At 54.0% G+C, this 137,836-nt stretch overlaps 6 protein-coding genes and 3 non-coding genes across 20 annotated transcripts in view; 7 read left to right on the forward strand and 2 right to left on the reverse strand.

Annotated features, from left to right (window-relative positions):
- The first annotated feature begins 7,420 nt into the window (after positions 1-7,420).
- LCTL (lactase like) lies at positions 7,421-17,197 on the forward strand. Its single transcript, XM_007537621.3, has 14 exons — positions 7,421-7,505; positions 7,701-7,840; positions 8,394-8,554; positions 9,006-9,093; positions 10,401-10,510; positions 11,716-11,844; positions 11,913-12,008; positions 12,324-12,378; positions 12,457-12,618; positions 13,672-13,928; positions 14,881-15,007; positions 15,119-15,318; positions 16,397-16,460; positions 17,064-17,197. Exons 2-14 carry the CDS (start codon positions 7,723-7,725, stop codon positions 17,177-17,179), a joined length of 1,683 nt encoding a protein of 560 aa, XP_007537683.1. The 5' UTR covers positions 7,421-7,505; positions 7,701-7,722; the 3' UTR covers positions 17,180-17,197.
- Positions 16,923-87,315, reverse strand: ZWILCH (zwilch kinetochore protein). 6 transcript variants are annotated; one of them, XM_060175644.1, is made up of 19 exons: positions 43,853-44,154; positions 41,385-41,502; positions 39,688-39,783; positions 37,555-37,673; positions 35,404-35,609; positions 33,099-33,169; positions 29,989-30,144; positions 28,844-28,915; positions 27,526-27,619; positions 26,482-26,531; positions 25,528-25,630; positions 24,411-24,490; positions 24,028-24,184; positions 22,761-22,789; positions 22,230-22,366; positions 19,768-19,863; positions 19,223-19,335; positions 17,664-17,783; positions 16,923-17,229 (listed from the first exon to the last, which is right to left on the reverse strand). In XM_060175644.1, the coding sequence occupies exons 1-18, from the start codon at positions 43,903-43,905 to the stop codon at positions 17,695-17,697; spliced, it is 1,839 nt and encodes a 612-aa protein (XP_060031627.1). In that variant the 5' UTR covers positions 43,906-44,154; the 3' UTR covers positions 16,923-17,229; positions 17,664-17,694. The 6 variants fall into 6 exon arrangements, with proteins under 6 accessions (XP_060031627.1, XP_060031626.1, XP_060031628.1 ...); XM_060175643.1 differs by having other exon boundaries at positions 17,676-17,783; positions 43,853-44,153; XM_060175645.1 differs by having other exon boundaries at positions 17,676-17,783; positions 41,451-41,502; positions 43,853-44,152.
- RPL4 (ribosomal protein L4) lies at positions 44,375-47,738 on the forward strand. Its single transcript, XM_060175669.1, has 9 exons — positions 44,375-44,507; positions 44,888-45,166; positions 45,401-45,539; positions 45,742-45,866; positions 45,994-46,123; positions 46,657-46,813; positions 46,949-47,032; positions 47,128-47,248; positions 47,485-47,738. The coding sequence occupies exons 1-9, from the start codon at positions 44,505-44,507 to the stop codon at positions 47,674-47,676; spliced, it is 1,230 nt and encodes a 409-aa protein (XP_060031652.1). The 5' UTR covers positions 44,375-44,504; the 3' UTR covers positions 47,677-47,738.
- Positions 45,224-45,321, forward strand: LOC132533619 (small nucleolar RNA SNORD16). Its single transcript, XR_009545480.1, has one exon. It is a non-coding gene; the product is annotated as a small nucleolar RNA SNORD16 (small nucleolar RNA).
- On the forward strand, positions 45,590-45,661 carry LOC132533617 (small nucleolar RNA SNORD18). The gene has a single exon (XR_009545478.1). It is a non-coding gene; the product is annotated as a small nucleolar RNA SNORD18 (small nucleolar RNA).
- Positions 46,176-46,245, forward strand: LOC132533615 (small nucleolar RNA SNORD18). Its single transcript, XR_009545476.1, has one exon. It is a non-coding gene; the product is annotated as a small nucleolar RNA SNORD18 (small nucleolar RNA).
- On the forward strand, positions 47,828-52,150 carry SNAPC5 (small nuclear RNA activating complex polypeptide 5). The gene is made up of 3 exons (XM_016194556.2): positions 47,828-48,239; positions 48,370-48,465; positions 51,218-52,150. The coding sequence occupies exons 1-3, from the start codon at positions 48,150-48,152 to the stop codon at positions 51,329-51,331; spliced, it is 300 nt and encodes a 99-aa protein (XP_016050042.1). The 5' UTR covers positions 47,828-48,149; the 3' UTR covers positions 51,332-52,150.
- MAP2K1 (mitogen-activated protein kinase kinase 1) lies at positions 54,796-115,183 on the reverse strand. 3 transcript variants are annotated; one of them, XM_060175663.1, is made up of 12 exons: positions 114,959-115,183; positions 89,129-89,200; positions 81,011-81,221; positions 79,982-80,128; positions 66,151-66,228; positions 65,242-65,293; positions 62,478-62,602; positions 60,853-61,054; positions 58,845-58,909; positions 57,715-57,776; positions 55,760-55,805; positions 54,796-55,516 (listed from the first exon to the last, which is right to left on the reverse strand). In XM_060175663.1, exons 1-12 carry the CDS (start codon positions 115,036-115,038, stop codon positions 55,403-55,405), a joined length of 1,254 nt encoding a protein of 417 aa, XP_060031646.1. In that variant the 5' UTR covers positions 115,039-115,183; the 3' UTR covers positions 54,796-55,402. The 3 variants fall into 3 exon arrangements, with proteins under 3 accessions (XP_060031646.1, XP_060031648.1, XP_060031647.1); XM_060175665.1 differs by lacking the exon at positions 89,129-89,200; XM_060175664.1 differs by lacking the exons at positions 89,129-89,200; positions 114,959-115,183 and adding an exon at positions 103,638-103,758.
- A 22,098-nt stretch (positions 115,184-137,281) lies between these two features.
- The window catches only part of TIPIN (TIMELESS interacting protein), a 14,679-nt gene continuing 14,124 nt past the window's right edge, over positions 137,282-137,836 (forward strand). For 3 of the 5 annotated variants that reach the window (XM_060174289.1, XM_060174284.1, XM_060174288.1), the window contains exon 1: positions 137,430-137,454. The gene's annotated coding sequence lies outside the window, so the exon portion shown is untranslated. Of the gene's footprint in view, positions 137,496-137,836 lie in introns of all 5 variants that reach the window. The other 2 variants (XM_060174286.1, XM_060174287.1) reach the window with 2 other exon arrangements.

Here is a 137,836-nt window from a genome sequence, read left to right on the forward strand (position 1 = left end):
TGTGCGCTCAATCAGGTGCATCCCCACCCGGCCCCTCGAGGGTCCTTTTTCTTTCCTTTTATTTTACTTTATTTCATTTCATTATTTTGACAGAGGAGAGGCAGTGGTGAGGACAGACTGGGCAGAAGACAGACAGACCCTCATCCTGGGGTGCTCAGCGGTCTTCAGGGCGCCCTCTGGTGGCCGTGCCCCTCACTGCGGGGAGGACGGGCCCACCGGCCAGGGCTTCCAGAAATAGCCAAGTCCGTTGCCCTGCCCTGGGAGACCCTCTTCCTCAAGAAGCCCCCAGGGGTCCCGGCGAGAGGTGCCGAACACTGACCACCTCGGCCAGGGTGGTGGGGACCCCCAGCCCCAGAGCTCAGCCTCATCTCATGCCCCAGAGTCCAGCCTCGAACCCCAGCCCTAGATCTCAGCCCAGAAGCCCAGGACCAATGACCATCATCCCCAGAGCTCTGGAGCCCAGCCCAAACCCCAGCCCCAGCCCCAGCCTGAATTCCAGCCCCGGAAACAATCCCCCAACCCCAGGCCCCTGGCCTAGAGCTCAGCCCCCACACACCACAGCTGAGTGTCTCAGTCTCTCCATGAAATAAGCTACTTGTGGTCCGGGAGGTGGCACAGTGGCTAAGGCACTGGACTCTGAAGCATGAGGTCCTGAGTTCAATCCCCGGCGGAACATGTACCAGTGATGTCCGGTTCTCTCTCTCCTTTCTCATTAATAAATAAAATCTTTAAATAAATAGATAAATAAACTGTCTTAGGGGGTCAGCTGTGGGGGTGAACACAGCCTGGGGGCAGGGGGCTCTGCCTGAGGCCTGGTACAATGTCCCCCCACCCTACCTCTCTGTGTGTGGGCCCCTCTGCACACAGGCTGAGGAGCCCCGGGGCCCGTTACCCCAGGTCAGGGGTCAGGCGCCCTGCTCCCAAACCCAGCAGACTGAAGCCCACCTGCTCATCTGGGGTCCCCAGGCCGGGACCTGGTGCAAAGTGTGGGGAGGGCAAACAGCCTGCAATCGTCGTGGAAAGCGCTCAGGGCCCCCACAGCCCCCCGGCCCCCTCTCTCTGTCTCCCCGCTCTGTGAGCCCCCGTTTATTTATTTATTTTAATTTGTGATGGATTGTGGGCTACACAGGCGGACACTGACAGGGCCTAGCTCCACACCACACCTGCCTCCAGAGCTCTGTGCCCCCCACCTCCCAGGGAACCGCCAGTTCTCACAGCGTCTTACAGACAAGGTGCCTGCTTCTGTTTTGTTTGCTTTTTCAAGTTCATGTGATCAGATCTCTAGATGCCCCGTAGGAGTGAAACCACCTGCCAGCTGTCTTTCATCTCGTTACTGACTTCACTGAGCACCGTCACCTCCAGTTTCCCCCAGGACACAGTGTTGTCTTTCTTGATGGCACAGTAGTATTCCACGGAGTCTCTACCCCATGACTTCTGTAGCTCGTCGTCTGCTGATGGGCATCCAGGCTGCTTCCCGTCTCCGGCTGTTGTGACTAGTGCAGCTGTGAACACCGGGCTGTGTTATTAGTGTTCGGTGGTCACTAAGTAAATGCCCAAGAGTGGGACTGCTGGTCACAAGGTGACTCCATTTTTATTTGTTGGAAGACTCTCTCAACAGTCTCTCAAAGGATCCCTGGTTTATTTGAAGAAGTCACGTTCTCTGTGAATCACGAGCTGGAGACAGGAGTCTGGGCCCAGCCTGTGTAAACAGGACCCAGGGACGGACACACGGACACACACACACACACACACACACACACACACACACACACACACGCTGGAAGTGAGGCCGCATTCCACAGGCCGCCACCTCCCTCATCCGTAGCCTCCTCTGGGTTGGTCGAGGGGAGGAGGGGGAGGGGGCAGGAGAGGGCTCTTGGGAGACCCTCAGAACCCCGCACCAACGGTCCCTTCTCTGGGAGCCCAGCAGCAACTCTGAGCCCAAACCCCTGCTGTAGCTGGTCGCTTAGTGACGGCTGATCGCAGGTACCGTCTGCCGGGTCCAGTGCAGGGACCCGGAGGCGGCGGTGAAGAGGCAGAAACGCTTCTTCTCTTTAAGATCACTTATGGAGGAGGAGGGAAGAGGGACTGAGAGCCAGAGCATCACGCTGGAGAGTTGGGAATGGACACCGTTACCCCAGAGGCACCTTCCAGGCAGAGCAAGGGTCTCCGGGACGACCCCCCTCCACCTCTCAGCATCCAGGAGCTGCCGGCTGAGGCCTCGCTAGGAGGCAACATCACAGAGCCGGGGCCGGGCAGAGGGGCACACCAGTTGAGCACACACCTTAGAGTGAATGAGGATGTGGGTTCAAGGCCCCAGTCTCCACCAGGAGGAAGCTTCACAAGTGGTGACTCAGGGCTGCAGGCGTCTCTCATCTCTGAGTCTCACCTCTGTAAAGAAAAAAAAATCAGACCAGGTTTGAGCCCAGCCCCACCTTCAATGCTCTGTTCTCTCTCCCTCTCTCTCTTTATTGGATAGAGACAGAGAGAAATTGAGAAATAGGGGGAGATACAGAGGGAGAGAGACAGAGAGATAGATACCTGCTGCCCTGCTTCACCACTTACAAAGCTTCCCCCCTGCAGGTGGGGGCCAGGGGCTTGAACCCGGGTCCTTCCACACTGTAATGTGTGCGCTCAACCAGCTGCGCCTCCACTTGGCCTCTTTTCCTCTGCCTCTTTATCTGTGGAAGAAAGAGAGGAAGAGAGAAAGATGGAGGGAGGGAGGAAGGAAAGGCAAGGCTTGCAGTGGCCGGCACAGCTGCCACGCGTCAGAATCTAGACTCGAGCTCCAGGCCCCACCTACAGGGGAAGCTTCATCAACTGTAAAGCAGGTCTGCGGGTCTCTCTCTCTCTCTCTCCTCCCCTCTCAAATTCTCTCTATCCAATAAGTACACTGAAAGAAAGGAGGGAGAAAGAGAAGATAAAGGAAAAGAAAAGAAGAGGAAAACTCAGGGGGGAGGGTAGACAGCATCATGGTTCTGCAAAGAGACTCTCATGCCAGAGGCGCTGAGGTCCCAGGTTCAGTCCCCTGCACCACCATAAGACAGAGGTGAGTGGTGCTCTGATAAAAGGAAATAAAAGAAAAGCATAGAAAGAAGAGATCACTAAACCAGAGCTGGCGAGGCTTTGGAGGGACAGGCTGCCACAGATCTGGGGGTGCAGGCCAGGGCATGCCCTGGGGAAGCAGTAAGCAGCGCAGACACGCAAAAGGAGTGAGGATGGGAGCCGGGCGGTAGCGCAGCGGGTTAAGTGCACATGGCGTGAAGCGCAAGGACCGGCACAAGGACCCCGGTTCGAGCCCCCGGCTCCCCACCTGCAGGGGGGTCGCTTCACAGGCGGTGAAGCAGGTCTGCAGGTGTCTGTCTTTCTCTCCCCCTCTCTGTCTTCCCCTCCTCTCTCCATTTCTCTCTGTCCTATCCAACAACAACGACATCATCAACAACAATAATAACTACAATAATAAAAAACAACAAACAAGGGCAACAAAAGGGAATAAATAAATATTTTTTTAAAAAAAGAGTGAGGACACTTCTGAGCCAGCAGTACCACTGCAGAGCTCTCAACCAGGGTACAGGGCAGCGTTCCTCTGGGCGGGGCCTGCACCCCAGTTCACAGCTTCCCTGCTCTCAATGGCGGGGTGCCCACACACCCCTCGAGAGACCACTGGATACAGAAGGAGGGGGCGCTCAGCCAGGCTAGGTGGGAAGACAGCTGCTGGAGTTGAGGCGCTGACGGTCAGAGGTGGGGGACCTGGAGTCCCTGGCTCCAGAGTGGGGTGCCCGGGGAGCCCCCACCCCAACGTGGGTGCCAGGGAACCACACCCCGTGACAGGCTGGGGGGTGAGGCGAGCGGGTGGTTACTCCAGGGGACAATGGCCGGCTTGGAGTGGGGGGCCGCCTGGAGTGTTGGGGGGTGAGGTCACAGGAAGCCGGGCACTGCCCGCCACCCCCACCCCCAGGCATTTCCTGGCAGCCTCCCTCCCCTGCCTGGACCTGGACCCGCCCTGGGTCTGGAACCTCTGGGTCACACACTGTCACCTCCTAGTGACCCCATGCTGCTGGCAGAATGGAGGAGCCAAGCTCTCCAGGGCCACTTCCTCATCCAAGGTCCCCAAGGTGACTCTGCAAGTGCTGTGACAGGCCCCTGGGACAGAAGGGTGGCACCAGCCCAGAGGAGATGGCGGGGCCCAGGAAGGAAAGGATAGATGTACGGACGGAGAGAGCCCAGAGCCCTGCTCAGCTCTGGCTGCTGGTGGTGCTGGGGATTGAACCTGGGGCCTCAGAGCCTCGAGCAGGAGTCTGTTGTGAACCCCTGTGCTGTCTCCCCTGCCCCCCTCCTCATATTCTGTGTCTTAGAGACCGTGAGACCTCTGAGTGGCATCAGCCCCTCAGGCTCCCCTGCCACAGACTCCGGAACCCAGAGGTCTGCAGACCCTCAGGGAGGGGGTCCCTGGTCAGAACTCGTAGCCCGGACAGGGACCCCCTGGAGGCGGCCAGTGCAGAAGCCCCCCACCCCACCCTGTGGGCTCTGACATTATTAAAGCCCTCGCCCCTTTTTCCCACGCACCTATCTGCTGATGGAGTGACAGTGGCAATGCTCTGAACACGCCCGTGTACTGCCCCCTCGTGGCCGAGCTGCCTGGCGCGGGGCAGAGGCTGAAGATACTGCGGGCGGCGATAGCCCTGCGGGGGCCCAGAGATCTCTCCCCCAGGGGAGAGTCCCGCAGATCCTCCCTTTCAACCTGCCAGAGCAGCTGGGAGCCCCGAGTGGCCGTTGGCTGCACCTGCAGGAAAGGGGAGGCTGGGGGTCTCTAGCGGTGTGGGGGGGGCACTGTGGAGCCAGCTGGGGGCCGGGACAAAGGGAGCCCAGGGCCAAGGACACAGCACAGGGGTTCTGCAACAGACTCTCCTGCCTGAGGCTCTGACAGCCCAGGTTCAATCCCCAGCACTACTATCAGCCGAAGCTCAGCAGGGCTCTGGGGAAAATCATAATGATAATGGTAATAATAAAGTAATAATAATGATAATAGTAATAAGGCAGGGAGACAGGATAATGGTTCTGCAATAGACTCTCCTGCCTGAGGCAGAAACAAACAAATAAACAAACCAGGGGCTGTCCAATGCCACACCTACTTAAGCGCACACATTACCTCACCCCCTGGCACCTGGCCCCAGGGCACAGCAAAGCATTCAGGGAAAGTGACAGAGCCTGGGATGTAACCTTCCTCAAACAACCCAGGAGGGGGCACAGTGGATAAAGCACTGGACTCTGAGGTCGCAGGTTTGATGCCCGACACCGCATGTGCCCGCGGGAGGCTCTGTTCTCTCTCCCGCTCCTCCTCCCCTCTCCCATTAGTAGATACGCCTTTAAAATAAATCATAAAGTGATCTGGGGAGACAGCACAGTGGTTCTGCTGCCTGAGGTTCCGAGGTCCCAGGTTCAGTCCCCAGCACCACCATCAGCCAGAGCTGAGCAGGGCTCCAGGGAAAACACTTAATAATAGTGATGATAAGAATAATGACAGTAATAGCGACACTCCAGGCTCTGCCATTTTCCCAGAATGCCTAGAGACTCAGGAGAGTCTTCTGCAGAGAGAGCCCTGTGCTGCCCCTCTGCCCACACGCGTCTCTGTAAATGTGGTCATGTCTCTGTGTGCACTTGCTGGGTACGGCTGAGCTGCCTCCCTCGTCAGGTTTTCCCATCCTGGGAACGTAGCTCGGAGGCAGAGCACATGGCTTCCAACATTCCCATCCTGTGCACTCAGGAGAGGAGAGAGAGAAAGAGAGACAGAGAGAGGATACAGGAAGAGACAGATACATGAGAGAGGGACAGAGATAAGAGAGAGGGAGACAGGCAGGAGAGAGGGAGAGATAAAAAGAGATAAAAAAGACAGGAGGGGGAGACAGAGACAGGAGACAGAGAAGGGAGAGAGGTAGAGACAGACAGAGAGGGAGAGACAGAGGTAGAAGAGAGGGACAGACAGGAGAGAGGGAGAGATAAAAAGAGAGATAAAAAAGACAGGAGAGAGGGAGAGACAGAGACAAGAGAGAGGGAGAGACAGGAGACAGAGAGGAAAGAGGGAGAGACAGAGACAGGAGAGAGGGAGGGAGAGAGTGACAGACAGGAGAGATAAAAAGAGATAAAAATGACAGGAGAGAGGGAGAGACAGAGACAGGAGAGGGAGAGACAGAGAGAGGAGAGAGGGAGAGACAGAGAGAGGAGAGAGGGGGAGACAGAGAGACAGGGAGAGACAGAGGGAGAGACAGAGAGAGGAGAGAGGGGGAGACAGAGAGACAGGGAGAGACAGAGGGAGAGACAGAGAGAGGAGAGAGGGGGAGACAGAGAGACAGGGAGAGACAGAGGGAGAGACAGAGAGAGGAGAGAGGGGGAGACAGAGAGACAGGGAGAGACAGAGGGAGAGACAGAGAGAGGAGAGAGGGGGAGACAGAGAGACAGGGAGAGACAGAGGGAGAGACAGAGAGAGGAGAGGGGGAGACAGAGAGACAGGGAGAGACAGAGAGAGGAGAGAGGGAGAGACAGGGAGAGACAGAGGGAGAGACAGAGAGAGGAGAGAGGGAGAGACAGAGAGAGGAGAGAGGGAGAGACAGAGAGAGGAGAGAGGGAGACAGAGAGAGGAGAGAGGGAGAGACAGAGAGAGGAGAGAGGGAGAGACAGAGAGAGGAGAGAGGGAGACAGAGAGAGGAGAGAGGGAGAGACAGGGAGAGACAGAGGGAGAGACAGAGAGAGGAGAGAGGGAGAGACAGAGAGAGGAGAGAGGGAGAGACAGAGAGACAGGGAGAGACAGAGGGAGAGACAGAGAGAGGAGAGAGGGGGAGACAGAGAGACAGGGAGAGACAGAGGGAGAGACAGAGAGAGGAGAGAGGGGGAGACAGAGAGACAGGGAGAGACAGAGGGAGAGACAGAGAGAGGAGAGAGGGGGAGACAGAGAGACAGGGAGAGACAGAGGGAGAGACAGAGAGAGGAGAGAGGGGGAGACAGAGAGAGGAGAGAGGGGGAGACAGAGAGAGGAGACAGGGAGAGACAGGGAGAGACAGAGGGAGGAGAGAGGGAGAGACAGAGAGAGGAGAGAGGGGGAGACAGAGAGGGGGGAGACAGAGAGACAGGGAGAGACAGAGGGAGGAGAGAGGGAGAGACAGAGGGGGGAGAAGGAAAGACAGAGAGGAGAGAGGGAGAGAGAGGCCACAGCCCAGCTCCCCCAAGGTCCCCAGGACTATCCACGTGTAGTTTGGGGTGTCTCCCAGACGAAGCCCTCAGGTGCTGGACCCTTTCAGGTCCCAGGGCCCCCACCCCCGGTCCCAAGCTAATGGGGGCCAGGCGGGCTGCCTGCTGACTCAGCCGGGCCAGCTCAGCATTCCTGCCCCTGCTGCCTGGGCCTCTGTGGGGTGAGCCGCTGGCCACACCCCTGTCCAGAGCCTTCTCTGGGGGGCTGGGGGGCGGGCTGAGGGCGCCCTGGACAGCGGTGGCCACTCTGGGGACAGTCCTGGGTAAGCGGGTGTTACAGAAAAGACAGGGGCTGGTGGGGTCTCTCCCTGTTCACAGACCAGGGGGCTGAGGGACTCTTGGGGTGTCCTCTCCTTAGGACCGCAGCGTCCCCAAGCCAGAGGTGGCCCCCATCAGGGTCTGGCACACCTGGTGCCCAGTCCTGGCCCCCTCAGCGCCCCCTCTACCCGTCTCCCCAGGTGTGGGCAGAGGCCTGGCACCATGAGGCCAACCTGGGGGGCCGCCCTGTGGGGAGCGCTGCTGTTGGCGTGGGGGCTGCGGGCCACCAGGAAGGGACCCCCCGAAGACGGAACCTTCTACTACGGAAGCTTCCCTCAGGGTGTGTCCCCTCTGTCATCTGTAGTAGAAGCTTCCGTCTGTCTGTCTTGGGGGCTCCCTGCCTGGGTGGAGAGGAGGCTGCCCCATGGGAGTGAGGGTCTCAGCCGGGGGTGGGTGATGGCTGCCTTGTGGGGGTCCCAGCCCAGGTTGAGGTGGCTGCACTATGGGGTGTCTCAGCCTTGTGTCCACCTTGGGGGGGCGATGGGCCAGGGGAGAGATCACAGCCTTGCTTGGGGGTGGGGGCTTTGTGGGGGTCACAGTCCTGGGTGGGGAGGGGCTGCCCTGTGTGGGCATCCTGGCCCAGTGGGCAGAGGGGGGTTACCCCTGGGGGGTCCCAGCCCAGGTTGGGGGTGGTTGCCCTGTTGGGTGGGACCCCAGCCCGGGTGGGGGGGTGGTTGCCGGGGGGTGCAGGGGGAGGTCCCAGCCTGGGTGGGGGTTGGCTGTCCCATGTAGGGGGGTCCAAGCCCAGGTAGGGGGTGGTCACCATGTGGGGGGGTCCCAGCCCGGGTGGGGGTGTCTGACCAGTGCCCGGGGTCCTTCCACATTGCCTGCAGGCTTCTCGTGGGGCGTGGGCAGCTCTGCCTTCCAGACCGAAGGTGCCTGGGAACAGGACAGCAAGGGGCCCAGCGTGTGGGACACCTTCACCCTCAGCGGACGGGGCCGGGCCCCTGGGGACACGGCTGAGGTGGCCTGTGACAGCTACCACAGGGTGCAGGTGAGGCTGCGTGTACATGTCTGTGCATGTGTATGTGTTCATGTATGTGTGTATGTACATGCATGTGGATGCATGTTGCGTGGGTGTGCCTGCCTAGGAGGTGACAGGGATGCGTGGGGACAGCCGGCAGTGCTAAGCCCCCAACTTGGCAGGCTGATCCAGCGTGACTGGGGTTTGGGTGCGCTTAGATGTCGGGGAGACAGGCAGGGGGGCGCTGAGGGCAGGTCTGAGGGGGGACACCCCGGTCCCCGTGTGGCCCAGGCCCCTGCCCCACCTGGAGCCCCTGCTCAGCGCCCCCCTACTCTCAGGACCCCGCTTCCCGGGGCTCAAGCATGTCACAGACGTGTCCCTGGGGAGGCGGAGGTGGGGGACCCCAGCTGATGCCCGCTGGGTGCTCCCAGGGGCTGGGGAGACGGGGTTCCATCTCTGACCTGACCCGCTCCCCACCCAGGAGGACGTCGCCCTGCTGAGGGAGCTGGGGGTCACCCACTACCGCTTCTCACTGTCCTGGCCGCGCCTCCTGCCCACGGGTGTCCGAGGTGAGGGGCTTCTGTCCCCCACGGGTGGCCTTTGGGTGCCCAGAGCCCCAGGAGGGGAAGCAGCTGGAGTCAGAGCTCTCACTGGCCTCAGCCCAGACCCCTGAACTCAGCCCCCAGCACCCCTGAACTCAGGGTTAAGCACACGTGGCACAAAGCGCAAGGACCGGTGTACGGATCCCCATCTGCAGGGGAGTCACTTCACAAGCGGTGAAGCAGGTCTGCGGGTGTCTGTCTTTCTCTCCCCCTCAGTCCTATCCAACAACAACAATAATAACTACAACAATAAAACAACAAGGGCAACAAAAGGGGGAAAATAGTCTCTAGGAGCAGTGGATTCATAGAGCAGGCACCGAGCCCCAGTGAGAACCCTGGAGGGGAAAAAAAGAAAAAAATCCTCTCCTGCCTGAGGCTCAAAGTGACAGGTTCAATCCCCAGCACCACCATCAGCCAGAGTAGAGCAGTGCTCTGGTAAGATAACAGTAATAGGTAACAGATGAATGATAAGTGGGCACACTGATAAGTAGTAGATACAGACAGAGAGCCATGAGAGAGGGTGAGCAGACTGACAGGTAGACTACACAGGCCGATTAGGTAGATACGATTGGTGATGGATGGACGGACAGATAGGTGACAGACAGACAGACAGATGTAGATGGCCTGTGTATAGATGGGAGCTAAGCAAATTCACTGATAGACAAAAGACAGAACCTGGGAGTCGGGCGGTAGCGCAGCAGGTTAAGCACAGGTGGTGCAAAGCGCAAGGACCGGCACAAAGGTCCTGGTTTGAGCCCCTGCTCCCCACCTGCAGGGGAGTCGCTTCACAGGCGGTGAAGCAGGTCTGCAGGTGTCTGTCTTTCTCTCCCCCTCTGTCTTCCCCTCCTCTCTCCATTTCTCTCTGTCCTATTCAACAATGATGACAACAATAATAACTACAATAATAAAACAAGGGCAACAAAGGGGAATAAAATTAATATTTAAAAAATAAGATAGAACCTGTTTCCTTTGTTGTCAGTGGACTTTCGCCTGGGCTTCTCACCACTCCTGCAGCAGGAGAGGGAGAGGGAGAGGGAGAGGGAGAGGGAGAGGGAGAGGGAGAGGGAGGCCCCACAACATTGCCCAACCGCTCCTCCTGAAACTTGGGGCTCCCACGCCACGTCCTGGGTTCAAACTCAGGTCCTGGTGCTCGGGTGATGTGCAGGCTGGACGGCTGGACAGGGTGGGGTGTCTCCTGCCCAGAGTCTTAGGGGGAGACTGTGAGCTGAGACAAAAGGCCAAGGCGGCCCCGTCAGCCCCCTACCCCCCGCCAGCTGACGGTCTGAACCAGAAGGGGCTGCGTTTCTATAGCGACCTCATCGACGCCCTCCTGCAGAGCAACATCACCCCCGTGGTCACCCTGCACCACTGGGACCTGCCCCAGGTGAGAGCGGGGTCTGCAGAGGTGTCCCCTTCCCCGGGGGCGGGGCCGACGGCTCTGGGCCTCACAGCCACAAGCCCAAGCAGAAAGATCTGTCTTGCTTCTTTACTTAAAAAAAAAAAAAAAAAAATGCAGGGACTGGGTGGTGGTGCAGCTGAGCGCCTATGTGTCCGTGCTCAAGGATCCGGGTTCGAGCTCCAGCTCCCCATCTGCAGGGGGGAAGCTTCATGAGTGCTGAAACAGGTCTGCAGATGTAGCTCTCTCTCTCTCTCTCCCATCCATCTCAGTGTCTGTTTCTTTCCAATATATGAATAAAGAAAAAAATTTTTTTTCTTGATTTTTAGGGGCTGGGGACACAGCACAGGAGTTCTACAAAGGACTTTCCTGCCTGAGACTGAGGTTCCAGGTTCAATCCCCAGCACCACCATCAGCCAGAGCTGAGCTGGGCTCTGATGTCTCTCTCTCTCTCTCTCTCCCCTTTCTTAATTTCTGTTTTATCAAATAAAATAGAAAAGGGGCCGGGTGGTGGCACATCTGGTTGAGCACACGTCACAGTGCACAAGGACCCGGGTTCAAGCTCCCAGTCTCCCCTGCTGCAGGGGGAAAGCTTCATGAGTGGTGAAGCAGGGCTGCAGGTGTCTGTCTCTCTCCCTCTCGCCCCCTACCCTCTCTATTTCTGGCTGTCTCTAGCTAATAGTAAAGATAAAAAAACAAAAGACGGGAGTCAGGCTGTAGCGCAGCGGGTTAAGCGCAGGTGGCGCAAAGCACAAGGACCGGCATAAGGATCCCGGTTCGAACCCCGGCTCCCCATCTGCAGGGGAGTCGCTTCATAGGCGGTGAAGCAGGTCTGCAGGTGTCTGTCTTTCTCTCCTCCTCTCTGTCTTCCCCTCCTCTCTCCATTTCTCTCTGTCCTATCCAACAACGACAACAACAATAATAACTACAACAATAAAACAACAAGGGCAACAAAAGGGAATAAATAAATAAAATAAATATTAAAAAAAAATTTTAAAAAGACTAAAAAAATAGAAAAAAAAGTCTTGATAATTCTAGGACCAGATGGTGCTGCACCTGGTTGATTACACACATTACCACGGGCAAGGACCCGGTTCAAGCCCCCGGCCTCCACCTGCAGGGGAGAAGCGTCCTAAGCAGTGGAGCAGGGCTGCAGGTGTCTGTCTTCTGTTTCCACCCTCCTCCTCCCCCAGCCACTGCAGGCCCGCTGGGGTGGCTGGCAGAACGCCAGCATGGCCGCCCTGTTCCGTGACTACGCCGACCTGTGCTTCCAGGCCTTCGGGGACCGCGTGCGGCTCTGGCTGACCTTTGCGGACCCTCGGGTAAGGGGGTGTCGAGGGGTGGGAGGGTCCAGTCCGTGCGCCTCCTCACGGGCCCCCTCCTGGTCCAGACCATGGTGGAGGAGGGCTATGAGACGGGCCGCCACCCGCCGGGCCTGCAACTCCAAGGGACAGGCCTGTACGTGGCCGCACACCACATCATCAAGGTGAGTGCTGGGGTGGGGCCCGGCGGGGGACCCTCCAAACCAGCACAGTGGGCCCCTCTGCTCCCCACCTCTCTGGTGGGGAGGTGCAGAGACATCACAGAGAGATGGAGAGACACTGCAACACGGGAGCTTCCCCTCACGCCCGGAACACTTCCCGTGTGGTGTCGGGCTTCATCCAGCAGACCCCCAGGGCTGTGGGTGCTCAGGGTTCAGCGGCCCTAAGAATCACCTCTGGGTGACTGAGTGGGTGAGGGGCGGGGCCGGGAGGAGGCAGGTGGGGCTCGGGGAGCCCCTGAATGCGCGCCCCTCCCCCAGGCCCACACCCTTGCCTGGCACAGCTACAACAGCACCTGGCGTGGCCGACAGCGAGGTGAGTCCCCCACAGGGGCGCAGAGGGCAGGGGGCTGGGGCACGGCAGCTCTGGCACCCCCACCCGTCTGCCCCGCAGGCCTGGTGGGCATCTCCCTCAGCTGCAGCTGGGCAGAGCCGCTGGATGCGGGCGACCCCGAGGACCTGGAGGCAGCGGAGCGCTTCCTACACTTCTGCCTGGGCTGGTTTGCGGGCCCCATCTTCACGGGGGACTACCCCCAGGCCATGAAGCAGAACATCGGTGAGGCTGGGGCCACGGGTGCGGGGGTCACGGGGCTGGGCTGTGACCCTCACGGGTCCAGAGCACAGTCCCCAGAGAACGGGGGTCCAAACCCAGTCGTCCACACCCCCTGACTAAACCTAACGCCACTCTCAAGCACTGTGGGCTTTATTCCTCTGTAATATTTTCTTCTTATGTTTTTATTGGGTGGATGGTTTACAGCTGACAGTGAATGCAGTGTCGGTGACTGTGTAACATTGCTCAGTTTTCTGCAACACTCTCACCCCCCATAGGTTCTCCTGCACCAGGACTGGAAAGGACCCCCCACCACATACAGAGCTGTCCTTTAGTGCAATACACCTATTTTTAATTTTTTTTGTGTTTATTTTCCCTTTTGTTGCCCTTGTTTTTATTGTTGTTGTTACTATTGTTGTTACTGATGTCGTCGTCGTTGGATAGGACAGAGAGAAATGGAGAGAGGAGGGGAAGACAGAGAGGGGGAGAGACAGACACCTGCAGACCTGCTTCACCGCCTATGAAGCGACCCCCCTGCAGGTGGGGAGCCGGACGCTCGAACCGGGATCCTTACGCTGGTCCTTGCGCTTTTGTGCCACGTGCACTTAACCCGCTGCGCTACCGCCCGACTCCCCATTTATCTGTTAATGAGACAGAAGGAGAATCAGAGCGTCACTCTGGCAGATGCAACGCTGGGGATCAAACTCAGGCCCCTACACACTTGATGCCCTTAGAAAGTGCTCCAGGTGGGGGTAGGGGGCAGGCAGTGGTTAAGGACACACGCTACAGTGCTCAGGACAAGGATTCAAGCTCCTGGTCCCCACCTGCAGGGGAAAAGCTTCCCAAGCAGTGAAGCAGGGCAACAGGTGTTTCTCTCAGCCTATCTCCTCCTCCCCTCTCAATTTCTGTCTCTATCCAATAATTAAAATAAAAATATATAAAAATCAAATCAAATCAAAAGGTAATCCAGGCGGCCAGCCTGCAGGTGGAGGAGGTTCTGGTGGCCTGAGGGGAGCTGGTGGCTCTCAGCAGCAGGTGACGGTGGCGTCTCCCCGGCAGGCAGGAAGAGCGTGGAGCAGGGCCTGGAGCGGTCGCGGCTGCCTGCCTTCTCCCGCCAGGAGCAGGGCCTCATCAGGGGCACGGCGGACTTCCTGGGGCTCGGCCACTTCACCACGCGCTACGTGGCGGCCAGGAGTTGGCCTGCGGGCCAGGGGCCCAGCTACCGTGACGACCAGGGCCTGCAGGAGCTGGCGGACCCCCGCTGGCCGGCCGCGGGCTATCCCTGGGGGATCAGGAGGCTCCTGCACTTCGCCCAGGTGACCGGCCCGTTGAGAAAGTGAATTGGGGCTGGGGTACAGCATGGGGGGGTAAGGGTGGGGGAGAGGTTCCGCAGAGACTCTCCTGCCTGAGGCTCTGAGGCTCCAGGTTCAATCCCCAGCACCACTGTCAGTCTCTGAGAAGCGTGGTGGAGGTGGGGCGAGGAAGACAGCAGGATGGTTCTGCAAAGATTCTCTCGCCTCGACTGTGTGAGGCCCCAGCTTCAACCCCCAGCGACACCATCAGCCAGAGCTGAGCAGGGCTCTGGGGAAATAAACAAGCTGAAGAAAACAGGCCTAGGTCTCCATCTTCCCAGAGGCTAAACCATTATCTCCGCTGACATCTGTCTGTGTGTCTGTCTCTAGCTCAGCGGGAGTGTGGGGCGGAGAGCACGACCTCTGTCTCTACACTAACTGAGGACGATTTTCCCCAAACTTGCCTCTGGTCCTCCCTCTTCCCTAAGAAGACAGGTCAGCTGGCACCTACCAGAAGCTCAGATATGCTCTTTCAGAAAAAAAAATGATTTATTTTCCCTTTTGTTGCCCCCTTTTTTATTGTTGTATTGTTATTGATGTCATCGTTGTTGGACAGGACAGAGAGAAATGGAGAGAGGAGGGGAAGACAGAGAGGGGGAGAGAAAGACAGACACCTGCAGACCTGCTTCACCGCCTGTGAAGTGACCCCCTGCAGGTGGGGAGCCGGGGGCTCGAACCAGGATCCTCGTGCCGGTCCCTGCGCTTTGCTACCACCCAACTCCCAAAAAAGACTTTAAAAAAAAAATTTACTTACTGCGTCTTGAGACAGGTAAAACCTCGGCCGCCACGATGGGACAGGCTGTGCTGGGGATTGAACCAGCGGTTCAGACACGCAGTGAGAGCTTGGCAGGCTGGTCTGGGCGCCTCCCGCTCGAAGCTCCACTCCTGAGTCTCCTCTGCTGGGACTCGCTTCCAGACCCAGTACGGGGATCCCCCTATCTACGTGTCGGAGAACGGGGTGCCCCAGCGGACGGCCTGTGCGCAGCTGTGTGACGAGTGGAGGGTCCGTTACCTCCGGGGCTACGTCAATGAAGTGCTGAAAGGTGAGCTGGGGGCGGGGGCCTGGCTGTCCACCCACACCCGGGACGGTGTCGAGATTCCATGCGGGGGGGGGGGGGACCTTCCCAGGGGCCTCGACGGGCCCGTCTTTGCAGCCATCAAGGACGGCGTGAGGGTGCGGGGCTACACCTGCTGGTCGCTGCTGGACCAGTTCGAGTGGGACAGGGGCTACGCCGAGAGGTACGGCTTCTACTTCGTGGACTTCGCCAGCACGGTGCGGCCGCGCTACCCCAAGGCCTCGGCCCACTTCTACAAGAGGATGGTCCAGGCCAACGGCTTCCCCAGCGCCCAGGAGGTAGGGCTGGGCCTGGGAACTGGCCCGCGCCCTCTTCTTTTTTTTTCCACTATCATCTTTATTTGCTGGATAGAGACAGCCAGAAATTGAGAGGGAGAGATAGAGAGGGAGAAACAGAGAGACACCTGCAGCCCTGCTTCACCACTCACAAACTTTCCTTCTGCAGAAGGACTGGGGGCTCGAACCTGGGTCTCTGTGCACTGACAGGCGCTCGAGCAGGTGCGCCATGACCTGGCCCTGGCACCCCTGAGCCAGTGCGGGGCCTGTGGGTGCGCAGAGGGGCTCTCTCCCGCCTTGCAGGGCGCCTCTGCTGTCTGCCAGAATCCAGCCCCCATGGAGGACAGCCAGGGGCCGGGGTTCCGTCCACTTTGAGCTGTGACAGGCAGGGGGACACCGGACAACGGTGGGTCTCAATATCCAGTCCCTGGAGCTGTGAGAAAGTGGGTCAGACCAGTGTGTCGCTCTCGTACCGAACGGCGGCGTCAAGGACGAACTGGCTCCAAAGCTCAGCTGATCTCAGAGGGAGCGCAGGGCTTGCATGCTCCAGGCCCAGGGCACTGGAGTATCTCTCTCTCCCTCTCTCTCACCAGAGCCCTGCTCAGCTCGGCTCATGGTGGCGCTGGGTACTGAACCTGGGACTTTGAACGAGAGTGTCTTTGTAGAACCATTATGCTAACTACTCCCCCTCTCCTTTTGAAAAAAGCAAAAAGCTGGACTGATGTGCAGTGGAACGTCAAATTCCTGGGGCTCCAGTTCCACAGAATCAACAAAAGGAAAAGGGCATAACTGCCCTTCCCCCTCAGCCACGCTCAGAAACTTGGCAAATGTTAACTGACGAAAACTACAGGCAGATTTAAAAAAAAAAAAAAAAAGCTCATTCCTAAAAACAATTTCAGATTGTCAAAAGTTAAGATTAAGATGGCAGTATTTTAAATTTTATCTCACCAGATCCCTCCTCAGCTCGGCTACTGGCGCTGTTGGGGATTGAACCTGGGCCTTTGGTGTCTTGGGCTGGAGTGTTTTTGCAGAAGCCCTGTGCTATCTCGCCACCCAGCATGACTTTTCAAGGGTTTTTCAGGTGGGAAGGTGGCATCTCCAGGCCCTGGAGTCCTGCTCCATCAACAGCCAGATGCTGGCGGCAGGTGAGGACACTCCACGCGGGCGGCCAGTGGTCTCCAGGGGGCGGGGCGGGGGCGGCAGAAGCTCTCAGCCGGCTGCCGGCCTTCTAACACCACGTGGTTGGAAACGGGTCAGGTGGGCGGGGGTATGGCCCCGGGGGGCAGAGTGCCTGACCACAGAAGCAACGAGAGGGAGTCTGTTCTGTCAGCACTTCAAGTGCACACGGCACAAAGCTCAAGGACTGACTCAAGGATCCCAGTTCGAGCCCCCGGCTCCCCACCTGCAGGGGGGACGCATCACAGGCAGTGAAGCAGGTCTGCAGGTGCCTCTCTTTCTCTCCCTCTCCATCTCCCACTCTCTTACTTTCTTTGTCCTGTCCAATAAAACGGGAAAAAACGGGCACCAGGAGAGGTGGGTTCATAGTGCCGGCACTGAGACCCCGCAATAAACCTGGAGGCCAAAAAGAACGCGAAGACCTTTGAAACAAGATCGGGCACCCTCAGGAGGCCGCCGCAATTTCTCCATCTAGGCGGTGACAGACACACCTCCCGCTTTGAGCAGCTCACCTTTAATGTGGCCATGAGCGCTCACCCCGCGCCCCCTCCCCTCCCCTCTCTCCCGCCCAGAGCCCCTGCGGAGCCACATGCAGATGGTGACGGAGATTGTGGTGCCCACGGTCGGCACGCTGTGCGTGCTCCTCGCCGCGGTGCTCCTCGCGGTCCTCCTGCGGAGACGGTGCTGAGCAGCACGCTGGGGTGCAGTCTCGGGGGTGGGGGCGAGCCTTCTCTGGTGCTGGGTGGGGGAGTCAGACAATAAAGGAAGTGAGACCCGCACATCCTGACCTCCTCCTCCTCGGTGTCTGTGTCTGCGGCTGTGCTCACTCACTGCTACCCAGAGCCGTTTCCCACACACAGGGCCCGGCAGGGATACGGTAGGAAGGGCCTGGTGGTGGCACACCTGCCCGAGCACGTTACAGTGATTCGAGCCACGATCCCCCAGCCCCCATCTGCAGGGAGAAGGCAGGGCTGCAGGTGTCTCTCTGTCCTCTCTCCATCCCCTTCCCATTCGATTTCCAGCTGTCTCTTACCAAATAAATAAAGATGATTAACAACAACAGAAAAGCCTCTCCTGCCTGAGGCTCAGAGGTCCCAGGTTCAATCCCCTGTACCACCATCAGCCAGGGCTCTGGTAAAAGCAAACCAAACCGGTAGCACCGTGTCACCCACCGGAGCACACACCTGGGGTGGGCGGCCGCAGTCACCGGAAGTGCACCTGGCTGCAGGTGAGCACACTGGGGAAGGGGGTCCTGTCTTCCAGGCTGCCGTTCAGGGTCACGTCGGAGAGGTCTGCAAGCAGAAGCCGGCTCAGGGGCACTGCCCCTCCACATGGGACCCCCAGAGCAAGACAGACGGCAGAGCTGAGCCATCATTCAGTTTGCGCTGAGGGACCTCCTGATGGCGCAAAGCGCAAGGACTGGTTCAAAGATCCTGGTTCGAGCCCCTGGCCCCCACCTGCAGGAGGGTCACTTCACAGGTGGTAAAGCAGGTCTGCAGGTGTCTGTCTTTCTCTCCCCCTCTCTGTCTTCCCCTCCTCTCTCCAATCCAACAACAACAATAAAGGGCAACAAGAGGGGGGGGTTAATGGCCTCCAGGAGCAGCGGATATATAGTGCAGGCACCTGAGCCCTCAGTCCACACACACACCCCAGACATTGCAGGCTGAGTTACCCTGAGCCCTCAGTACACACACACACTCACTCACACCCCAGACACTGCAGGTTGAATCACCCTGAGCCCTCAGTACACACACACACACACACACACACACACTGCAGGCTGAGTCACCCTGAGCCCTCAGTGTACACATACACACACACACACACACACACACACACACACACACACTGCAGGCTGAGTCATCCTGAGCTCTCAGTGTGTACACACACACACACACACACACACACACAGTCAGTCCAGTGAAACAGAGCAGCGACTGGAGCGTGCCTGGACTGCACCTCATGGGTCACCTCCCTGGCCTGATCTTTCTTGCTGCTGCTTTTTGAGGCAGAGAGGCAGAGAGAGAGAGAAACCACAGCATGGATGCTTCCATGGTGGAACCAGGCTTGAACTTGGGTCACACACAAGATTATTTTAAGAGCAAGAAAAGACAGACACCAAAGCGCCAGCCACCATTCACGGAGGCCACCTGCTTGGCTTTGGTGTACTAACGCGGCACTGGGGATCGAACCCAGGGCGTCACTTCGGACAGCACCAGAGGCCTCTCTCTGCGAATAAAAATGTGCCTGCGTGGGGCCCAGGGGCTGTAAAAATAGGAAAGGACCAAGCTCCCGGCTCTGCCCCTGGGCCGATTTACCTGGTCCGGCTACCTGACGCCCACCCAGCTCGCCCTCGGCACCCACCCAGGGGAGACACCCCACCCCGGGGAGACACGGCGGACAGGGCTCTCCAAGCCCCCATGTGGTTCACGTGCAGGACGGAGCAGACGCGGGCGCTGAAGGAGGAAGACCCGGTACTCCACCCACGACAGGAGGGTCGAGACACGGGAGACCCCACCCCGCTCCCGCTGCAGCCCCAGAGGTGGGCTACCCAGCGCCGCATGCGCTCACAACACACTTCTCAAGTCCTGCCCAACCCTGAGGTCAGTCCCTCCACCCAGGACAATGAGATCAGAACCAGCGTCGCACACCCGAGTCCTGAGGGAGGCCCGAGACCACCGCAGGGAGGCCGACCCTCGGACCCTCGGCCACCCGGCAGCGCCGCCCTCACCGGGCCTGTGGGGTCCCAGATGGTCTGTGGGGAGGCTGTCACTCAGCTGCCACACTGTCCTCAGCCTCTTCTGGCCGCTGCTGACCTCCACTCTCCACGTCTGCGGCTTCGCGCTGAGGGGAGAGAAGACGCCAGGGGGACCTTCCTCCTGTCGCCCCCTGCAGCCCGGTCACTGAGCGGAGCCTCGGTGCCCGGCACCCAAGAGGAGGAGCGCGGCCGGCCATGGGCTCCGGCCTCAAGGAGCAGATCCCGCCGAGGAGAAAGCAAGGAGGTGAGGGGCAAGTCTGCGTCAAGCAGGGAAGCGGTGGGCATGCTGGGGTGGGGTGGGGAGGGGGCTCCTGGGCGCGGCCTGGAGCAGGGTGAGCTGTCAAGCTGGCGGGGCACAGGCAGGACACGAGCACGGGCACCGCGGGCGTGTGCCCACAGCGCCTGAGGGAACTTGGTCTGGGTGTCTTTGGCCCAGAGAGATGGCGCAGGTGTCAGAGCCCAGGTGGCTCGGGCCGGAAGCGGGCCAGAGACGAGGGTGGCCCGACGGAGCAACTGACCTCTGATACAAGTCCCTGACCGCAGTCGGTCTGACCGGCAGCTGGAACACATGCTGCTCGTCCAGGGGGTTCTGCTGATAGTACTTGATACAGGACCTGGGGGAACACGCCCCTCAGTACAGAGCCGCCAGGGGGCTCTGATGGTACTTGATACAGGACCTGGGGGAACACGCCCCTCAGTACAGAGCCGCCAGGGGGCTCTGATGGTACTTGATACAGGACCTGGGGGAACACGCCCCTCAGTACAGAGCCGCCAGGGGGCTCTGATGGTACTTGATACAGGACCTGGGGGAACACGCCCCTCAGTACAGAGCCGCCAGGGGGCTCTGATGGTACTTGACACAGGACCTGGGGGAACACGCCCCTCAGTACAGAGCCGCCAGGGGGCTCTGATGGTACTTGATACAGGACCTGGGGGAACACGCCCCTCAGTACAGAGCCGCCAGGGGGCTCTGATGGTACTTGATACAGGACCTGGGGGAACGTGGCCCCTCAGTACAGAGCCGCCAGGGGGCTCTGATGGTACTTGACACAGGACCTGGGGGAACGTGGCCCCTCAGTACAGAGCCGCCAGGGGGCTCTGATGGTACTTGACACAGGACCTGGGGGAACATGGCCCCTCAGTACAGAGCCGCCAGGGGGTTCTGATGGTACTTGACACAGGACCTGGGGGAACACGCCCCTCAGTACAGAGCCGCCAGGGGGCTCTGATGGTACTTGACACAGGACCTGGGGGAACACGCCCCTCAGTACAGAGCCGCCAGGGGGCTCTGATGGTACTTGACACAGGACCTGGGGGAACATGGCCCCTCAGTACAGAGCCGCCAGGGGGCTCTGATGGTACTTGACACAGGACCTGGGGGAACACGCCCCTCAGTACAGAGCTGCCGCTGGAGAGAAAGGCCCCTGGGAGCCTCGAGCTCTGGGTCGAGGTGCTTCACGGAGTCTCGCGGCCGGGAGCGAAGGACAACGTGAGACACTGAGCAGAACTCGCTGTTCATCTACCCGCTGAGATGCAGTCGCACTCATCTCGGAGATGAGTGAGCACATAAGTCGCCAGCAGGCACATCTGGCAAACAGGTATGGCTGGGGAGCTAGCATGGTGGTCAGAGAAAAGGGATCCGGGGCTAGGCAGTGGCAGAGCTGGCCGAGCTGATGTTATAGCACTCGAACCTGGGTCTTCAGCTGCGGGGGAAGCTCTGCAGGTGGTGAAGCTGTACTACAGGGTCTGTCTCTCCCTCTCTGTCGCCTCCTTCCCTTCCCTCTCAATTTCTAGCTATCTCTATCCAATAAAAAGATAATTAAAAAAAATTTTTTTAAAGAGAAAAATGTTCATAATTGAGCCCCCAAGGCCCCAGGTTCAATCTCCAGCACCGCCACTAAGCCAGAGCAGAGCAGTGCTCAGGTAAACAAACAAATACACCTTAAAGGTTCTGCCTGAACGCAAGTTAGACACAGTCTCCACGCCTTTCAGACTCTGGGGAATTAAAAGGTTAACTCATGGGAGTCGGGCGGTAGCGCAGCGGGTTAAGCGCACGTGGTGCAAAGCGCAAGGACCGGCGTAAGGATCCCGGTTCGAGCCCCCGGCTCCCCACCTGCAGGGAAGTCGCTTCACAGGTGGTGAAGCAGGTCTGCAGGTGTCTGTCTTTCTCTCCCCGACTGTCTGCCCCTCCTCTCTCCATTTCTCTGTCCTGTCCAACAACGATGATAATTACAACAATAAAACAAGGGCAACAAAAGAAAAAATAAATGAATATTGAAAAAAAAATAGAACTCATGATATAAAAAAAATAAAAGGTTAACTCATTTATACCAGTTTTTTTTTTTTTTTTAATTAAAAAAAAATCTTTTAGGGATGGGAGACAGCAGAACAATTCTATAAAAAGACTTTCCTGTCTGGTGGCCCGGAAGGTGGTGCAGTGGATAAAGCGTCAGATTACCGACTGCGAGGTCCCAAATTCAATCCCCCGTAGAAGATGTACCAGCGAGATATTTGGTTCTCATTCTCTGTCTCTCTCTTTCTCTTTCCCGCATGCATAAATAAATACATTAAAAAAGGAAAGACATTCCTGCCTGAAGCACCAAAAGTCCCAGGTTCAATCCCCGGCGCCACTATAAACAAGAGCTGTGCAGTGCTCTGGTAAAAAAGAAAGAAAACCAAACAGACCCAGAGAGGCTTTCCGATTGTCTAGACAGCGACCGCACGCCCTGCTCTTCAGCACTGAGGCAGCTTCTGAGACTGGACAAGGCGACGTGATTCCCTCCCACCAGGGAAAAGCCGCCCTCCCCCCGGCCACACCAGGAGCTGCCAGGAAGCTCTGTGTGGGACTCCCCCAGGCCACCCACCCGCAGCCTTTACAGCGCGGCCAGCGGGCCCACAGAAGGGAGAAGAGGGGCGGGTCCGAGCCGAGACCGCAGGCCCACGTGGACAGACACGCGGACAGACACGCGGGCACACTCACTGTGCCAAGGAGAAGAGCAGCTCGTGCTGAGGCTGGACGAACAGCCGGCAGCTCACGAGGATCTCCAGCACGTGGTGGAGCTTCCGGACACGGGCCACTTGCTCCGGGATGTCGGCCGACGGGGAGACGAAGTATTCCTGCAGAGAGGCGAAGAACGAGAGACGACCGACGGGTCGGGAGCCCCGCGGGCGCTCTGCTCGGACTCTGCCGAGCTCACTCCACCCGTGTGGGGGTCACGCTGCCGGGTGGGGGCGCCCCAGGGCTGGGCAAGAGCGACCCCTCTTCAGTAGGATCCTCTAGGCAGTAAGCACAAGCGGCACTGCTTGCTTGAAGCAGAGCATTAGCAATCTTTCTTCAGAGCAGCTGGGGAGAGAGGCTCGGGGCTCTGCAGAGGACACAGAGGAGCCGCCTGGCTGCCCGCCCGTCTCACTTGTGGCTTCCTAGGACGGAGACACAGCCCCGCCCAGCAGACACCAGAGGCGGCGTGGCAGGTGAGAAGGAAAACGACCCGGAACAAAACAAGAAACTCACCAAGTGGTTCAAAGAGGCCAGCTCCTGACCTAGGAGGAGAAGACACATGCGCGCAGATAAGCTTCCGGTGGCCTGTCGCTTGCCAGGGAACCTAAAACACTGTCCCTCCCGGTCCACACGTCAGAAAGGCTCCAGCTCAGCCGTCACCCACGCAAGGGCAAGTTCTCCGGCACTTAATGTAAGAAAACCGCGCGGGAGTCGGGCGGTAGCGCAGTGGGTGAAGCGCACGTGACACGAAGCACAAGGACCGGCTCAAGGATCCCGGTTCGAGCCCCCGGCTCCCCACCTGCAGGGCAGTCGCTTCACAGGCAGTGAAGCAGGTCTGCAGGTGTCTGTCTTTCTCTCCCCCTCTCTGTCTTCCCCTCCTCTCTCCATTTCTCTCTGTCCCATCCAACAACGACGACAGCAATAACTACAATAATTAAAAAAAGAAAGAGCAAGGAAAGCACGCTGGCACTGGGCCCCACGTGGTGGTGCACGGGTCGAGCACGCCTGTTGCCACGTGCAAGGACCTGGCTCCGAGCCCCGGCTCCCCACCTGCAGGGGAAGCTTCACAAGCAGTGAAACAGGTCTGCAGGTGTCTGTCTTTCTCTCTGTTTCCCTCTCTCCTCTAAATTTCCGTCCTACACAGTAAAAAAGGAAAGAAAAAACAGGGGAGAGGGAATGGCTTGGGAGCAGTGGGTCTGGGTGCAGACACCAAGCTCCAGCAAGAACTTTGGGGACAGTAAAAAAAAAAAAATCAGGGGGTCGGTGGTAGTGCAGCGGGTTAAGCGCACGTGGCGCAAGCGCAAGGACCAGCGTAAGGATCCCGGTTCGAGCCCCCAGCTCCCCACCTGCAGGGGAGTCCCTTCACAGGCGGTGAAGCAGGTCTGTCTTTCTCTCCCCCCTCCATTTCTCTGCCCTACCCAACAACGACGACATCAACAACGACAATAAAATAAGGGCAACAAAAGGGAAAATAAATAATAATTTAAAAAATTTAAAAAACCAAATCAATAACTATGCCAGCATTCCAGCCCAGGCACGCTGATTAGAGAGAGCACTGGAGTTAAGCGATGCTCTCTTTCTCTCCTCCTCTCCCATGTTAATAGGTAAATAAATCTTGAAAAACGCCAGTACATATACTAGCGCTCACTCTCAACACCGCGGCAGCTGCCTGTCCCCAACGGTCACGTGTGTGGTGCTGAGACAGCGGCTTGTCTGTCGTGAGAGCGAGACGAAGGGGGAGAATCAGAGTGTGAGGTGGGGACAAGCCTCGGGGCCTCACCCAGGAAGAAGCTGACATAGTCTTTCTTCAGCTTGTCCAGGCCGATTTCCAAAAGCATCTGAACAGGGAGGGTCCCGCTGAGAGAGATGGCACCCACGGCCCCGTGGTAGGACTGGTGAACGAGCTCCGCCAGCAGGCTGCTGCTGCCGCTGTGCAGCTGGGAGAGACGCGCCGTGAGCCCCGGGCAGTGATTCAGCCCTGCACAAGCCCACGCGGTTGCCACCGCTTACCCCACCCCACCCCACGGTCCAGATAGGAGCCTGGGGAGCTGAACCGTGGAGGGGCCAGGCTCCCCCGCAGGGCTGCAGGCCAAACTCAAAGGCTGCGTCCCGACTAAGCCCCCGCACACCCACCCCAGCGTCCCGGCTGAGCCCCCGGCATACCCACGGCTGCACGTCACCGCGCTGCAGGCTCTGGATGACCAGAGAGAAGCACGTCACCAAGTCCTGGTAGGACGTCACACCTGGGAAGACAAGGCAGGCCTTGGAAACCCCTGTGTCGCCCAAGCAGATGATACCACACAAATGGAGAGAGACGTCTGTGCTTTGTGGACATGAGACCATGAGAGAAACTCGAGACGAAGAAAGGACTCAGGCGTTCCTGAGGTAAGAAGGCGCACGGCGCCACACCTGGCCCAGTCTAATGCTTGAGTAGAAAGTGCCAGTATGTTATTCCAAAGGAGCCTGAGGGCAAGGGAAAAAGCATGTCGGTTCTTCAAGCCCCAGGGCTCAGTGCCCAGCACCAGCATCAGCCAGAGCTGAGCAGGCCTCTGGCAGCAGCAGGAGGAGATTGAGAATAAGAATAGAAGACGGGGAGGCGGGCGGTAGCGCAGAGGGTTAAGCGCACGTGGCGCAAAGCGCAGGGACCGGCGTAAGGATCCCGGTTCGAGCCCCCGGCTCCCCACCTGCAGGGGTGTCGCTTCACAGGCGGTGAAGCAGGTCTGCAGGTGTCTGTCTTTCTCTCCCCCTCTGTGTCTTTCCCTCCGCTCTCCATTTCTCTCTGTCCTATAAAACAATGGCATCAATAACAACAAAAACTACAACAAAAATAAAAAACAAGGGCAACAAAAGGGAAACTAAATAAAAATTAAAAAAAAAAAAAGAACAGAAGAGAGTGAGGGCTGACTCGCAGCATGATGGTTATGCAAGAGACTCTCATGCCTGAGGTTCCAAAGTCCCAGGTTCAATCTCCCCCACCGCCATAAACCAGAGCTGAGCAGGGTCTAGTTAAAAAAAAGGGGCGGGTTCAGGTCCTGGAACAGGATGGCAGAGGACCTAGTGGGGGTTGAGCTGTTATGTGGAAAACTGGGAAATGTTACGCAAGTACCAACTATTGGGTTTTACTGTCGACTGCAAGCCAACAATCCTCCAATAAAGAAATTACAAAATAAGAGAAAGCTGGTAACCACAGAGAGCGCCCTCCACACCAGGCGTATGGCACACACGGTCCCACGGGCAGGACCGGCCGCCGGGCTGAGCGCGTGGGCCACCAGCCACCTACCGGCGCTCATCCTGCACCACAGCTGCTCCGCGAAGTCCAGGTCTCCCCGTGCCGCCAGCAGCTCCAGCGAGCGGTCCACTGCCGTGCTGTCGTGCTTCACCTCCTGCGGGGACAGCGCCGCGGCCGCTCAGGGCCCAGGGGTACTCACCACAAGCCCACCAGGCTCAATCCCCGCCACGCGCGGGACCGCCACACTCGCCACGCGGGGTTTAAGTGGAGCCGCTCAGGCAGCAGAGCCCGGCCTGGATCTGCAGCACCGGAGGCTGCCGCTCTGACCCCCACCGCCCGCCCGCCCGCCCGCCGCACCAGGGAGCCTGGGAGCTGGTGTCTCTCTCTCTCCCCCCGGCCCTCTGCTCCTCTGAAGGCGGGCGGGGGAAGCCCACATCCTGCCTGCCTCATTTCCCTGATCTGTGTGACTAGCCACGCCATCAGCCAGCACTGCGGAGTCCCCCGCACAGCGCTCCCTAGAAACACCCCTGCGGCAGGCGAACTGACCCGTTTCTCCTCTGATGGGGTGCAGGGGACAGCAGTTATTGGTTCCCTCTAAGAATACCTGTCATTTCTGAAGGAAAAAAAGCTTAGGCTGACATTAAAGGCCACCACCACCAACAAAAACACCAATAGCCTACAGGCCGGGTGGTGGCGCACCTGGTGGAGCACACGTGTTACGGTGTGAAGGACCCCAGGTTCAAGACCCTGCTCCCCACCTGCATGGGGGAGGCTTCCCCAGGGGTGAAATGGGGCTGCAGGCATCTCTCCCCCCACCCCTTTCCTTCACTCTTGATCTGTCTGTTAAATAAATGTAAGTGAACTGCTGGCCAGGGGCACCAGACCCATGAGACGAAAAGTGAGACAGATAAAATTAAGAGTCAAATTTTAAATGGCAAAAAAAAAAAAATTTTTTTTTAAATGTCAGTTCAGTGAACTTTTCTGATTGAAAAAGAAAACACTTACCTCTGTGTCTTTTTTTGTAGACTCACCAATTTCATCCAGCTTCTGTAAATCTAGGAAGGAACAAAAGCATATTAGCCCTGGGATTTAAAGAGAACCGACCCGCCCAGGAGGGCACACTCGCCCCCGTGTGGGGACCTGGCTTTGCGTTCCAGTCACCACGTCACCACGTCACCCGCACGGGGACGCTTCACTAACAGGGGGCAGTGTGGTGGGATGGCTCCTTCTCAGTCTCCCTCTTTAGCAAAGAGACAAGGAAGGAGGGAGAGAGAGAGGGAGCAAGTAAGCCACCTGGAGCGTGCTGCTTCACCATGTACTTGACCCAGGTGGGTTCGAACCCTCCACACTGGAGAGGTTTTGGCGCTGCTGTCTCTTCCACTTTTAATTTACTTGTTTTGTTGTTTTGTTTTACTTATTTATTATTGGCTAGACAGAAAGAAATTGAGAGGGAAGGGGGACAGAGAGGGAGAGAGACAGAGAGGCACCTGCAGCCCTGCTTCACCGCTCATGAAGCTTTTCCCCTGAGGGGGACCAGGGGCTTGAGCCAGGATCCTTGCGCGTTGTGATGTGTGCGCTCAACCAGGTGCGCCACCGGTTGAGCGCCCCCCCCACTTTTTTTTTTGTCTCCAAGGTTATCACTGGGGCTCGGTGCCTGCACTATGAATCCACTGGTCTCGGCAGTCATTTTTTATTTTTTTTAATGATAGGAGAGAGAAAAACTGAGCGAGATGAGGAAGAGAAAGACAGACACCTGCAGACCTGCTTCACCACTTGTGAAGCGACACCCCTGCAGGTGGGGAGCCGGGGGCTCGAACCGGGATCTTTACGACGAGCCTTGCACATCATACTGTGTGCTTAACCCGCTGCGCCACAGCCCGACCCCCGTCTCTTCCACTCTCTCTGCCTTTCTGTCTCTACGAAGGAAGCAAGGAAAATAGGGAGGGAACCGCAGGAAGAACGCGCCAGCTCTCGCCTAAGTATCACAGCATGAGCTCTACAGTAAGAAAACTGAGTGCTGTTCAGACGTGAACTGGAAAAGACCAACACCGTTCAGAAACTCCTGGACGAGTTCCACAGCAGACTTCGCTTCCAGAGTTTCAGGCCATTCAGTTACTCCAGTCCTCAGACCATCAGCCAAAACCTACGAGGAAAATGAGTAACTGAATAAATGAAGTTGTCATCTGGGAAAAACAACACACACACACACAGCCATCAGGGAGGCGCTTAGTAACAGCGGTCTCCTAACATCTCTGGGGTGGGCACTGCGGGGGGGGAAGCTTCACAAGTGGTGAAGCAGGGCTGCGGGTGTCTGTCTCCTCTCTCTCAACTTCTCTCTGTCCTATCTAAAAACATCAATAACAACACCTACATCAACAATAAAAAACGAGCAACAAAAGGGAAAATAAATACAAAATAAATAAAATAAAAGAGAGGGTCGGGCAGTAGCGCAGTGGGTTAAGCACAGGTGGCACGAAGCGCAAGGACCAGTGCAAGGATCCCTGTTCGAGCCCCCAGCTCCCCACTTAAAGGGGAGTCACTTCACAGGCAGTGAAGCAGGTCTGCAGGTGTCTGTCTTTCTCTCCCCGTCTTCCCCTCCTCTCTGCATCTCTCTTATCCAACAATGACAACAGCAATAACAACGATAATAATAACTGCAACAATAATAAAAAATAAGGGCAACAAAAGGGAAAATAAAATAATCAAAAATAATAAAAAAAAAAAAAAAAAAAAAGAAGGGGCCAGGTGGTGGTGGAAATAGCGAAGCAGGACTGCAGGTGTCTCTGTCTCTCTCCCACCCTTTCCTCTTGATTTCCGCTGTCTCTGTCAAAGATAGTTTAAGCGGCTCAGGGACACACGAGTGGCCTCAGGAGCCCGCTGTGAGGACAGAGCTCCGAGCCGTGCGCACAGGTGGTGCAGGGCGGGGTGTGGGCGCCAGCTGGCGATGAGCAGGACTCACGCCCAGGCAGCAGATCGCAGCCGTGGGGCAGTGTTCCCAGACCGCAAGTGCAGGAGCGAGCGGATCTCCACCTACACCCAGGGGCTGTGGGCCACACAGCACAGCGAGATCGATCCCCTACACCCAGGGGCTGCGGGCCACACAGCACAGTGCGATCGATCCCCTACACCCAGGGGCTGCGGGCCACACAGCACAGCGAGATCGATCCCCTACACCCAGGGGCTGCGGGCCACACAGCACAGCGCGATCGATCCCCTACACCCAGGGGCTGCGGGCCACACAGCACAGCGCGATCGATCCCCTACACCCAGGGGCTGCGGGCCACACAGCACAGCGAGATCGATCCCCTACACCCAGGGGCTGCGGGCCACACAGCACAGTGCAAGCAAGCGAGCCCCAGGTACTCACGAGGAGGAACTTCAGTTCCCTGTAAAGATGACTCAGAGGGCCTTTGAGTTCTCCGGACTCCACTCGGATGTTCTGAAAAAGGCCCAAAGCCCGCAGTCAGCTAAGCTGGCTTGTCGGCAGAGGTCACAGAGTCAAGCCGCGCACACGTTACGTTACAGGCGGAGAGCCCCCCGCACAGCCACCTGCCAGCGCGGAGACTCACTCAAAGAGAAACACGCGAAGCACTGACAGACTCACACTGACACACGCCCGGAGCAGAGCCCAGACTCCTGAGGAGACCAGGGTGGCTCTAGGCCATCGCCACGCCGTGGAGGGCCAGGAGCCGGCTTGCAGCGCTCGCTCTCCCGGGCACTGGGACCCGGGTTCAAGGCCCCTGCCCCGACATGGGAGCACCAGCAAAGAGGGGGCTTCAGAGTGGCGCGGCTCGGGGCCTCAGGCAGGAAGAAAAGCAAACAGGGATGGGGCTTCACTGCCCGAGGACTCGGACGAGGCTGCAAGTGGTGAAAAAACAGGACAAGGAAAAAAAGTCCAAGCTGCTGCATGGAGATTCCTTCTCCAGAAAAAAGAGAAGCATGAGGACAGCCCTGCAGAGGGCGGGGAGGCGGGAGACTCTCCTGCCTGAGGCTCCAGGTGCCAGGTTCAAGCCCGGCTCCGCCAGCCCCCAGAGCTGAGCAGGGCTCGAGCCCCTGTGCGGCTCTCACCATGGGAGTGGATCTGAGCCATTTCCCTACTGGACATTCAGACTCTGTTTCCAAAATCTTAGGGGAAAAACACAGCTATGTTGCAGCATTTAACACTTTTGCAAACACAGGTACTGCTGCTGTTCTACTGTGAGGAGCCGGGGCCTGTCGGTCATCCCGCTGCTCCAGGCTGATTTTACTCAGAGGCACCACACCACAGCACAGCCAGGCTCTGGATCCGCACTGCGGGTGGCTCCTGGTCCTGCACATCTGTCTTTGCCAGCAAGCGCAGAGTGGGGTGAAAGGGCCCGGTGGCGTCAGCATCTGGGATGTGGCCTGAGCCCGCACCCTGCACACGGCAGAGACGAGGGCAAGGTCTCCCGAGTGCTGGCTCGGCAGACGTTCTCCGCCACCAGAAGGTTCGGGCCCCGTCACTGTGGGCAGCAGAGAAGGGCTGGCTCCTACCAGGGCGGCGGTGGACGAGAGCGGAGGGACCTGGAGAATCTCGTCCACGGGGCTCCAGGCGACGCTGAGCGTGATGGCGGTCTGGGAGGCGGCCGCGCACTCGTCCAGCCCCGTGGGCTTGTAGAGCTCGTACTGCGCGAAGCCCTTGGCCGTCACCTGGGGGGACGCACGGGGGACCGTCAGCTGTGCTGCACACAGCCAGTGGCCCTGACAGAAGCAGCTCTGGCTCTTCCCACAAGAAAGCAGAGGGCGCAGCGGGTTAAGCGCACGTGGTGCAAAGCGCAGGGACCGGCGTGAGGATCCCGGTTCCAGCCCCCGGCTCCCCACCTGCAGGGGAGTCGCTTCACAGGTGGTGAAGCAGGTCTGCAGGTGTCTGTCTTTCTCTCCCCATCTTCCCTTCCTCTCTCCATTTCTCTCTGTCCTATCCAACGACAATGACATCAATAACCACAAGGGCAGCAAAAGGGAAAATAAATATATATATTAAAGCAGAGCTGGGGCCAGGTGGTGGTGCAGCCAGCTGAGTACACACTACAGCGCGCAAGGACCCGGGTTCAAGCCCCTGGTCCCCACCTGCAGGGAGGAAGCTTCACAAGCGGTAAAGCAGGGCTGCAGGTAGGCATCTCTCCCTTTCTTTCTTTTTTTTTTTTTCCCTCCAGGGTTATTGCTGGGCTCGGTGCCTGCACCATGAATCCACCGCTCCTGGAGGCCATTTTTTCCCCCTTTTGTTGCCCTTGTTGTTGTAGCCTCGTTGTGGTTATTATTATTGTCCTTGTTGACATTATTCGTTGTTGGATAGGACAGAGAGAAATGGAGAGAGGAGGGGAAGACAGAGAGGGGGAGAGAAAGGCAGACACCTGCAGACCTGCTTCACCGCCCATGAAGCGACTCCCCTGCAGGTGGGGAGCCGGAGGCTCGAACCGGGATCCTTACGCCAGTCCCTGCGCTTTGCGCCACATGCGCTTAACCCACTGCGCTACCGCCCGACTCCCTACCCTCTCCCTTTCTATCTGCCTTTCCCTTTCCTTCAATTTCTGTCTCTGTCCAAAGATAAGTAGAAATATGTATTTTTTAATATTTATTTATTTATTCCCTTTTGTTACCCTTGTTGTTTTATTGTTGTTATTGATGTCATTGTTGTTGGATAGGACGGAGAGAGATGGAGAGAGGAGGGGAAGGAAGAGAGGGGGAGAGAAAGACAGACACCTGCAGACCTGCTGCACCGCCTGGGAAGCGACTCCCCTGCAGGTGGGGAGCCGGGGGCTCGAACCGGGATCCTCACGCCGATCCTTGAACTTTGCGCCGCCTGCGCTTACCCCGCTGCGCTGCCGCCCGACTCCCAGCAAATACAAATATTAAAAAGAAAACAAGGGGCCGGGTGCTGGCGCGCCTGGCTGAGTGCACAGGTTACAGTGCGCAAGGACCCCGGTCCCCACCTGCAAGGGGAAAAGCTTCGCAAGTGGTGAAGCAGGGTTGCAGGTGTCTCTCTCTCTCTCTCCCCTTTCCCTCTCAGTTTCTGGCTGTCTCTATCCAATAAAGATAATAAAAATAAAAATAAAATAAAATGCCATGCTATGGGATAGAAAAAGAGAGAATTGAGAGGAAAAGGGGAGGGAGGGAGAGGGGGTTGAGAGAGAGAGAGAGACAGACTGACAGTATCTGAGAAGCTTTCCTCTTGCAGGTAAGGACTGAGGGCTCAAACCCAGGTCCCTGTGCCTAGGAACCTATGTGCTCAGCCTGTGTGCCAAGGTTCAACTCCACTTTGATCCCAATTGAAAAAATAAGATTATTTTTATCACAGACAAGAAAAAAAGCAGGCATGTGTTTTAATTTTAGTCATCAGCTTGCATAAAAACAAAAACAAACCTTTTGTTACTCCAAAAACATTTATTCATGTTAGGAGTGAAAAAGTCTTTATTATTTTTTAAATATTTACTTAGTTATTTCCTTTTTTTGACCTCGTTTTATTGTTGTAGTTATTATTGTTGTTGTTACTATTGTCATTGTTGTTGGATAGGACAGAGAAAAATAGGAAAGAGGAGGGGAAGACAAGAGAGGGGGAGAGAAAGACAGACACCTGCAGACCTGCTTCACCACTTGTGAAGTGACTCCCCCTGCAGGTGGAGAGTGCTATCGCCCAACTTCCAAAAGCCTTTATTTTATTTTATTTATTTATTTATTTTTTTCCCGGCTCCCCCCCTCTGCCAAGCCTTTATTTTTTATATGTATTTCTTTTTGTTTTTTTTAAGAGTTAGCCGGGGCTCGATGCCTGCACCACAAATCCACTGCTCCTAGAGGCCATTTTTTTCCCTTTTTGTTACCTTGGTTGTTTTACCACTGTTGTGGTTATTATTATTGTTATTGATATTGTCATTGTTGGATAGGACAGAGAGAAATGGAGAGAGGAGGGGAAGACAGACGGGGAGAGAAAGACAGACACCTGCAGACCTGCTTCACCGCCTGTGAAGCGACTCCCCTGCAGGTGGGGAGCCGGGGGCTTGCACCGGAATCCTTCTGCCGGTCCTTGCACTTAACCCACTGCGCTACTGCCTGACCCCCAAGTTCTTTTAATATATTTTTATTACTGAATAGAAACAGAGAGAAATTGAGAGGAGACGGAATGGTAAGAAAGGGAGAGACAGAGACATGCCTGCTTCACTGCTCGTGAACCTTCCCTTTGCAGGTGGGGACCAGAGGCTTGAACCCGAGTCCTTATGATATGTGTGCCCTTAACCCGGTGTACCGCTGCCTGGCCTCCACGTGTGCTTCCGTATAATGAGCCCGGGGAAATAAAGAACGGAAACAGACCTGTGGTCCGGGAGGTGGCGCAGTGGATAAAGCACTGGACTCTCCAGCATGAGGTCCCGAGTTCAGTGCCTGGCAGCACCTGTACCAGAGTGATGTCTGGTTCTCTCTCTCTACTATCTTTCTCACGAACAAGTAAAATCTTTAAAATGTAAAAATAAAAGAAAACTTCAGCCTCTGCAGCCTCAGGCACTTGAGTCGGTGCCCTTACAGGCCGAGCTGTCTCCTTGGCCTGAAAGGAAGTCTTTAAGTTAGGAAGGCAGGCTGGCAACTGTTCACGCGAACAGTGCCACAGAAGTACTCACAGTAGATAAGTGATGTCTTTTCTTATGGGAGTCTTTCAATTCTTCGAGGTTTACAGAATAATTCTTATCAGCTGTGAAGCACAAAGGGAAGAGAAAATTTTAAATAGAAATTCAAAGTTCTATAATGGAGGGTGCTACAACCTGACACAAGCAATTTTAAGTCACAGCGGGAAGGACTGTAGGAGTGAGAGAGGTCAAGCTAGCACAGCCCAGGCTGCAATGAGGCCCTCACTGCAGTCCCCTTCCTTCGCCAGTGAAAGTGTGCACGCAAATGTACGCAAAGCCAAAGGGGCCAGGTGGGGAGAGACAGCATAATGGTTATGCAAAGAGACTCTCATGCTTGAGGCTCCGAAGTTCCAGGTTCAATATCCCTCCCCCTCCCCCACAGTAAGCCAGAGCTGTGCAGTGCGCTGGTGTTTCAGTGTCTTTCTCTCTCTGTATCTCTCTCAAAAATAAACAAAATACTTAAAGAAAGAAAGAAAGAAAGAATGGAAGGAAGGAAGGAAGAAAGAAAGGGTCCTATGCTCCTACCCAGACTCCCGGGTCTGCCTCAGGTTTCCAGAAGTTTCTACACACTGCAAAGACATCCCAGACAGGCAGGCACAAGACCCACTGTGTGTTCGGCTCCAGATCTGAGCAGTTTCCAGTGACCACAAGACAGTGGCTACGTAAGTAAACATTCATGCTGCTGGTCCACGCCCTGCCTGGGCCTCCTTTACAAGGCTGTGTGTTCCCTTTATCGGAATCCACTCTGGGTGCTGGCCAACAGCACAGCTAGGCCCATGCACGAGGGTCTGGGCACAAGCCCTTGGTACCTACCTATGGGGGAGGGGGCATGGGGAGAGTCACGAGTGGTGAAGCAGGACTGACTGTCTCTCTTTCATCTAGCTCTCCCTTCTCTCTCAATTTCTCCCCTTACCAAAGATAGAGAAAAGAAAAGACAATAAATAAAAATGCCCCCAGAAGCAGTGGATTCATGTTGCACGCCCTGAACCCCAGTCAGAGCCAGGGTGGCTGTCCTGTCTGGAATCAGGCTCACCCTTCTAGACTTAAAAATGAATCTGCACTCTGCAGAGAATGAGCAGAGCTGCACACATGAAAGCAGTGAGGGCGGGGAAGACAGCACAATGGCTATGCAAAAAGCCTCTCACACCGGAGGCTCCGAAGTCCCAGGTTCAGTTCCCCGAACCACCATAAACCAGAGCTGAGCAGTGCTCTGGTAAAAAGAAGAAGAAGAAAAAAACTTGAAATGGCACAGTGTTCAAGCACTAGGCTCTCAAGCATGAGGTCCCAAGTTCAATCCCTGGCCGCACATGTACCAGAGTGATGTCTGCTTCTTTCTCTCCTCCTATCTTCCTCATTGATAAATACATAAAATACTTTAAAAAAAAAAAGGGGGGGGTTGGTCAGGCAGTAGCACAGAGTGTTAAGTGCACATGATACAAAGCGCAAGGACCGGCGTAAGGATCCTGGTTCGAGCCCCGGCTCCCCACCTGCAGGGGAGTCGCTTCACAGGCGGTGAAGCAGGTCTGCAGGTGTCTGTCTTTCTCTCCCTCTCTCTGTCTTCCCCTCCTCTCTCCATTTCTCTCTGTCCTGTCCAACAGCAATGGCGACAATAAGACAAGAACAAGGGCAACAAAATGGGAAAAATGGCCTCCAGGAGCAATGAATTTGTAGTGCAGGCACCCAGCCCCAGCAATAATCCGGGGGGCAAAAAAAAAAAAAAAAAAAAAGTTCTGGTGGTCCAGGAGGTGGCGCAGTGGGTAAAGTGCTGGACTCTCGAGTATGAGGTCCCAAGTTCAATCCCCGGCAGTCCATGTACTGGAAGGATGTCTGGCTCTTTCTCTCTCCTCCTTTCTCATTAATAAATACATAAAATCTGTTAAAAAAAAAAGTTCTGCTTTGTGTTTTCCCTTCTTGTCAAGATCAGAAAGGAAAACACAAAGCAGAAGGCGCACCAAAGTCAAAGACTCTGGAGCGGGGGGTTCAGGTCCTGGAATAGGATGGCAGAGGAGGACCTAGAGGGGGTTGAATTGTCACGTGCAAAGCTGGGAAGTGTTATGCAAGTACTGTCAACTGTAAACCATTAATTCCCCGATAAAGAAATGAAAAAAAGTAACAGTAAGTGATAGTGTCTGGGCAGACAGCATCATGATTCTGCAAAGACACTCTCCTGCCAGAGGCTGTGACGTCCCAGGTTCTGTCCTCAACTCCCATCAGCCGGAGCTGAGCAGGGCTCTGGTCTCCCAGTGTATATATTTCTCTCTGTCTCTCACTGAAAAGAAGGTGGAGAGTGAATTCTCACCTTTACATCGGACTGCATAGAGGATGACCCCTGTGACAGCGGCGTCAGCAGCGGCTGTGGTGAGCTCAGCTCCTAGCCAGCACGTGCCCTCGGGGTCTGACCCATCACACCTCACCCACAGGGGAGGGAGGGCAGGAACAGGCCGATCCAGCTTCAGGTGGGTCATGTTGGGATTGTGAGCCATGGTGTAGAGGCCGATTAAGTGCCTGGAAAACAAAGGGGGGGGGGGCGGCGCACCAGGTTGAACGCACATGTTACAGTGAGCAAGGACCCGGGTTCCAGCCCCGGTCCCCACCTGCAGGGGGGGTGCAAGTGGTGAAGCAGGACTACAGGTGTCTGTCTCTCTCCCTCTATCACCCTCTTCCCTCTCAATTTCTGGCTGGCTCTATCCAGTCAATAAATAAAATAAAAAGAGAAGAAGAAGAAAAGGAGGAAGAAGAAATCCTGGCAGACAGGTGCTCTCAGGTCCCGGTGTTGTTTTGCCAAGAGTCAGCCCAGAGGTTCCCGCAGAAACAACAGCTGGGAAGAGGTGAGCTACAGGCCTGCAAGAAACAGATACAGTCTTTGTAAACAGCAAAGCAGAGCCAGAGCCGTGCATGAGCTACGTGGGGGCGGTGGGGGCAGTGGGGAGGTAGGAGGAGCCGTGGAGGAGGCCCAGCAAAGGAGAGATGTGGCAGGAGAAGGAACCAAGCAGGGAGTGTGGGCTGTGAACTCTGGCTGAGGGTGAACCTGGGACTCCAGCGCCGCAGGCAGGCAGGCAGGCAGGCAGGCAGGCATTTGCATATCCATTATACTATCTCCCCTGCCCCGGGCTAAAAAGGTCTTAAAAGTAGTATCATGAACTTTTCTGAAAATTTTAAATGTCAGTTACAAAAACACATGGCTTAATATTTTTTTGTCACGAAAATCGTATTACCAATACATTCAAGGATGTGTTAGTATGTACACACCAAAAGAACATGTCCTGGGGCGTGGGGGGCGAGGGGGTGTCACTCCCAGGGCCTCACCACTCCAGGCTGACTTGGGGGGGGGGGTAAGAGACGTGGCACAGCCGCAAAGCTTCCCCAGCCGTGGTGGGCGCTGGCCTGAACCTGGGGCTTAGACGGCAAAGCAGCCAGCAAAGGGCTTTTCTAAGGGATTGTCATTCAAAAAGGACATAGAATTACCCCAGAAGGAAAGTCTGAATGCAAGCATTCAGACAATGGAAGGCAAAGAGACAGTAAAATATGGTGGGTCCATCCAAATACGGCCAAAGGAAGTGTAAAGATGTGACACTTTCACAGTGGGGGAGGTGAGACGGGGAGGGAAAAACAAGGCAAGTACGACTTGAAAAATCAAGAAGTGACAACAGAAAAGATAATTCAGCCACGTATAAAAGCCCCAGCAGCAGGGAGGGCAGATAGCTCCACTGGTTAGGTGTGCATGTGCGTGCCGCAGGCCCCAGACACCACAGGTTCAATCCCCGCACCATCATGCTACGTCGGGGCTGAGCAGTGCCCAGGCTCCCTCTAAACATACACCACACAGCAGAGTGAAAGTCCCGGGAGAAGGATGGTGACTCTGTGGATGTTGCTGTCACGACCATCATTCCGGGACATCATCCTACCACCCGGACCTCCCTGACGGAAGGGAACTGGGGTTTTGGAGGCAGAAGAGGCTGAGCAGAGGGACTGAATGCAGACGGAGTGGGATCAGGGGCCGGGGGCAGGGCGCGAGGCTGGCTGGGCAGAGGCCTGGGCCCCGCAGGGGCGCCACAGGCCACAGGGCGGACGGCCCCTCCAGGGCGAGACGGGGCTACTGGAGGGTGTTTGTGCTGGAGGGCTGGATCTGTTTTCTTTCCGAGAGAGAGCCCTGCGCAGCCCTGCTTTATGGCGGCCTCCGCAGCCTCAGGCAGGAGCTGGCTTCTGGAAGGTTCTGAAGTGGGAGTGCAACCCATCACACTGAAGTGTGAGCTCAGTCTGGGAGCAGCCCCACCGGGCAGCCAGACCAGAAGGGGCCGGCCAGACAGTGTGAGGGGCTGGAGAGAAGGGAGGAGGGGAGACCACCCGTGTCCTGGGTCAAGTCAGCCTCCTCTGGGGTCTTCGAGGGAGTCAATCCAGACTGTCCCTTCGCCTGCCCTGCCTTCCCCACCCCAGAGGGAGGACGCCTCACCTGGCCCTCCCCACGGACAAGGCCAGTGGCCCCACATGCTCCCCGACAGAGAGATCAGAAATGGCCGTTTCTTCAGACTGGAGCTCTTCAACGTGACTCGTTTCTCTCTTTTCTAAAGGCTTGAAAACATTTTCTAGTTACTTCACCAGGTCTAAAGAGCAATAAGAGGTTAACAGTCATTGTTCACAACTCTCAGGCGTGTGTGCAGACTCTCTAGGGACAGACAGACACAGGTTGGGGTCTGGATCCACCTGCCGACGCCCACATCCAGCAGAGAACTAGCTTCTGCTCCCCATAATGAATCCTGTTCCAGGGGGCTGGGTGGTGGTGTACCAGGTTAGGCGCATAGTTTGAAGTGCAAAGACCCAGGCTCCCCACCTGCAGGGGGGGACGCTTCATGAGCAGTGAAGCAGGTCTGCAGGGGTCTCTCTCTCTCTTTCTCTCTCCAACTGAAAGGAAAAACAAACACCAGAGGAAGCCTGGCATGGGTTTTTTTGTTCTGTTTGTTATCACTATTAGTGATGTCATATTGCCTTACAAAGTCACAAGATGGAAGGTCCACAATCCCACCCCAGAGTGCTGTGCACCCACTCCCTCCCTCGGAAACTGCAGTGGTTCTCCCAAGGTCACAGATACGGTTGACTACTATTTCTATATCTACCTGTCTTTTTGCCCATGTCTGTATTTCTGTATATTTGCTGCCCCCCCGCCCCACCTCGAGTATGGTGTGTGTGTGTGTACCAAAGCACTTATGCTTTATGGCGATGCAGGGGATTGAACCTAGGACTCCTTCAGAGCCTCACACAGAAGAGTCTCTTTTCGTGACCATCATGTCCCTGTCCCTGGCCCATGTTTTCTATGCCCCCCCCCCTTCCTAAGTCTCAGCTACACCACTTAGTTACTGCTCCCAAATGTCTTTTTTTCCCTCTTCTCTCTTGGTCCTGGTGGAGTTGAGGTCCAGAGCCCTCCAGTCATCTTCCCCTAACATTTCTCCCCCTCTGGGAGCATGGACCAAAGTTGGGGAGCAGAAGGTGGTGGGTCTGGCTTCTGTAGTTGCTTCTCCACTGGACACGGGTGTTGGCAGGTGGATCCACACCCCCAACCTGTTTCTGTCTTTCTCCAGTGGGGTAGGGCTCTGGGGAGGGGAGGTTCTATGCCCAGGGAAGTCAGGATGGAGTCATAGTAGCATCTGCAACCTGGTGTCTGAAAGGTGCTGTATCTTTGTTGTGTTTTTGCAACATTTATTTATTTCCTTTTGTTGCCCTTGTTTTATTGTTGTTGTTATTAATGTCATAGTCGTTGGATAGGACAGAGAGAAATGGAGAGAGGAGGGGAAGACAGAGAGGGGGAGAGAAAGACAGACACCTGCAGACCTGCTTCACCGCCTGTGAGACGACTCCCCTGCAGGTGGGGAGCCGGGGGCTCGAACTGAGATCCCTACGTCAGTCCTTGTGCTTTGCGCCATGTGCGTTTAACCCGCTGCACTACCGCCCGACTCCCAGGCACTGTATCTTTTATCTGAGAGAGAAGAGGGGGAAAAAAAGGAAGAACACTTGGAAGTCATAATAGCTGTAGATGTAACTTAGAAATTAAAGGCAGGATCAGAGAAAAATGTGCAAAAACAATAAACTAGATATAGATAAGGCAACTATACCTGCAGGGGAGCTGCTTCACAGGCGATGAAGCAGGACTGCAGGTGTCTGTCTTTCCCTGCCTTCCCCTCCTCTCTCCATTTTCTCTGTCCTATCTAACAATGACATTAATAACAACAATAATATCTACAACAACAATAAAAAAGAAGGGGCAACAAAGGGAAAATAAATATAAAAAAAGACAGCTATAAAGTCATCCCAGCCCATTATCTGTGACTTTGGGAGAACTGCTGCAGTTTCCAATGGAAGGAATGGGGACACAGAACTCTGGGATAGAATTCTACCCCTATGCTCTTATAATTTTGTAAAGCAATATTAAGTCACTAATAAAAACAAAATCTGTAGCCCTCAAGGTTTTCTTTTGGAAAATCCAATAATACATTAGCTTAACTGTTTTTAAAATTATACATTTGAGATTATTCCCAGAAGCCCAAACTGTATTCTTAAGAATTCAGCACCCACAAGCCTAAGAATTACTCACCACTCTCTCCACAATGAACACGACGTCATTTTCATTCAAAATGTTTTCCAGAGGGCTTGGCTGGCCTCTGCTGACCAGGTGGACCTGGACATCCGTCTGGTGAAAAAGAGACAACCTTACGCCACGTGGTAGAGCACTCACACCTGTATCTGTGCGCATCTCCAACACACAAAGATAAGCTCTGTGAGGGTGGCTGGGACAGACAGCCGGAGGGTCTTGTCACGCCGACACCCTCTTCCTGGGCACATTCTGCAGGACTGGGTGCTGGGCCCTCAACCACAAGGTCCCTGGCATCAAGGTGCCAGGGTGATGCTCGGGACACCCCCTTCCTATTCACTACTGAAAATAAATCTACGTGAGGTCCTGTATTCAGTCCCCAGCACCACCAGAGCCCAGAGCCGAGCAGTGTTCGGGTAAATAAGTAAATGAATTGAAATTTGTTTGAAGATCTGTTTATTAACACAAGAGAGAAAAGAAGACTGCAGAGGGATTGAGCGGTGGAGGTAGACAGCATAATGGTTATGCAAAGAGACTCTCATGTCTGAGGCTTCAAAGTCCCAGGCTCGCTCCCCCACACCACCATAAGCCAGAACTGTGCGGTGCTCTGGTAAAAATACAAACAAAAAACGGGGTCCGGGGAGATAGCATAATGGTTATGCAGAGCCTCATGCCCAAGGCTCTGAGGTCCCAGGTTCAACCCCTAGCACCACCATAAGCCAGATCTGAACAGTGCTCTCATAAAACAAACAAAATAAAACAAAACAAGAGAGTAAGAGAGAGAACCAGAAAGAACCTCACTGTGGCAGGACTGAGCTCAGGGCCTCACGCTTGAGAGTCTGTTGCTTTCATCCACTGTGCCACTTTCAAGGGTCAAATTTAATCTATGTAAACTAATGTCAACAGATTCAACTTTTAAAAACCCCTAGTTCGGGGAGTCGGGCTGTAGCACAGTGGGCTAAGCGCAGGTGGCACAAAGCACAAGGACCGGCGTAAGGATCCTGGTTTGAGCCCCCGGCTCCCCACCTGCAGGGGAGTCGCTTCCCAGGCGGTGAAGCAGGTCTGCAGGTGTCTGTCTTTCCCTCCCTCCTCTCTCCATTTCTTTCTTTCTTTTTTTTTTAATATTTATTTTATTTTTATTTATTCCCTTTTGTTGCCCTTGCTGTTTTTTTTAATTGTTGTAGTTATTATTGTTGTTGTTCCTTGTTGGATAGGACAGAGAGAAATGGAGAGAGGAGGGGAAGACAGAGAGGGGGAGAGAAAGATAGACACCTGCAGACCTGCTTCACCGCCTGTGAAGCGACTCCCCTGCAGGTGGGGAGCCGGGGCTCGAACCGGGATCCTTATGCCGGTCCTTGTGCTTTGCGCCACCTGCGCTTAACCCGCTGCGCTACAGCCCGACTCCCACCTCTCTCCATTTCTCTCTGTCCTATCCAACGACGACATCAGTAACAACAAAAACTACAATAAAAACAACAAGGGTAACCAAAGGGAGTACACAAATAAATACATAAATATTTTAAAAAAAAACAAATATTTTGGGGCCAAGGGATAGTTCGGTGGGCAGAGCAAAGGCGTGAAGGTATCTGAGGCCCGCACAGGGCGCACGGCAGCCCGGGGGCCTCTGGCGGGGGTGGAAAGGCCTGTCCCCGCAGAACCCAGGCACCTGGGGCGGGGAGGAGGCCGCCCTCAACACTCACAGCGGCGACTAAGCCCGGCTGAGGATGACCGCGCCCGCCGCGCTCAAAGGCCAGCTGGGGGCCTACCTCGTAGGTGACGGGGTCGCCACAGCCGCCTTTCTCGTCTTCAGCGAGTCTCCTGAAACGCAGAAGAGAGCACGAGTGAGCGCAGCCCTCTGGGGTCCGGCACCCCGAGCCCCGGCCCAGCCGCCCCCACCTGGCACAGGGGACGGAAAGGAAAAGAGACGGACGGACAGCAAGGGAGGGCCTGCCGGGAGCAGCAGGGTCCCTGCGCAGAGAAGTCGCCGGGGAAGAACGAGCTGCCCGGGAGAGGCGGGCCAAGGCGTGCGGCCCGCAGAGGGCGCCTACTGCCCACAGCCGCACGGCTGGCATCAACACGGGACCACGTGGCTTCAGAGCAGTGGCGACGGGCAGATGCCCACCCGCCCCCAGCCGGTGGCCAGCCCTCCGCTGAGCAAAGCGCCCGAGCCTTCAACCGCTCCGGTCACAGTGGGAAAAGGAGGTGGCCCTCGGCCCTCTTTTTATTAACCGTTTTTTGAACCGCCACCAGGGCTACCTCTGGGCCTCCCTGACGCCTGCACAAAGGGCCCGTCACTCCTGGAGGACACTTTGCCCTCCCTTATTTGATAGGAGAGAGAGAAATCCAGGGGGCGAGGGGAGATAGGAAGGGAGACAGTGTGGAGACAGAGAGCAGGACGGTTCTGCGGAGACCCTCAAGCCCGAGGCTCCGAAGGCCCAGGTTCAACCCCCAGCACCACTATCCGCAGAGCTGAGCAGGGCTCTGGTAAACAACCACCACAAAACACCGGCAATACTTCATACTTGCTTCAGTGCTCATGAAGCTTCCTCCCTGCAGGTGGGGAACAGGGGCTTGAACCCAGGTCCTTCTACAAGGTAACAAGGGCACTTAACCTCAGGCTCCACTGCCCGCCCCCGGCCTCTGTGAAACATTGCAGAAACATGAGCGAATGGGATATTAAACTTGCACAGTACGGGATAACAAAATGCGGTTCTGTTTAGAGCTTTTTTTCTTTTTTATAAACACAAAATGCCATTTAATAAGTCCTCTCCACGAAGTCTAACTGCAAGATGCCAAGCACACAGCCGTCTGATAAAGGGCTTACTGCGGGGCCAGGTGGTGGCGCACCCGGTTAAGCGCACACATTGCAGTGCGCAAGGACCCGGGTTCAAGCCCCTGGCCGCCACCTGCAGGGGGAAAGCTTTACAAGTGGTGAGGCAGGGCTGCAGGTGTCTGTCTCTTTCCCTCACGATTTCTCTCTGTCTCTATGCAATAATAAAAATAAATTACAAAAAAAATTTATTTTTAAAAAAAGAACTCATGGCTGGCGTGGCTGGGGAGAGCGCAGGGCTTGTGTGACGTGTGACCCGGCCCTCACGGTGTCTGGCTGAAGTCTCAGAACTGCTGGGGCCACTGTTGCTCTAGAAACTAATGAAACAAATCTTTTCATTAAAACAGAACCTATGGGGAGTCGGGTGGTAGCAGCGGGTTAAGCGCAGGTGGAGCAAAGCACCAGGACCGGCATAAGGATCCCGGTTCGAGCCCCCGGCTCCCCACCTGCAGGGGAGTCGCTTCACAAGCGGGGAAGCAGGTCTGCAGGTGTCTGTCTGTCTCTCCCCCTCTCTGTCTTCCCCTCCTCTCTCCATGTCTCTCTGTCCTATCCAACTACAATGACATCAATAACAATAACTACAATAAAAAAGGGCAACAAAAGGGAAAGTAAATCAATATTTAAAAAATATATTTAAAAAAAAGAAAAGAAAGCAACTGCGGCTGACAGTGAAGGCGGACTCCGCGCTCAAACTCTCCAGTGGGGACCGCCGGCGAGTCTAGAAGCGTGACAGCTGAGGCCACAAGCTCGGTAGCAGCCTGGAAAGGACTGAGGAAACGGAGGAATAAACCACCCTGGGCCGGGGAGACAGCACAGGGGTTCTGCACAGACGCTCCCGCCGGGGACTCTGAGGTCCCAGGTTCAAGCCCCAGCGCCACCATCGGCCAGGGCTGAGCAGGGCTCTGGCTTCCCCTCTCATCTTCTCCTTTACTTTTTCATATTTATTTACTTCCCCTCTTGTTGCCCTCGTCGTTTTACTGCTGTAGTTATTGTTGTTGATGTCGTCGTCGTTGTTGGACAGGACAGAGAGAAGTGGAGAGAGGAGGGCAAGACAGACAGAGAGGGGGAGAGAAAGACAGACACCTGCAGACCGCTAACAACAGTAACAGTATCCACAATGGCGGCAAGAGGGGGAGGTGTCCTCCAGCCGCGGTGGGTCCGGAGTGCGGGCACCGAGCCCCGGCGACGACCGCGGAGGCGAAGAGCGAAGCCAACAGCCTCAGCGTCGGAGAGGCGCCCGGCGGGCGCGGGCTGCGGCGTCTCCTCCCGCGTCGCGAGCCCGCCTGCGCCCCGCGCCCCGCCGCCCCGCACCCCGGGAGCCGCGGGGCCCGCACTCACTGCAGCAGGCGCGCGTGCAGCTCCTCGGCGGCGCGGTTCACCCGCGCCCACATGCCGCCGGCCCGCAGCCGCCGCCGCCGCCCCCCTCCCGGCGCCAGAGCGAACTGCGCGCGCGGGGCTGACGTCACGGGTCGCGGCGCTGACGTCAGAGACACGCCGCCGCCGCTGGGGTCCCCGCCCCTCCGCCGGGACTCGTTTTTACGCCCCGCCCACTCCCCGCGAGACGAGACGGTTTGTCCGGGGAGTGTTAAAAACTTGAATTGAGAGGCAGCCCAGACGGTTTCCGCCGTCCTCGCCGTTCCCCGCTTCCAGGTGGGAAAGCTAGAGTCGGGTGCGGGGCTGGCGGGGGCCACGCGGCCTCTCGCGAGAGGTGGCCACGCCCCCCGGGATCCCTCCGCGTGAAGGAGTCCCTGAACTCCCCCCGCGACCCGGGCTCCGGGGGCGGCGGCAAGCGGGGCTGCGCGTCTGGGCGCGTATAAAACGCCGAGCGGCTGGTTCCGGGCGGCCGAGCGAGGTTTCCGGGCTCCGCGCGGGCGGGGCGGGCGGGGCGGGGCGGGCCGCAGGACACATATAGCGCGGCGGCGGCGCGGCGCACTTCCTTTTCCTGCGCAGCCGCCGGGCCGCGAGGAGCGAGGCCTCTCCGCTCCGCGCCATGGTGAGCGCTCGGCCCTCCGCGCGGCCGCCCCGGGACTCGTCGGGGGCCGGGGGGGCCGGGGTCGCGGGCCCCGGCCGGGTGCGGGGCGGGCGGCGGGGCGGCCCCGCGGGGACGGTCGTGGCGGGCGGGCGGCGGGGCCCGGGAGGCGCGGGGCGGGCGGCCATCTTGCGGCAACGTGGACGGCGGGTGGCCCCGTGCGGCCCGGGCAGCGCTCGCGCGTCGGCCCGTCCCGTGTGCGGCGCTCGGAGCGGGAGACGGGCGGTCGGGCGGACGGGCGGCCGGCCCCGGAGCTGCTGGGTGGTTAGCGGGGCCGCGTGCTGCCGGCCCCGGGTCCGAGCGGCCCCCGACGCCGCGCTCCCTCCTCTGTCCTCTGTCCGCAGGCGTGTGCCCGTCCGCTCATATCCGTGTACTCGGAGAAGGGGGAGTCGTCGGGCAGGAACGTCAGCCTGCCCACCGTGTTCAAGGCGCCCATCCGGCCCGACATCGTCAACTTCGTCCACACCAACCTGCGCAAGAACAACCGGCAGCCCTACGCCGTCAGCGAGCTGGCAGGGCACCAGACCAGCGCCGAGTCGTGGGGCACCGGCAGGGCCGTGGCCCGCATCCCCCGCGTCCGAGGCGGCGGGACCCACCGCTCGGGCCAGGGCGCCTTTGGGAACGTATCCTTTGTCCTTCGTGGGGTCGCCGCCCCCGGCCCGGCCCCCGCCCCCGCGGCCCGCCGTGATGTGGTAATTTGCGTCCGACCCCGCTCCGGGCGACGGTTGCCTGCCGTCAGCGAGCCGGGGCGGGCGGGTGACGACGCTGTCGCTGAGCGGGGCCGGCGGGCCTCCCGTCCCCTCCCCTCCCCCGCTTGCTGCGGCTCCGCCTTCCTTGGTCCTTAACCGCGGCCGCAGATGTGCCGCGGGGGCCGCATGTTCGCGCCCACCAAGACCTGGCGCCGCTGGCACCGCAGGGTGAACACCACGCAGAAGCGCTACGCCGTCTGCTCCGCCCTGGCGGCCTCCGCCCTGCCGGCCCTCGTCATGTCCAAAGGTAGGTGGCGCGGCCGGTCGGAGCGCCCTGGTGGCCGGGGTCCCACGCTGTCGGAGTGATGAGGTCCCGCTCCGCTGGTCCGTGTTTCTGAGGCGCCTGATAACTCCGGGAGTTCTGACTGGCGGCGCGGGGGCGGGGCGGGTGCGGGGCGGGTGCGGGGCTGCTCCGCGGCTGCTGCCTCAGACTGTGCTCGGCCTCCCAGGCCACCGCATCGAGGAGGTTCCGGAACTTCCCCTGGTGGTTGAAGATAAGGTGGAGAGCTACAAGAAGACCAAGGAGGCCGTTTTGCTTCTGAAGAAACTGAAGGCCTGGAACGACATCAAAAAGGTGAGTTGGCCCCTTCACAGCCTGGCAGCCTCGGAAGTCCCAAGCGGTGCTGAGGCTCGGGGCCCCTGGCCGGTCGGGCTTGTCGCGTGTGCCAGCCGCGTCTGATCGCACGCGGGGCGTCCTCCAGGTCTACGCCTCTCAGCGCATGCGCGCGGGCAAAGGGAAGATGAGGAACCGGCGCCGCGTCCAGCGCAGGGGGCCCTGCATCATCTACAACGAGGACAACGGCATCATCAAGGCCTTCAGGAACATCCCCGGTAACGGCCCGGCCGGCGGTGTGGGGGGGGGGGTGCGGGCGAGCTCGGCCGGCCACGGTGATGAGCTTCCACCCATGGTCCGTGTTTCTGAAACCCATGATTTCTGTGGAACTTCTGAGGCTCGGCTGACCGGGAGAAGTACTTGAGATAGTTTTCTGGGGGTTTTTTTGGTTTTGTTTTTTTGCCTCCAGCGTGACTGCTGGGCTCAGTGCCTGCACTACAAATCCACTGCTCCTCCAGGCCACTCTTCCCCTTTTGTTGCCCTGTGGCCTTGTTGTGGTCATGGTGGTTGTTGATGCTCGTTGTTGGATAGGATGTAGAAAGGAGGGGAGAACAGACACCTGCAGACCTGCTTCACCGCCTGGGAAGCGACTCCCCTGCAGGTGGGGAGCCGGGGGCTCGAACCGGGGTCCTTAATGCCGGTCCTTGCGCTCTGCGCCACATGCGCTTAACCCGCTGCGCCACCGCCCAACCCCCAGTTCTTGTGTTAACGCATAAACCCGCAAGTGCATTTTTGTCTCCTCCTTTTAAAGGAATCACTCTGCTTAATGTGAGCAAACTCAACATTCTGAAGCTCGCCCCCGGTGGGCACGTGGGGCGCTTCTGCATTTGGACTGAAAGCGCTTTCCGCAAGCTAGACGAGCTGTACGGAACGTGGCGGAAGTCTGCCTCCCTCAAGAGTCACTACAAGTGAGTGGACGGGGCGTGGTGGTCTTCACAAGCTGCCTCGTGAACTGATAAGTGAGGTTTGGAAGTGTTGTTAGGGGCTCAGGCGTGTGTCTGCTGTGGGGTGGGCATTGAAGGGGCCGTCCGCTCTCTCTGCAGTCTGCCCATGCACAAGATGCTCAACACGGACCTCAGCCGGATCCTGAAGAGCCCAGAGATCCAGAGAGCCCTTCGAGCACCACGGTGAGTTCTTGGTCCCTGGTGACTTGGACCGTGTCTCTGTGCCCTTCCTCTCAAAGTGCATCTTAACAGATGAAGTAACGGTCTGCCTTTTGTAGCAAGAAGATTCACCGCAGAGTCCTGAAGAAGAATCCTCTGAAGAACCTGAGGATCATGTTGAAACTGAACCCGTACGCCAAGACCATGCGCAGGAACACCATCCTGCGCCAGGCCAAGAACGTGAGTGCCTGCTGGTGGCTTCTAGCTGGCCCTCGTGTCACGGGCTCTCCCACGTTATTCACATCTGCCTGTCTGTCTAGCTGGCCTCGTGTCACAGCTCTCCCATATGCATCCACACAGCCCTTACGGTGCCTCCCTCCCACACACAGACACACAGACACACATGTGCGTAGCTCGCCCGGTGTCTCTCCCGTGTGTGTCTGCGCGCCTCACCGCCTCTCCCTGCTTCCCTGCAGCACAAGGTTCGGGTGGCTAAAATGGCCGCAGCTCTGGAAGCCCGATCGGGCGGCAAGGCCGGCTCCGACAAGAAGCCTGCGCCGAAGAAGGCGGCGGCCAAAGCCGCGGGGACGAAGGCAGCAGCCCAGAAGCCGGCGGTGGGGAAGCCGCCGAAGCAGCCGGCCGCCGACAAGCAGCCGCCCGCCAAGTGAAGGCCCGCACTGCGGCGCGCGTGTGGACAGCTCGCTCCCTTGAATAAAGGCCCCTGCCCGACCCTGCTGGCTGCGTGTCTGCTGTGCTGGAGGGTGGCGGGGCTGTGCCGCGTCCGCGGGGCGGGCGGGGCGGGCGGGGCGGGCGCGGCGATGAGGCTCCGCCCCGGGGGGGGGCGGGGCGCGGCCGGAGCAGGCGCAGTGCGGAGACGCCCGGCCCGGAGCTGCCCTTCCACGTGCGGGGCCGCTCAGCCCGCGCCCTTCGCCGTCCGGCGCCCCCGCTCCCCGCCGTTCCCGCGTCCGACACGAGGTGCCGCCGCCGGCCGCCAGGCGGCTTCCCGTTCCCAGCGCTTCCGCCTCCCGGGCCCACGCGGCCGGAAGCGGCCTCCCCTCTTCCGGAAGCCGGGCGGAAGCGGCCTGTCGCCCCGCCCACTGTCCCGGCGCGGTCGCGACGTCATCACCGGGCGCGCGCCGCCATGCTGAGCCGGCTGCAGGAGCTGCGCAAGGAGGAGGACTCGCTGCTGCGGCTCAAGGCGGCGCTGCACGACCAGCTGAACCGGCTCAAGGTGAGCGCGGCGCCTCGCCCGGCTGCGGGCTGCAAAGGCCGGCGGGGCGGGGCGCGGCGGGGGCGGACCCGGGGCCCTGCTCGCGCCAGGTGCGGACGCCGCCGTCTGTCTGTCTGTCTGTCTGTCGCAGGTGGAGGAGATGACCCTGCGGGCCGTGGTCGCGTCCGCGACGGAGGGCGGGAGCCCGTGCGCGCAGCCTGCGCCTCGGCGGTGCCCGGATGTGGATGTAAGTCGCGCCGGCGGGGCGGGAGCCCGGCGGCCTTGGCGAAGGTCCCGCGTCCCCCCATCGGGCAGGCGCCAGCTGGATGGACGGCCGCCCGGGCGCTTCTCGTGGCCGCCGCAGAGGGCGGGCGGTGTGTGAGTGTGACTGTGTGTGTGTGTGTGTAGCCGCGCGTGTGTGTGCGTGTGAGTCAGTGTGTGTGGCTGTGTGACTGTGAGTGTATGAATGTGTGTGTGTGTGAGTGTGTATGTGTGTGAGTGTATGTGTGTGAGTGTGTGTGAGTGTATGTGTGTGAGTGTGTGTGTGTGAGTGTGTGTGTGTGAGTGTGTGAGTGTGTGTGAGTCAGTGTGTGTGTGTGAGTGTGTGTGTGTGTGTGTATGAATGTGTGAGTGTGTGTGTGTGTGAGTCTGTGTGTGGCTGTGTGACTGAGTGTATGAATGTGTGTGTGTCTGTGTGTGTGTGTGTGTGTATATGAATGTGTGAGTGAGTGTGTGTGTGTGGCTGTGTGACTGAGTGTATGAATGTGTGTGTGTCTGTGTGTGTGTGTATATGAATGTGTGAGTGAGTGTGTGTGTGTGAGTCTGTGTGTGGCTGTGTGACTGAGTGTATGAATGTCTGTGTGTGTGTGTGTGTATATGAATGTGTGAGTGTGTGTGTGTGTGAGTCTGTGTGTGGCTGTGTGACTGAGTGTATGAATGTGTGTGTGTCTGTGTGTGTGTGTGTGTATATGAATGTGTGAGTGTGTGTGTGTGAGTCTGTGTGTGGCTGTGTGACTGAGTGTATGAATGTGTGTGTGTCTGTGTGTGTGTGTGTGTATATGAATGTGTGAGTGTGTGTGTGTGAGTCTGTGTGTGGCTGTGTGACTGAGTATGAATGTGTGTGTGTCTGTGTGAGTGTGTGTGTATATGAATGTGTGAGTGAGTGTGTGTGTGTGAGTCTGTGTGTGGCTGTGTGACTGAGTGTATGAATGTGTGTGTGTGTGTGTGTGTATATGAATGTGTGAGTGTGTGTGTGTGAGTCTGTGTGTGGCTGTGTGACTGAGTGTATGAATGTGTGTGTGTCTGTGTGTGTGTGTGTGTATATGAATGTGTGAGTGTGTGTGTGTGTGAGTCTGTGTGTGGCTGTGTGACTGAGTGTATGAATGTGTGTGTGTCTGTGTGTGTGTGTGTGTATATGAATGTGTGAGTGAGTGTGTGTGTGTGAGTCTGTGTGTGGCTGTGTGACTGAGTGTATGAATGTGTGTGTGTCTGTGTGTGTGTGTGTATATGAATGTGTGAGTGTGTGTGTGTGAGTCTGTGTGTGGCTGTGTGACTGAGTGTATGAATGTGTGTGTGTCTGTGTGTGTGTGTGTATATATGAATGTGTGAGTGTGTGTGTGTGAGTCTGTGTGTGGCTGTGTGACTGAGTGTATGAATGTGTGTGTGTCTGTGTGAGTGTGTGTGTATATGAATGTGTGAGTGAGTGTGTGTGTGTGAGTCTGTGTGTGGCTGTGTGACTGAGTGTATGAATGTGTGTGTGTCTGTGTGTGTGTGTGTATATGAATGTGTGAGTGTGTGTGTGTGTGAGTCTGTGTGTGGCTGTGTGACTGAGTGTATGAATGTGTGTGTGTCTGTGTGAGTGTGTGTGTATATGAATGTGTGAGTGAGTGTGTGTGTGTGAGTGTGTGTGGCTGTGTGACTGAGTGTATGAATGTGTGTGTGTCTGTGTGTGTGTGTGTATATATGAATGTGTGAGTGTGTGTGTGTGAGTCTGTGTGTGGCTGTGTGACTGAGTGTATGAATGTGTGTGTGTGTGTGTGTGAGTCTGTGTGTGGCTGTGTGACTGAGTGTATGAATGTGTGTGTGTCTGTGTGTGTGTGTGTATATATGAATGTGTGAGTGTGTGTGTGTGAGTCTGTGTGTGGCTGTGTGACTGAGTGTATGAATGTGTGTGTGTGTCTGTGTGAGTGTGTGTATATGAATGTGTGAGTGAGTGTGTGTGTGTGAGTCAGTGTGTGTGGCTGTGTGAGTATGAATGTGTGAGTGTATGAGTGTGTGTCTGTGTGTGTGTGAGTGTGTAGCCGTGTGTGTGTGACTGTGTGAGTCAGTGTGTGACTGTGTGGACTGTGTGTGTGTGTGAGTGTAGCCGCGCATGTGTGTGCATCTGTGTAGCCGCGCGTGTGTGTGTGTGTGTGTGCGCGCACGTGTGTGTGTAGCTGCGCGCATGTGCTCGTGTTCCTCTGGGCAGTGGAGAGCCGATGGACGTGGAGGAGGAGAGTGGCGTTGCCTCTGCGCTGCACCTGCGGGGGCCTGAGAGAGTAGCCCGTGACTCTCCGCCTAGTTTACTTTATTCCTTTCTGTTGCCCTTGCTGTATTATTGTTATTGATGTCGTCGTCATTGGCTAGGACAGAGAGAAATGGAGAGAGGAGGGGAAGACAGAGAGGAGGAGAGAAAGACAGACACCTGCAGACCTGCTTCACCGCCTGGGAAGCGACCCCCCTGCAGGTGGGGAGCCGGGGGTCTCGAACTGGGATCCTCACGCCCATCCTTGCGCTTTGTGCCACCTGCGCTTAACCCGCTGCGCCACCGCCCAACTCCCCTTTTTTTTTTTTTTTTTTTTTTTTTTACCACAGCACTGCTCAGCTCTGGCTTATGGTGGTGTGGGGGGTTGAACCTGGGACTTTGGAGCCTCAGGCACGAGTCTCAGCATAGCCGTTATGCTGTCTACACACACACACCTCTCTCTCTGTGCCTAATTCTTCATGTCTGGCTAAAGCAGATGTTGGCACATGTGGACAACGAAGCTTCAATTAACCAAACCACACTGGAGCTGAGCACGAGGAGCCGTGTGCCGGAGGAGGAGGAGGAAGAGGAAGAGGAATCGGACTCTTGACAGAGTTGCTAGGGCTCGGGGCTTTCCTAGGAGCCCTTGGCCGAGCTCAGAGGAAGCAAGAACTCGGCGGGGCGGGGCGGGCGTCTGGTTGCGCAGGGGCTCCATCGAACTTCAGCTGCCAGGGGCTCTTCCAAGGCAGACACTTCTGGCATTTGCAAAAGCGGCTGAGTCTTAGGCCCCAGCCCACCTTAAGAAAAACAATAGGGGCCGGGTGGTGGCGCACCTGGCTGAGTGCACATGTTACAACAAACAAGGACCCAGGTTCGTGCCCACCTGCAGGGGAAAAGCTTCACGAGCGGTGAAGCAGGGCTGCAGGCATCTCTCTGTCTCTTCCTCTCTACCCCAACCTTCCCTCTCATTTCTGGCTGTCTCTGTCCAATAAATAAAGGTAATTAGGAAAAAAGAAAGCAAACCGATTCCAAGGAGCCGGGTGATGGCGCACCTGGTTAAGTGCGCATGTTAGCATGCACTAGGACCCAGGTTCAAGCCCCCAGGCCCCCCTGCAAGGGGGGGGGGAAGCTTCAGGAGTGAAGTAGGGACTGCAGGTGTGTCTCTGTCTCCCTTATTTCCCTCTATCAAAGTGAGGAAAAAAGCCAATTCCAAAGAGTTGGTGTGCCCCCGAGCACCACAGTCGCCACCTCCGGGTGGTAAGTGGCAGTGCTACCTGTTCAGGCCCCCAGTCCCCACCTGCAGGGGGAAAGTTTCACAAGCGGTGAAGCAGGGCTCCCGGTGTCTTATCTCTCTCCTCTCTATCATCCCCTCCCATCTCAATTTCTGACTGCCTCTATCCAACAAATAAAAGATTGTTTTTTAAAAGTGCTTTTGAGTTACTCTTACAGAAAATAGCCAGAAGTTTGAGCATTTTTTTCTTAAGAAACAACGTAGGAAGAGCTTTGTAACAAAAACCGTGGTGGTTATGCATTGTGTATGTGGGTGGGGAGAGTGTCCTGATTTAAAATAGAAGCATAAGGCTGCTTTGGGTGTTTTCCCCAGAGCACCATTCAGCTAGTTTATGGTGGTGCCAGGATTGAGCCTGGCACTCTAGAGTCACTTTGCATGACCACTACGTTTTCTACCCCCACCCTGGCATGCGCTGTTTTTGAGCTGATCACCAGCTCCATCACTGCCTTGAGTTACTACACCTTTTTTTTTTTTATTGTTGTAGTTATCTATGTTGTCGTCATTGGATTAGAGAAATGGAGAGAAACACACCTGCAGACCTGCTTCACTACCTGTGAAGCGACCCCCCTGCAGGTGGGGAGCCGGGAGCTCAAACCGGGATCCTTATGCTGGTCCTTGCGCTTGGCGCCCACGTGTGCTTAACCCGCTGCACCACCGCCTAACTCCCACCTCTCCTGTTGTAAAAAAAACTGCTATTGCAGTTTCATAAGTTGTGAGATGCAGACCAGACAGTGATGTCTCCCAGGAGAACGCCTGAAGCTATTGCTGGGTTTGGGAGATTCAAAACACAAACTGACTGATGAGGGAGCATCAGACCCTCCCGCGAGGCAGAGAGAGCTCACGCAGCCAGGCAACAGCCTCCAAGCTACACCGGTCTCTGGGTGTGGCTTTGCTTTTTTTTTTTTTACCTTTTTCATTATTCTTGGACAGAGAAATTGAGAGGTGAGGGGGAGATAGAAAGGGTAAGAGACCAGATACCTGCAGCCCTGCTTCACCACTTGGGAAGGTTCAAGGGCTCAAACCAAGATCCTTGCGCCAGTCCTAGAGCTTTGCACTTCATGCACTTAACCCAGTGTGCTACTGCCCAGTCCCCACAAATCCTGTATATATAAATACAAAGTATGTGCTTTTGTTTTTATTTTAACCAGGGCACTGTTCAGCTCTAGCTTATGGTGGTGCAAGGGATTGAAACATGAGTTTGGTTACATAACCATTATACTATTCCCCACCCCCCACTAGTGTATGTATTTGTTATTTATGGGTCAGAGGTGACGAGGGGAGGCCCTGCAGCACTGCTTTACCACTTGTGAAGCTTCCTCCCTGCAGGTGGGTGGGAAACTGCTTAACCAGGTACACCTGGCCCCGTATTTGTTTTTAGCCAGAGAACTAACCTCTAGTTTCTTGTACGCTGGGGACTGAACCACCCAGCCCTTGGAGCCACAGGTGGGGGAGAGTTGCGTAACCCAGCCCTGTAGCAGTTTTTTTTTTAAATCTTTATTGAATAGAGACAGCCAGAAATTGAGAGGGAAAGGAGAAATAGTGAGCGTGAGTGAGACACCTGCAGCCCTACTTCACTACTTGCAAAGCTTTCCCCCTGCAGGTGGGGATCGGGGGCTTGAACCTGCGTCCTTGTGCATTGTAACGTGTGCGCTCAGCCAGGTGCACCACCACCCGGCCCCTGGTGGCAGTTTTTAAACCTGTTGCATCCCAAGGTCTGAGGGCTCTGGAGTGGCATTCCCTGCTCAGGTTAACCCAGGTTCTACTACTAATTAGGTGCCAGACTTTTTTTTTTTTTTCTCTACCAGAGTCCTGTTGAGCTCTGGCTGATGGTGGTGCCGGGGATGGAGCCTGGGACTTCAGAACCCCAGGCTGAAGAGAGTCTCTCTGCATACCCATTATGCTGTCTACCCCTGCCCCTCCCCAATAATTTTTAAAATAGATGTATTTGGCTAATGAGCGACCTAGAGCATCACTCCTGCTCAGAGGAGGGAGAGGGTAACGGTAGAGACCTCGTGTCTCTGCTCTGTTCACTGCACCACTTCATGGCCCCCTGGAAACCGAACCACTTTGAAATTTTTCTTTTTTTTTTTTTTTAAATTCATTTTTCTTTTAACCAGAGCCCCCGCTCAGCTCTAGCTGATGGTGGTGCTGGGGACTGAACCTGGGACTTTGGAGCCTCAAGCAGGAGAGTCTCTGCAGAACCATGATGCCGTCTCCCCAGCTGGGTTTTGTTTTGTTTTTAAGGTATATTCATTAATGACGAGAACCAGGGCCTCACTCTGGCACAAGAGTGCCGGGGATTGAACTCAAGACCTCATGCTTGCTAGCCGGGCACCCTAGCCGCTGCACCATCTCCCAGGCTGCTGTATTATAAATACATATTTATTTTGGCTTCCTGGGACCTTCCCAGAGAAGCAGGCAGGACGAGGTGCCGACCAACCACGGTCTGCCACGTGAACCTCAAATTCCAAAAGTCGCTTGTCAAAAGCTTGTTTCCTGGGACTTGTTGACACCTGTTAGGAGTGACAGAGCCAGGCTCGGGCTGGGGAGACAGCACAGTGAGGGTGCAGGAGGTTCTGTCCGAGGCCCCGGGTTCTGCCCCCAGCACCATCATCAGAGCTGAGCAGAGCTCTGGCAAAAAAATTAATAAATAAAAAGGAGTTGGACGGAGCCCCACCAGGAGTCTGAGACCCCCTCCCTTCACCCAGCTCGGTGCCCGGAGTCCTTCCTCCTGCACCCCCGCCCACCCTACCGCTCGCTCAAGCAGCCGCAGCCTCGGCCTCGGGACTTGACGGTATCTTTATTAGAACGAGAGCGGCGCGTTGTTCAACACCTGGAGCCGGGATGGCTAGAGGGATCTCGGGACAGGGTGCAGGCACCGTCCACGCTGTCGCTGACCACAGCATCAGGACTCGGGTTTGGAGGGAAACTCGGAGACGTTCAAAGCCTCGGTCCGTCTAACTTTGAACGACGGAAGCCACCGAAGAGCCCACATGGCAGGTTTAGAAAAATAAATAGGAAAACCCACCCGGAGTCCGCGGCCGCCACGTGGGTGCACAGGCAAGGCCCCGGGGGTGGCAGTGAGGAGCCGGGAGGGGCCCCGCGGACCCCGAATTCCACACGGGGGGGTGGGGGGCACTGGTGCTGGGTTCGTGGCGACAAAGCATGCTCCACATGCACGTCCTGGGGGGCCGCTCGGGACGGGAGGGACACCCCGCACCAGGCTGTCCGACCGCCCGGGAGGCAGTCGGCTCAGTGTGGCTGGGGTTCCCACGGCGGGTTCGGGTCGCTGGCACGGGGGCTTGGGGCGACTGAGGCGGGCAGGGGAGGGGTGTCCCGTGCACCCAGGCTGCGGCTCAGACTGGTTCTCCGCCGGGCCCCCGCTCAGACTCAGACGCCGGCCGAGTGCGTGGGGGTGCTGGGCTGGTGGAGGCCGGTGGTGGAGCACAGCCAGCCCGCGAAGTCCGCCTCCTCCACCTCGGACCGCTTGATGAAGGCGTGGGCCTGCGTGGGGGTACAGGGGGCGTGGGGGCGCTGGAGCCCCGCCGGGAAGGGAAGGGGAGGGGGGTGTGGGCTCGGGTTTGGGGGCGCCCTCTGCCCCCGGCTCTCGTCCCGGATGGACAAGTGGACAGTGACCCGGGGGGTGCCGTGACCACGGCCACTGTGTCGCCAGCTGCAGGCTCCCGGGCCCCCTGTGCAGAGGAGTGGGGTCCAGGGACAGGCGGGCAGGGAGCGGGGAGGACTCACCATGAGCTGCCTCAGGTCTGCTCTCTCCGCCGGGTTCTTTATCAAGCTAAAAGGAAGACAGGTGGTTTAAGAGCTGTTGTCTGGCAGCAGTTCTAAGTTTTATTTAAGATTTATTTTTTGGGAGCCGGGCGATGGCATAGCGGGTTAAGCACACGACGCAAAGCACAAGGACCGCATTGGGAGCCTGGAGCTGCAACTGGCGGTGAAGCAGGTCTGCGGGTGTCTGTCTTTCTCTCCCCCTCTCTGTCTTCCCCTCCTCTCTCCATTTCTTTCTGTCCAACAACAACGACATCAACAACACTAATAACAACAATGATGATAAACAAGGGCAACAAAAGGGAAAAGAATTTTAAAAGCTGCTAAAAAAAAAAATTATGCTTTTTTTCTTCTACAAATTTTATTTATTTTCCCTTCTGTTGCCCTTGTTATTTTATTGTTGTTATTGATGTCATCGTTGTTGGATAAAACAGAGAGGAGGGGAAGACAGAGAGGGGGAGAGAAAGATAGACACCTGCAGACCTGCTTCACGGCCTGTGAAGCGACTCCCCTGCAGGTGGGGAGCCGGGGGCTCGAACCGGGATCCTTACACCGGTCCTTGCACTTTGCGCCACGTGCGCTTAACCCACTGTGCTACTACCCGACTCCCCTTCCAATTTTATTAGTGACTTAATACTGATTTGCAAAATCGTGAGATGAAGGGTATATTTCCACACTGTTCCCACCACCAGAGTTCTGTGTCCCCATTTCCCTCCATTGGAAACTGTAGCGGTTATCTCAAGGTCACAGATAAGGGTTGACTAAATAAACATATATATAATTTTTTTTCTCTCTGGTTCTGCTTTATAAATATTTTATTTGAAAGGACAGATAGAAATTTATTGTTATTCTTTTTCCTTTTTTTCTTTTTGCCTCCAGGGTTCTTGCTGGGGCCCGGCCCCTGCACTAGGAATCCACTGCTCCTGGAGGCCATTTTTTCCCAATTTATTGGCCTTGTTGTCATTATTATTGTTATTGATGTCGTTGTTGGATAGGACAGAGAGAAATGGAGAGAGGAGGGGAAGACAGACAGGAGGAGAGAAAGACAGACACCTGCAGACCTGCTTCACCGCCTGTGAAGCGACTCCCCTGCAGGTGGGGAGCCGGGGGCTCGAACCGGGATCCTTCTGCCGGTCCTTGTGCTTGGCGCCACCTGCGCTTAACCCGCTGCGCTACAGCCCAACCCCCTATTTTCTTTTTTTTCCCCCAGAGCACTGCTCAGCCCTGGCTTATGGTGGTGCAGGGGATCGAACCTGGGACGTTGGAGCCTCCGGCATGAGAGTCTCTTTGCATAACCATTATGCTATCTACCCCTGCCCAAATTTATTATTTTTTATTGCCTTTATTTAATTATTGGATAAAGACAGCCAGAAATAGAGAGATAAGAGGCTGACAGAGAGGGAGAGAGACACGAGCAGCCCTGCTTCACCGCTTGCAAGGCTTTCCCCCTGCAGGTGGGGACCGGGGGCTTGAACCCGGGTCCTTGTGCACTGTGATGGGGAGCTTGAGCAGGTGCGCTACCGCCCGGCCCTGTTGTTAAGGTATATTGAGAGCGCCTGAGCAGGGACTGAGCTCAGGACCACATGCTTGACAGCAAGAAGCTTTACCCACTGCCAGTCCTCCTGGGCGGTTTGGTTTTGCCACTGCGGCCCGGCTCAGGCCGGCAGGCCTCCATCCTCCTCAGTGGCTTTTTGTAAGTCTGGCTGCACACCCGTCCTTTAAGGAGAACCTCAGTGGAGCCTGAGGTGTTCTGCCCCAGAGGTGTCCCGCCTCTGCTGGGCCAGTGACAAAGGCCCAGGTCTTGTCAGGAGGCTGCAGGGCAGGGCTGAGGCAGAGGGAAAGGGCCAGTCGTGCTCCCCAAGTTGGGGGAGGGGGCTGACATGCCCAGGGCTCCCACAGGGAGCAAGGAGTCCACTTACCATTTATTCACAAAATCCTGGAATTCCAGACTGAAGACCCCACTGGGCAGCTTAGGGGGAGGCTGCAAAACACAACAGCCTGAAGTCAGAGGCCAGGGCCCTGCTCCAGCTCCCTCCCCACCTTGCCCCACTCTGAGCCCCCACGACCCGCTCGATGTCTGGAGGCTGAGTGTGCAGAGCTGCCCTGCCACTCACAGGTGACACTGGGGAGACACCGGGCGTCGTGGGCACAAGCTCGTGGGCACGTTGCTGGAAGGAATCCTTCGTGGCGGAGTTAGGTGGTGGCGCAGCGGGCTAAGCGCACATGGCGCAAAGCCAAGGACCGGTCTAGGGATCCCGGTTCGAGCCCCTGGCTCCCCACCTGCAGGGGAGTCACTTCACAGGCGGTGAAGCAGGTCTGCAGGTGTCTGTCTTTCTCTCCCCTCTCTGTCTTCCCCTCCTCTCTCCATTTCTCTGTTCTATCCAACAACAATGATATCAATAATAATAACTACAACAATAAAAAAAAAACAAGGGCAACAAAAGGGAATAAATATATATAAAAAAAAGAATCCTTCGTGGGGCCTAGGAGACAGACAGCACAAAGGTCACACAGGGCCTCTCCTGCCTGAAGCTCAGAGGTCCCGGGTTCAGTCCCCAGCACCACCACCAGCCAGAGCTGAGCAGGGCCCTGGTCTCTATCTTTCCTTCTATCTCTCTTCATTAAATAAATAAAATATCGAAAAAGTATCATTTTAGGGGCGGGGAGAGAGCATAAAGGCTAGGCAAAAAGACCTTCATGCCTGAGGCTCCAAAGCCCCAGGTTCAGTCCTTGCCTGTGCCACTGTAAGCCACAGCTGACTAGGGCTCTGACAGAAAAAGAACAGGGCGCCATCCGTGGCAGCCAGACACCATTCTGCGCCGTGCTCGCTGTGACTGCCATGTCCCTCGGCCCTGCTCCCACCACGGGCTGCTCTTTCCATCTTGGGCTCCACGTCGCACCCCCCCACACACCAGCCCCCGACCAGTGCTGGAGAAACGGCTGGTGTGGAGGCCTGGGCCAGGGAGGAGGCCTCACCTGCCTGGAGATGCACCAGGGGGTCCCCTGCACCCCACAGCACCCAGGCCGCGGGACCCAAACAGCCCCTCACCTCATTGACGATGTAATCCAGGAGCTCAAAGATGGCCATGGGCGGCCGGCTGTCCATCCCGTAAGCTGCGGCGAGCGGAGGGGGAGGAGCACAGGACCGTCAACACCATGCGACTGATCTTTTCTTTTTCTTTTATTTATTCCCTTTTGTTGCCCTTGCTGTTTTATTGTAGTTATTATTGTTGTTGGATAGGACAGAGAGAAATGGAGAGAGGAGGGAAGACAGAGAGGGGGAGAGAAAGACAGACACCTGCAGACCTGCTTCACTGCCTGTGAAGCGACTCCCCTGCAGGTGGGGAGCCGGGGGCTCGAACCGGGATCCTTACGCCGGTCCTTGTGCTTTGCGCCACCTGCGCTTAACCCTCTGCGCTACCGCCCGACTCCCTGATCTTTTCTTTTTAAAGATTTTTTAAAAAATATTTCTTCCCTTTTGTTGCCTTTTTTTTATTATTGTTGTTGTTACTGATGTCGTCGTTGTTGGACAGGACAGAGAGAAATGGAGAGAGGAGAGGAAGACAGAGGAGGAGAGAAAGACAGACACCTGCAGACCTGCTTCACCGCCTGTGAAGCGACCCCCCTGCAGGTGGGAAGCCAGGGGCTTGAACCGGGATCCTTACACTGGTCCTTGTGCTTTGTGCCACCTGCCCCCCCCCTTTTTCCCCCTTTCTTTCTATTGTTTTTATTGCAAGGGAGAAAAGACTCCATCTCCTTCTCTTTCAGTCTCTGTCCTATCAAATTTAAAACAATAGACACTTTGTAGGCAATCATAGAGACAGGTTGGGATGGAGTAGGCGGAGTGGGGGTGGTTCCATTGGAAAAGGGCTTCTTTGCGGTGGTGGAGACTCTGGAATCAGCAGTGATGGCTGCACGGCATGGAGGACAACTCGAGGTGCTCGGGGCGGGAACCCCAGGCCTCGACTTCTGGGCGAGTCTCAGCTCAACCAGCCATGTCCCCAAAGTGTCATAGCTTTTTCTTTTTAAAAAGATATCTAAGGATTTATTTTCTAATTTTGTATTATCTTTATTTATTTATTTATTGCATAGAAACAGCCAGAAATGGAGAGAGAAGGGAGTGACAGAGAGGGAGAGAGGCAGAGAGACACCTGCAGCCCTGCCTCACCAGTCACGAAGCTTTTCCCCTGCAGGTGGGGGCTGAGGGCTTGAACCCGGGTCCCTGTGCGCTGTCATGTGAGCACTCAGCCTGGTGTGCCACCCCCCCTTCCTTTTTTCTTTTCTTTTTTTTCTTTTTACACCAGAGCACTGTTCAGCTTATGGTGATGAAGGGGATTGAACCTGGGACTCTGAATCCTGAGGCATGAGATTCTCTTTGCATAACCATTATGCTATCTCCCCTGCCTGACATTTTAATTTATTTGATAGAGACAGAAATTGAGAGGGGAGGGGGATGTAGAGATGGAGGGGGGTTGCTTCACAAGCAGTGAAACAGGGCTGCAGGTCGGTCTCTCTCTCTCTCTCTCTCTCTCTCTCCCCCCCCCTCCTTTCTCAATTTCTCTGTCCTGTCCCATAAATAAAGTGGCCACCAGGAGCCGTGGATTCATAGTGCAGTTGCCGAGCCCCAGTGATAACTGCTAGAGGCAAAAAGAGAGACAGACACGCAGACCTGCTTCACCAATCATGAAGCTTCCTTCCTGAAGGTGGGGAGCGGGGCTTGAACCCAAGTCTTGTACAGGGTGACGTGAGCCACCACCTGTCCCCAAAATGTCATGACTTTTTTTTTCCCCTCCGGAGTCTTGCTCAGCTCTGGTTTATGCTGGTGCAGAAAACTGAACATGGGGCTTTGGAGCCATCATGCTGTCTCCCCCCACCCACGTCTTAACTTTTAAGAGTGACAGGCACAGCCAACCAGGATGAGCACCGCTCCCCCACCAGCACCCCCTCTGGTTCCTCCTCCCCTGCCCGGTGCCGAGCCCGGGAGGCCCCTCTGGACCCCTCTGGACAGTGAGCCCCCCACCCCGGCCAACAAGGTTGAGCTCAGGTCAGCGACTCACAGCTGAGGGGCCTCCCGGGGGTCCTGGGCCGGGGTGGGGTCTCGGCCGCTCCCCCCTCCACCGGGCACCCAAACAGCTGCTCCAGCTCCTTGGCGTCGGGCGGCGGGATGGGGTACCTGCCCACCGCCATCTCCACCAGCGACAGCCCCATGCTCCAGATGTCCGACTGCACGGAGTAGTGTGTGCCCTGCAGCCGCTCCGGCTGGGGAGGGAGAGACGGCCGTGCTCAGCTGGCGGCCAGCGGCCCCTGGACTGGCGCCCGGGGTGAGGGCACCTGCCACCTCCACCCCTCCTCTGCTTTATTATTATTATTATTATATTTTCCCAGAGCCCTGCTCAGCTCTGGCTGACGGTGGTGCCGGGGACTGAACCCGGGGCCTCAGAGCCTCAGGCGTGAGAGTCAGCTCGCAGAAGCACCGTGCTGTCTCTCCAGCTCCCTTCCTCTGTTTATGACCAGGCACTGCTCAGCTCCAGCTTCTGGAGGGGCCGGGAGTCACACGTGAGGCTCCGAGCATAGTCCCGAGTTTGATCCCCGGCATGGTCTGTGCCAGAGGGCTGCCCTGCTCCCGCACCAGCTCTCTCCCCCCTCATTCAGACATAAAGAGAGATTTTAAAATAAACAGAGTCAGCAGAACAGCTCCCGTGAACAGTGTGTCCCTCACCCTGCGTGTCCCTTTGCATTAGAAAGGGCGGTGGCGCAGCGGGTTCAGCACAGGTGGTGCAAAGCCCAAGGACCACTCAAGGATCCTGGTTCGAGCCCCCACTTCCCACCTGCAGGGGAGTCGCTTCACAGGCGGTGAAGCAGGTCTGCAGGTGTCTGTCTTTCTCTCCCCCCCTCTTTTTTATTTATTCATTTATTTTTGGTGTTATCTTTATTTTTGGACAGAGACAGCCAGAAAGTGAGAAGGAAGTGCGGGTTAGAGAGGGAGAGAGACAGAGAGACACCTGCAGCCCTGCTTCCCCCCTGCAGGGGGTTCCCCCCTCAGGTCCTTGAGCACTGTAACATGTGCGCTCAACCAGGTGTGCCCCTTGCTCAGTTTCTCTCTGTCCTACCCAACAACAACAACAGCTGTAACAACAGCAACGAGGGCAACAGAAATAATAGGAAAAATGGCCTCCAGGAGCAGTGGATTCATAGTGCAGGCACCGAGCCCAAAGACAGTGGGGTGGGGGGTGGGCCGGGGGGTGGCGCACCTGGTTGAGCGCACATGTTACAGTGTGCAAAGGCCTGGGTTCGAGCCCCCAGTCCCCACCTGCAGGGTGAAAGCTTTGCAAGTGGTGAAGCAGGGCTGCAGGTGTCTCTCTGTCTCTCCCCCTCTCTATCCTCTTTCCTGCTGTCTCTATCAAATAAATAAAGATAATAAAAAGTTATATAAAGAAGAGGAAGAGACAGAACCAGCACATGTGTTGACGCTGGGGGTTGAACTCAGGACTTCTTGCCTGAGAGTCAGTAATTAGCCACTGTACCACCTCCCAGGCTTCCCCAGCCCTTACCTGAGAGAGAGAGGGAGAGAGGGGTAGGGGGAGAGACCAGAGCCCCGCTCAGCTGAGGTGCGCATGAGGCCCTAGCACTGAGCTATCTCCCTAGGCCCGGTGTCCCCCCCCTGCCCCCCACCCGGCCGTACCGACATGTAGGAGCGGGTCCCCACGAAGGAGTTGGCCATGGAGTCGATGAGCTGGCCGCTGACCCCGAAGTCACACAGCTTGATCTCGCCGCGCGAGTTGACCAGGATGTTGGAGGGCTTCACGTCTGTGATGGGGGCAGGGGGGTGGGTAGAGTAGGTTTAGAGGGAGCAGGAAGGTCTGGCCAAGTAGCGCAGTGGGTAGTGCTCTGCTTTGCCATACACGACCCAGGTTGGGGCCAGCCACCGAGTTGGAGAAAGCTTTACTGATGAAGCTTCCCCTGCAGGCCCTGCAGGCGGGGACTGGGGGCCTGACCTCCTTGTGTATAGTACTGGCTGCGCCCAGCTGGCTGCACCACCGCCCAGCCCACACTTCCGCCCTTTTCTCCTGTAGCCAGAGCACAACTCACCTCTGATTTGCAGTGGCTCAGGGACTGAACCTGGGATCTCAAAGCCTCAGGAGTGTAAGTCCTTAGTTTACACAGATTACACTATCTCCCTGGCCACCCCCACCCCACCTTTCCCATGAATAGATACATTTCTGTGTGGGGTAGACAGCATAATAGTTACGTAAAGAGACTCTGATGTTTGAGGTGCCAAAGTTTCAAGTTCAATCCCCCACAGCACTGTAAACCAGAGAGAAAAGAAAAAGAAAGAGAGAGAGAAAAGGAAATATATGGGGCCAGGTGGTGGGACACCCAGTTAAACGCACAGAGAACTCCATGCAAGGGTCTGGGTTCGAGCCCCTACTCCCTACCTGCAGTGGGGACACTTCACAAGTGGAGCAGGTCTGCGAGTGTCTCTCTCCATCTCCCTCTCCTCTCAATTTCTCTCTGTCCTATCAAATAAAAATGTGGGGGGAAAAATGGCTGCCAGAAGTGATTTCTAGTGCTGGCACCAAGCCCCAGTGACTGAAGACAATATCTATATCACGGTTAAATAAAGAAGTAGACTAGATGGGAGAGATAGCACAGCAGTTCTGAAAAAAAAAAAAAACAGCTGAGGAGTGCGCTGGTAAAAAAAATAGTAATCAATAATAGACATTTTTTATTAAGGACTTAAATTTTTTTTATTATTTATTTATTCCATTTTGTTGCCCTTGTTGTTGTATTGCTGTAGTTATTATTGTTGTTATTGATGTCATTGTTGTTGGATAGGAATGAGAGAAATGGGGAGAGGAAGGGAAGACAGAGAGGGGGAGAGAAAGACAGACACCTGCAGACCTGCTTCACCACCTGTGAAATGACTCCCCTGCAGGTGGGAAGCTGGGGGCTCGAACCAGAATCCTCACACTTAACCTGTGCTTAACCCACTGCGCTACCACCGGACTCCCTAAATAATATATTATTTTAAAAAGAGAGATAAGGAAACTGGACTCCAGTCCCACCTGCTCCACAGAGCCCCTGGGCAAGTCAGCCCCTTCTCTGTGCCCATCCCTATCAGCACCAATCATCAGCCTTCAGAGCGCCCCTGGTCCTCTGCCAGGCTCCCTCCCGGCCCAGCTGTCCCCAGGGCCCTTCCTGGGGCTGGGACTCCGCGGGCTGCGGCTGCTGGAGGCGGCTCTGCTGTCCCTGTCACCGCACCATCTCTGCAGCTGATTCCTGCCCACGCAGCCTCCCTCCTCCCCAGACTTACATAACCGGCCTCCCTCCCACCTGCTCCGCAGCAGCCCAGCCCCAGGCACCGCAGGAGGCGAAGGAATGGGGGGTGGGGAGCAGGCAGTGGGGGACGGCCTGGACCTGGTCAGGAGCCCCTGGTGTGGAAGAGCCTGCACGCCTGCCTCCGGGATCACAGCTCACCACGCTCCCAGCCCCCAAAGGCACAGGCAGGGGCGCAGTGAGTGAAGCCAGGGACTCTCAGGAATGAGGCCCATCCCTGGCACCGAAAGTGCTAGAGTGCTGCTCTAGTTCTCTCTAAGAAAAGACAAGTGGCAACAAAGCAGCAGGTGGCGCAAAGCGCAAGGACCGGCGTAAGGATCCCAGTTCGAGCCCCCGGCTCCCCACCTGCAGGGGAGTCACTAAAAAGGCTTCACAGGCGGTGAAGCAGGTCTGCAGGTGTCTGTCTTTCTCTCTCCCTCTGTCTTCCCCTCCTCTCTCCATTTCTCTCTGTCCTATCCAACAACAACGACATCAATAACAACAACAATAACTACAACAAGGGCAACAAAAGGGAAAATAAATATTAAGAAAAATTTTTAAAAAGACAAAACGGGGCAGGGGAGGCAACACGGGGGTTCTGCAAAAGCCTCTTCTGCCTGAGGCTCTGAGGTCCCAGGTTCAATCCCCAGTTCCACCATCAGCCAGGGCTCTGAGAAAAACAGGGCCAGTTGGTAACACACCTCATTAAACACACATGTTATAATGGATAAGGACCCTGGCTGGAGCCTCTGGCCCCCGCCTGCAGGAGGGAAAGCTCTGTGAGTGGTGAAGCAGGGCTGCAGGTGTCTCTCTCTGTCTTCCCCCTTCCCTCTCGAATTCTGGTTTTGTCTCTATCCGATAAATAAAGATAACTAAAGATCAAAAAGAAAAAACGGAAAAACAAATCTTGGTCCCAAAAAACCAACAATCACAGCACGGTGCCTCTGGTGGTTGGGCTCCTTCCTGGGACACGAGCTGTGCACAAGGGCGACAGAAGGACTGCTGCAGCTTGGCTCCAAGAGGCGGGGGGTCCCGCCGCCAGCACTCACGGGCCACAAGGAACACAGGAGGGAAGCGGGTGCTCTCAGGGCCAGCCGCAACTGGAAACGGACTCCCAGGCGGGCTCTTACCTCGATGCATGATCCTGTGTTTCTCCCGCAGGTAAGTCAGGCCTTTGATTACCTGGGGGGGAGAGGGCGGGAAAGCCAGTCACGCAGAGGCAAGGCTCAGTAGCAACAACCCGGCGAGGTCTCCTGGCGTCATGTGTGTGCACCCACAAAGACAGGGAAAGAGGGTGGGGGGATGAGAGGGAGAGGGAATGTGTGAGTGTGTGAGGAAGAGGGGCTGTGGTATCCGAGCTGCCCCTGTCGCTGTGGTAGGCTCCTCGTGCGGCGCTGGGGACACAAACCCAGGTAGAAACACGGCAAAGTTGTCTCGGCCTTCCTTCCGTCCACTTGTCTGTTTTCCTAGCCCGTCTTAGGAAGCAGCCACATTTTCCACAAATATTGTTTTTCACGTTAAACTGATTACTGCTGGCCTCAGGAATTGAGGCACGACTTGTTGTTGTCTCTTTTCCTGAATCGGTCACCTAAAAGGGGACTTCCGGAATTCTCTCTTTTTAAATTTGTATTTGAAAGGACAGAGAGTTGAGAGGGGCGGGGGGAGAGGGAGAGAGACAGAGAGACACCTGCAGCCCTGCTTCACCACTTGTGAAGCTTCCCCCCTGCAGGTGGGGGCCGGGGGCTTGAACCTGAGTCCTTGTGCGCTGTGACATGTTTTCTGCTAGGGGTGCCAACCACCCAGCCCCTAGAAGTGGGAGTTCTTTTGGCTAGCCTGCTTTCTGTATTTTAAGACAATAATGTCAATATTGGAGATCGGGGGATGGAAGAGAGGGCAAGAGAGCACATGTTCCATCAACGGTCTGGACAGGAAAACGTCCAGGTCCCTCGAGAAGACTCGCGGTCCTCCCCCGCCCGGACGCTGACTTCACAGCCGCCTCCCCTAGTCGCGTGGAACAAGGCCCAGAACCGTGTACTCACAGCAATGCTGACTTTCCCCAGGATCTGCTCGGGGATTCTCCCAGCCTTCTTCAGGACCTGATCCAAGGAACCTCCATCCTAGAAACAAAGGGCCGACCCACGTAATTCAGGGCCTCATTCATTTAGATTCCTTGGGGGGGGGGGTTTTTTTTGCATGATTTCACCACTCCAGCAGTCTGATTTTTTCCTTTTAGTTTCAGATAGAGGGTCGAGGGAGACATCATAAGGGCTCTGCAAACAGACTCTCCTGCCTGAGGCTCTGAAGCCCCAGGTTCAATCCCCAGCACCACCATCAGCCAGAGCTGAGCAGGGCTCTGGGAAAATAATTAATAAAATAAAAATTCAGATAGACACAAGAAGAGAGGAGAAATACCATAGCAGAATTCTTTTTTCCTTCCATTATGCTATCTACCCCCACACACAGCATCATTCTTTTTTTTTTTTTTTATTTTTTTCTTTTTTTTATTGTTGTTGCTGTTATTGTTGCTGGATAGGACAGAGAGAAATGGAGAGAGGAGGGGAAGACAGAGAGGGGGAGAGAAAGACAGACACCTGCAGACCTGCTTCACCACTTGTAAGGTGACCACCCTGCAGGTGGGGAGCCGGGGTCTCGAACCAGAATCCTTACGCAGGACCTTACATTTCACGCTACGTGCGCTTAACCCGCTGCACTACCGCCCGGCCTCCTTACACAGCGCCATTCTTAAAGCTTCCTGCACATGGCTTTCCTATGTGGTGCTGGAGACTCTAACCCAAGTCTTGGAACATGGTAAAGAGCATACTTGACCAGGTGAGGCATCTCCCAGCCGACAGTGTTTTATTAATAATAATAAACAATGTCTCGACATGGGTTTACAGCATTATAAGATTTGGGGGTACAGCCTCACCTCTGTATTTGGGTACATATGACCGAGCCTCAGGGAACCACAGCAAGACGCCTCTCTACCTAGACCCCTCCACCTCCCCTCTTTGTTCATTTCAAAAACCAGCCCAGTTTCCAGATCCCAAGAGTCACTTTGATAATCATTATTATGATTCTATATGTAAGATGTTTGTTTATGGGAGTCGGGCGGTGGCGCAGCGGGTTAAGCGCATGTGGCACAAAGCACAAGGACCGGCATAAGGATCCCAGTTCGAGCCCCCGGCTCCCACCTGCAGGGGAGTCGCTTCACAGGCGGTGAAGCAGGTCTGCAGGTGTCTGTCTTTCTCTCCCCCTCTCTGTCTTCCCCTCCTCTCTCCATTTCTCTCTGTCCTATCCAACAACATCAATAACAACAATAATAACTACAACAATAAAACAACAAGGGCAACAAAAAGGGAATAAATAAATATTTTTTTAAAGAGATGTTTATTCATTGCTGAGAGAGAACCAGAGCATCACTTTGGCATACAGAGATTGAACTCCGAGAGCTGCTATTATTATTAATTTATTTTTATATTTATTTATTTAGTTAGTTATTGTCTCAGGGACAGCACTATGAATCCACTGTCCTGTCGGCCATTTTCTCCTTTTTTTTTCTTTCTCTTTTTCTTTCTTCTTCTTCCACTTAGGACAGAGAGAAATGAAGAGAGGAGCGGGAGACAGAGTGAGAGAGGAAGACAGACACCTGCAGATCTGCTTCACTGCTTGTGAAGTGACCCCCCTGCAGGTGGGAAGCCGGGGGCTTGAACTCAGGTCCTTGTGCTTAGTATGATGTGCATTTAACTGGGTGTGCCACTGCCCACCCCGCCCATTATTATTATTTGCCAGCCTGTCTTAGTTATCTGCATGCCACGGAGCTGTGGTTGCTTAGGTCCTGGGTCCTGACTAGTCTCAAGCAACAGCGGGCGGGCGGGCAGGCCACAGCTCTCACAGGTGGGTCTCACCCTCCAGGAGCGACACTTTCATTCCTTCCAGACACAGATGTGAGAGGAACACAGACACTGAAATGGTCGGAGCGCTAAGCAGAAACTCAGCCGAGGGGCTGGGCGGCTGCAGCGGCTGGGGCTCCGAACTTGCAGGAACAAGGCGCCCAGACCTAGCTCTCTGGCACTGCACGGGTCAGAGCCTGCTCTGTCATTCACAGATGAATAAAAACAGCTTTCTTGATTTGGATGCAGAGAGAGGAAATTGAGAAGGATGGAGGAGGGAGAGAGGGGAGGAAAGGCAGCCCTGCTTCACCACTCGTGGAGCTCTCCCCCTCTAAGTGGGGACCAGGGGTTTGAACCTGGGCCCTCGTGCACTGTGATGTGTGAGCTCAGTCAGGCGCACCACCGCCTAGTCCCAGATATCGTTTGTTTTTTTCCCCAGAGCCCTGCTCAGTTCTGGCTGATGGCAGTGCTAGGGATTGAATCTGGGACCTCAGAGCCGCAGGCAGGAATATTTCTTTGCATAATCACCGTGCTGTTTCTCCCACCCCAGATCAATAAAAAACAAAAACAAAACCTTCAAATATGGTAGGAATGCTAACACTGAAATAGTACTAAATAAAAACCCAGCGGAGTGCTGACCTGGTATAGTGGCTCTGCACATGGGCTCTGAGGCAGAAGCGCTTCAGGTTCAAACCCCGTTCTCACCAGAAGCCAGAGGTTCACCCCTCTGGAAAAACAAAACAAACAAAAACTCACACCCATTCGGCCCAGAAGGTGGCACAATGGATAGAGTCTGGGATTCTCCAGCAAGAGGCTCGAGTTCCGTCCCTGCACCACGTGCCAGACTAATCTCAATAAACAGAAATTCAGTGGTCCGGGAGGTGACGCAGTGATAAGGCTTTGGACTCTCAAGCAGGAGTTTCCAAGTTCGATCCCCGGCAGCACATGTGCCAGAGTGATGTCTGGTTCTTTCTCTCTCCTATCTTTCTCATTAATAGGTAAATAAAATCTTTTAAATAAATAAATAAATAAATAAAAACTAAAAAAATTTCAGACCCGGTGAATATTCATCAAAGAAATGACTAAAGGGGGCCAGGTGGTGGTGCACTTGGGTAAGTTCTCACACTACAGTGCGCAAGGCCCCAGGTTCAAGGCCCTGGTCCCCACCTGCGGGGGAAAAGCTTCACGAGTGGTGAAGCAGGGGGTGCAGGTGTCTCTTTCCCGCTCTGTCTCCCCCCGCCCCTTTCGATTTCTGTCTCTATCCAATAATAAATAAATACATAAAGAAATGACTAGGGAGTCGGGCAGTAGCACAGCGGGTTAAACATAGGTGGCGCAAAGCGCAAGGACCCGCGTAAGGATCCCGGTTTGAGCCCCCAGCTCCCCCCCTGCAGGGGAGTCGCTTCACAGGTGGTGAAGCAGGTCTGCAGGTGTCTATCTTTCTCTCCCCCTCCTCTCTCCATTTCTCTCTGTCCTGTCCAACAACAATAACAACATCAATAATAACTACACTAATAACTACAACAATAAAACAAGGGCAACAAAAGGGAATAAATATTTTAAAAATAAAGAAATGACTAAATCAGCGGATAAGAGACAAGCTGGTTTGGGTTTGTGCTGAGCTGGTAGTGTGTGCAGTGGTTAGGGTCATAGGCTCTCAAGGCCAACGGTCTTCATTCAACTTCCCCAGAGATGTAGCACATGGTGGGCACCAGGGTTGAAACTCAGGCCGAGGCGAGCGAGAGGCCCCCCTTTAAAATCTTTTAATCTTTATCGCATAGAGACAGCCAGAAATCAAGAGGGAAGGGGAAGAAAGAGGGAGAGAGACAGAGCCTGCAGCCCTGCTTCACCATTTGCAAAGCTTTCCCCTGAAAGTGTACACCGGGGCCTTGAACCCAGGTCCTTGTGCACTCTAATAGCTGTGCTTAACCAGATGCACCACCTCCTGGCTCCCTAAGGCTTCCTATATATATATAATTTATTATTTTCCCTTTTGTTGCCCTTGTTTTATTGCTGTAGTTATTATTATTGTTGTTATTGATGTCATCACTGTTAGGACAGAGAGAAATGGAGAGAGGAGAGGAAGACAGAGAGGGGGAAAGACAGACACCTGCAGACCTGCTTCACCGCCTGTGAAGCGACTCCCCTGCAGGTGGGGAGCCGGGGGCTCGAACCGGGATCCTTAATGCTAGTCCTTACGCTTTGCATCACGTGTGCTTAACCCACTGCGCTACCGCCTGACTCCCCCCCCCCCCTTTTTTTAACCAGAGCACTGCTCAGCTCTGGCTTATGGTGGTGTGGGGGATTGAATTTAGGACTGTGGAGCCCCTCAGGCACGAGAGTCTCTTTGCATAACCATTATGCTATCTACTCCCCTCCCTTTTTTTTTTTTTTTTAATAGACAAAGCACTGCTCAGCTCTGGCCGATGGTGGTGTGGGGGATTGAATCCAGGACCTTGGAGCTTTAGCATAAATCTTTTTGCAGAACCACTATGCCATGTACCCCGCCCTTAAAAATACTTTTTCATTGTATTTGTCATGTATATATCCAAGCACTGTTCAGCACTGGCTGATGGTGATGCTGGCGATTCAGTCTGGGCCTGGGGACCTGGGACCTCAGAGCCTCAGGCATGAAAGTCACTTGCAGAGCCAGGGAGCCAGCCCAGAGGCAGCCAGCTGGGCCCACAGTCTGTGGGTGACCGTCCTGACCCGGGACATTCAGCAGGTGACACAGCAGAACAAGGTGCCGCAGCCATCAGCGGGAAGGTGGTCCCATGCAGCCACGTGCCGCAGCCCAGGTCAGAGAACCGGCCCCTCCTGCTTCCATCTTCCTGGGGCTGTGGGGCTGACTGCTGTTAAAGGCCTTGCTTCCCCTTTAGCCAGCTTCTGTACTACAGTAGAGACAGTGAGAGACCAGCAGAGACAGTGAAGTGAGAGACCAGCAGAGACGGTGAGAGACCAGCAGAGACGGTGAGAGACCAGAGACGGTGAGAGACCAGCAGAGACAGTGAGAGACCAGCAGAGATGGTGAAGACCAGCAGAGACAGTGAGAGACCAGCAGAGACAGTGAGAGACCAGCAGAGACGGTGAGAGACCAGCAGAGACGGTGAGAGACCAGCAGAGATGGTAAGAGACCAGCAGAGACGGTGAGAGATCAGCAGACAGTGAGAGACCAGCAGAGATGGTGAGAGACCAGCAGAGACGGTGAGAGACCAGAGACGGTGAGAGACCAGCAGAGACAGTGAGAGACCAGCAGAGATGGTGAAGACCAGCAGAGACAGTGAGAGACCAGCAGAGACAGTGAGAGACCAGCAGAGACGGTGAGAGACCAGCAGAGACGGTGAGAGACCAGCAGAGATGGTAAGAGACCAGCAGAGACGGTGAGAGATCAGCAGACAGTGAGAGACCAGCAGAGATGGTGAGAGACCAGCAGAGACAGTGAGAGACCAGCAGAGATGGTGAGAGACCAGCAGACAGTGAGAGACTAGCAGAGATGCTATGACAGAGACCAGCAGAGACAGTGAGAGACCAGCAGACACTGTGACAGAGACCAGCAGAGACAGTGAGAGACTAGCAGAGATGCTGTGACAGAGACCAGCAGAGACAGTGAGAGACCAGCAGACGCTGTGACAGAGACCAGCAGAGACAGTGAGAGACTAGCAGAGATGCTGTGACAGAGACCAGCAGAGACAGTGAGAGACTAGCAGAGACGGTGTGACAGAGACCAGCAGAGACAGTGAGAGACCAGCAGACGCTGTGACAGAGACCAGCAGAGACAGTGAGAGACCAGCAGACGCTGTGACAGAGACCATCAGAGACAGTGAGAGACCAGCAGACGCTGTGACAGAGACCAGCAGAGACAGTGAGAGACCAGCAGACGCTGTGACAGAGACCAGCAGAGACAGTGAGAGACCAGCAGAGACGCTGTGACAGAGACCAGCAGAGACAGTGAGAGACCAGCAGAGACGGTGTGACAGAGACCAACAGAGACAGTGAGAGACCAGCAGAGACGGTGTGACAGAGACCAGCAGAGACAGTGAGAGACCAGCAGACGCTGTGACAGAGACCAGCAGAGACAGTGAGAGACCAGCAGACGCTGTGACAGAGACCAGCAGACAGTGAGAGACCAGCAGACGCTGTGACAGAGACCAGCAGAGACAGTGAGAGACCAGCAGACGCTGTGACAGAGACCAGCAGAGACAGTGAGAGACCAGCAGAGACAGTGAGAGACCAGCAGATGGTGTGACAGAGACCAGCAGAGACAGTGTTGCAGAGACCAGCAGGGCCAGAGTGACAATGGCGCTGGGAGATGTCGGGGTGTGGCCCTCAGTCAGGTGCGCCCTAAGCAGCCTGCAGCCCCCCTCTCGATCCATCCCCAGCCTCCCCGTTGCCAGGGCCCTCCCTGCCCACGCTGCAGAAACACCAAGTATTTTTAGAAGCTGATTATTAATGTTTTTTTTCCCCCTTTTGTTGCCCTTGTTGTAGCTTCGTTGTGGTTATTATTATTGCCCTTGTTGACACAATTTGTTGTTGGATAGGACAGAGAGAAATGGAGAGAGGAGGGGAAGACAGACAGGGGGAGAGAAAGACAGACACCTGCAGACCTGCTTCACCGCCTGTGAAGCGACTCCCCTGCAGGTGGGGAGCGGGGGCTCGAACCGGGATCCTTACGCCGGTCCCTGCGCTTTGCACCACATGCGCTTAACCCACTGCGCCACCGCCCGACCCCCAGAAGCTGATTATTAACAAAGTCAACCGGCTTTGTCAAGCTTCCCTGTCACAGAGACAAATGCTCTCAGAAAGAGAAAACGTCTTTTAAAAAGGACTCAAAGCTTTTATTCCCGCCGGAGCACTGTCACCGGGAAGTCCTCGTCCCTGGGTTGCTCCCCCCCCCCCAGGTTTCTGCTCTGATGGGGACAGCCACGCACCCCCCTGGGATCAGAACCCAGACTGGGTGCTACAAACACAGCTTATTTCTAGGAACCCCCTGCCCCAGCCAAGTGCAGAGAAATGATGGACGCTGAGGATGCAAACTGATGTTAAAATACATGGAGGGGTCACACAGGGCGCACGTCACAGGGCGTCCAGACCCAGGTTCAAGACCTGGTCCCCACCTGCGAAAGGGAAACATCAAAAGCAGTGAAGCTGTGCTGCAGGTCTCTTTCTCTCTCTCTCTCTTTCCCCTCCCCCCCTCAATTTCTCTCTGACCTATCAAGTAAAAGAAACAACAGAGGGAGTCTGTTGTGGTAGCGCAGCGGGTTAAGCACAGGTGGCACAAAGCGCAAGGACCAGCATAAGGATCCCTGTTCGAGCCCCGGCTCCCCACCTGCAGGGGAGTCGCTTCACAGGCGGTGAAGCAGGTCTGCAGGTGTCTGTCTTTCTCTCCCCCTCTCTGTCTTCCCCTCCTCTCTCCATGTCTCTCTGTCCTATCCAACAACGACGACATCAATAATAACTACAACAATAAAACAACAAGGGCAACAAAAAGGGAATAAATAAAAGAAGCAACACAAAAACAAAAAACAAAGTGAAAGAGAAAAAACAATCTGGCCCTATGGCCGCCAGGAGTGGTAGTCATCATGCAGACACCAAGCCCCACGATGACCTTGGCAGCAACAAAAACTTTACATGGACCAGATGTCTGGTTCTTTCTCTCTCTCTCTCCTTTTGTCTTCATGAATAAATAAATAAAATCTTATAAAATAAAATAAAATGCATGGGCGGAGGTAGATAGCACAGTGGTTCTGCAAAGAGACTCTCCTGACTGAAGCTTCAAGGTCCCAGATTCAATCCCCAAGGACACCGTCAGCCAGAGCTGAGCATGGTCAAACAAAACACACCTTGAGGGCTGAAAAGCTAGTTCACCTGGTAGGACACGTGCATGATTATGAAGACGACCCAGGTTCAAGCCCTAGCACCACATAGAGGCATACTAACTCAGCAGAGGAAGCTTCAGTGCTGAGTTCATTCTGTCTGTCTCTCTCTCTCTCTCTCAATCATCTATCAATCTATCTATAATCTATCAATCTATCTATACTCTATCACCTATCTATCATCTATCAATCTATCATCTATCTATCTTCATTTATTTATGGGATAGAGACAGCCAGAAATCAAGAGGAAGTGGGGAGACAGGGAGAGAGACACCTGCAGTCCTGCTTCACTGCACAGGAAGCCTCCCCGCTTCAAGTGAAATAAGTATTTTGAAGTCTGTATTGAAATAGATGTGTGGATCTTTTCATGTGGAGTCTCAACAGGGAGATCAGGGTAGTAGGCTGTGATGGTTATTGATAGCTTCTAAGTCGGGTGACAGGCATTTTAAGGGCTGGCGGTGATTCATCACACTTAGAGGTGGGTCCCCGAGAGGTCCCTGTGCACCACAATGTTCGCTCAACCAGCTGCGCCACCACCTGGCCCCTCTGTCTCAAGCTCAAGAACAGCGTAGGGAAAAACTACACATGTGCAATCACACATGGTTCCGCCAAAAAAAAAAAAATCAAGAAAATTTGTCCTAGTGACCTAGGGAAATAATTCAGCTGACAGAGCCCAGGGTATGTGTGCCCGAGGCTCCCAGTCCCATGCCCAGCTCTGCTGGTACCAGAACGGAATTCACCTTCTCTCTTCCATATGAATCTCCCTCCCTCTTTTTTTTTATTATTATCTTTATTCATTGACTAGAGACAACCAGAATTCGAGAGGAGAGGGGGAGATAGAAAGGGAGAGAGATAGAGAGACACCTGCATCCCTGCTTCACCACTCGCGAAGCTTTCCCTCTGCAGATGGGGCCTGGGGGCTTGAACCTGGGTCCTTGCACATTGTAACATGTGTGCTCAAGCAGGTGCGCCACCACCCACCCCCCGCTGTCCCTCTCCCTCTCCCTCTCTCCCCCTCTTTAGTTCTCTCTTCTCTCTCCCTTGCCTCTCTCTTTGCTTCAGAGATTAAATAAAACAAACCTTTGGGGGAAAAAAAGTTTTAAAAAAGTAAATAAAAACAGTCCAAAACGTCCAAAGCAGATCTGGGCAGCAGATGGGACGGGCTCTCGGCACTGAGTTAGAAGCCGGGTGGTGGGTGGGAGCAGACTGGACAATCCCCTTCACTTTCGGACGACTTGGAAATTTCCATTAGAACACACGAGGGGGAAATGTTGATGGCGAAGAACACTGCAGAGCGTGCAGCCCCGGGAGGGGCCCTGTGGAAAAACGCTGGACTCTGGAGCCCGAGGCCCTGAGTTCAAGCCCCGGCAGCACATGTGTCAGGGTGAGGCCCCCCCCTCTCCCGTCTCTCTCCTTTTTCTTTTCCAAAATGGAGGAGCCGGGAGGTAGCTCACCCAGTAGGCATGTGCCTGTCTCTCTCCCTCTGTCTCTCTCTCTCTCTCGTGCTTCCAGGATTATCTCTGGGGCTCGGTGCCTGCACTATGAGTCCACTGCTCCTGGCGGCCATTTTCTCCATTTTATTGGACAGGACAGAGAGAAATTGAGAGAAGAGGGGAGATAGAGAGGGGGAGAGACAGAGAGGCACCTGCAGACCTGCAGGCAGGGAGCTGGGGGCTTGAACCCGGATCCTTGAGCAGGTCCTTGCACTCCGTACTACGCGCCTTAACCGGGTGAGCCACCGCCTGGACCCTTCCTCCCTCCTCTCCTTCTCTGATGTTGATATTAAGAGGATGAGCAAATCAGTTTGGGAGCAGAACTGTGTGTGGGCATGGCCCCACTGGCACCAAAATGGAGGAATTAAGGGCGGCCACGGAGTCGCCCCACCCCAGGCTGGGGTGCGAGCGTGTGGGCTAGACAGACAGACTAGACAGACAGACAGGCTAGACAGACAGACAGGCTAGACAGACAGACAGACATACAGACTAGACAGACAGACAGACTAGACAGGCTAGACAGACAGACTAGGCAGGCTAGACAGACAGACTAGACAGACAGACAGGCTAGACAGACAGACAGGCTAGACAGACAGACAGACATACAGACTAGACAGACAGGCTAGACAGACAGACAGGCTAGACAGACAGACAGACTAGACAGGCTAGACAGACAGACAGACAGACTAGACAGGCTAGACAGACAGACTAGGCAGGCTAGACAGACAGACTAGACAGACAGACAGGCTAGACAGACAGACAGACTAGACAGGCTAGACAGACAAGACAGGCTAGACAGACAGACAGGCTAGACAGACAGACAGACTAGACAGGCTAGACAGAGAGACAGACTAGACAGGCTAGACAGACAGACTAGACAGGCTAGACAGACAGACAGGCTAGACAGACAGACAGGCTAGACAGACAGACTAGACAGGCTAGACAGACAGACTAGGCAGGCTAGACAGACAGACTAGACAGGCTAGACAGACAGACTAGACAGGCTAGACAGACAGACTAGGCAGGCTAGACAGACAGACTTAGGCTAGACAGACAGACAGACTAGACAGGCTAGACAGAGCTCCATGGAAGAGTCACACTGCTCCCTTCTGGGTCAACGGCGGCAGCCCTGAGCCCCTCTCCAGGGCCGACAGAACATCCCAGAACAAGACCTCTCCCACCAAGCTCCGGGATGGCCCAGCCTGGCTCCCCTCAGTCGGTCACTCAACACACATCGCAGAGAGTGACCCTGTGTCAGTTCAGACACACGGAGAGCAGACGAGACCACGGAACTGCTCCACCACCACGGAGTTCCCAGGCCACGTCCCTGAGCCCAGGAACTGGGGTGTCTCCGCAGGTCCCCTGGTTCCTGGACTGAAGCGGGAGTCCTGGGAGAGACTGCAGGGGACCCCGGGGTCCTCACGGTCCAGAGGCCGGCAGGTGCGGAATGGGGCACTCCTGGCGCCCAGCAGCCCTCACGCTTCCTCACCGAGAAAGGTCTGTGCACGGGGGTGGGAGCGTGTGTGAGGACGTGTGTGTGTGTGTGTGTGGACGTGTGAGTGTGTGTGTGAGGGCGTGAGCGTGTGGGTGTGTGAGGGCGTGTTTGTGTAAGGGCGTGAGTGTGCAGGGGTGTGAGGGGGTGGATGTGTGTGTTATGTGTGAGTGTGAAAGTGCAGGTGAGGGGTGTGTGTGAGTGTATGAGTGTGTGTGAGTGTGTATGAGTGAGTGTGTGGGTGTGTGTGTATGTGTGAGTGTTAGTGTGTGTGTGTGGGTGAGTGCTAAGTGTGTGTGTGGGTGTGTGTGGGTGAGTGTGAGTGTTAAGTGTGTGTGTGAGTGTGTGTGAGTGTGTGTGAGTGTGTGTGTGAGTGTGGGCGAGTGTGTGTGAGTGTGGGTATGGGTGAGTGTGTGTGTGTGTGAGTGTGTGTGAGTGAGTGTGAGTGTGTGTGTGTGAGTGTGTGTGTGTGAGTGTGTGTGTGTGGGGGGGTGAGTGTGTGTGGGTGAGTGTGAGTGTTAAGTGTGTGGGTGAGTGTGGGTGAGTGTGTGTGAGTGTGTGTGTGTGAGTGAGTGTGTGTGAGTGTGTGTGAGTGTGTGTGTGAGTGTGTGTGTGTGTGAGTGTGTGAGTGTGTGTGTGTGTGTGAGAGTGTGTGTGAGTGTGTGTGAGTGTGTGTGAGTGTGGGTTGTCGCTCCCTCCTGCTGCCCCTGCCCCCTCAGAGCTCCCAGCTCCGCTCAGAACAGGCCCTAAAAATAAGTGTGTCATCAGCTGCCGGGCTCACACCCTGCCTGGCTGCATATGGCAGCCACCAGAAACCAGGGGCCCCTTCCCCCAGGGTGGGGGGGGGCGCCCACACCTTCCTCTGGGGGGAGGGAGCCAGGGCGAGTCAGGTTGAAGCGAAGCAGTCCTGCCTGCAGACCCTGCAGGAGCGCGGCTAGACACACGGACACAGGGTTAGGGTTACAGGGGACACAGGACACTGGGCTGGCAGCAGAGGCTCCAGGCCAAGCCCTCTGTCCAGCTGCCTGTGTCATGGGCCAGGGCCGGGTGAGTGACTCAGGGATAAGGACTCGGGCTGTGACACACCGCCACCTCCCGCCTCCAAGTGGACAGAGCGAGGAGGGCAGAGGGCTCTTCCTGACTTTCCCTGCATTCTTCCTTCTTGCCATTTCTCCTCCTCCTTTTTCCTTTCATTTTTTTGTTTTGTTTTGTTTTGTTTTACCAGAGTCCCGCTCAGCTCTGGTTTATGGTGGTGCAGGGGATTGAACCTGGGATTTCGGAGCCTCAGGCGGGGAAGTCTCTTTGCAGAACCATTATGCTTTCTCCCCCACCCTCCAAGATTTCTTCAGGAGAGAGAAGCAGGGCATCACTCGGGCCCTTACAATGCTGGGGTGGAACCCCAGCCCCCATGTCTGGAGTCCAGCCCTCCCCTGCCAGCGCTCCTCCTGGGCCTCAGCCTGGCTTCTCACTGTCACCATCACTGACACCTTCCTGCCCTCCTGGTCTCCCAGGACTCCTTGGAGGCCCCACATGCTCACGGGCTGGGAGGCAGGGAGCCTGTGAGGCGCTGGGTTCCAGCCCAGAAACTAGAGCACCACGGATGAGAACACAGGGAGCTCCACGGAGGCTTAAGAGGGGCTACTGTGTCTCTCCTGCCTGCCTGCCTGCCTGTCTCTGTCTCTGTCTCTCCCTCAGTACAAGCTGAACAACTTGGTGGGAGGGTGGGTGGGTGTGGAGGTCACTCAGCCTCAGGCCCAGAAAGCAGGGCACCCCTGACTCACTCCCCAAGAGAGGCAAGCAGGGGAAGGGGACAGGCAGTGGGGCACCCGGTTAAGCGCACATATTACCATGCGTGAGGACCTGGGGTTCGAGCCGCGGTCCCCACCTACAAGGGGAAGGTTTCTCAAGCAGTGAAGCAGGTCTCTATCTCCCCCTTCCCTGTCAATTTCTCTGTCTCCATGCAATAAAACAGAGAGAAAAGAAGAAGTGGCTGCCGAGGTGACAGGTCTGCAGTGCTCACACGAGGGCAGTAACGCATGTTTCCGAAAAGCAAGACGCACAGGCTCAGGGAGGCTCTGTGTCAGCGAGGCCCAGCCACCCGGCACCCCAACACCCAGCCCGCAGTTCCCCCACCCCGGGCCTCTGGCCTCCATTCTCCAGCGCCAGGGCCCCCAGGACCCTAGCTCCCCGAACACCAGCCCCCCGCCCCGGCTTCCTAGCCCTAACATCCAGCCCACACCCCCCCCCCCCCCCCGTTTCCCAGCCCCAGCTCTTGGCCTCTCAACCTCAGCCCTAACTCCCCAGACCCCAGCTTCCCAGTACACATCCTCCAGCCCCCCTACCCACCTGGTGCTCCACGCAGGTGCTGACCCCGCCCCGCCCACCATGTGCTCCATGCAGATGCTGACTCCGGCCCCGCCCACCACGTGCTCCATGCAGATGAGCCCTGTCCACCCCGTGCTCCATGCAGGTGCTGACCCCGCCCCGCCCACCATGTGCTCCATGCAGATGACCCCTGTCCACCCCGTGCTCCATGCAGGTGCTGACCCCGCCCCCACGCCACCCACCATGTGCTCCGTGTGGGTGCTGATCCCGCCCCCGGCCCCACCCACCATGTGATCTGTGCGGGTGCTGACCCCGCCCCCGCCCACGATGTGATCCATGTAGGTGCTGACCCCGGCCCCGCCCACCATGTGATCCGTGCGGGCGCTGACCCCGCCCCCGCCCATCATGTAATCCATGTAGGGGCTGGCCCCGGCCCCGCCCACCATGTGCTCCGTGCAGGCGCTGACCCCGCCCCGGCCCCGCCCACCATGTGCTCCGTGCAGATGCTGATCCCGCCCCGGCCCCGCCCACCATGTGCTCCATGCAGATGCTGATCCCGCCCCGGCCCCGCCCACCATGTGCTCCATGCAGATGCTGATCCCGCCCCGGCCCCGCCCACCATGTGCTCCATGCAGATGCTGATCCCGCCCCCGGCCCCGCCCACCATGTGCTCCGTGCAGATGCTGATCCCGCCCCGGCCCCGCCCACCATGTGCTCCATGCAGATGCTGATCCCGCCCCGGCCCCGCCCACCATGTGCTCCATGCAGATGCTGATCCCGCCCCCGGCCCCGCCTACCATGTGCTCCATGCAGATGCTGATCTCGCCGTCGCTGTAGAAGGCGCCGTAGAAGCCCACGATGTAGGGCGAGTTGCACTCGTGCAGCACCTGCAGCTCGCGGATGATCTGGTTGCGGATGGCCGGCTTGATCTCCAGGTGGATCAGCTGCGGGTGGGGCGGGACGGGCGGGGCGTTACCACCAGTGACCCCAGGTTCAAGTCCCCGCTCCCCACCCACAGGGTCTCATCGCTTTTCCCTGTCTTCCTCTTACTTGTCTCCCACACTTTATCAAAAAGAAAGACGGGGCAGGGCGGGCAGTGCTGCTTCTGGCAGAGCGCACATGGCACCATGCACAGGGTCCCAAGTTCAAGCCCCTCGTCCCCACCCGCAGGGGGGAAGCTTCACAAGGGGTGAAGCGGGACTGCAGGTCTCTCCCCAGCCCTTCTCAATTTCTCGCTGTCCTATCAAAAATAAATAACAATAAAAATATTTTCAGGGCCAGGTGGTGGTGCCCCCAGTTGAACACACACATTAGCGTGCTTAATGACCAGGGTTCAAGCCCTGCAAGGGGGGATGCTTCACAAGTGGGGCAGGGCTTTTGGTCACATGACTTTGTCTCTCACGCTCTATCAAAAACAAAGAAAAAAAAAACAGAGAAACAAAGGGAGTCGGGCGGTGGCGCAGCGGGTTAAGCGCAGGTGGCGCAAAGCGCAGGGACCGGCATGAGGATCCCGGTTTGAGCCCCCGGCTCCCCGCCTGCAGGGGAGTCGCTTCCCAGGCGGCGAAGCAGGTCTGCAGGCGTCTGTCTTTCTCTCCCCTCTCTGTCTTCCCCTCCTCTCTCCATTTCTCTCTGTCCTACCCAACAACGACATCAATAACGACAACAACAATAATAACTACAGCAATAAAACAAGGCAACAAAAGAGAATAAATAAAATTTCTTTAAAAGTTTAAAAAATAAAAAAGAAAGAAATGCAATAAAAGCTAAAAGAGAGAGGCAGGCCGGCCGGGGGTCTCGGGGGCGGGTGGGGTGGGGAGGGGGCTCACCTTCCTGGCCATGACGAGCCCCGACGGCCTGTGGGAGACCTTGAAGACCACGCCACCGTTGCCGGCGCCCAGCTCGCTCAGCTTCTCGAAGTCGTCGTCCCGCAGCTCCCCCACCTTCTGCTTCTGCGTCAGGAAGGCTTCCAGGCGGCGGCGCTGCTGCTCGTCCAGCTCCAGCTCCTCCAGCTTCTTCTGCAGCGCCTCCAGGCTGGTCCTGGGCACGGGCGGCGGGGCGGTCAGGGTGCGGCCAGGGCTCTGCCGTCCCCCCCCCCCCCCCCCCCCCGGCCCCGGACCCCGGGCCCCTCCCTGCCACCCCTCAGGCCTTGGCTTCATCCTTTGTGGGGTTTTGTTACTTTAGTATCTATTTATTTATTTGGATAGAGACGGAGAGAAATCGAGAGAGAAGGGGGAGGGAGAGAGACAGAGAGACACCTGCAGCCCTGCTTCACCCCTCGCAAAGCTTTCCCCCTGCAGGTGGGGACCGGGGGCTTGAACCCGGGTCCCTGCGCACTGTAACATGTGCGCTCAACCAGATGCACCACCACCCGGCCTCTTAAGTATTTTTTTTAATTATCTTTATTTATTGGATAGAGACAGCCAGAGATCAAGAGGAGAGGGGGGATAGAGGGAGAGACAGAGACATCTGCAGCCCTGCTTCACTGCTCCCAAAGCTTCCCCTCTGCAGGTGGAGACTGGGGACTTGAACCTGGGTCCTTGTGCCCTGTGATGTGAGCGCTCAACCAGCCGTGCCACCACCCAGCCCCATCATTCGCGCTTTGGTCTCACTGTTTTCATTTAGATTTTATTTATTTTTTGGATAGAGACAGAGAGGGAAGGGTGAGATAGAGAGGGAGAAAGACGGGGAGGGAGAGACCTGACGCCCTGCTTCACCGCTTAGGGAGCTTCATCCTGAGGTGGGGAGTGGGGTCTCAAACCCAGGTCCTTGCCCATGGAAACATGTGCATCTAACTAGTGCATCAGCGCTCGGCTCCTGTTTATTTACATGTTTTGGATATGGAATGAGAGACTGAGAGGGGAGAGGGAGGAGGGACGCCTGCAGCCCTGTCTCACTGCTTGTGAAGCGGCCCCTGCAGGTGAGGGCTGGGGGCTGGAACCTGGCTCGTAGACCCAGGTGCTAGGGGAGTCCTAGGCATGGTAGAGCAGTGCTGTGATGCCTTCCCTTTCTCTTCTCTCTCCCCTTTTGTCTGTAAAAAACAAAAAGCTAATCAGGGCCGGGTAGTTATAATGCAGAAGGCCCCGGGGTTCAAAGCCCCACTCCCCACCTGCAGGAGGGAAGCTTCATAAGCAGTGAAGCAGGGCTGCAGGTGTCTCTCCCTCTCCCCTCTCCATTTCTGTCTCTATCCGAAATAAAATAAGTCCATCAGTAACACAGGACTTAGCGGCACCGCCACTGCTGGCTCTTGCATGGGGCATGTGTTAGAGTCTACAAGACTCATCTCTGTCCCCCCTGCCCCTCACAGTGAAAACACTTCAGGCCGAGGGACGGGAGGAGAGGAGGGCCCCCACCACCTCAAGCCCCACAAGTCAGGGCAAGAGCTTGCCTGCTTCGCTCTCTGGCGTTAAACTGAGACCAGAAACACCCAGACGAAGGCCGAGGAGAGAGGCTGTGCCGTACAATGGCCGGCACGCACACACACACATGGGGACACACTCACATGGGGACACACACACACATACGGGGACACACACACAGGGGGGCACAGTCACACACACGGGCACACACAGGGGGCACACTCACACACATGGGCACACACACACAGGGGCACAGTCACACACACGGGCACACACACACATGGGAACACACAGGGCACACTCACACACATGGGCACACACACACACAGGGGCACAGTCACACACATGGGCACACACACACGGGCACACACACACGGGGGCACAGTCACACATGGGAACACATGGGGGCACACACACACATGGGCACACACACACGGGCACACACACAGGGGGCACACTCACACACACGGCACACACACACAGGGGGCACAGTCACACATGGGAACACACGGGGGCACACACACACGGAGACACACAGGGACACACACATGGTGACACATGCTCACACACGGGGACACGCACACGGGGACACGCTCACACACAGGGACACACACAGGGACACACACATGGGGACACACACGGGGACACGCTCACACACAGGGACACACACACGGGGACACAAACACGGGGGCACACACACGGGGACACGCTCACACACGGGGACACACAGGGACACACACGGGGACACACGGGGACATGCTCACACACGGGGACACACACACACAGGGACACACACACGGGGACACACACAGGGACACGCTCACACACGGGGACACGCTCACACACGGGGACACACACACACGGGGACACACACACGCGGGCACACACAGCCAGCTGGGGTGCTCGCAAACCCCTTCCTGTCCCCAGGCTGCCGCGTGGGAGCTGAAGGGGGGCGTGTGACAGCCCACAGATCGAGGGGAAACGAGATTACAGGGCTGGAAGTGGGTTGTCACTGGGGCTCTGGAAACAGCAGGTGGGGACAGTGGACACCTGCTCCCCCAGCTCCGCCTCTGCTCAGCCTGGAGCCTCCCTCAGCCCTGCAGAGCCTGTCCTTGTCCCCAGGCAGATTGCAAGCAAATGTCCCCACTCTTCCCCCAAGACAGAGACAAAGTGGCCCGGAGATGGCCCAGTGGGTAAAGCCTTAGACTCCAGCATACGGTCCCAAATTCCATCCCAGACATGCATCGCAGAGTGATGTTTGCTTCTTTTTCTCTCTCCTCCTCTCCCACTAATAACTAACTAGTTGCTGAACTTTGTGGATTCTTTTTCTAGATTTTATTTATTTCTGTACAGAGAAATTGAAGGGGTGGGAGTTGACAGCACAGTGGCTCTGCAAAGATTCTCATGCCTGAGGCTCTGAAGTCCCAGGTTCAATCCCCCCACCATCAGTCAGAGTTGAACAGGGCTCTGGTAAAGAGAGAGAGAGAGAGAGAAATTGAGAGGGAGGGAGGGAGAGAGAGAAAGAGAAATCGAGAGGGAAATCGAGAGGTGGTCAGGAGATAAGAGAGAGAAACAGAGACACCAGCAGCCCTGAACCCGGGTCCTTGCGCATTGTAACACATGCATTCAGCCAGGTGCACCACCACCCCTAACCCCTCTTTCTTTTTTTTTTTTTAATATTTATTTTATTTATTTATTCCCTTTTGTTGCCCTTGTTGTTTCTTTATTGTTGTAGTTATTATTGTTGTTGTCGTTGTTGGATAGGACAGAGAGAAATGGAGAGAGGAGGGGAAGACAGAGAGGAGGAGAGAAAGACAGACACCTGCAGACCTGCTTCACCGCCTGGGAAGCGACTCCCCTGCAGGTGGGGAGCCGGGGTTTGAACCGGCATCCTTATGCTGGTCCTTGTGCTTTGCGCCACCTGCGCTTAACCCGCTGTGCTACAGCCCGACTCCCGGCCCCCTCTTTCTTTTTTGCTTCCTTACTGTCTTTATTGCTGGGGCTTGGTGCCAACATTATGAATCCACCAACCCCAGTGGCCATTTTTTCCTTTCTAATTTTTATTACGTGAGACTGAGAGGAATTGAAGGAGTACAGGGAGATAGAAAGAGAGCCACTTGCAGATCTGTCTCACCATGCATGAAGCATACCCCTGCAGGTGGGGAGAGGGGGCTCGAACCCAGGTCCTTGCACTTAATATGTGCGCTTAACTGGGTGCACTACCACCCACCCCACCATGTCCATGTCATGGGGGTCAGCAGTACATCTGAACACTTGGGAGTAAAACAGCAGAGAAAGACGAGTGTGGGCCCCACCCGATTAGTCAGTGGTCTTCAGTAGAACAAAGACAGGGGGGTCGCTTCCCAGGCGGTGAAGCAGGTCTGCAGGTGTCTGTCTTTCTCTCCCCCTCTGTCTTCCCCTCCTCTCTCCATCTCTCTCTGTCCTATCCAACAACAACAATAACTTCAACAATAAAACAACAAGGGCAACAAAAGAGAATAACTAAATATTAAAAAAAAAAAAAAAAAAAAGCAAAGACGAGCCGGGCCAGGAGAGGGAGTCTGCCGGAGCCTCTCAGCCTACCCTCAGTTTTGGGCTCACTGTGTGTACACCACAGCATATGCCAGTTCTTTTTCCTTTTTCAGCAGAACTCTGCTCAGCTCTGGCTGATGGTGGTGCTGGGGACTGAACCTGGGACCTCAGAGCCTCAGGCTGGGTAGTCTTTGGTAGAACCATTATCCTGTCTCCCTGGCTTGAGTCAATTCTTTAAATTAAGTCTCTGGGGTTCAGGCAGTATAGCATAGCGGGTTAAGCGCATAAGGCACCAAGTGCAAGGACCCGCGTGAGGATCCTGGTTCCAGCCCCCGGCTCCCCATCTGCAAGGGAGTCACTTCACAGGTGGTGAAGCAGGTCTGCAGGTGTCTGTCTTTCCTCCTTTCTTTCCCTCCTCTCTCGGTTTCTCTATCCTATCCAACGACAACAATAACAACAACAACAATAACCACAACAGTGATAAAACAAGAAGGGCAACAAAAGAAAAAAAAAAAAAGCCTCCAGGAGCAGTGGATTTGTAGTGCAGGCACAGAGCCCCAGCAATCACCACTTGCAAACCTTTCCCCTTGCAGGTGGGGAACGGGGGCTCGAACTGGGGTCCTTGTGCACTGTAACATGTGTGCTCAACCAGGTGCACCACCACCCAACTCCTGAATTTTTTTTTGCTTTTCAGTCTGGGTAATTTCTCTGGACCTCCAAGACTCTTCTTTTTTTTCCTTTCCTCACCCATATTTTATTTATTCCATTTTAATGAGAAAGAGATACAAATCAAAGTGAAGAGGGAAGGGAGTCAGGCGGTACTGTAGCGGATTAAGCACAGGTGGCAGGAAGCGCAAGGACCGGCATAAGGCTCCCGGTTCGAGACCCCGGCTCCCCACCTGCAGGGGAGTCGCTTCACAGGCGGTGAAGCAGGTCTGCAGGTGTCTGTCTTTCTCTCCCCCTGTCTGTCTTCCCCTCCTCTCTCCATTTCTCTCTGTCCTATCTAGCAGAGCTCTGGGGGAAATAATAATGATTATAACAGTAGTAGTAGTAGTAGTAGTAGTAGTAGTAGTAGTAGTAGTAGCAGCAGTAGTAGTAACAGTTGTAGTTCTGTAAAGAGAGTCTCCTGCCTGAGGCTCTGGAGTCCCAGGTTCAATCCCCAGCAACACCATCAGCCAGAGCTGAGCAGGGAGGGTTCCGGGTAAAATAAGAATGATAGTAGTAGTAATAATAATAGCAGTAGTTGTTCTGCCACAGACTTTCCTGTCTGAGACTCTGAAGTCCCAGGTTCAATGCGCAGCATCACCATCAGCTAGAGCTGAACAGGGCTCTGGGCTCTGTTTCTATCATTACAAATAAAGATTTGGGTTGGGGAGACAGCAGAATGATTGTGCAAAACCCTCTCCTGTCTGAGGCTCTGAGGTCCCAGGTTCAATCCTCAGCACCACCACCAGCCAGAGCTCAGCAGGGCTTTGGTCTTTATCTCTCTCTGTACTTTTTCTATGTGTTTATGCAAACAGACTGTCCTGTCTGAGCTACCAAAGACTTAAGTTTTACTTAGTAATACTGTACATGACTATCCCCCAGGTCACTGACTTTTTTTTTGCCGTTATTGTTTTTTTGTTAATATATATATATATATATATATTCCCTTTTGTTGTCCTTTTTGTCGTTGTTGTAGTTATTGTTGTCGTTGTTGTTGGATAGGACAGAGAGAAATGGAAAGAGGAGGGGAAGACAGAGAGGGGGAGAGAAAGACAGACACCTGCAGACCTGCTTCACCGCTTGTGAAGCGACTCCCCTGCAGGTGGGGAGCCGGGGGCTCGAACCGGGATCCTCACGCCCTCACACCGGTCCTTGCGCTTTGCGCCACGTGCACTTAGCCCGCTGCGCTACCGCCCGACTCCCTACTGTTGTTATTGTCAATGGCAACAACGCTTGGGGCTCTGCTGAGTCTTGATGTCGATGCAACAGCCTGAGCCGCGATGCCTGTGTGCGGCGTCCGCGGTCACCTACACGCTGCAGAAAGGCCGCCTGCGGAGGCCGCGATTCCATCCCCCCTCGAGACTAGGTGCTGCCGAGGCCTCCGAGTGCCCAGCTGGGAGCCGGGCGGCAGCGCAGCGGGTTAAGCGCACGTGGTGCAAAGTGCAAGGACCGGCTGAAGGATCCCGGTTCGAGCCCCCGGCTCCCCACCTGCAGAGGAGTCGCTTCCCAGGCGGTGAAGCAGGTCTGCAGGTGTCTGTCTTTCTCTCCCCCTCTCTGTCTTCCCCTCCTCTCTCCATTTCTCTCTGTCCTGCCCAATAACGACGACATCAATAACAATAATTATAATAACCACACCGATTGAAAAAAAAAAAAAAGCCTCCAGGAGCAGTGGATTCATGGTGCAGACACCGAGCCCCAGAGATAGCGCTGGAGGTAAAAAAAAAAAAAAAAAAAAAAAAAATTTTTTTTTTTTAATTTATTCACTTCAGCTATTTCTGGGAGGATCCCAAGTATCATTCAGGCACATGCACTGTCACTCAAGATCTCTTGTTTGAGAGTTTGACTCACTTTTTTAAAAATGTATTTGCTGCCTCCAGGGTTCTCACTGAGGCTCGGTGCTGGCACCGAGTCCACTGCTCCTGGAGGCCATTTTTCCATCTTTCTTTTTTTTTCATATTTATTTATTTCCCCTTTTGTTGCCTTTATTTATTATTGTTGTAGTTATTCTTGTTGTTGATGTCGTCGTTGTTGAATAGAACAGAGAAATGGAGAGAGGAGGGGAAGACAGAGACGGGGAGAGAAAGACAGACACCTGCAGACCTGCTTCACCGCCTGTGAAGCGACTCCCTTGCAGGTGGGGAGCCGGGGATCCTCACGACGGTCCTTGTGCTTCGCGCCACATGCACTTAACCCGCTGTGCTACTGCCTGACTCCCTCTTCCTAATTTTTATTTGACAGGACAGAGAGAAATAGAGGACAGGGGAGAGAGAGAGGGAGAGAGAGAAAGAAAGTGAGAGAAATCTGCAGCCTGTTTCACCGCTCGTGAAGCATTCCCTCCACCCTTGCAGCTGGGGACCTGGGGTTCTAACCCGGGTCTTTTAAAAAATGTATTTATTATTGGACAGAGATAGAAATCGAGAGAGAAGGGGGAGATAGAGAGGGAGAAGCCCTGCTTCACCATTCGTGAAGCTTTCTCCCTTGCAGGTGGGGGCTAGGGGCTTGAACCTGGGTCCTTGTGCAGTGCAATGTGAGCACTTAACCAGGCGCACCACCACCTGTCCTCCCCCTTTTAATGAGAGACAGAGACAGGGAGAAAAACACAGAGACCAGAGCACCGCTTAGCTCTGGATTATGGTGGTGCTGGGGATTGTACCTGCTTCCTCAGAGCCTCAGGCAAGAGACTTTGCAGAATCACTATGTTGCCTCCCCATTATAATCATCATCATCTTCTTCTCTCGAGCCCTGCGCAGCTCTGGCTGATGGTGGTGTTAGGGACTGAACCTGGAACTGTGGAGCCTCAGGTAGAACCATGATGCTGTCACCCCCCAGCTCCAGCCCCCCAGTTCTCATTCGGGGTCCAGGCTGAGGGGGCTCTGCAGCTCAGGACACACTGGACTCAGCAAATGAGACAACAGAGCACTTCTCGGCAGGGCGAGCGGGGCTGTGAGCCCTGGGCTAGTCTAGAATGGTCCACACGAGGCAGGCAGCAGAACACAAGAAGGGAATCTTGCTGGAGAGAGATTATCTACAGAGGACGGGACGGAGACACAGCGGAGACGAGAAAGAACACTGTGCAAGGGGTGACCGCCGGGGGCCCTGGGGAGCAGGGTCGGGGGAGGCGGAGCTTAAAAAGAGAAAAGACAATCAAATGGGAGTGGAGACAAGCGGTCATCTTTCATTCCACTTCCACAGCGAGCTTCCAAAGCATTAAGCGAACGTCGTGAAAAGTCAAGAAAACAGGTTCACAGATGATGGAGACACATGAGAGCCCTGCGTTCTTAGCCTTGGGTGGGTGGGTGGGTGGGCGGGTGGGATAAAAAGAGAGAACGAGGGAGAAAGAAACCGACTTACCCCTTGGAATCAAACAGGCTTCTCAAATCATATAAATTACCTTCCCACGGCATGCCTCTGCACACAGTCGTGCTGAAAAACACACGCATACACACACACACAGAAGAGGAGTGACAGGCCACCCACTCACGCGGCTCTGCTCGCACCCTGAGCCGACTCCCGCGGGCTGCTCGGGGCACCCAGGGACTCCCAGGACTGTGGCTTCGGGGGACGAGGGCTGTCACATCTGCCATGCAGCCACGACAGCCTTGTTGATCCTCTCCATGCAAGGCGGAGAAAGAAGTGACAGGGGACAGGAATGGGGACAGAGGCCCTCGAGGGGGCACAGCGGGACTCCCAGTGTGAAGTCCTGAGTTTAACCCCTGGCAGCACTTGTGTCTGAATGATGCTCTCCACGTCCCCCCCCCACCCCCACCTCTCTCTCATTTATAAAGAAGTAATTCTTTTAAAGAAATCGACCTGCCAACATCTATATCCGGCAGAGAAGCTGGATTCACAGATGCCAGAATCCCTTCCTTCTGCTCCCCCCAAAAGAATTTTGGTCCATATTCCCTGAGGGGGGAAAGTGTTAGGGGGAGGTGGACCAGAGGGCTCTGAACCTCAGTTCCACCAGGACCTGAAGCCTTTGTCACCAGGAATGTGGTTTTTATCCCATCACTGAAAGGGAAGTGAATCCGGAAATCACCAGAGGAAGCCAGGCACTGCTTCCCTCATCTGAGAGAGAAAAGGAAGGACACTTGGAAGTAGTAATAGGTGGGGGACCGGCCGGTAGCGCAGCGGGTCAAGCGCACACAGTACGAAGCGCAAGGACCATCACAAAGATCCCAGTTCGAGCTTCGGCTCCCCACCTGCAGGAGAGGTGGGTCACTTCACAGGCGGTGAAGCAGGTCTGCAGATGTCTATCTTTCTCTCCTCCTCTCTGTGTCCCCTCTTCTGTCAATCTCTCTCTCTCTTCTATACAATTTAAAAAAATGGGAAAAAAATTTAAATGGTTGCCAGGAGCAGTGGATTCATAGTGCTGGCACTGAGCTTCAGCGATAAACCTGGAGGCAAAAATAAATAAAATAAAATAAAATAAAATAAAATAAAATAAAATAAAATAAAATAAAATAAAATAAAATAAAATAAAATGTCAACCCATATCTGTGACCTCAGGAGAATCACTGCAGTTTCCAGTGGAGGGAATGGGGACACAGTACTCTGGTGATGTGAACAGTGTGGAATGACATCCCTATTATCTTATGGTTGTGTAAATCAATATTAAATCAGTAATAAAAAAAGAAAAGAAAAAGAAGATACAGTACAAAAATGGGACTATGGCCTTTGCGTGAAGGGAATAAAGAGAGCCATGCTGGTGTGAAAAAAGTGACATTCAGGGGAGGGTCAAGCACAGGTCACCCAGAGTGCACACAATTCTGTGTGTGCGGACCCGGGTTCGAGTCCTCGACCACCACATGAGAGCACTACGCACAGTGGAAGTTTTGTGAGTGGGAGAGCAGTATGCTGGGTCTCTTTTCTCTGGTGTCTTTCACATCAAGTAAAACAAGAGGGCAGGGAAATTACAAAGGCACAAAGCCTGGGGGGGGGGATCTAACAGTGAAAAAAACTGGTTTTTTAATTTTATTTATTATTTCCTTTTGTTGACCTTGTTTTATTGTTGTAGTTATTATTGATGTCGTCGTTGTTGGATAGGACAGAGAGAAATGGAGAGAGGAGGGGAAGACAGAGAGGGGGAGAGAAAGACAGACACCTGCAGACCTGCTTCACCGCCTGTGAAGCGACTCCCCTGCAGGTGGGGAGCCGGGGGCTCGAACTGGGATCCTTACGCCGGTCCTTGTGCTTTGCGCCACCTGCACTTAACCCGCTGCGCTACCGCCCGACTCTATTTTTTTATATTTATTTTAAAATCTGTTTTTATTTTAATATTCTTTTTTTGGGGGAGGCGATAATCTCTTAGGCTTCATGGCCCTGGGATGACTATTTCAGGCAGAAAAACTGAGGCTGAGAGGAAGAGAGGGAGACAGGGAGAGACCACTGCACAAAAGCTTTCTTCAGTGCGACCTCACCGGCCTTTTGTTTGTTTGTTTGTTTGTCTGTTTTTTACTGCAGCATCAAGACCTCTGATACCTATTGAAACCACTGCTCTGGAGTCAACTTGTAATTGTTTTTAATTTCTTTTCTTTTCTTTTCTCTCTTTCTTTCTTTTTTGGATAAAACAGAAAAATCGAGAGAGGGGAAGACAAAGACACCTGCAGACCTGCTTCACTGCTTGTGAGGCGACTCCCCTGCAGGTGGGGAGCTGGGGGCTCGAACCTGGATCCTTAAGCCGGACCTTGCGCTTTGCACCGCGTGCACTTAACCCGCTGCACTACCATCCAACCCCAATTTTTTTTTAGAAGTTTATTTACTTATTCATGAGAAAGACAGGCAAAGAGAGAGAAAACCAGACATCACTCTGGTACATGTGCTGCCGGAAATTGAACTCAGGACCTCATGGTTGAGAGTCCAATGCTTTATCCACTGTGCCACCTCCCAGACCACCCCCCCCCCCAATTGTTTTTAATTTTAGACACACACGGCCTCCAACCCCGGGTCCACACCTGCAGGGGGACACTTCATAAGCACTGAAGCAGGGCTGCAGGTGTCTCTCTGTCTCTAGTCTGCCCCTTCTCAATTTCTCTCTGAACCACCAGGCAGCCACTGAGCCCCAGCAGTAACCTTCCGATGGCAATAATAATAAATTACTTAATTTAAATTTAATTTTAAAAATATAACGGGGGGTAGATAGCATAATGATTATGCAAAGAGACTCTCATGCCTGAGACCCCTGAATCCCACATTCTATGCCCTGCACCGCTCTAAGCCAGACCTGAGCAGGGCTCTGGCAAAAATAACTAACTAATTAATTAATTAATTAAAAAAAAAACAAGAGGTCTCCAGGTTGTGGAGTCACCCCAAACTTGAAGTCTGGCTGTCCAGAGGCCCCCAGTTACCTAGCTTTGAACAAGATCTCTCATCTGTATGCTGCTGGAGTAAACGTTTTTTTCTTTTTTGTCTCCAGGGTTGTCACTGGGACTCGGTGCCTGCACTACAAATCCACTGCTCCTGGAGGCCATTTTTTCCCTTTTGTTGCCCTTGTTGTTTATTGTTGTTATGGATGTCGTCGCTGTTGGATAGGACAGAGAGAAATGGAGAGAAAGGGGAGAAGACAGAGGGGGAGAGAAAGACAGACACCTGCAGACCTGCTTCACTGCCCTGTGAAGCGACTCCCCTGCAGGTGGGGAACCGGGGCTCGAACCGGGTCCCTGACGCCGGTCCTTGTGCTTTGCACCATGTGCACTTAACCGGCTGTGCTACCGCCTGCCCCCCCCCTTTTTGGGGGGAGGGGAGCTATGTCCAGACCATCACTCCGGGGCCAATTTTCTTTTTATTCCTTTTATTTCAGATAGAGAGCAAGACGGATGAGAGACACCACAGCACTGCTCCGGCACCAGGGAGCTCCCCCCAGTACTGTGGGGCCCCCATGCAGTGCCGAGGCCCCAAAACAAGGCCTCATGTATAGTAAGGCTGACCCCCGACCAGGTGGACTGACCCTCGGCCCAGAAGGACACGCTTAGCTTATTCTGCACCACAAGGGACTCTTAGCACCTGGACAAAGAATGAGTGGGAGTTATGTTCTTTCTTCTTTTTTTTAAAGATTTATTTTTTTATTTAAATTTTTTTGATTTTTATTTTATTTATTTTTCCCTTTTGTTGTCCTTGTTTTTATTGTTGTTGTAGTTATTATTGTTGTCATCATTGTTGGGTAGGACAGAGAGAAATGGAGAGAGGAGAGGAAGACAGAGAGGGGGAGAGAAAGTTAGACACCTGCAGACCTGCTTCACCGCCTGTGGGGAGTCGGGGGCTCGAACCGGGATCCTTACACTGATCCTTGCGCTTTGCACTACCTGCACTTAACCCCGCTGTGCTATAGCCCGACTCCCCTCTCCTCTTTTATAAATAAACAGAAAAAAAAAAAGGTAGCTCTAAAAAGTAAACTGGTCAGGAGACAGCATAATGTTGATGCAAAAAGACTCTAACGCCTGAGGCTCTGAGGTCCCAGGTTCCATCCCCAGCACCAGCATGAGCTCAGCAGGGCTCTGGGGAAATAAAACACCCCCCACCCCCATTGCTGGGAGGCAGATGAGGGCTGGCCCTGGCCGGGGTCAGGGCAGAAGGGGGAGCCCTGGTGGCACACCTGGTTGAGTGCAGGTGGGACACATGACTAACGGCTCAGAGGAGCTGGGGGGCTTACTTGCTATTTCCCAAGCGCAGTCTAGAGCTCCTGCCACCCCTGTGAGGAACCCCAGGCTCCCAGGGTGGGGGTGGACAGCATAATGATTCTGCAAAGAGACTCACATGCCTGAGGCTCCAGAGTCCCAGGTTCAATCCCCAACACCACCATCAGCCAGAGCTGAGCAGGGCTCTGGTAACAAAACAAACAAGCATGGCAGCGATATTGGCTCAGTCTGGGAGCCAAGGGACAGCTGGCAGGGGAGCCTGGGTGCTGGGGTCCGTGGGAGAAAGAGCTCTCTCCTTCTCGGGCAGAGAATCGGGTGGCTTGGACGGGTTATGGTCTGCACAGACACACAGACACAGACACACACATTCAGGCGCTCTCTCTCTCTCTCTCTCTCTCTCTCTCTTGTGCATGGAGCATTTGCACACCCCGTCTGCTGGGCACCAGGCACGATGCCCATTTGGCAGATGTAGAAACTAATGTCACGGGAGCTGGGCACACACAAGGACCCAGGTTCAAGCCCCTACGCCTCATCTGCAGGGGGGACACTTTGTGAGAATGAAGCACGTCTGCAACTATCTTTATCTGTCTCCCCCTCTCCTCTCAATTTATCTCTGACCTATTAAATAAAGGAGGAGAAGGAGAAGGAGAAAGGAGAGGTGGATTCATCACACAGACACTGAGCCCCAGCAATAACCCTGGTGACAATTTAAAAGGAAGGAAGGAGGGACTCGGGCGGTAGCGCAGCAGGTTAAGCGCAGGTGGTGCAAAGCGCAAGGACGGGCATAAGAATCCCAGTTTGAACCCCAGCTCCCCACCTGCAGGGGAGTCGCTTCACAGGCGGTGAAGCAGGTCTGCGGGTGTCTGTCTTTCTCTCCCCCTCTCTGTCTCCCCCCCCTCCATTTCTCTCTGTCCTGTCCAACAACGACATCAATAATAATTACAACAATAAAACAACAAGGGCAACAAAAGGGAATGAATAATTAAATAAATTTTTTTTTTTTAAAAAAAGGAAGGAGAAAAGGATCTTCTGCCTGAGTGCCAAGAACCCCAGGTTCAATCCCCAGTACCACCATAGCCAGAGCAGAGCAGGGCTCTGGCCTCTCTCCCCTTCCCCTCCTCTCATTTATAAAGATAAACACACTCCTAAAATAGTTTTTGAAATCAGGAAATATAGTCCACTAGAAAAGTGCAAGCCTAGCCAACAATCACCCACAGGGGGCTGGGGGAACAGAGCAGAAGGCAGCTCACCGGGTGAGCCCAAATCTGAGGGCGGGAACGGGGCTAGAGGAAATAGCCCGGCGGGGAGAGCACGGGACTTGCATGACTGAGGTTTCCAGCTCAGTCCCCAGTGCCACACATACTGGAGTGGTGTTTTGGTTCCTCTCTCTGTCTCTCTCTCCCTCTCAACGGTAATAATACATTAAAATGATTTTAAGACATCATCTCTGTGAGTACTGGGAAGGTGGCGGCACAGACCGATGGAGGGGGCGCGGTGTGGAGTTCTCTGCCCTGTCATTTTACAACCTTGCAAACTATTGGTAATAATGAGGAGGGGCAGGTGGTAGCGCAGCAGGTTAAGCGTACACGGGGCAAAGCGCAAGGACAGGCATCAAGATCCCGGTTTGATCGCCCCCCCACCTGCAAAGGGGTTGCTTCACAAGTGAAGCAGGTCTGCGGGTGTCTGACTTTCTCCCCCCCTCTGTCTTCCCCTCTTCTCTCCATTTCTCTCTGTCCTATCCAACAACAACAACGACATCAACAACAACAATAACTACAACAATAAAACAACAAGGGCAACAAAAGGGAATAAATATTTTTTAAAAGGGGGGGAGAGAAAGACAGACACCTGCAGACCTGCTTCACCGCTTGTGAAGTGACCCCCCCTGCAGGTGGGGAGCCGGGGGCTGGAATCCGGACCCTTATGCTGGTCCTTGCGCTTAGCACCACCTGTGCTTAACCTGCTGCGCTACCGCTACTCCTGCCCTTGTTGTTTTTATTGTTGTTATTATTGATGTCGTCTTTGTTGGATAGGACAGAGAGAAATGGAGAGAGGAGGGGAAGACAGAGAGGGGGAGAGAAAGATAGACACCTGCAGACCTGCTTCACCGCCTGGGAAGTGACTCCCCCGCAGGTGGGGAGCCGGGGCTCGAACCGGGATCCTTATGCCGGTCCTTGTGCTGAGTACTACAGGCCACTGCCCGGCTCCTCTCTCCCTCTCCTCTCAATGTCTGTCTGTCTCTATCCAATAATAAATAAATCAATAAAAATAGTTCTAAAACATAGATAAATCATGGCTGCATCTCAGTCATCATCTAAATCACAAATGCCTCTCTCAGCAGTGGGAAGTCCCTGTCCGTCCCTCTGTCCTCTGAACTGGTCTTTTTTTTCTTTTTTGGAAGCTGGTCTTATTTAGAAGACAAATGTTCAGCAGCTGCAAGCCCAACTATAAAGGGCCTGGGCGGAAGAGCCAGAGGGAATCAATCCGAGAGCTGTTTCAGTCAGCGAGGAATTCCTTCCCCATAGTCAGCTTTCCTGTCCCTGGAGAAGCTGATCCGGACGTGACCTGTGAACTCAGCACAGCCGAGTCTGCAGCCCACAGCAGGCCTCCTCCACCTCTGCTCTTTTCTGTTGGTAGAGAGAAGATTCCTTTGCTTACTTGCTTTTTTTTCTTTTTTTTTCTTTTTTTTTTTACTAATGAGAGATAGAGCCAGAGCGTCACGCCGGCACAGGGGAGACCAGGGACTGGACTCAGGACCTCGTGCACTGCTGGAGACTGAGCCTGGGCTTGTGCTTGCGTCTGTTTCCCTGGCTGCACCGCCTCTTGGGCGACATGGACTTTATGTCTCAGTACAGACCGAGCCGGTCAGTCTCCACAATAACGCTTTCTTCTGTTTTTCTTTCCAGAGCCCTGCTCAGCTCTGGCTTACAGTGGTGTGGGTGACGGGACAAGGACTGTGGAGTCTTGGCATAAACATTATGCTGTCTCCTTCCACCTCCTTTTTTTAAAGCTATTTATGAGCATCGCTCCAATATGGGATGACTGGGGACCAAACTCAGGTCCTTCCACTCACTGAGTCCTGCTAACCGCCACTGAGTTAGTTACCTGCCTGGTGCTGGGGGGATTATTATGATTTTTAAGTGCTAGCCATTGGACTGTCTGTAGAGTCGTGACTATTCTTCTATGCAGATTTTTTTCTGACCATCCCAATATTTTGGATAGGCATGGAGAGACATTGAGAGGGGAAAGGTGAAGGTAGATAGCACAATAGTTATGCAGAGAGACTCTCCTGCCTGAGGTTCCCAAGTCCCAGGTTCAATCCCCTGCACCACTATAAGCCCGAACTGAGCAGTGCTCTGGTAAAAAATAATACTGATAATAATAAAGAAAAAAAAAAAACCAAACATTTAAGTGGTCCAAGAGATGGTGTGATGGACACAGCACTGGACTCTCAAGCATGAGGTCCCAAGTTCAGTCCCCAGCAGCACATGTACCAGAATGATGTCTGGTTCTTTCTCACTCCTCCTTTCTCATTAATAAATAAAATATTAAAAAAAAAAAAAAAAGAGGAGGGAAGAGGAGGAAAGAGGAGGGAGAGAGACCCCTGCAGCCCTGCTTCACCAGTCGTGAGGCTTTCCCCCGCAGGTGGGGGCTGGGGCTTGAGCCCAGGTCCTTGCGCCCTGTCATGTGTGCACTTAACCAGGGGCACCACTGCCTGGCCCGAGCTCTCTCTCCTTCTCTCTTCCTCCCCTCTCGATTTCTGTCCTGTCCAATAAAATGGGGAAAGAAAATGGCCACCAGGAGCAGTGGCTTCATAGTGCTGGCACCAAGCCCCAGTGATGACGCTGGAGCCTCCCGTGGGTGGTACCCGCCAAGTTCCTGGAGAGGGCAGCTCTGCAGACCTCTAGCATTTGTGCAATCCTTGGGGGGAAACATGGGTGTTAAGACACGACAGGACGTCTGAGCCGAGTGCTAGGAACTCAGTCCTACCATTTCCCCACCGGTTGTGCACCCCTGTGCAAATAACTTGATTCCCTGGTGCGCTTTCCTGCGGCTTTGGTGCCAGTTCTAGATAGTGGATATAAATAGACCGGTGGGCCTTCCCCAAAAAAAGGAAGTTGTGTTTCCAGTTAGGCTGTCCTCCAGGGATAAAAACTTCTGGCCTTGGAGGCAACTGGCCAGTCCCGAGGAGGCCCCTGAGAACAGCTGGGTCTGCAGGTGCAGCTCTGGGCAGCAGGCTGCCCCTGGGGCCCACTTCCAGGACCTCCCCGCACGCACTGCCTCCGGAACAGGAACTCAGACTTCCGTACCCCAGGCGCCCAGCATCTCACACCCGCACTCAGGAATTCACAGGCACCAGCAGAGAGTGCAGAAAAAGCTGAGTCTTTGTCCCAAGTGACCTCGACACCTGTCAGTAGTTTCCGGTACTTCCCCCCCACTGACTTCCCCGACTCGTCTTTTATAGCTGCTGCTGCTGCGGCTGCTCCTTCTTTTAATGTGGAAGTGCACTGGAGCTGCTCTCTGGTTTTGAGTCATTTAATTGCTGGGTGAGTTAGAAGAACACTCCAGAAAAAGCAGTGCGGGGATGCTGAGAGCTAACCCGTCACTCGTTATAGTTACCAGAATAAAACAAGGCCAAGGACCAAGTGTCTCGTGAAACAAGGAAAGTCAAGGAATGAACACTTGTCAGCCCAACTCTTTAACCTCCACCTGCAGGGGGGAAAGCTTCATTCATGAGCGGTGAAGCAGGTCTGCAGGTGTCTGTCTTTCTCTCCCCCTCTCTGTCTTCCCCTGCTCTCTCCATTTCTCTTTGTCCTAACAACGACAACAATAACTACAACAATAAAACAACAAGGGCAACAAAAGGGAACGTAAATAAATAAAATAAAATAAAAAAAAGACTTCCATGCCTGAGACAACAGATGCCAGGTTCAGTCCCCAATCCCCACCATACTAAGCCAGAGCTGAACAGTGCCCTGGTAAAACACAAAAATCAAAATCAAGTCAAATCAAAATAACAGAAACAGGCTGGGGGTGTGGATCGACCTGCCAACGCCCATGTCCAATGGAGAAGCAATTACAGAAGCCAGAACTCCCACCTTCTGTACCCCATCAAAGAATTTGGTTCCATACTCCCAAAACTGGGAGAAATGTTAGGGGACGATGACCAGAGGGCTCTGAACCCCAACTCCATCAGGACCGTGAGAAAGAAGGGGGAAGGAAGGAAGGCTATTCAGAAGCAGTAATAGGTGTGGGTGTGATTTAGAAAGAGAAGGCAGGGCCATAGGGAAAAATGAGGATAGAGGGAGTCGGGCGGTAGCACAGCGGTTTAAACGCAGGTGGCGCCAAGCCCAAGGACCGGCCTAAGGATCCCAGTTCGAGCCCCCGGCTCCCCACCTGCAGGGGAGTCGCTTCACAGGCGGTGAAGCAGGTCTGCAGGTGTCTGTCTTTCTCTCCCCCTCTCTGTCTTCCCCTCCTCTCTCCACTTCTCTCTGTCCTATCCAACAACAAGGACATCAATTGCAACAAGAAAACAACAAGGGCAACAAAAGGAAATAAAGATAGATTTAAAAAATAAATAAATAAGGAAAAATATAGAGAGATAGATAGACAGACAGACAGTTATTGAAGTAATAGTCAGCTCCTAACTGTGACCTTAAGAGAATCACTGGAGTTTCCAGTGGAGGGGGTGGAGACACAGAACTCTGGAGGAATGGTGTGGAATTAATTATACCCCGATATTTTATACTTTTGTAAATCACTAATTAAATTAGAAATAAAAATAAAGAAAAAAAATTTAAATGACACTACTGGGACAGTCACCGATTCTCTCCCCGTCTCCTCACCGTTCCTCAGACTCAGAGAGTTCTAGAAGGGACGGAGGCGGCAACGCTGGCTGGCATTTCGGTGAGATTTCCAGTGGGTTTGCAAGAAGCCACTGAAAAGGTTTACAGTTTAGCTCAGAAAATCTTGGTAGCGGCTCTGGCCTCCCACCGCAAAGGCCATTCTGGAAGGGCTGTTTGCTGGAGTCTACTGTGGAGTCACACGGGGCCAGGGGTTCTGACCCCCGAGTATTGTCTTCTTTTTAATGGTTTTTATTCTCTTTATTTATTGGGCAGAGACAGCCAGAAATTGAGAGGGGCGGAGGAGATGGAGGGGAGGAGAGACGAGAGAGACACCTGCAGCCCTGCTTCAGCATTTGCAAAGCTCTCCCCCTGCAGGTGGGACCGGGGGCTTGAACTTGAGTCCTTGAGCACTGTAACATGTGCATTCAACCAGATGCGCCACCCGGCCGAGTCTTGTCTTTTCTTTACTTTTATTTTCTCTTCTTTTCCTTTCTAGAACTAACCTAGGGGCCGGGTGGTGGCTTAGCTGGTCGAGCGCACATGTTACAGCACACAAGGACCCAGGTTCAAGGCCCCAGTCCCCACCTTCAGGGGGAAAGCTTTGAAAGTGGTGAAGCAGGGCTGCAGGTGTCTCTCTGTTTCTCTCCCTCTCTATCTCCCGCTTCCTCTTCCATTTCCGGATGTCTCTATCCAATAAAGATTAAAAAGAAGTGGAGTCGGGCTTAGTGTCACGGGTGAAGCGCACGTGGTCCATGGGGTCATTACCTCCTCCTTCCACCACCACCACCACCACCACCCCCCGGCCCATTTCAATTTTTAACCTGGGCCAGAGCCCCTGTGTGGATCATTCACTCAGCCCCACTGTCCCCGCCTGGTCCGGAAAGCAAATCGTACTTCAGAGTCTGAGCCTTTCTTGTAACAGTTTAACTCCAGAAAGATGCGTATTGCAAGGCGGCTTGGGGCTGTGGTTATTTTGAAACCAGTGCTTCTATAAGCCCTCACTGCGCAGCCTGAAAACGGGCTGGACTGGGGCCTCCTCCTCGCTCTCCTGCCAGGGAGATGGCTTTCCCAGGGCCGCCCCTGGATGATCCCTTGAGCGCAGGGCCGCTTGCTGCTTTGTACCCAGGCTGGTGAGCAAGCACAGTGTCGGCAGCCCGGGGAGAAGTCAGCAGTAAAGGACAGGACCGGGCCCGAGCTGGACTCCTGGCACTGCATGGGGGGGGGTGCTTTTCTCTCTCCCATTAAATAGACAGACAGGGGGCCGGGGGGTAGCACACCCGGTTAAGTGCACACATTACAGTGCTCAAGGATCCTGGTTCAAGCCCCTGTTCCCCACCTGGGAAGGACTGCAGGTGTCTGTTTGTTTTTTTCTTAAGAATTTCTTTATTTACTCATGAGAATGACAAGAGGAGAGAGAGAAAGAACCAGACATCACTCTGGTACATGTGCTGCCGGGGATTGAACTTGGGACCTCATGGTTGAGAATCCAGTGCTTGATCCACTGCGCCACCTCCAGGCCACTCTCTTTCCCTCTCTATCTCCCCTTCATCTCTCAACTTCTCTGTGTCTTGTCCAACAAATAAATATATATTTTTAAAGACTTCCATGCTTGGCACTTTATATTTTTTTAATTGTTCTTTTATTTTTATTTAGTTATTAGTGACAGAGAGGACTTGAGGGGGAAGGGAGAGCTAGAGAAGGAGAGACAGAGAAATTGAAAGGAGGGGAGATAGAGAGAGACAGAGAGACACCTGCAGCCCTGCCTCACCACTCGTGAAGCTTTCCCCCTGTAGGTGGGGACCAGGTGCTTGAACCCAGGTCCTTGAGCTCTGTAATGTGTGCACTCAACCAGGTGCACCACTGCGTGGCCCCACAAATAAATATTTTAAAAAGGAAACAAGCATCATGTTTAAAAAAAAATTAATAGAGGCAGGGGCTGGGTCGTGGTACACTCAGTTAAGCGCACATATCACCATGAGCAAGGACCCAGGTTCAAGTTCCTGGTCCCCGCCTGCAGAGAGGACACTTCACAAGCGGTGAAGCAGGTCTGCAAGTGTCTATCTTTCTCTCCTCCTCTCCGTCACCCCTCCCCACACAATTTCTCTCTGTACTGTCAAATAAAAATCAGAAGGAGAAGAAAAAAAAGGCAGTGGTATATCTGGTTGAGTACACGGAACCATGCACAAGGACCCAAGTTCAAGCCCCCGGCTCCCCACCTGCAGGGGAGTCGCTTCCCAGGCGGTGAAGCAGGTCTGCAGGTGTCTGTCTTTCTCTCCTCCTCTGTCTTCCCCTCCCCTCTCCATTTCTCTCTGTCCTATCCAACAACAATGACATCAATAACAACAACAATAATAACTACAACAATAAAACAACAAGGGCAACAAAAAAGGAAAATAAATAATAAAGAAAAAAAATTTAAAAAGACAAGAAGGATACTTAGGTCTGTCTTAACCCCACTGTTTTATCATAGTGCTAAGGACTCAACCCAGAGCCTCCCACATGTGGGTCCTGTGCCCTCCCACTAAGCCATCTCCCCAACTCATTTATTATTATTATTTATTTTTAATGATATTTATTTATTTATTGAATAAAGGCAGCCAGAAATCAAGAGGGAAGGGGGAGATAGGGAGAGAGACAGAGAGACACCTGCAGCCCTGCTTCACCACTCACAAGGCTTTCCCCCTGCAAGTGGGGCCGGGGGCTCGAACCTGGGTCCTTGTGCACTGTGACTCCTGTGCTCACACAGGTGCGGCACCACCTGGCCCCATATATATATATATATATATTGTCACACCACACAAAAGTAGACGTGAAAAAGAAAAATAGGGGGGGGCTGGGCAGTAGCGCAGCGGGTTAAGCACAGGTGGCATGAAGCGTAAGGACAGGCATATAATTTAGATCCCCGTTCGAGCCCCCGGCTCCCCACCTGCAAGGGAGTCACTTCACAGGTGGTGAAGCAGGTCTGCAGGTGCCTATCTTTCTCTCCCCCTCTGTCTTCCCCTCCTCTCTCCATTTCTCTCTGTCCTATCTAACAACAACGACATCAGTAACAACAACAACAATAACCACAACAACAATAAAACAACAAGGGCAACAAAAGGGAAAAAAATGGCCTCGGGAGTCGGGCTGTAGCGCAGTGGGTTAAGCATAGGTGGCGCAAAGCAGAAGGACCCGGTAAGGACTCCAGTTCAAGTCCCCAGCTCCCCACCTGCAGGGGGGTCGCTTCACAAGCGGTGAAGCAGGTCTGCAGGTTTCTTATCTTTCTCTCCCCCTCTCTGTCTTCCCCTCCTCTCTCCATTTCTCTCTGTCCTATCCAACAACAACGACATAAGTAATGACTACAACAATAAAACAGCAAGAACAACAAAAGGGAATAATTATTTAAAAAAAAAAAAAAAAAGGCCTCCAGGAGCCGTGGATTCGTGGTGCAGGCACCGAGCCCCAGCAATAACCCTGGAGGTAAAAAAATTAAAAATAAATAAAAAGAATAAAAGAAAAAAAGGTAGACATGAGAGATTCTTACTGTAAGAAGGCAACTGACATGACACAAGGGGATGTCCACTGCACTATGTGGGTCGTCATTTCACAAACGATCCAGATGGGAAATCCCTATGTTTATACCTGAAAAGAATAACTAAGTGCCAGCTCTGTCTCAGGGTTTTAAACCACAGAGTCATGAGTGACAGGAGAAATGTCAGATGTGGATTAACACAACAGAAAGCCCAAGCAAAGAAGAATCTACAAATATAACAGACGGGTCAATAATTCCTACTTCAACAAGCCCCAGTAAGAGGCTGGAACTCGTGGAGAAAAATTCACTTGTCTAAGTTAATCTTGACCATTTCAGTTCTCCTGCTACCAGCCCACAGCAAGCTGTTGCTAACTGGTTTGACCAGGTCATCATTTGTCATCTGCAAACACTTAAAATAATAATAATAACAACAATAATAGTAATAATGATCCATGGAAATGAATGAACGGTACCAGAATCCCCAGAAGCCAAAAGTAACCACAACCCCTGTGAACGGGACCCTGTAGGTCAGAACACGGCGACGGGGACACGTCTCTCAGTTCCAGATGGCACACGGTCAACCGTGCAAAGGACGGACGGAGGAGGCTGTCTGTGAAGTCGGCTCTGCTACAGTGCATTTCTTTTCCCTCTTGGCCTTTGGTACAAAAAGAAAGCCTCGCCTGACACAACGCAGCCCCTGCACCACAGACAGCCATCTAAAAGGAGACTCAAACCAACGACAACAAAAATGAAGAGAAACATGCAGAAGCCTTATTTAATAGCCCATCCGATCTCTTAAGAACTGGTGAGGGGGCAAGTGTTGGCGTTCACAGAGGCCCAGCCCAACGCCATGGGCCCCAGTCACCACCTACCTGTCCAGCTTCATCCTGGCAGCCCGCACGAGGCCCCTGCACCCTGGACTGGCCCTGGCCACAGCGGGTTCCCCCACGTGTGTGGCCTCTGGTCCTGCCCCCAGCTCCTTCCTGCCTCCCCCCATGGACATCCTGGACATCCTTCAAGACCCAGCTCCGATGTCATCTCGCCAAGCTCCTAATCTCCCCACGTGTTTCTTCCTCCTCTGGTGCCTCGGAGAGTCCCCTGCAGCCAGCTGCTCCCTCCTTCCTGCCCTCCTCCCCGAGATATTTTAGATTCCTGGAGAGAAGGACGCCCTCACTGACCTGGACTTTCGGCACAGGGAACCGTGCTCAGTGTCTGACAAAGAGACAGGAGTCTCAGAAACAGCCTGGTGGGCCTGGGAGACAGCACAGGGGTTCTGCAAAAGACTCTCCTGCCTGAGGCTCCGAGGGTCCTGGGTTCACCACCATCAGCCAGAGCTCAGCAGGGCTCTGGCCTATCTCTCTTTCATTAAAAAATAAGTGAAACATTTTAGGAATATGGCCTGGGAAGCAAAGCATGGAGAGTACCCTTTAGAGAAGGCCCCAGGACAGTGGTCTGGGAGGTGATGCAGTGGATAAAAAACTGGACTCTCAAGCATGAGGTCCTGAGTTTGATCCCTGGCAACAGAATCATATCTGGTTCTTTCTCTCTCTTTCTCATTAATAAACAAATAAAATCCCCTGCACTACCATAAGCCAGACTGAGCAGTGCTCTGGTAAAATAATAATTTTTAAAAATTTTTTTCTTTTCTTTTTTTTCCTCCAGGGTTATCGCTGGGGCTTGGTGCCTGCACTACGAATCCACTGCTCCTGGAGGCCACTTTCCCCATTTTATTGCCCTTGTTGTTGCCCTTGTTGTAGTTGTTACTGTTGCCATAGCTGTAATAATTAATAAATATTAAAAAGGAGAGAAAAGCCCCAGGGATGCCCAGTCAATAATAATAATAAATCACTAAACCTAGAGGGAGAGAAGGAGAGGGAGAGAGAGGGATAGGGAGAGAGAGGGAGGGAGAGAGAGAGAGAGAGAACACAGCACTGAAGCCTCCTTCAGAGTGGTGAGGGCCTCAGGGCCACACTTGACCCTGGCGACACACAAGGCACAGCAGTGCAGTATCTCAGCGAACTATTCCGCCAGCCCTACTAAACTTGTTTGTTTAACAGCCACTTCGAATTATTCCGCCAGCCCTACTAAACTTGTTTGTTTAACAGCCACTTCCTGAAGCTAGAGAAAGAGCAGACTGGCTTGTTAATTTGTAACAAGAGTGGAGACAGGGCTCATTGCCTCTGATTTGAGAATGAATTCATCCCAAAGCCGAACCAAACAGAAATGCTTCCAAAACCAAAAAAAAAAAAAAAAAAAATTAAAGATTATCAACAAATAAGATGCTGGAAGCGACCTGAATTATCAACAAAGTACCATCTGCCTCCTCAGATCCCTATCAGACCAGATCATACTCTTCGCCAAAGAGAGAGAGGTCTAGGAAAGATGTGGGGGGGGGGGGGAAATCTACTGCTCCCCAGAGCCCTGCCCCACTAGGGAAAGAGAGAGAGACAGGCTGGGAAAATGGATCCACCAGTCAACACCCGTGTTCAGCGGGGAAGCAATTACAGAAGCCAGACCTTCCACCCTCTGCACCCCACAATGACCCTGGGTCCATGCTCCCAGAGGGATAAAGAATGGGAAAGCTATCAGGGGAGGGGATGGGATACGGAGTTCTGGGGGTGGGAATTGTGTGGAGTTGTACTCCTCTTATTCTATGGTTTTGTTAATGTCTCCTTTTTTAAATAAATAAATAAATAAATTTTTAAAAATCTAACTACGCGGGAGTCGGGCTGTAGCGCAGCGGGTTAAGCACACGTGGTGCAAAGCGCAAGGACCGGCATAAGGATCCCACCAGTTCGAGCCCCCGGCTCCCCACCTGCAGGGGAGTCGCTTCACAGGCAGTGAAGCAGGTCTGCAGGTGTCTATCTTTCTCTCCTCCTCTCTGTCTTCCCCTCCTCTCTCCATTTCTCTCTGTCCTATCCAACAACGACAACAACAATAATAACTACAATAATAAAACAAGGGCAACAAAAGGGAATAAATAAATAAAATAAATATTTTAAAAAATCTAACTATGCATCCAATAAGATGAACACACCAAACACCAAACTAATGTCTGCAGGCTTGTGAAAGTGTTTATATACTCAAATAAATTTGAGTTGTGGGGGCCAGGTGGTGGTGCACTTGGCTGAGCACACACACACATATCACATGCACAAGGACCCAGGTTCAAGCCCCCGGTCCCCACCTGCAAGGGGGAGGCTTCACGAGTGGTGAAGCAGGGCTGCAGGGGTCTCTCTGTCTCTCTCCCTATCACTCCCTTCCCACTCGATTTCTGGCTGTCTATCCAATCAATAAAGATAATAAAATTATTTTAAAAATATAAAATTTAAGTTGTGTTCAGACAGGAAAATGTTCAAAGATGGAGGGGCTTAGTTTATTTATTCTTCCACCTCCATTTCACTAATTTTAAAGTCATTTCTTTCTTTATGATATTAATGAGGAAGAGAGGGAGGGAGTAAGGGCAACAGAGAATCACTCCGGCACATCTGGTGCCGGGATTGAACTTGGGACCTTGTGCTTTCAGGGCCCGATGCTTGTATCTACTGTACCCACCTCCCGGGTCAGCCCCATGTCACTTCTTTCTTTTTCTCGTCTTTTCCTGGCGTGTATAAGACAGAGAGAAAAACAACAAGGGTAACAGAAGGGAATAAATAAGTATTTTTTAAAAAGCCAGAGAGAAACCAAGAGGGAGTGGGAGAGAGAGAGGGAGAGAGAGGGAGAGACCTGTAGCACTGCTTCACCACGCGTCGCTCCTCCCTGCGCGTGGACCCTGGGAGTGTGACCCTGGGTTCCTGTGCACTGTAACATGGGTCCTTGACCAGGTGCATGCCCGCCCCACTTCTTAATCTGACTCCCCTGCTGACGCCAGCGTGGAATGGCCCCCAGGAAACCCAGAAATCGGAAGCAGGTCGAGATACTCTCAGCAGCCGGCGGCCCCTGCACCAGCGTTCAGAGCGGCACCTGCCACCTGGAAACCAAAAGCCCCCCTCCTCCCGCAGGTGCGCTTAGCTGGCGCCCAAGACTCCTCACAGCAATCTGGGGGGCTGCCCGCTCAGGCCCGGCCCGGAGCCTTCCGGAAAACACCATCCAGCGGCATCGAGGGCTTTCCAAGCCGGCAGCTTCTGGAAGGGAACCCTGGGAACAGAACTGGGACCCTCTCTTTCTCTCCTGGGGTTCCCGTGAACTTCCTCCAGCCGGTGGCGTCTCTGTTTCTTTTTCACACAGGCTGCCACCAGAGCTGCCTGTGTGAGCCAAGCTAGCAAGGGGATTTTGGTGGCGGTGGTCTGTTCAACACTGAGACGTATTCAGTCCATCATCAGTAATTTAATTTAACACCGACAGAGACTTGGGTTTCAGGGGCCGGGCGGTGGTGCATCTAGCTGGGCACGTGTGGTCCTAAGCACAAGGACTGGAGGTTCGAGCCCCCAGCTCCCCGATTGCAGTGGGGATGTTTCACAAGCGGCGAGGCAGGTCTGCAGGTGTCTCTCTGTCTCTCTCCCTCTCTATCTCCCCCTCCTCTCAATTTCTCTCTGTCCTCTCCTTATGGAAAAAATGGCCACCAGGAGCAATGGATTCGTAGTGCTGACACCGAAGCCCAAGAAAAGAAAGGAGGGAGGGGGGAGTCCTCTCAAAAAGGTAGTCGGAAAAAGGAACGGCAAGATAAAATGTTGGACTCTCAAGCATGAGGACCCAAGTTCGATCCCCAGCACCGTATGTGCCAGAGTAATGCTATGTTATGGTTCTCTCTCTCCCTCATAAGCAGATAAATAAATGTTTTTAAAACCATGAATCTGGGGGTCGGGTGGTGGCGCAGTGGGTTAAGCGCAGGTGGCACAAAGCGCAAGGACCGGCATAAGGATCCCGGTTCGAGCCCCCGGCTCCCCACCTGCAGGGGAGTCGCTTCACAGGCAGTGAAGCAGGTCTGCAGGTGTCTGTCTTTCTCTCCCCCTCTCTGTCTTCCCCTCCTCTCTCCATTTCTCTCTGTCCTATCCAACAACAACAGTGTCAACATGGCAATAATAATAACCACAACGAGGCTACAACAACAAGGGCAACAAAAGGGTTTAAAATGGCCTCCAGGAGCGGTGGATTCATGGTGCAGGCACCGAGCCCAGCAATAACCCCGGAGGGGGAAAAAAAAAAAACATGAATCTTTGGGGGTAGTGCAGTGGGTGAGTACACATGGTGTGAAGCACAAGGACCCGCCTAAGGACAGGTGTAAGGATCCTGGTTCGAGCCCCCGGCTGCAGGGGGGTCACTCCACAGGTGGTGAAGTAGGTTTGCAAGTGTCTGTCTTTCTCTCCTCCTCTCTCCATTTCTCTCTGTCCTATCCAACATCAGCAATGACAAGGCACTGAGCCCCAGTAACAACCCTGGAGGCCAAAACAAAACAAAACAAACATGAATCTTCTATTCAAACGTCCGGCTACTTCACGGCCACTGACTCCAGAAGGCAGCCACCCCCGCCCGCCCCCCAGCACTGACCATCTGAGCGAGCGGTCAGGTGTTCTGGAGAGTGGCCCGTGCCCTGGATTTACCTGACCCCTCTCTCTGGGTGTCATTTCACGTGGGTTTCCTGTCAGCAGGAAACTGGGTCCTGAGTGGATTCAAGTTTGGGCTGGATTCTGCAGCCCGGGCAGCACCGAGCCTCCCCAATGCCAACAGCGGCCATGCGGTTTAAGACACAAAAGAGAAGCGTCCCAGGCTGGGGCTAGAGGATGAGGTGCCGGCCTCTCAGGTGTAAGGCCCCCAGTTCGATCCCCAGGCAGTGCAGGTGCCAGGGGTGATGCTCTGCTTCCTGTGCTCTCTCCCTCCTCCGCTCTCACTGATTAAGGAAGAAATACTTTGGGGGTCGGGCGCAAGGACCGGCATAAGGACCCTGGTTCGAGCCCCCGGCTCCCCACCTGCAGGGGGGTCACTTCACAGGCGGTGAAGCAGGTCTGCAGGTGTCTGTCTTTCTCTCCCCCTGTCTTCCCCTCCTCTCTCCATTTCTCTCTGTCCTGTCCAACAAAGAACGACATCAACAACAATAATAATAACAACAAGGCTACAACAAGGACAACAAACCGGGTGGGGGGTGGCCTCCAGGAGCAGTGGATTTATGGTGCAGGCACTGAGCCCAGCAATAACCCTGGAGGCAAAAAAAATTTTTTTAAAGAAATATTTTATTTGTAGGGGCTAGGAGGTGGTGCACCTGGTTGAGCCCACACATCCCTAAGTGAGGGGATCAGGTTCAAGCCCCCGGCCCCCACCTGCAGGAAGGAAACTTCACGAGTGGTGGGGCAGGGCTGCAAGTGTATCTGACTCTATCCGACCATAAGTACATAACATTTTAAAATAAATAAAGTCGGGGAGCCGGGCGGTAGCGTAGCGGGCTAAGTGCATGTGGTGCAAAGCGCAAGGACCGGCTTAAGGATCCCGGTTCGAGCCCCGGCTCCCCACCTGCAGGGGAGTTGCTTCACAAGCGGTGAAGCAGGTCTGCAGGTGTCTGTCTTTCTCTCCCCCTTTCTGTCTTCCCCTCCTCTCTCCATTTCTCTCTGTCCTACCCAATAACAGCAATTACAACAATAATAAACAACGACAACAAGGGTACCTCTAGGAGCAGTGGATTCGTAGTGCAGGCACCCAGCCCCAGCAATAACCCTGGAGGCAAAAATAAATAAATAAAAGTAAATGAATAAAATCCTTTAAAAATGAAATCTTTTATGTTAATGAAAGAGAGAAACAGAGACACCAGACCACTTTGTTGTCTGCTCAACACAGCCATATAGTAGCACTGGACTTGAACCTGAGACCTCAGAGCCTCACTCCTTTATTGTTATCATTTATTTATCAATGAGAAAGACAGGTGGAGAGAGGAAGTCCAGATATCACTCTGGTCTGTGCGCTGCCAAGGGACTGAACTCAGCAGCTCATGCCTGCGAGCCCAGGGCTTTACCCACTGCGCCACCTCCTGGCCCTTGGAACCTTGCTCCTAAAAGTCTTCTCCAGAACCACTGAGTTAAACACCCATAAAGGGAGGAGTCACACCAGTCTAGGCATAAAGAAATAATGACTTATGCTATACCAGAGAAATATCCAATCATTTAATTAGAGCTCAACACTTGGGTTCTAGAATGTGCTTGAACTAGAGAGGTTAACTAGAGCACAGTAGCAAACACATGAAAAAATGTTCCAAGTCTCTGATTGTCAGAGAAATGCAAATCAAGACAACAATGAGAGACCACTTCACTCCTGTGAGAATGTCAGACATCAGAAAAGGTAACAGCAGCAAATGCTGGAGAGGGTGTGGGGTCAAAGGAACCCTCCTGCACTGCTGGTGGGAATGTCAATTGGTCCAACCTCTGTGGAGAACAGTCTGGAGAACTCTCAGAAGGCTAGAAATGGACCCACCCTATGACCCTGCAATTCCTCTCCTGGGGATAGATCCTAAGGAACCCAACACACCTATCCAAAAAGATCTGTGTACACATATGTTCTTGGCAGCACAATGTGTAATAGCCAAAACCTGGAAGCAACCCAGGTGTCCAACAATATACTCAGCTATCAAAAATGGTGATTTCACCATTTTCAGCCAATCTTGGATGGAGCTTGAAGAAATCATGTTGAGTGAAATGAGTCAGAAACAGAAGGATGAATACGGGATGATCTCACTCTCAGACTCCAAAGTTGAAAAACAACATCAGTAGAGAAAACACAAGTAGAACCTGAACTGGAATTGGCGTATTGCACCAAAGTAAAAGACTCTGGTGGGGAGAATACAGGTCCAAGAAGGATTCAGAGGACCTAGTGGGGTTTGTATTATTATATGGGAATCTGGGGAATGTACTTACTGTTGAATGTAAAACATGAATTCCCCAATAAAGAAATTAAAAAAAAAAAAAGAAAGAAGAGAAAAAAGGAAAAGTGAAAGGTACAAAATGGGCTTGTCTGACACACTGTACAAATTCTGGAAGCTTTGTTCCCTCCCTGACTCACCCAACAAACATCTCTGTCTGACCCTGCCAAGGAGTGTTGTTGATCCTGCGTCCATAAAGTGAGTCTGCCTCTGGTCTTTAGTGGATGGATTGAGACAGAGCCCACAGCACCTCCGTGGAGAAATAAGAGACAGGAAACAGGGGAGACAGCATGGTGGTTCTCCATGAGACTCTCCTGCCTGAGGCTCCGAGGCCCCGGGTTCAATCCCCAGCACCATCATCAGCCAGAACTGGGCAGGGCTCTGGGGAAAATAATGATAATAAAATAAAATAACAGGGAGTCGGGCGGTAGCGCAGCGGGTTAAGCGCAGGTGGCGCAAAGCGCAGGGACCGGCATAAGGATCCCGGTTCGAGCCCCCGGCTCCCCACCTGCAGGGGAGTCGCTTCACAGGTGGTGAAGCAGGTCTGCAGGTGTCTGTCTTTCTCTCCTCCTCTGTCTTCCCCTCCTCTCTCCATTTCTCTCTGTCCTATCCAACAACGACAACAACAACAATAATAACTACAACAATAAAACAACAAGGGCAACAAAAGGGAATAAATAAATAAAATAAATAAAAAATTTTAAAAAAGACTTAAAAAAATAAAATAATCAATAATGGTAATAATTATTATATAAGGCAGGGAGACATCACGGTGGTTCTGCAAAAGCTCCTCCTGCCTGAGGTTCCAGGTTTAATCCCCAGCACCAACACCAGCCAGAAGTGGGCAGGGCTCTGGGGAAAGTAATAATAATAGTAATAATAATAATAATATAATGGTGCAGAGGAGACAGCATAGTGGTTCTGCAAACAGACTCTCCTGCCTGAGGCTCTGAGGTCCTAGGTTCAATCCCTAGCACCACTATCAGCCAGAGCTGAGCAGGGCTCTGTTGTCTCTCAGTATTTTCTCCTTGTTATCTCTCTTAATAAAAATAAAATAGTGGTCCAGGAGGTGGCGCAGTGGATAAAGCATTGGACTCTCAAGCATGAGGTCCTAAGTTCAACCCCCAGCCGCACATGTACCAGAGTGATGTCTGGTTCTTTCTCTCTCTCCTCCTATCTTTCTCATTAGTAAATAAGTAAATTCTTTAAAAAATAATAATAATAAAATAAAGTAGTAAAAAAGAAAAGAGAGACAGTGAATTAGGCTCATTAAAAATCAGCTGACGTGACAAGGGAGGGACCCACTTTAGTTGAGGGGATCTCAGCAGAGAGGTGATGATCGCTTCCTTCCTCACTGGGAAGAGGAAGCGTGATTCACTCCAGACAAAGGCCTCGCAGAGGAAGTGAGAGAAGACCCTGGGGAGGCAGCAGGCAGGGGGAAGTCAGGGTATAGGGCTGGAGGTGGGAGGCACCCTGTGCTCACCCCCAGAGCCTCAGCACCCACACCAGGATTCTGGATTTTGCCCCTCCTCCCCCACCCCACCCCCTCGACAGGGCCAGAAACATCCTGGACAGGGGTTGTTGACACTATCTTGTCTCCAGCTGAGTTCAGGTCACTGAGCTCCCTGGCACTGCGGACACACGTGTCAGAGACATTTGCAAAAGGAATCTGTTCTCCTTCCAGGACCCCAACCCGAAACATGCACAGACGTCAGCTCCAACCTCAGAACCCAGCTTTCCTGAGTGGGGTCAGAGAGCTGGAGGAGAAGTCCCCAGCCCGCCAGGAGCCGCGGAGAAGTCTCCTCATCAGCCAGGCCACCAGCCTCCCTTCAGCCCAGGGTCTGTTTGTTCTAGATTTTTCTCCTCCAGTGCACACGGCTTGCCGACGTCCTGGAGCCGCAGCCCTGCTCAAAAGCCCCCCTGAGAGACGAAAGGCGTGGACAGCTCTCCCCAAGGAACGCCTGAGAACCTTGGGGGGCGGCCCCACCAAGATGCCGCCTATCCCAGCATGGCAGGAAGCCACCACGGCTGCAGATGGTGAAGGCGGCGGGGGCACAATGCAAAGGGAGTTACCAAGGCACCGAAGTGCAAACATGCCCCTTCAGGGTGAAGCTCTCCCCCACATCTGCCCGCGACTAACATCTGGGGAGGCCGACTAGGCATCCACTCATCCAGTCTTCACAGTGGCTTCTACTCAGACCTGCTGGTGCCAATGGCAAAGGCTAAACCATAGTTTATGGCGGAGCCCCCAGTACCGCAAGGCTCTGGTATGGGGGAGGGCAGGCAGTGTTACCAAGCCTGGGTATGATGTCTGTTATGTAACAGCTGAGCAGTCACCTGCAACCCATCCCACTCCAAGTGCAGGGCACTTTCTCCCCTCGCCTCCATTTTGGTGGAATTCCAGGCCCTTCCACTGTGAGAACAGGGGACCCGCCACAACTTTCAGCCTGCACCCCCTGTGCTCAAAGGCGTCCTGGGCCCGTGAGATGGCTCAGCTGGGAAAGGATCTGCTTTGCCGCCCGTGACCCAGGTTCAAGCCCCTTCTCCTGCTGCACTGGGAAGCTGTGGTGCTGGGGTGTCTTTCTCTCCCTTCCTCCACCTGTTGCCTGGCTGGCTCTTTCTGTCTGAAAAAGGCAGCCCGGAACAGTGAATTCTCAGTGAGAAGAAAAATCTATAAAACCAACTAGTGTGGGAGTAGGGCGGTAGCGCAGAGGGCTAAGCGCAAGTGGTGCAAAGTGCAAGGAGCTGCGTAAGGATCCCGGTTCGAGCCCCCCCCCCCAACTCCCCACCTTCAGGGGTGTCGCTTCACAGGCAGTGAAGTCTTTCTCTCCCCCTCTCTGTCTTCCCTTCCTCTCTCCATTTCTCTCTGTCCTATCCAACAACAACGACATCAATAACAACAATAACTACAACAATAAAAAACAAGGGCAACAAAAGGGAATAAATAAATATTGTTTAAAATCAATTTGGGGGGGGATAGACAGCATAATATTTCTGCAAAGAGACTCTCGTACCTGAAGCTCCAAAGACCCAGGTTCAATCCCCAGCACCACCGCGAACCAGAGCTGAGCTGGGGTGGGGTGCAAAGTGGATGCTGAGAGTCTAACAGCCTGTTTTAGGGAAACAAATACTGAGGGAACCTGAACCTGTTTGCAGAGCAACTGGCTGACCTGTAAGAATCAACAGCAGAACAAACACAGTGGGACTGGGGGGCAGGTGCAGGTGAGGGGCTGGGCTGGGCTGGGCTGGGCTGGGCTCTCACCACCGGCCTGGCCAGACCACCTGCCACCCATCCCCAAGGAAACCCACCGGGCAGAAAGAGGAAGGCAGTTTACAGGAATCGCCCAGGGGCAGGGCAGGGCAGAGGAACTTTCCTGGTTTACTTTTTCCTTCCCTCAGTCTCTCCCCTGCAGGCCCCTGTCTCCGACCCAGTCCCCCCCTAAAAACTGTGGCAGCTCAGAGACACCCGCAAAATCAAGTGCTGGTCTGTGAACAGAAGCTGCAGAAACGCGCGTGTAGCTCCACCGCCACGCGGCTGCCCCTCCCCCCCCCGTGGCAAGTTGAGGGGTTCGAGGCCCAGGAAGGAGATTGGGGGGGTGAGGGGGGTCGCTGCTGATGAGTGATTTGCTAGCAGAAGGAAGGAAGGAAGGAGGGATGGAGGGAGGGAGGCAGATGAAGAGGACTTCCAGAGGAAGACAGGAAGGAAGGAAGGAAGGAAGGAAGGAAGGAAGGAGGGAAGGAGGGAGGGAGGGAAGGGGGGAAGGAAGGAGGGAGGGAGGAAGGCAGAAGGAAGGAAGGAAGGAAGGAAGGAGGGAGGCAGATGAAGAGGACTTCCAGAGGCAGGAAGGAGGGAAAGAAGGAGGGAGGGAGGGAGGCAGATGAAGACTTCCAGAGGCAGGAAGGGAGGAAGGAAGGAAGCAGATGGACGGGCTGCAGACGAGCTCGCCCCCAGTCCAGCCCGAGGCGCCGGGTGTGGGTGCCGGGCGGGCAGGTCCCCTCGGCCGGGCAGGTCCCCTCGCCGGGCACCCACCTCGGCCGGGCACCCACCTCGGCCGGACACCCACCTCGGCCGGACACCCACCTCGGCCGGGCACCCACCTCGGCCGGGCACCCACCTCGGCCGGGCACCCATCTCGGCCGGGCACCCACCTCGGCCGGGCACCCACCTCGGCCGGGCACCCACCTCGGCCGGGCACCCATCTCGGCCGGGCACCCACCTCGGCCGGGCACCCACCTCGGCCGGGCACCCATCTCGGGCGAGGCCTGGACCCCACCCCGCCGCCGGGCGCCCCGGGCGGGTCCGAGTCAGCGGACGATCGCGCCCGCACCCCGGGGTGGGGGCCGCACACTTACTCGGCCGAGCTGGTGCCGTTCACGGCCGAGCCGTCGGGGGCCGGGTTCAGCTGGATGGGCGTCGGCTTCTTCTTGGGCATCTCGGCCCGGCCCGGGGCGCCGGGTGCCCGCAGATCCGAGCAGGGGGCCGGGGCCCTGGGTGCCTTCCCGGGGGCGCCCCGTCGGCGCGCGGGGGAGCCCGAGGCGTCCGCGCGGTGGGTGCAGCCTGGGCCCCGCTCGCGCCCGCAGCCCCGATCGCCGCCCGCCCGACCGCCCGCCCGCCCGGGAAGCGCCGCCGCCCGGCAGCCAGCTCAGCCGCTGCGCCCCGGAGCGATCGCAGGCCGGGGGCGGGGTCTGGGGAGGCCACGCCCACCGCCCGCGCCACGCCCCCTCCAGCGCCCATAGCCAATGGCAGTCGGCCTCGGAGGCAGATGACGCGGAAATACGTCACGGGGAGGCGTGTCCTGAGGGGACAGGGGCGGGTCCCCAAACCGGCTCCCCGGCGCCCTCTGCTGGCCGAGTCGCCCTGGTGGCCGCCCGGGAGATGAGAGCAGCTCCTGCTCCTGCTGGAATCCAGGGCCCAGGGCCCATCGTGCATCAAGATGCCTGGACAAGGATGAAATAAAAATAGGCCGGGGGTAGATAGTATAATGGTTATGCATGAGAATCTCAGGCCGGAGGCTCCAAAGTTCCGGGTTCAATTCCCCACACCACCATAACCAGAGTTGAGCAGGGCTCTGGTTTAAAAAAAAAATAAATAATAATAATAATAATATATATATGGGGCAGGGGTAGACAATATAGTGGTTATAATGGTTAGGCGTTAGGCTTGCAAAGAGACTCGTGCCAGAGGCTCCAAAGTCCCGGGTTCAATTCTACACCTCCCCCCACTGTATGATAGAGCTGGGCAGTGCTCTGGTAAAATAAGTAAATAAATAAACACTAAATAAATGGGCCAGACAGTGCCACACCTGGCTAAGCACACATGTTACAGTGCTCAAGGACCCGGGTTCAAGCCCCCCCCCGCAAGTCTGCAGTTGTCTGTCTCCCCCTTTTTAAAAAAAATTTTAATCTTGTTTACTTACTTATTTTTTAAAAGATTTTATTTATTTATTCATGAGGAATGATAGGAGAGAAAAAAAAAACAAACATCACTCTGGTACATTTGCTGCTGGGAATTGAACTTGGGACCTCATGCTTGAGAGTCCGAATCCTTATCTATTGCACCACCTCCTGGACCACTCCCCCTCTTTGTCTTCCCGTCCTCTCTCAATTTCTCTCGGTCCTATCCAATAAAAATGGAAAACATAGCCACCAGGAGCAGTGGATTCATAGTGCAGGTACCGAAACCAGTGATAACCCTGGAGGCGAAAATAAAATGAAATAAAATAAATGCTTAAGAACAAGGCAGCGTCCCCCGGCTCCCCACCTGCAGGGGAGGTGGCTTCACAGGCGGTGAAGCAGGTCTGCAGGTGTCTGTCTTTCTCTCCCCATCTGTCTTCCCCTCCTCTCTCCATTTCTCTCTGTCCTAACAATGACGACATCAATAATAATAACAACTACAACAACAATAAAAAGGGGGCAACGAAAAGGGAAAATAAATAATAAAAATAAAAATAAAAGGCAGCATGAGTTCTCTTTGTGTTGTATTAATGCTCTGGCTTTTCTCTCTCTCTAATGTGAAAATAAATATATTTTTTTAATACAGAAGCCACGCAGGAGCTAGCTAGCAAAGTAGCAGAGCTTTGAACTTGCAGGCCGGAGGCCCTAAGCTTGGTCCCCGGCGTTACATCCCCCAGGGTGATTCCTGGTTCTCTCTCCACCCACATAAATATCAAATGCATACATACGTGGATATGTATGGTAGACAGGCATCAAGACAGAAAATGTTGGAATTGCATGTATCAAGATTCTAGGCAGAAAGGAAAGAAGGAAGGAAGGAAGGAAGGAAGGAAGGAAGGAAGGGAGGGAGGGAGGAAGGGATCAACATGGCAGGGAGGTGGCCCAGCAGCAAGAGCACAGGACTGGCATCACGAGGTCCAAACTTGGCACCCTAGCACCACGTACCCAAAATGGCCCTCCGGCCTCTCTGGTTCATTAAATGAGCCCATATAGGGGCTGGGTGGTGGCACAGCTGGGAGCGCTCACAGCTTACCATGTGTGAAGACCTAGGTTCAAGACCCTTGTCCCCATGCGTGGGGTGGGGCTGGGGGGCCCGCAATCAGTGGAGCAAAGCTGCAGATGTCTCCTCTCTCCCCCACCCTCTCTCTCCCTCTCCCTCTCCCTCTTCCTCCCTCTCCCTCTCCTTCCCCCCCCCTTTCTGGCTCTGTCTTTCACCCTCTAAATAAATAAATACAGGAGCCAGGCAGTAGCGCACCTGGCTGAGCGCACATATTGCAGCACACAAGGACCCAGGTTTAAGCCCCTGGTCCCCACCTGCAGGAGGAAACTTCACGAGTGGTGGAACAGGGCTGCAGGTATCTCTCTGTCTCTCTGTTTCTCTGTCTCTCTCTGTCTCCCCTGCCCCTCTCAATTCCTCTCTGTCTCTATCCAATAATAAATAAACTTAAAAACATTAAAATAAATAAATAAATACAACCCTTTAAAATGGTGGAGCCGGGCGGAGGGAGGGTAGACAGCATAAAGGTTATGCAAACAGATTCTCATGCCTGAGGCTCCAAAGTCCCAGGTTTAATCCCCCGCACCACCATAAGCCAGAGCTGATCAGTGCTCTGGTTAAAAAGTTTTAGAAAAAAAAAGGAGCAAAAACTAAACTAAACTAAACTAAAATGGTGAGCCTTTTAAGTTTTTTTTTCCCCTGCTGTCCTCAGGGCTTCACTGCTGCAGGCCAACTGTTTGAAAGAGGGGACCAAAGAGCAAGACAGTGCAAGACGCCTCATCCCCCAAGCTCTCCCCACCTCCCCACCCCCCGGGGCGCAGGAGGACCTGGGCTTGAACCTGGGTCACACTGTCGCAGAATGCCCATGTTTCCAGGTGAGCTCTCTCGCTGGCCTTGAAGTGATTTTTCTCTAAAGATGTATTTGTTTATTAATGAGTCGGGGTGGGGGAGAGAACCAGAGCATACTCTGGCACATTCACTGCCTGGAATCAAACTCAAGACCTCTTTGGGGCTAGATAGCATAATAGTTATGCAAACAGACTCTCATGTCTGAGGCTCTAATGTCCCAAGTTCAATCCCCTGCACCACCATAAGCCAGAGCTGAACAGTGCGCTGATAAAACAAACAAAACTCAAAACTCAAGACCTCGGGACCAGGCGGTGGCACAGCTGGTTAAGCACACACACACATTACAGTATGCAAGGACCCAGGTTCAAGCCCCTGGTCCCCACCTGCAGGGGGAGTGCTTCACGAGCTGTGAAGCAGGTCTGCAGGTGTCTCTCTATCTCTCTCCCTCTCTATCTCTCCCACCCTTCTCGATTTCTGGCTATCTCTATCCAATAAATAAAGATAATAAAAAAATTATATATATATAAAAAAAAACAACTTCAAGACCTCTTGCTTAAGGCTCTGACACTCTATTCACTGCACCACCTCCTGGAGGCAAAGATTTAGTTATTCTGAGAAAGAGAAAAAGAGTGACACAGAGTGAGAGACAGAATCAGAGCACTGCTCAGGACTGGCATAAGGGAGTACCGGGGATTGAACCTACAGCCTCTGGGACCTTCATCTCCCAGATCTTGCTTTGTTTCAAGTATGTGCACATATATATATATATAACGGCCAGGGGCTTCACAGCGCTAGAGCACAGGGTTTGCATGTATGAGGTCCAGAATTCCATCCCCAGCACCAAATGTGTAGGAGGGATGCTCTGGTTCCCCCTCTCTCATAAATACATCTATTTATGACAATGCGGTGGGTGCACAGAGCATCACCCTGGCTGATATTATGCCAGGAATAAAATTCAAGACCCAAGGCTTGAGACTCCAACACCTCACTGTTAGCGAGTGAAATCAAACCACCATCCACTGCAAGGAAGTAAAAGATGTTTATTCACGAATTGCAATCCGGGCCGAGATGGTCACTGGTGTTAGTCTACCAAGCTCGACCCTGAACAAAGCTCAAACCATACAATTTATAGGAATTCAGACTACACTCAGGGAGGGGGAACACATCACCTTATCTGCCTATATCCAATCATTTCAAACTTAGCAAAAGCCTGATCCATTCAGAGCAAAGCATGGGCTATTTCTAAACATCACACCAGACCAATAGGTCATTGCCAAAGTGGGGGTCACCACATTCTTTAGTTCTTTGTTGGGACCACCGACCATCTGTTTGCAATCTATCGGGCCATCATTTGTCAGGCCATTTTTAACTGTCTGGTAACAGTATTCTGTTGCAGAGGTCATGAGGAGTCCTGCTTGCTGCAGGGTCTGTCAAAATAATTGATGGCCTCTCAGGTTCTGTCGAGGGGAAAAGGGCAAGGAATTTTCCACCTCACTGGTCAGGAAGGCAAAAAGCAACTATATTTAAACTATTCTTAAAACTCAAACTTAAAAAGCAACTATAACTATTTTAGAGTTACTGCCTCTAACATTCCCCACTAGTCTTAGCTGGGAATCAAATCCTTGATTCATCATCTTCTTCTTCTTCTGAGCTATATTGCTCCTCGACATACTGAGACTCCAGGAGCATAACCTTCTCAGTTCTCCTTTTAATCAAGGAGATCAAAGACCTCCATAGACAAGGCCCCAGGGTAAGAAGTAGAAGTAGGGTGATCAGAGGCCCTGCCAGGGAACTAATTAGTGTTTTTAACCAAGAGGGCCAAGAAAATAGGTTTGCGAACCAGCTGTCCTCACTCAGGTCCCTTAGACGGTTATCTCTATCTTCTATTCTTTTCTTGACCTCACTTAAAGTTTTCTTCACCATTCCGGAGTGGTTGGCATAAAAGCAACAGGCCTCATTCAGGGCCACACATAACCCACCCTGTTTCATGAATAACAAATCAAGTCCCCTACGATTTTGCAGGACCACCTCGGCCAACGAAGATAGGGACCCTTCGAGAGATTCAATAGTGCCCTCTAGTGTGGCCATATCTTGATTGATCTGCTGATCTAATTGTACTAGAGTAGTCTCCTTAGCTAGGGCTGCAGCTCCCATTGCCGCTGTCCCTGCTATGGCTGTCCCCACGAGTATAGGAACTACTATCGGGACGCATTTCCGTCTTATTGGTCCGAGGTAGTCTGTTCCTTGCCGTTCAAGGTGAGCCCACCCTTCTTCGCCATGGGAACAGTATACATGGGGCAGGATATGGGCCAAAACACAGAGGTCCTCTTTGGTCATTCCGTAGGGGGTGATGCAGGGGGTCATGCCCGAAGTACAGGCCCACCAAGTCCCCTCAGGGGCTTTGAGGAGGGTCGCCCACTCTTGAGTCTTACTAACTTTAATGGTTAGGTTGCAATTTCCCCTGTACGGGGAGGATTCCAATTTATAGTTGGCTGTGATAATACAAGTTCCTGTTCCCTGGATATCTCCCAGTGTCATGTGGGGCTGTACTCCCCACTTACATTCTGGGCCCTTAGAGTTGCTAGAGGATAGAGCCAGCTTCCTTATGTCTCCCTTCTGGCTACCTATTCCTGCAGAGGCAGCCACACCTATGTAATAAGGAGGCTCAGGGTATAAACACAGCCAGCAGTTTCTGGTTATGTTAGGGTCAGACTCATTCAAAAGGTAATACATTAATTCTACAGTTTTCACTAGTGGCTTCACCCTGGGATGCAAAGGTTCTGCATCAGTCAGTTTAGTGCCACTTGGTGCAATGTCAGTCTGATCCCCATTAGTCTCATTCTCTCCCCCCATCCGTAGAGAGGGAGAGAGAGTAGGTCGGGGGTCTTCTCCTAAAATGATGGGTCTCAAGGGCCCAATAGGATTCTGAGTCCATGGCAGCATCCGCAGTTGAATAGTGAATAATGTCCCAAAGTCCTTTTCAGAAAAAGGAATCTTAATGCCCCACATTCTCCCTCTCATCCATGAATTAGTCTCATTCCAAGTTTTGACCGTCACCTCCACAGGGTTACAGTCTCCAATATAGCAAGTACCTGGTTCGGTCGGGCCACCTGGTCGAATCACTCTTGTGACTTTCAGGTGCTTATCACCATCCCTCCCTGGAGATGCTGTCAGACATTCCCCCCACAACCCACAGAAAAAATATGGTTCTCCTCTGCAGTTGGTGGGGCTGTCTTCTTTGGGACATGCATAATAGGGTCTGTCCCAAAGGCGAGCCTCCAGGTCAATGGAGCCACACCCCCCATCTATAGTAGTCCCTCCGGTTGCAGTCTGGCCGGCATAGATTACCCTGGTCCAGTTGGCATCAAATAGATCACACAGGTCAAGAGTGAATATAGGCTGCCCGGCAGTTAGTTGGTTGGCGACCATCTTTCCCTCTTTGTTTTTCAGCTCCCATACATACAGAGAGGACACTCGGGGGTGGGAGGCATGTGAGCTTGGGCAGTGGCAGAGGTAAAACAGAAGTGCACCAGGCAAAACACACACACAAGTTAGTAGGAGACCAAGCGGACCTTCATTGGGTCTGGGGTGGCTACGGCACATCATTTCCTCAGATTCTCTATTTCCGGGGGGTCCGCCACAAATTTCTTCAGGCGAGTATGATGAATCCAGTGTCGTTTCCCGGCAACCTTAGCAGCAGTTGGCGTACTCAGGATCACGGTGTATGGTCCTTCCCACCGGGCTTCGAGATGGTCAGGATGCAGCTTCTTCACCAGTACGGAATCACCAGGCTCGAACAAGGGGACTTGGCCTCGGCTTTCCTCCCTCCGGGTCCCAGGCTTTTCGTCCCGGACGGCGGCTCTGGCTTTTCCTCACACCACCTGCAAGGCCTGTAGGGACTTGAGGAGTCTGCCCCGTGACACTTCAGCCAATTTTTCAGTCTCAACCCGGGGCACCAAGGTTGGCAGTTTACCATACACAATCTCAAATGGAGTAAATCCAGACACGTATGGGGGTATTCCTGCTTTTAAGCAAAGCAAAGGGTAAAAGAGAAATCCAGTCCCTGCCAGTCTCTATTTTTAACTTGGTTAAGCTTTCCTTAATAGTCCTATTCATTCTTTCTACTTGCCCCGAACTCTGGGGGCGGTAAATGCAATGTAATTTCCATTTAATTTTTAAAATTTCTGCCAATTGTTGGGTGACCTTGGCAATGAATGCCGGGCCATTATCCGACCCCAGTGAATAAGGGAGCCCGAACCTGGGGATAATTTCAAAGACCAGTTGTTTCACTACTACCTGGGAAGTCTCTTTCTTAGTGGGGAAGGCTTCAGCCCACTCTGAAAAGGTATCTACCATGACTAAGAGATACTTATATCCTCCTTGAGCCACAGGCATCTCAGTGAAGTCCAATTCCCAGTGTTCTCCAGGTTCCCCCCCCACACCACCACCTGGTTCCTGGTCCTTTCACTTGTACTGGGTTAGCGTTGACTCTGGCACACGTTGCACAGCGACCTGCCACACTCTGGGAGATCCTGTGCAAACCAATTATCAAATAAAATTTACTGATCAGTTCAGCTAATTTGTTTCCCCCAAAATGGGTACCTTGGTGCGTTTGAGAGACCACCTGTCTTCCCAGTGGCTGGGGTAATAGAATCCTATCATCCGGGAGAACGATCCATCCTTCCTCATTTAATCTCCCCCCCAGTCTCCGGCTCATCTCCTCTTCCTGTTTCGAGTACACTGGTTTCTGTCCTTTTGTCACTTCTCCTGGTATAGGGGTAGCCACCACCAGTTGGGCCGGGGTCCCCACTAGTCTTTGGGCCGCTTCCCTAGCTGTCTGGTCTGCCAACCGATTGCCTCGCGAGACTTCTGAGTCATCCTTCTGGTGTCCCTTACAGTGGATGACAGCAACCCTCTCTGGCCCCCAAACAGCTGCTAGCAGGGCCAGTATCTCCTGAGCATGCTTGATAGCTTTTCCCCCAGCCGTCAGCAGTCCTCTCTCTTGATATAGTGCCCCATGGACATGGACGGTGGCAAAAGCATACCTGCTGTCGGTGTACACATTTATCTTTTTCCCTGCTCCCCACTTGAGTGCTTGAATGAGTGCTATCAGCTCCGCCTTTTGGGCTGATGTCCCTTGTGGCAAGGATGCAGCCCACAAGACCTCCCGGCTGGTGACCACCGCGGCACCTGCATACCGTACGCCGTCTTCCACAAAGCTGCTCCCATCCGTGTAGAGGGTTTCCTGTGCGTCTGGTAGCGGGACGTCCGTCAGGTCAGCTCTCAACGAGGTCAGGGCTTCCAAAATTTCTCCACAGTCATGGGTGGCATCTTCCTCTGGGTTGGGGAGCAAGGTAGCTGGATTTAAGGCTGCAGTCTGTTTGAAAGTAATGCGGGGTGGGTCCAACAACAGTACCTGATAATGGGTGACCCGAGAATTGGTCATCCATCGGTCCGGAGGGGAGCGAAGTAAGCTGGCAAGATTGTGGGCTGTGGTGATTTCTAGGGTCTGCCCAAAAGTTAGTTTGGTAGTCTCTTTCACCAGTAGGGCGGCTGCTGCCACTGTCCTCAGACATCCAGGCCATCCGGCCGCTACTGGGTCCAGTCGTTTAGACAGGTAGGCGACAGGCTTCTTCCAGGGCCCCAGGGTTTGAGTGAGTACTCCCTTAGCCACACCAGCACTTTCTGCTACAAACAGCTGGAACGGTTTGTTCAGGTCTGGGAGACCTAGAGCGGGGGCACTTACCAGGGACTCCTTCAGTGCCTGGAAAGCCCTTTCCTCCATCTCAGTCCATTTCAAAGGAGTGTCGCCCCCTCCAGTGGCGGTGTAGAGGGGCTTTGCTAGTTCAGCGAACCCTGGGATCCCTAGCCTACAGTAGCCTACCGCTCCCAGGAATTCCCGGACCTGTCTCTTGGTAGTGGGGGTCGGGATCTTTAGGATAGCCTGGACTCTTCCCTCAGACAGGGCCCTTCGTCCTTCTTTAATTTGGTAGCCCAGGTAGGTTACTTCTTGGGTACACAGCTGAGCCTTTTTGGCCGATACCCGGTACCCCAAGTTCCCCAGTACCTCGAGTAGGTCTCTGGTTGCCATTTCGCAGTCCTCTCGAGATAAGGCAGCAATCAGAAGATCGTCCACATATTGTAGGAGGCTGCACTCAGGGTGCTCACTTCGGAAGGTCAGTAGGTCCTTGCTTAGGGCTTCATCAAACAAGGTCGGAGAGTTTTTAAAACCTTGGGGAAGTCGGGTCCAAGTTAGTTGTCCTGACTCACCTTCCTCGGGGTCTGTCCATTCAAAGGCAAAGATAGGTTGGCTCTGTGGGGCCAAGGGGAGGCTGAAAAAGGCATCTTTCAAATCTAGGACGCTATACCAGGTTCGATCAGGCAACAGTAGACTGAGGAGAGTATAAGGGTTGGGAACTGTGGGATGAATGGTCTCTACCCTCTTATTTACCTCTCTCAGATCTTGCACTGGTCTGAAGTCGTTCGTTCCAGGCTTTCGGACCGGGAGAAGGGGTGTATTCCAGGCTGACTTGCAGGGCACCAAGATACCAGCCTCTTTTAGGCGTCTAATATGGTTCCTGATACCATGCTGGGCTTCCCGACTCATGGGATACTGCCGGACTTGGACTGGGGTGGCAGTGCTGACCAATTGGACTATTATGGGGGTCACATGTTTAGCCAACCCTGGGGGGTTGGTCTCGGCCCAAACTCTTGGAATCTCCCACTTCCACCTTGTTAATAAGTCCGGGTTGCCTACATTCTGTGGTGCTTCATAGAGACGATATTCCTCCCTTACCGGCATGGTGAGCAAAATTCGGCCACCTGCTTGTACTATTGGTCCTTCATTTGTCTCAAAGGAAATGGTGGCCTGTAGCTTATGAAGGAGATCCCTACCTAACAGTGGCTCAGGGCACTCGGGGATCACCAGGAAAGAGTGAGTAATAGTCTTCAGGCCAGGGCCAGCGACTCTTCCTATGGACTTTGGATAACTCCTTGCTTCCCCAGTGGCTCCTATAATCTTAACCTTATCTCTTCCGGTGGGTCCAATTGGTTGTTGAAGTACTGAGTGGGTGGCCCCGGTATCCACCAAAAAATTAATTACTTTCCCCCCTACCGCGAGTTTTACCCTAGGCTCCCGGGGGCTGGAGGAGCCCTGACTTCCTCAATCTAAAACTAAGAGGGGGGCTTCCTTCCCCATTCTCTTTCCTTCCTCTTCTTTTCTTTTTGGACATTCTTTCCTCCAGTGCCCTTCTTCCTTGCATAGGGCACACTGAGTCTTTCTCAGTCCTCTCAGGGGTTTATCTTTTCCCTTCATCTGCCCTTTTTCTCTCACATACCTCCCTCTTTCCTCTCTATTTACTGTTTCCCTAGCCAAAAGGACCTGTGCCATCTTCTTATTCAGTTCCAGAGTGGCTTTCGCGGGGTCCTCTCTATTATCAAAAACCTTCTGTGCTACAGCCAACAGCTCCGAGAGAGATTTCCCCTCAAAACCCTCTAACTTCTGCAACTTCTTCCTAATATCTGGGGCGGATTGGGCCACAAACTGGAGGGCGACTGCCTGCACATTCTCAGGGGCTTTAGGATCTATGGGCGTCCAGGTTCGATATACCTGGTACAACCTCTCCAAGAAGGCAGTCGGACTCTCGTCTGCACCCTGATTACACTCGGTCACCTTAGACAGATTGGTGGGTTTCCGACCCGCAGCCCGGATACCCCTTAATAGAGTCTGGCGGTACCTGGTGAGGGCCTCATACCCGGTGCTTGTGTTGGGGTCCCACTTAGGTCGGGATTGGGGGAACACCTCCTCCACCACGTCCTGGTCAGTGGGAGGCTCTCCCTTTTTATCCCGGACCTGCTTCTTTCCCTCGATTTTAATTCTCTCCCTTTCTTCTAGAGTGAATAGGGTACTCAGCAGCTGCTGACAATCATCCCAAGTAGGTTGATGAGTGTAAAAAACTGACTCAAGTAGAGTTGCCACCCCTTCTGGGTCTACAGAGAAAGGAGGGTTTTGATTCTTCCAATTATACAAGTCAGAAGTGCTAAACGGGACATAAGTTCGGAGGGGCCGTCCTGACGTATCTAATTCCCCCACCTCCCGTAAAGGAAAAGTCCCGACTGGTGTAGACTCTGACCCAAACATAGTTCCTGCTCTGGTATGAGGTGGGCTCAGGACTCCTGATGGCAACCCAGAAGTGGAATCGGGTTCAGGAGCGGTAGCCCCTGAAGTGCCAGCATATGGTGGAGGGTTCTCATCCCTCCTCTTTTTCAGTCGTATGGGGGATTCGGGCTTAGTGGGGAGGACAGGAGGAGCTGTAGGCCTCCTAGGGAATCTATCCCCCCTCGTGCCCTTGATCACCAACACTCTCGACCTGCTTTTGACCTTCTTTTTTCCTTTGGAGTCGCCCTGACACTCCCGCAGATACCTTGGTTTATCATTAGCAATACTCATCCAGATCTCAATATATGGCATTTGGTCAGGGTGCCCGGGATTCCCAAAGATCACATCGTGCACTGCCGTGCACTTTCCCAGGTCGAGACTTCCCGTCTCAGGCCAGCCAACCTCAAAGGCTGGCCATTCCCTTTCACAGAACTTCCTCAGTGTGAAGGCGTCCACCTGGGCTCCAAACCCAGCAGCTCTCCTGGAAAAATCTGAAAAATTTTTAGTCAAGCATTCAAGGGGGGTGAGCAAGCTGGTTTTGGACTGACTCTGTCCCATCTCCTCGTCAAAGTGGAAAAGAAGGGAGACAAACACTGCAACAAGAATCACAGCAATTAGACCAAAGATTCCTCTCACTCTTCCTTGTACTTGCTGGCCAGCACACCATACACTCTCACACGTTCTCTCACTCTCAACCGTTTTTCCTGCTAACCCAAAGGGTGTCCACCTGGGACTTTCTCCCTTAACTAGACTGCGTGGAGCTTCTATAAATGAGGACTCCAGTTTTCCTACCCAAGAGTTCCTTTTTTTTTTTTTTTTTTTTGAAGCCTATTGGTGTCTGGACACAGAAAGACAGCTGACATAGAAAGAGACAAACAGTGAGTGTTGGAAAAAGAACTGACATCCGATGGATGCCAGACAATCAACTATGCTCGCCTGGTCGGGCCCCTCGCGGGACCTTAAGGAGTCTTAGCTTAGGAGTAGCCGTATAAACCCCGACCTCGGTCTCAGCAGGCTGAGAATCTCCACTTAGCTGAAATGACTCCACGGACACGCAGGTTGGAGCCCAATCAAGCCCCGTAGTCTTTCGACCGTGAGGCATGCAACAGGCACACTAGCATTCACATCAAACCATTCACTCAGTCAAGGGAGGGCGATTACCTTTCCGGCCACCGCTACTAAGGCATCACAGGTTAGGCCTTCATGAGTCACCGGAGAGTAGCTCCGGCCAGACCCGTCAGTTGCACTAACAAGGTCAACCTTTTCGCGAATCGCCAAAGAGGAGAGAAGACAGACACAACAAATGGCCACAAAAGACAGAACTAATATCCTGGGCTGTCGGACCCTATTTCAGATCCTTAGGGTGTGGACCCTGTTTCAGATCCAGTTATCACCCAACCCTGGGCTGTCGGACCCTGTTTCAGATCCTTAGGGTGCGGACCCTGTTTCAGATCCAGTTATCACCCAACCCAAGCAGCCTGGAAGTCGTCACTTCCCAGCGCTGCAGTCTGGGATTTCAATGCGGCGTCCCGCAATCCACAGACCCAGGCCCCGCGAGGACACACAAGCACACAAATGAAACGGTACTGTGCACAAAAATCAGGCCTGACTTACCGGCGCCGGGCAAAAGCTTCCAAGGTTTTTCCTAGGATCCGGACCCAGGATGGGGTGTCCTCAGGAGCCTCCATCTGAGGATATCTCGCTGGAGCCTCCAAATGTTAGCGAGTGAAATCAAACCACCATCCACTGCAAGGAAGTAAAAGATGTTTATTCACGAATTGCAATCTGGGCCGAGATGGTCACTGGTGTTAGTCTACCAAGCTCGACCCTGAACAAAGCTCAAACCATACAATTTATAGGAATTCAGACTACACTCAGGGAGGGGAACACATCACCTTATCTGCCTATATCCAATCATTTCAAACTTAGCAAAAGCCTGATCCATTCAGAGCAAAGCATGGGCTATTTCTAAACATCACACCAGACCAATAGGTCATTGCCAAAGTGGGGGTCACCACATTCTTTAGTTCTTTGTTGGGACCACCGACCATCTGTTTGCAATCTATCGGGCCATCATTTGTCAGGCCATTTTTAACTGTCTGGTAACAGTATTCTGTTGCAGAGGTCATGAGGAGTCCTGCTTGCTGCAGGGTCTGTCAAAATAATTGATGGCCTCTCAGGTTCTGTCGAGGGGAAAAGGGCAAGGAATTTTCCACCTCACTGGTCAGGAAGGCAAAAAGCAACTATATTTAAACTATTCTTAAAACTCAAACTTAAAAAGCAACTATAACTATTTTAGAGTTACTGCCTCTAACACTCACCCACTGTACCACCTGATGAGTGCTCCCCTTATTTTTATTTTTAAATTTATTCATTTAATTTGAATAGAGATAAAGAGAAATTGAGAAGGAGAGAGAGAAAAAAAAAGATTTCCTCTCTGGGGATCAGGCGGTAGCGCAGTGGGTTAAGCGCACATAGTGCAAAATGCAAGGACCACCTGAAGGATCCTGGTTTGAGCCCCCGGCTCCCCACCTGCAGGGGGTCGCTTCACAGGCGGTGAAGTAGGTCTGCAGGTGTCTGTCTTTCTCTCCCCCACTCTGTCTCCCCTTCTCTCTCCATTCCTCTCTGTCCTATCCAACAACAATGACATCAATAGCAATACTAACCACAACAATGATAAAACAACAAGGGCAACAAAAGGGAAAAAATGGCCTCCAGGAGCAGTGGATTTGTGGTGTAGTCACCGAGCCCCAGCAATAACCCTGGAGGGAAAAAAAGACTTCCTCTCTGCTCCACTGCTCACAGTTTCCCCGTTGCAGATGGAGACTGGGGACTTGAACCTGCATCCTTGTGCACTGTAATGTGTGCTCTCTACCAGAGGCACCACTGCCTGGCACACCTCCCTTTAAATAAGAAATAAAAATTGTGAGAGTCGGGTGGTAGCACAGTGGGTTAAGCGCACGTGGTGCAAAGTGCAAGGACCGGCTTAAGGATCCCGGTTCGAGCCCCCGGCTCCCCACCTGCAGGGGAGTCACTTCACAGGCGGTGAAGCAGGTCTGCAAGTGTCTGTCTTTCTCTCCCCCTCTCTGTCTTCCCCTCCTCTCTCCATTTTTCTCTTTCCTATCTAACAACAACAACATCAATAACAACAATAAGAATAACTACAACAACAATGAAAAAACAAGGGCCACAAAAGGGAAAATTGTCGGACTAGCTTTGTGAGAGGAGACAGACGACCCGGGACTCATGGTTGAGCTGTACGCAGTATCTCTTTATTCATGCAGGACGCAGCACAATCTAAGCCGAGCTAGACTAAAACTAACTACTATATATATATATATTTTCCCTCCAGGGTTATTGCTGGGCTTGGTGCCTGCACCATGAATCCACCGCTCCTGGAGGCCATTTTTCCCCCTTTTTGTAGCCCTAGTTGTTGCAGCCTCGTTGCGGTTATTATTGCCATTGTTGACGTTGCTTTGTTGTTGGATAGGACAGAGAGAAACGGAGAGAGGAGGGGAAGACAGAGAGAGAGGGGAGAGAAAGATAGACACCTGCAGACCTGCTTCACCGCCTGTGAAGCAACTCCCCTGCAGGTGGGGAGCCGGGGGCTCGAACCGGGATCCTTACACCGGTCCTTGCGCTTTACGCCACCTGCGCTTAACCCACTGCGCCACCACCCGACTCCCCTAACTACTATATTTAAGAACTATTCTGTCCTTATATATACTGGCCAAGTAGGGTGGAAACAAGATGTGACGTAAAGAGGGTGGAGGGAAAAGTGACTGGTGCAAATCAGGGTGTACTAAGAGAGGGGGTGGAGCAGAAACACATCATGAACCAATGGGGATTAAACCAATGCCCTGCAGTGGTTATGGAAATTGAATACAGTGTTAAGCAGGGGGTATTAAACCAATGAAACAGAAGGGGTTTTTAGAAGCAGAATTAGAAGCATACCAACAGAAAATAAATAAATACATATAAAAAAATTAAAAAAGAAAAGAAAAGAAATAAAACTTGTGGCACAGTGGCTTGAACTATAGGCCCAGGAACATGGGGTTTGATCCCCGGAATTGCATGAGTGATGCTCTGGTTCACTCTCTCTTGTTAATAGATTAATAAAAAGAAGTAATGGGGGGGCGAGCAGTGGGGTACCAGTTAAGTTCATATATTACCAAGCACAAGGACCCGAGTTCCAGTCCCCACTTCCCACGAGTGGTGAAGCAGGGCCGCAGGTGTCTCTCTGTCTCTCCTCTCCCGCTCCTAGTCCCCTCTCAATTTCCCTTTGTCCTATCTAATCATAATTTCTTCTAGCGTTTGCCCTTCTTCTGTAGCCAGTCAACAGCGCCAGGTTGAGCCTGATGTAAAGTTTCGAGACCTCCTTTGAATCTGGAGAGGTGGCAGTCATTGACTGTGTGGGTCATAGTCTGTCTGTAGCCGCAGGGACAGTTCGGGTCGTCTCTGGCTCCCCAGCGATGGAACATAGCGGCGCACCGGCCATGGCCTGTTCAATAGCGATTGAGGAGGGCCCGATCATAACGTGCTAGGTCAAAGCCGGGTTGATGCCTGCAGGGGTCTGTGATGAGGTGTTTGCTCTTTACCTCAGCTGACTGCCAACTCTGTTTCCAAGAGTCTGGAACAGAGAAGTTCAGTGTAGGCATAGGGGACCAGATTGGTGACGAGACGTCAAGCGTTGGACAGGGTGGGTGAAGATCTCCGCGTATATTGGCAGGTCCGGTCGAGCGTAGACGTGGGAAATGAGCTTAGATGATGCCGCATCCCGACGAATATCTGGCAGGGCGATGTTGCTAAGAACTGGCAGCCATGGAACCGGGGTGGAACAGATGGTTCCAGAAATTATCCTCATGGAGGATTTTAATTTGGAATCGACCAAGTGGACATGGGGGCTACGGAACCATCCTGGGGCACAGTATTCTGCAGTGGAATAGCATCATGCCAGAGAGGATGATCGCAGTGTGGAAGCGCTCGCGCCCCATGAGGAGCTGGCCAGTCTTGCAATGATGTGATTCCTCGCGCCCACCTTTGCTGCAGTTTTTATGAGATGTTCGTGAAATGACAGGGTGCGATCGAGAGTAACGCCAAGATAGACTGGCTGGGCTTCATGCCGGATTCTCGTATCGCCAAGCTGCACATTAAGCTCACTCGAGGCCGAGGCATGGTGTAGGTGGAAAACAGATGATACTATTTTTGCAGTGCTAGGGATTAGTCGCCATTTTTTTACAGTAATCAGATATCAGAGACATGTCTTTCGTGTTTCCTCGAGGATGTTGAACTTGAATGCCTGAGTTGCACAGCAGGTTTTTATCTGATGCAAAGTCAGTGTGTTCTATACTTTTTCTTTTTTTGCTTATTTGCCTCCAGGGTTATCACTGGGCTCGGTGCCTGCACTACGAATCCACTGCTCCGGGAGGCCATTTTTTCCCATTTTTTTTCCTGCCCTTGTTGTTGTTCAATAGGACAGAGAGAAATGGAGAGAGGAGGGGAAGACAGAGAGGGGGAGAGAGATAGACACCTGCAGACCTGCTTCACCTCCTGTGAAGCGACTCCCCTGCAGGTGGGGAGCCGGGGGCTCGAACCGGGATCATTATGCCGGTCCTTGTGCTTTGTGCCACCTGCACTTAACCCACTGTGCTACCACCGACTCCCCTTCCCCTTTTTTTGTTTAAACCAGAGCACTGCTCAGCTCTGGCTCTTGATGGTGGGGGGGGGGGGGATTGAACCAAGGACTTTGGAGCCTCAGGCATGAGAATCTCTTTGCATAACTATTATGTTATCTACCCTCTGCCCAGTTCTATATATGTATTTTTAAAAATTTTCTTTTAAAAATATTTTATTTATTTTATATTAACGAGACGGATACAGAGAGAAAGACAGAGCCCTGCTGAGCTCTGGCTGATGGTGGTGCTGAGGATTGAACCTGGGAATTTAGAGCCTCAGGCAGGAAAATCTTGCAGAACCACTGTGCTGTCTCTCCAGCCCTTATTTGCGTTAGCATTTCTTTCTTCTTCTTCTTCTTCTTCTTTTTTTTTAAGATTTTATTTATTTATGATAAAGATAGGAGGAGAGAGAAAGAACCAGGTATCACTCTGGCACATGTGCTGCCGGGGATCGAATTTGGGGCCTCATGCTTGAGAGTCCAAAGTTTTACCACTGCGCCACCCCCTGGACCACAGCATTTCTTTTATTTATGAATATGAGAAAGAGTTTCTTTACAGAGAGGAGGAGGAGGGAAAGGGAAGGGGAGAGGAGAAGGGAGGGGAGGGGAGAGGGCGATAGAGGGAGAGGGAGAGAAGAGATGTCAGAGCGCACTGTGGTATGTGGTGCTAGGAACTGAATCAGAAGCCACAGGCTGCAAGTCCAGCCCTCTACCAGCTGAGCTATCTCCCCAGTCACTGTTCTAAGTGTTTATTTTTAAGCTATTATTGTTATAATCCACAGGCATGAAAGATGTTTTGTGCAGCCATCCTGCTGTCTCCCCGGGCCCCTGTGCCAGGGCTTTAAGTGTCCAGTGTCGTCGGACACGAAATAGTGTGATCACACTTATAGCTTGGTTACGTCATTATATTTACAGCCAAACCACAAAGCTGTTTCTCCTTGCTCCTCTGGGTACCGTCTCTGAGCAGACGAGGTTTCTAAGGAGAGCCAGGACTGGCCTCTGGCAGGGGCTTCTAGGGAGAGCACAGACGGAGCTCCTGTCAGAGTGTCCTAGCTGGGCATACCAGTTATGATGTCCTACCTGGCTGAGCCCCGAAGGGTCAGTGGTGTCCTTCCAGGCCACGACTCGTGTGTCTGGTTAGAGGTGGCGCAGGGGTGCGGTGCTCCTGGTTCCAGCTCAGGGCTTTGCACGAGTCTCTGTGATGGAACAGGGTGCAGACAGGTGGATCATTCTCAGTTGACTATTTGCTTGGCAGTCACCAGGTAGACTTGGCTTTAACTTTATTATTATTATTATTGGAGAGAGACGGAGAAAAGTCGAGAAGGGAGGGGGAGATACAGAGGGAGAGAGACAGAGAGACTCCTGCAGGTCTGCTTCACCATTCGTGAAGTTTTCTGCCTGCAGCTGGGGACCAGGGGCTTGAACCCAGATCTTTGTGTGCTGTAACATGAGCACTCAGCCAGGTGCACCACCGCCTGATCCCATGTGACTTTTTTTTTTTTTTAAGATTCTATTTATTAACAGGAGACAGAGAGGAGGTGGGAGAGAGAATGGAAGTTATCACTGCGGCACAGTGGATGCCAGGATGGAACCTGCAGCCTCCTGCTTCCAAGCACTCCTCCTCCTCCTCCTCCTCCTCCTCCTCCTCCTCCTCCTCCTCCTCCTCCTCCTCCTCCTCCTCCTCCTCCCCCTCCTCCTCCTCCCCTCCCTCCTCCTCCTCCCCTCCCTCCTCCTCCTCCCCCTCCCTCCTCCTCCCCCCTCCTCCTCCCCCTCCTCCTCCTCCTCCTCCTCCTCCCCCCTCTTCCTCCCCCTCCTCCTCCTCCTTCTTTTTTAATCCTTTTTTTTTTTTTTGCCTCCAGGGTTATTGCTGGGGTGAATCCACTGCTCCTGGAGGCTGTTTTTTTCATTTTGTTGCCCTTGTTGTAGTTGTTATTATTATTGTAGCTGTGGTGGATAGGACAGAGAAATGGAGAGAAGAGGGGAAGACAGACAGGGGGGAGAGAAAGACACTTCATCCCCTGTGAAGTGACTCTCCCGTAGGTGGGGAGCCGGGGACTCGAATAGGGAGCCTTATGCACCCCCAGTAGTGGGTCTTCTTTCTCTCTCTCTCTCTTTTTTTTTTTTTTTTTTTGCCTCCGGGGTTATTGCTGGGGCTCAGTGCCTGCATCATGAATCCACTGCTCCTGGAGGCCATTTTTTTCCCTTTTGTTGCCCTTGTTGTTTTATCATTGTTTTAGTTATTATTGTTGTTGTTATTGCTGTTGTTGTTGGACAGGACAGAGAGAATGGAGAGAGGAGGGGAAGGCATAGAGGGGGAGAGAAAGACAGACACCTGCAGACCTGCTTCACCGCCTGGGAAGCGACTCCCCTGCAGGTGGGGAGCCGGGGGCTCAAACCAGGATCTTTATGCCGGTCCTTGTGCTTTGCACCAGGTGTGCTTAACGCGCTGTGCTACCGCCTGACTCCCCTTATTTTTTTTTACCAGAGCCCTGATCGGCTCTGGCTTACAGAAGTTAGGGGGTGGGCAGGGTGGGGGACTTTGCAGCCTCAGGCATGAGAATCTTATTGCATAACCACTATGCTATCTACCCCCACCCTTTAAAAATATATTTTATTTATTTATTTTGTATATATATAGAGAGAAATTGAGAGGGGAGGGGGAGAGAGACAGATACCTACAGCCCTGCTTCACCACTTGTGGTGCAGATAGGGACGGGGGCTTGGACCCAGGTCCTTGTGCATGGAGACATGTGCGCTCTACCAGGTGAGCCACCACTTCTCTCTCCCTCTCTCTCTCTCCTTTCATTCTAAAGAAAAGAGAAGGCGCCAGGTGGTGGCACACCAGGTGCCAGCCCCACCTGCAGCGGAAAAGCTTCCTGAGTGTTGAAGCAAGGCGTCCGTCTCTTTTCCTTCTTTGTCTTCCCCTTCCCTCTCCGTTTCTCTCTGTCTCTATACAATAATAAATGGAAATTTAAAAAATAAAGAAAAGATAAATCTTACTCTCAGAAACACGGAAGAATTTATATGAAATTAACCAAGTATTAATGAAATTTAAAAGGTAATCACGAAGGCGGAAGTAGATAGCATAACGGTTCTGCAAAGAGACTCTCATGCCTGTGGCTCTGAAGTCCTGGGTTCAACCCCCCACACCACCATAAGCCAGATCTGAGCAGGGCTCTGCTAATAAATGAGTAGGGCTGGACAGTGGCACACCTGGTTCAGCACATATATTACCATATGCAAGGACACAGGTTCAAGCCCCGCTCCCCACTCTTTGTGAAACAGTTCTGCAGGTGTCTCTCTGTCTCTGTCCCTCTCTATTTGCCCCTTTCTCTCAATTTCTCTCTGTCTCTATCCAAAATAAGTAAATAAGATAAAAGTTCAAACAGTCAAGTGGTGCTGGTCTCAGTTTGTCAGATGGCTGAGTGCTCAGTCTACTCTGCCTTGGGAATATTTCCTTCCTTCCTCCCTTCCTTCCTTCCTTCCTTCCTTCCTTCCCAGGAGGGAGAACAAACCAGATGACATTATGGCACATGCGATGCTTAAGATTTGGACCTCCTGTTTGTGAATCCAGACTTCTCCTGCTGCAGCACTGCCCAGGCCCAAATATATAAGGTTATGACATCGCCTTTTGCGGTCTGGGAGGTTGGCACAGTGGATGATGTGTTGGACTTTCAAACGTGAGGTCCTGAGTTGGAACTCTGGCATTATCATTTGTTATCATTTTTTTTTTCCCCAGAGCTCTTCTTAGCTCTGGCTGATGGTGGTGCTGAAGGTTGGACCTGGGAACTCAGGCAGGAAAGGCTTTTTTTTTTTTCCAGAAGCATTAGGCTGTCTCTATGGCCCCCTTTTATTTTGAAAATATTATTAGCATAAGAGGGAGAGAGCCAGAGCATCACTGTGGTGTATGTGGCTGAGGGGTCGGTGCCTGGGATCCCACACTTGCGAGTCTGGTGGTGCTCCCGTTCCTGCACCCCCTCCTGGGGCACCACTTTTCAGACTCTCCCCCCTCTTTCTTTCTTTCTCTTTATTTACTTATTGAATAGAGGCAGCCAGAAATTGGGAGGGAAGGAGGTGACAGTTAGGGAGAGAAGGGGCCAGGTGGTAGTGCACCTGATTGAGCGCACGGTACAGGGCACAGGACCCAGGTTTGAGCCCCTGCTCCAGGGGAAAAGCTTTGCTAGTGGTGAAGCAGGGCTGTAGGCGTCTGTCTCTCTTCCTCTTTATCCCCCCGTCCCTCTTGATTTCTGGCTGTCTCTATTCAATAAGTCAATAAAGATAATTTTGTTTTTAATGTGCACATGTTAGATAGGGAGAGAAACAGAGACACCTGCAACACTGCTCCACCACTCGCAAAGCTTTCCCCCTGCAGGTGGGGACCGGTCGCTCGAACCCGGGTCCTTGCATGTTGTGACATGTACACTCAACCAGGTGCACTACCACCCGGCCCCCTTCCAGTGTTCTTGAGAGAGACAGAGACACCTGGGCAAAATGGTTCCGCAAAATACTCCGTGTCTGAGGCTCTGAGGTTCAGTCTCCAGCAACATATGCCAGAACTGAGCAGAGCTCTGGTTGAATAAATAAAACGTTTTCCAGGAGTTTGGCGGTAGCGCAGCGGGTTAAGCGCACGTGGCGCAAAGCGCAAGGCCCCGCGGAAGGACCCTGGTTCGAGCCCCCAGCTCCCCACCTGCAGGGGAGTCGCTTCACAGGCGGGGAAGCAGGTCTGCAGGTGTCTGTCTTTCTCTCCCCCGTCTTGTCCTCCTCTCTCCATGTCTCTCTGTCCTATCCAACAATGACGACATCAATAACAACAACAATAAAAAAGGGCAACAAAAGGGAATAAAGAAATAAAATAAACATAAAAAAACACTTTCCTTGTTAGTTTACTTATCTGGATATTGACAGAGGGGCATGAGAGTGAAAGGGGAAAAAAGCTAGAAGGGGCAAAATAGAAGACACCTGCAGCCCTGCTTCACTGCACCCTGCAGGTGGGGGCCGGGGGCTTGAACCCGGGTCCTTGCGCCTGGAATGTGTGCGCTGAGCCAGGGCACCGCCGCTTCAGACCCAAGAAACGCGTAAAGAGCTGTTGCTAAGGTGCTGATGGGAACTTCAGGCGCTTTAAGCGGAACTTCCTAGGCAAGGAGACTGAGTCGGTCCCACGGGCCCCGGTGGGCGGGGCCTCCGAAGCCGCAGCGCCATGTGGGCGGGGCCCGACGAGGGGCAGGGTGTACGGCGGTGGGCGGGGACTGGGCGGGGCCTGGGCGGCGCTAAGTGGCGGGCGGGGTCTTCACGGGACCCGACGTGGTGGGCGGGGCCCGGAAGCTGGGCGGGGCGTAACGGGCGGGGCTCCGGGGCGGGTTTTAACGTGGCGCGACGAGGTGGGCGTGGTCTCAAGGTGGGGCTCGACGTGACGGGCGGGGCCTTGAGGAGGGAGCGACGTGGTGGGCGGGGCCGGAGCGCGACGTGTGGGCGGGGCCCGCGCGGGCGGGCGGACGTGGTGCAGAGCCTGTGCGTGGTGGGCGGGGCAGATAGACGCGCGCCGAGGAAGCCCCGCCCCCGCGCGACGCGCAAATCTGCCGTCAAAGTTCGACGCTCTTGTTTGTCGCGGCCAGCGCCGGAGTCTCGCGAGATGCGGAGCTTGGCTGCGGAGACTGGGGCGGCGGGCAGCTGAGGTGAGCGGCCCGGGCCGTGCGGTGGCTTCCCTGACGCCGCTCTGCGTAGGAGCCTCCCGGGAAGGGGGAAAGGAAGGAGTGAGGGCGTGAGTGAATGGAGGGAAGAGGGAAAGAATGAGTGACTGAAGGGGTGAGGAGGGAAGGAATGCCTGACTGAGGGAGGGAGGGAGGGAAGGAATGAGTGAGGGAGTGAATGAAGGAGTGAGGAGGGAAGGAAGGAGTGAGTGAATGAAGGAATGAGGAGGGAAGGAAGGAGTGAGGGAGTGAGTGAAGGAGGAGGGAAGGAATGAATGAGGGAGTGAGGGAGTGAATGAAGGAATGAGGAGGGAAGGAATGAGTGAGGGAGTGAGTGAGTGAAGGAGGGAAGGAATGAATGAGGGAGTGAGTGAGTGAATGAAGGAGTGAGGAGGGAAGGAATGAGTGAGGG

This window comes from Erinaceus europaeus, chromosome 16, assembly GCF_950295315.1.
Source record: "Erinaceus europaeus chromosome 16, mEriEur2.1, whole genome shotgun sequence".
NCBI classification, from domain to species: domain Eukaryota; kingdom Metazoa; phylum Chordata; class Mammalia; order Eulipotyphla; family Erinaceidae; genus Erinaceus; species Erinaceus europaeus.

Bases quoted from the DNA above. Each gene is read 5' to 3' on its own strand.
- LCTL (XM_007537621.3), top strand. From the start codon at position 7,723: ATGAGGCCAACCTGGGGGGCCGCCCTGTGGGGAGCGCTGCTGTTGGCG. The intron at 15,008-15,118 runs GTGAGCTGGGGG...CCGTCTTTGCAG, and splicing joins CGTCAATGAAGTGCTGAAAG to CCATCAAGGACGGCGTGAGG. The intron at 16,461-17,063 runs GTGAGGACACTC...TCTCCCGCCCAG, and splicing joins CAGCCAGATGCTGGCGGCAG to AGCCCCTGCGGAGCCACATG.
- ZWILCH (XM_060175644.1), bottom strand. From the start codon at position 43,905: ATGTGGGCGCGGGTGAACCGCGCCGCCGAGGAGCTGCACGCGCGCCTG. The intron at 30,145-33,098 runs GTGAGTACTTCT...GCGTCCCCCCAG, and splicing joins AAAGACATCACTTATCTACT to GTGACGGCCAAGGGCTTCGC. The intron at 19,864-22,229 runs GTGAGTGTGCCC...GTGTTCCCCCAG, and splicing joins CTGCTCTTCTCCTTGGCACA to GTCCTGTATCAAGTACTATC.
- RPL4 (XM_060175669.1), top strand. The intron at 45,540-45,741 runs GTAGGTGGCGCG...TCGGCCTCCCAG, and splicing joins GGCCCTCGTCATGTCCAAAG to GCCACCGCATCGAGGAGGTT. The intron at 46,814-46,948 runs GTGAGTGGACGG...CTCTCTCTGCAG, and splicing joins TCCCTCAAGAGTCACTACAA to TCTGCCCATGCACAAGATGC.
- SNAPC5 (XM_016194556.2), top strand. From the start codon at position 48,150: ATGCTGAGCCGGCTGCAGGAGCTGCGCAAGGAGGAGGACTCGCTGCTG. The intron at 48,240-48,369 runs GTGAGCGCGGCG...TGTCTGTCGCAG, and splicing joins ACCAGCTGAACCGGCTCAAG to GTGGAGGAGATGACCCTGCG. The intron at 48,466-51,217 runs GTAAGTCGCGCC...TGGCTAAAGCAG, and splicing joins GGCGGTGCCCGGATGTGGAT to ATGTTGGCACATGTGGACAA.
- MAP2K1 (XM_060175663.1), bottom strand. From the start codon at position 115,038: ATGCCCAAGAAGAAGCCGACGCCCATCCAGCTGAACCCGGCCCCCGAC. The intron at 80,129-81,010 runs GTGAGCCCCCTC...CCCCACCCGCAG, and splicing joins GGCTCGTCATGGCCAGGAAG to CTGATCCACCTGGAGATCAA. The intron at 62,603-65,241 runs GTAAGAGCCCGC...CCCCCATCACAG, and splicing joins ACACAGGATCATGCATCGAG to ACGTGAAGCCCTCCAACATC.